The 144,179-nt window shown below is 43.4% G+C and overlaps 2 protein-coding genes across 4 annotated transcripts in view; both read left to right on the top strand.

The window, feature by feature from the left end:
- Window positions 1-22,464, top strand: part of LOC114667664 (vascular cell adhesion protein 1-like) — a 25,206-nt gene extending 2,742 nt beyond the window's left edge. The window contains exons 2-5 of one of the 2 annotated variants that reach the window (XM_028823049.2): window positions 11,735-11,884; window positions 14,198-14,476; window positions 15,982-16,221; window positions 20,163-22,464. In XM_028823049.2, coding sequence (XP_028678882.1) covers window positions 11,735-11,884; window positions 14,198-14,476; window positions 15,982-16,221; window positions 20,163-20,371 — 878 coding nt within the window. In that variant the 3' untranslated portion in view covers window positions 20,372-22,464. Of the gene's footprint in view, window positions 1-11,734; window positions 12,005-14,197; window positions 14,477-15,981; window positions 16,222-20,162 lie in introns of both variants that reach the window. The other variant, XM_028823048.2, reaches the window with a different exon arrangement.
- Window positions 22,465-60,198: 37,734 nt separating this feature from the next.
- Window positions 60,199-142,450, top strand: LOC114667663 (intercellular adhesion molecule 1-like). 2 transcript variants are annotated; one of them, XM_028823047.2, is made up of 14 exons: window positions 60,199-60,323; window positions 61,119-61,271; window positions 72,357-72,476; window positions 76,781-76,945; window positions 82,609-82,770; window positions 107,624-107,692; window positions 110,183-110,299; window positions 114,096-114,167; window positions 121,446-121,715; window positions 125,263-125,580; window positions 127,143-127,430; window positions 131,619-131,891; window positions 137,368-137,634; window positions 140,845-142,450. In XM_028823047.2, exons 1-14 carry the CDS (start codon window positions 60,230-60,232, stop codon window positions 141,048-141,050), a joined length of 2,574 nt encoding a protein of 857 aa, XP_028678880.2. In that variant the 5' UTR covers window positions 60,199-60,229; the 3' UTR covers window positions 141,051-142,450. The 2 variants fall into 2 exon arrangements, with proteins under 2 accessions (XP_028678880.2, XP_051776637.1); XM_051920677.1 differs by lacking the exons at window positions 121,446-121,715; window positions 125,263-125,580.
- The last annotated feature ends 1,729 nt before the right edge of the window (window positions 142,451-144,179 follow it).

Genomic DNA, 144,179 nt, shown 5'->3' with positions numbered 1-144,179 from the left:
ACCAAGAATCATCATCAGAGGAACATGACAGGAACATTGCAATGCAGTAAAAAAAAAAAAAAAAAAAAAAAAAGACCCATGGTCTCTGATTTACACTTATACAAGTTCAACCGGACACACATTTACTAAATGGGACTCAGAGCAAGTAAAATTCAAGGATAATACTAAAAGTGCCAGAGAGCTGGCTGAATCATGGCTATCTAATGAAAACATCATTAACAGACATTTGGACATGCACCCAACATATGTAGGCTTGGAAAGAAGAACATGCAAATAATAAATAAGACTTCATCACCAACACCCTCTGAGTCTCACCTCATCGACTCCCCCAAAAACATCCACCTACCCTCCCCTACTTATTTACTATTTGGATTTCTGTAAGTCTAATCATGTTCTTCTGATGATGATTCCTGGTAGGAATCAAAAGCTTAGGAATAAAAAACTGTTTTAAGACATGCAATTCATTTTCTCCCTTTGTGGGTTTCCAGCTATAAATATATATGTGTGTATATATGTATATATATATATGTGTGTGTGTGTGTGTGTGTGTGCGGCCTGTAAAGGTATTTGTTAAAACTGGGCATTGCTTAATATAATTCTTTGCATTCATATAGCGCTTTTCTCACTACTTAAAGCGCTCAGCAATTGCAGGTTAAGGGCCTTGCTCAAGGGCCCAACAGAGCAGAGTCCCTATTGTCATTTACGGGATTCGAACCGGCAACCTTCCGATTGCCAGTGCAGATCCCTAGCCTCAGAGCCACCACTCCGCTATTTTAGATACCAAAACGCTAAAAGGATTAATATCAACTCTCAGTTTCCCTGCTTACACTCAAGATACTATGTTATTATAAAAGAATTATTTCCTTATACCAGCAGTTATCAGACTTTGAATTGCATTGATATTATTAAATTGATTAATAGAAGTAAAAAAGCTCACTGGACTCTTTTGACATGCGCACGCCATCTATTGGTAGCTGTGAATATTACTGATAACTACGCAGCAATGCAAAGGTGGGGTCGGGAAGATTTACCTGGGGTGAACTGGACTTCACGGAGGTGGCCGATGCATGATTATAATACAAATAAAGCCCACATTATTTTAAATGTGCAGCAAGTGTGCCTGAGTGTGGCGTGTATAATTCAAAGCCGCAGGAATACATAGTTAACAAGCCAAAGATAGGCTGCGTGTAAGGTCAGTCAGTCAGTCATTTCCATCCATCCATCCATCCATCCATTTCCCAACCCGCTATATCCTAACACAGGGTCACGGGGGTCTGCTGGAGCCAATCCCAGCCAGCACAGGGTGCAAGGCAGGAACAAAGCCCCGGGCAAAGCACCAGCCCACCGCAGGGCATGCGTGTAAGGTGGCATCTGTAATCAGACAGATACACTATATAGGTAGAACAAATACTTTTCCTTGGTTGCATTTTGAGTTACCTTCTACAGATGAACTTTTTGATTTGTGTGGGACATACATGACAGGTCGCGTTAACACGACACGACACATATTGCGGCTTGAAATAATGTCCCGTCACACCTGTTCCCAAACAGGCTCCAGCCTGATGTTACTCGATTATGTTGACCTCTTTTGTGGGTCTCTTCGAATTAATGTAAGTGTAGACCTGCCCCATGTGTGTGTGTCTGTGTGTTCACACTGCGATGGGCTGCCACCCTGGCCAGGGATTCTTCCTGCCTTGCGCAGATACATGCAGGCCCCAACTGCTCCGTGACTCTGCTCCGGACGAAACAGATAAGAAAATGGATGGCTGTACGGATGGATGGAGCATATGCCTTTTTAAACAAAACTGCACGAACTCAGTGAGTTGTTTCACTCTGAAAATTGCCAAAATTGTTACTCCAAGAAGTTAGAACAAAAAGTCTCATCAGTCGAATTCACGTCTTGATTTATACCTTGTAGAGCACGTGACAGTTTCCAAATAACAGGGTTGTAGAGAATTATATTCCGTAACGTAATGTGTGCTTTGTATGACCACAGATCGATTAGATTAGATAACCTTTAAATGTATATAGCACGTGCTTTGGGTGGCACAGTGGTTAGAGCTACTGCCTCACAGCTGCTAGCTTGAATCAGGGTCCTGCCATTATTTGTGCACATTCTCCTCATGTCTCTGTGGATTTTTTTCTTCGGACACTCAGTTTTCCTTCCCACATCCAAATAACGTGCAGGTTACTCTGACTGGCGATTGTAAATTTGTCTCTTGCAAGGGTGTCCAACAGACTGGCTGCTTATTTAGAGCCATTTCCTGCCTTAAAATCAATGCCACCAAGATGGACACCATTGTGAATTTCCCTTTGGGATTAATAAAGTATCTATCTATCTATCTATCTATCTATCTACCAGTCCCACACGACCATGAACTGCATTTAGTGGAACTGACAATTTTATGGCTTACTATAATAATAACAACAAACACGCAAGCAAATGCTGGCATGACGTAACATTCAGGAGCGTTCACACACTTGATTAGTCTGAAAGTCGGAGCATTTTTATATAAAGTTTGTTTATAGCATTTTTGTAATGGTGAGTCATATTCAAAAATAAACAGTGAGAACAGAATTACTTTACGTGAACTAAAATGTTTTTAATACTATTTTACAATGTCCTTTGGCTACAGTTACTTTCTTTGACAGCCGACTCCATCTCAAGGGGTGAGAAGATTTCTGGGCTGTCGTCAGTTGTTGAACGTGGAGGCGCAAGGCCATTTAGAATTCAAATTTCTTAAACTTAAAAAATTCCAAAGGGGTACCCGATAGACATTTAAAATCTGTGCTAAAGTTTCAAGATTAAACTGTTGCTTACATCAAAACATGGACGGCGGTCCGTGTCCGAGGCGCTTTGCAGATAAAGTTCAGTGTCAAGACAAATACTGAATTATTAAAATCTTCAGTTAATACAGCCAGCTGTGAGGGACTCTGAATTAGTCACTGTAGAATAAAATATCATCTTTTATACATTTCTACATAAGTTAAATTGCATTTAATTTATATTTTTACTTTGACAGGCACGAACATCAAGTCACTTACCCGCTTAGACGTGAGCTGCGGTAGCTGAAGGGCAGCAAGATGCCGCGCAGTCGCAGAGGCGAGCGCGGGATGGGAGGGCGCCAGACTGTTAGCATGTCACTGACAGTAACGGAAGATAATGGATAAATCAACAATGTCACTACTACCGTATTGAATAACTAAAGACTATCGTTATTAGCCAATTTAAATATACCGTATATCACGGCAAACCTTTCATATGGTAATACCCGATCATCCAACCTCGCTTACATCTGGCCCCGCCCTATCACGTGTCCTACAGCGAGGCGTTCTTGCTTCAACGCGCATGTCTGTCGGTGTTAACACTGCTTTATTTTTAGGATGATCGGCGGTCGAACATGTAAAATATTAAAAAGTCGAAGGTTGGTTGTGAGTTGAAGGGAGAGGGAAATAAGTCCAGTTTACATTTTATGTAAGTAATGAATTTATTCACATATTATTTCATATACTGCCTTTTACAGCAGCCCTTGCAACTGTTTGGTTAAAAGCACGAATAAGCGTTTCGTTTATTTATGGGGCTTATCATAATTACTTGTATACTCCACAAACTAATATTTAAGGTGGAACATCAGTGGATTTTACGCTTGGTCACTTTCTCTCTGACATTTTTATGGCCTCGTTAACCGAAAATTCCCCCACAAACGTCGGGATCTATTAAACAAAATGTAACGGTGGAACGCGCGTATATTTAGGGCATCTCTGACCCATGCATATGGAACATTTCGGACAAACTGGGAAACGACGACATTGTTGATCAAGCAGGGAAATCGAGCCAAACCAGCTAAATAATGCCGCACCTGTATAATAATTAAAATTACTGAGTCATTATTATGATGTGCGTTGATGTGACAAACATATTACACCTCAAATACAAAAAATATGATGCAGTCTGTATTTTACCTTTTTCACAGGGCCAATGCTGCATATTTTCACTGAAGAACTTTTTTTAGTTGTTCGTCAGTTTATGTCAACTACTTGTCATTCCTTGGTGAATTGGCTGACAGGTCAGAAATATCTCACTCCACTGTGCCTGCTTTGCCGGAAGCCATTAATCAACCAGCGAGGCTATACATTAATTTTTTGTATGGCATGGGTGTATAAATATAAAACATAGCTGCAAATTGCTTTTTTATATTGAGAAAAACAAGTTATGTCCGGTTCTCCTAATGTAATCAGAGCACTGGATTACACTTATACAAGTAAGCCCGCGATTCACTAGCGAATCGGAAATCCAAGAATGACAATCAGTTTCTGTTCCATCCGATATTTGGATGGATGACATATCATGGAGGGTGCGTGCGTCTGGGGAAATGTCATTTAATTAAATAAGCATATCTGTACTAAAGCGGTTTCGTTTTGTGGATACGTGATTCGGTTGCCTTTGCTGACACCGACTGCTGGCAGAGTGGAGCACAGCAAGTTTAGTATACAGGTTGTGGTGTTCGTGTGCCAGCCACTGAGTCTGGGAAGCCGCTGGGTTAGAGTCTGTGACCGTTATGTGATCTATATTACTGGCACAGTGGATTAGAGCAAGTGTAGCTCACAGGTTGTGTTGTTTGGGCGCCACCTACTGACTCTGGGAAGCCGCCGCGTTTTGGAAAGCCGCTGCGTTTGACTCTGGACTCTGGGGTGGGTGCCAAGGCCGCAGTGCGCATGCGCCTCGGTGCATCCGCCGTACATAAATTAACTGTGGCTTAGTAATATAGATTGCTATAAGGGCACCTAGTGAGAATGAAGCTGCTTTTGTTTACCATAAGCAGTTACATTCTATTAATGCACAAGTCACCCAAGATGTCACTGGCAAACATCGTGTCTTGATGGTCTGGTTCTATTATTTTGAGTCAGTGTAGCTTTGGCAGACATGCCTGTGCTGTATGTGGTGGCTGGCTTATTGGTAAGGTAACTGACTGTAGCCTCTGTGTTTCATATGGCCTGTACTATTGTAAGAGCAATCATGTCACTATATGTACTGGGTGATATTGGCTACCCAGTGAGATGTTGGCAAGTAATGTCTTTTCCAGACCACCCAGAGGGTCTCTCCCGCATAATGCCGTATGTGATCTTGTACTCTCAGTTGTGGAGCACATCCAGATACTCTTAAATGCAGGTGACAGGATCTCGCCTTGTCAAGAGGGAGAGGCTGCTCTACACCAATGTGATTGCATATGTATGAGGTTGTTTAGCATGCACCATATATGGATGTTTTAGGGTGGTTTTGCAGGCACATTCGCGTACGCACATATACAAGGTGAGTGTGATTTAGAAAGGTTAAATTGCATAGAAATGTGCATACGCAAGGTTTTATAAATCTGATTTTTTTAGCATACACATTTTCTTTTTTTTTGGAGTATGCATATTTTCACACTCAAATCCACGCAAAGTTTTATAAATGAGGCCTCAGGACTACATGGGTTTTCCTCTCACATCCCAAAGACTTGCACATTAAGCTGACTGGTGATTCCAAACTGGGCCAAATCTGAGTTCATGTGTGGGTGAGTGCTATGACCCAGACCACCGACTTGGATTACATGAGTTGGAGAGTATCAGTAATAATAATATTTTATTTGTATGGCACTTTTCTTATGCTCATTACTATTAACATTTGATTCAAGCATCACATTAAAGTCAATAAAAGATGCTAAATACATCAAATGTGCAAACTGTTTTCAAATATGTGCAAAAACTTCAAAATTATATTCACTAATTCAGCCTGTTTTACATAGTGAATTTCACAGCGCTATGACAAGACATGTCCAATCTAAGTACCATTTAAAGTAATTTCTTTACATGTCGTGAAAACTATCCATCTGTCCATTTTCTGACTGTTTACTTTTTTATAGTGACTTTTTACAGTGCGCACCACTTCAAAGCACAGTGAAAAAGTCAAAACATGGAGAGGTTATAAAATATTTTTTGTATCATTGAGCTTGTATGTCTTAGTTTTGCCACAGCTGGCTTCAGGAACCCACAGCCCAACAGTCTCTTGGACAATGGATGAATAGATGAAGAAATCTGCTGTTGTCTTTATTGTACAATTAAGCAGGGCCTTCCAGCACATAAGCAGCAGGAAATTTATCGCAATAGAGCCTGCATGTGACACTGCAATGTGGAAAGGAATAAAAGATGGCAAGTCAATTGTTTTAGTGAGGAAGGATCTGGAAAAGGCAACAGTTTAGGAACAAACAAAGAGACTGGAAGAGAGACGTCACTGTCTGGCGTTATTCACATCGAGCGTCTCAGGGTACTTTGTGGTGGTAGCATTCATTTAATTCTAACAAAGTTTTTATATTGTATCTCATTTCAAGGGTGGTGCTTCCTCATTGCACATTCATTTCATTTCTCAGGTGCACTACAGTTTACTTTGAGTAAGTCTGTCATGTGCTGTAAATGAGATTCTCTGGTAACACCTCAGATAGTTGCAAATCTGGAGCACTGTATAGATTTACAAATGGAGGAGAATCGAACACAGACACAAAATAACATACCGCCAAAGACAAAAAACTTCATTCATCAATCCCTTTAGAATTTGTTTAATCCAGTTTATGATCGTAGGTAGGTAGTGTTTGTGCCAGCAGTGCTGGGCACAATACTGGGGTGAACCCTTAAGAGGGCGTAATAGAACAAAAAACTACAACAGTGCAATCCATATAAAGGAATTTACACAAACAGTTTTGAAAAATGACGTCCTTAACACACCTAAATATAAATCAATAAATGGTAACGTTTGACTATAATAATCTAAGACTAGCTGGCAACTGACCAAAGAATGCCACTGATGCGAATTGGCTTTGGTCAGCTGGCTCTCAAGTCTTTCCTGGGTATAACAAAAGAAACTATGGAGTGGATAGATGATGGCGATCTGGATGGAAAAGGTTCACCATTAGTCACCATTAGTAGTGACATATCCACTCCTAAGTCGCAAAGTGTGTATAGAAACACACAAAACACATTTATGCCATATTTTGGTCCCATATACAATATGCATATATGATTATATATCGTAAACAATGTAGACAGACAGATAGATATGTGTGTGTGTATATATGGTGTGTGTGTGTGTATGTGTATATATATATATATATATATATATATATATATATATATATATATATATAAGTAAGCCCGCGATTCACTAGCGAATCGGAAATCCAAGAATGGCAATCAGTTTCTGCGTTATTGAAATATCATGGAGGGTATATGCGGTGGTGTGGGCGGTCGCGTCCGGGCAGCTGTACAACCTGGCGTGCACGCTTCACCTCAGGTTTAGTTGACAGGTCGTAGGCATGGTAAAGTTTCCATTTAATTCAATAACCCTATTTGAACTAACGCGGTTTCTTTGTGTGGGCGCCTTCGTTCATTGTTTGTATCCATAAGGGCTCGTTTACAGGTCGTAGCCATACGGGCTCATGTTTGTATTACTAATCGATGAGCTCCCTCCATTTGGATATGTGCCTCCTGTGCTGTGTCAAAAGCGCGTTGTGGGCGCGCTCGTTCATTGTCCGGGCGGCTGTACAACCTGGCGTACACGCTTTACCTCAGGTTTAGTTCACAGGTCGTAGGCATGGTAAAGTTTCCATTTAATTGAATAACCCTATTTGAACTAAAGCGGTTTCTTTGTGTGGGCGCCTTCGTTCATTAAGTCTAGTTTACAGGTGGTGTTGTTTGGGCGCTTACAGGATGTGTTGTTTGGGCGCCACCCACTGACTCTGGGAATCCGTCGCGTTCTGGGAAGCCGCTGCGTTTGACCCTACAGGTTGTGTTGTTTGGGCGCTCACAGGTTGTGCTGTTTGGGCACCATCTACTGACTCTGGGAAGCCGTCGCGTTTTGGGAAGCCGCGGTGGCAGTACGCATGCGCCTCGGTGCGTCCGCCATGCATAAATTAACTGTGGTTTAGTAAGATAGATATATATGCACACACACATGCGTGTGTCTGGGAGACAAATTCAAGGTTTGTCATCTTGTAATTCTACTCCGAGGCACAGGTTGGTGCTGTGCTATAATACTTCACCGATTAGGAAATCCCTGTAATTTGTCACTGGATTAAATATCTTCCTATATCCTATTGTTGAGTAGCTATCTCGGTGGGGTGGGGGAACTCTATATAGTATATATATGTGTGTGTGTGTGTGTCTGTGTGTGTATATATGTATATACTGTATATATGTGCTGCCCCAACCTGAAACAAATAGATAACGTCAGCAGCTCAGTTTAACAAAAGCCTTTATTTTATGGAAAGGCACTCAGATCTAGAGTAGTCCCCAAGGACCGATACCAATGCTCCCAAGCAGAATAAATCTGCACCCCTTTTTTTTAGAGCCATGTAGTCTCGTCTTTTCCAGGTATGAGCCCCACCAGCCTTCTCCTCCGACTCTGGCTCCTTTTGGGAAGCGTCTGACTCCTTTTAAGCCACACCCGGGAGCTCTCCAGGTGGTTCATTAAGGAGGTCTAGAATTGTTCCCAGGTGTGGCTAAAGCCCAAAGTAGGGCTCTGCAGCTCCTGCAATTCCCACAGTTCCCCCTTGCAGCATCCACGGATCCCAACAGGGTTGTGCTGGCAAATTGTAATTCCCACACAGCCCTGCAGGAATCCAGTTCATGGAAGACAAAGACCTCTCCGACTGTCCTTCCACTTCGGAGGCATCTGGGCTGGGTAATGGTGCCAGCCGCCATCCGTCACAATATATATATGTAAATATATATTGTAAAAGAAACACACGATAACACAGTTAAAGGGTTGGGGGACCATCCCCATATACTGTAGATTCAGGAAATTGGTCTGGCACGTTTGTTACAGGCAATTGTAAAAACATAGAAACAAGACAGTCTTAAGGTGGAAAGATTGTGTATTTATGGAGGAGGGGATGGCAAAAAGGATGTCGGGAACAGCAGGGAATCCTAGGAAGGTTGTGATGTTATCGGGAAGGGACAAGACGTGAATAAGGAATGAGGAAGTGGCGTGTCCATCCGGGCGCGCAACTGCAATGCTGTTACGTTGTTGGACTCTTTTGTGGCTCGTCTTTCCTATGAGAGAACAGAGAGATGGGTTAGTACACTGGCTTTCTCCTCTGTCTTGCGGGTTCTGGTCCTTTGGTTGCCACCTAGAGGGCGGCATGGTGTGTGTGTGTGTGTGTGTGCCCTGTGTGTTATCCAACCTGCTATATCCTAACTACAGGGTCACGGTGGTCTGCTGGAGCCAATCCCAGCCAACACTGGGTGTTAGGCAGGATGCAAACCCTGGGCAGGGCGCCAGCCCACCGCAGGGCGCACACACACACCAAGCACACACTAGGGCCAATTTAGAATCACCAATCCACCTAACCTGCATGTCTCTGCATGTCTTTGGGAGGAAACTGGAGTACCCGGAGGAAACCCATGCAGACACGGGGAGAACATGCAAACTCCACGCAGGGAGGACCCGGGAAGCAAACCCGGGTCTCCTAACTGCGAGGCAGCAGCGCTACCCACTGCGCCACCGTGCCGCCCCGGATATATATATATAATTTATTTATATACACTGTGTATATATCTATATATATATATAATTCACTTAGCAACCGCCAGTGCAAGCAAGACACCCATGAAGCATGCAGGACGGAGCCACGCCCAACAACTCTAAGACCATTGGATACAACGACAACACGCAGAGCCACGCCCACCAACTCGGACGCAGCAACTCACAAAACAGGGCGTCATTCGCGTTCGTCTCTGCTACACTCCACATGCACCTTTGAGTCACGTTGACTTTTCATTATTCTTTTCGGTTATGACGCACGACCGCATCCACCATCACAAACTGTTTTACACGCCATGGTCTTAGAGTTGGTGGGCGGGTCTCCGTGAGTTGCTCTTGCAAGCGGGCACATGACCAGGCGGTGTGGATGCGTTGAGAACAAGGGTGGGCACGGCAGGACCATCTAAGAAGAGGCATGTTTGTCGCGGATGTGAATCGCTGTATGCAACTTGTAAAACAGTTTGTGAGGGGTATCCCATGGTCTTAGAGTTGGTGGGCGAGTCTCTGTCAGTTGCTCTTGTGAGCGGGCACATGACCAGGCAGTGTGTATGCTTCGAGAACGAGGGTGGATGCGGCAGGACCATCTAAGAAGAAGCATGTTTGTCGCAGATGTGAATCGCTGTATGCAACGTGTAAAACAGTTTGCGAGAGGTATCCCATGGTCTTACAGTTGGTGGGCGGGTCTCTGTGAGTTGCTCTTGCGAGCGGGCACATGACCAGGCAGTGTGTATGCTTCGAGAACGAGGGTGGATGCGGCAGGACCATCTAAGAAGAAGTATGTTTGTCGCAGATGTGAATCGCTGTATGCAACGTGTAAAACAGTTTGCGAGAGGTATCCCATGGTCTTACAGTTGGTGGGCGGGTCTCTGTGAGTTGCTCTTGCGAGCGGGCACATGACCAGGCAGTGTGTATGCTTCGAGTGCGAGGGTGGACGCGACAGGACCATCTAAGAAAAATCATGTTTGTCGCGGATGTGAATCGCTGAATGAGCGTGCGACGGCGGTCCTCCAATTGTCAGTCAGGGACAATTGTATGTTGCCCTCTCCAGAGTTCCATCTTTTCATTCACCTACAGTTGTATCCTCAAACCCACCCCATTTGGACAACTGTGTCTTTCAGGAAGTGTTCACTCATCAATACATAATTATGGGTTGGCTAGTACTATATAATACGCTGGCTAAAACTCCTCAGTGCTGGTGTGCCAAAGGTTTTATAGTGTTTATAGTGGCCATCCGTTTTGCCTTTATTCTCTCCTTCACTACCACCTCCAGCAGGTCTAGAGTGTGCCCAATAACTAAGCCTGCCTTGATAATCAGCTTGTTGATTTGGTGGTCCTCTCTGTAGGTGATGTGTGCACACCTTCAGAAACACAAACGGGCACCTCTTTGTGTACATACCGTGTACATTATTATCAAACTTCTACAACCCACAGTGTGCGCCCCTTTAACTTTCATAAATGGCTCCCATCAGATGACGGCACCTAATGGATAGACTGTCTCTAATAAGGACAATGAATAATATATTGGAGTTGATAAAAGGAACTGAATGGTCAAAGGCTGAAACCACCCTAATGTCCGACCTGGTGACATGATGCACATTAGTGAATAACAGTTTAAATAACCAGAAAAACCTGAAAACCTGAACAAAACTGGTCAGAATAATAAAAGTATTAAAATCCAAGGTATATTAAAGCTGCATGTAACTTACATAAATGCTTTCTACATTCCAATAAACGTGTCAAACCCGTTTTTGTAATCTGTGCGTTGACTCCTAAACACACAAACTGAGAAATATCAGCTCGCTGTGTGAAGACACTGCGGACCCCCAGGACTGTACAGCAGGGTATTGCTGCAGCTCAGAGAAATCATGGGTGGAGCTGGGGGGAGGGGTGAGATAAATGTCCATCAAATTTGACTGCAGCAAATCATATTGTTGCTAGTGCAGGACTTCAGCAAATCATGTTGCTGCTGCCAGTACACACCAATCAAACGTTCATTTGGGCTGCAGCAACATCTGCCTAGGGTGGTAGTAAAGAGAGAGATGAAGAGGGCAGTTGACTCTTCCCTATGGTGGACAATCTGTCTAACAGGATAGCTACAGTGCCCACCTACCTCTGTACTCTAGAACATTCTGACACTTTATGCTATATCTGTTCCCTTAGGAGTTGAAGCAGGATGCGACGTGGCCATCACTCCCGCCAGCATCATTGTGAAATCCGGAGACCCGGTGCGTGTCACCTGCAGCACAAACCGTAAAGACTTCAAGACTATTGGCTGGAATGCGCCGGTGTCACCTGTGATGAAAGACAAAGGTGGGAAAGCCATTTGGAGTGTGGATAATCTTACCATCAGGGATGCCGAGGTCAGGTGCTTCTTAAACTTGAGTGCACCACCCTATCACTGTGAAAAGAAGCTCCATCTCTTTGTATACAGTAAGTCTCCCTTTGACTTTCTAAACTGGCTCATTTCAGTAATGACAGCTCGCTTTGACGGACGCCGCCAGCATGCGTGCCACTTTCTAACTTTTGTAAATGAGAGTCAGCAATTTACACTTTCACAGTCCTGCAGCCTCAATCACAGCAACATGGAGCCATGGAGGCACCGCTGTGAAGGACCCTGCTCAGGTCTTGAGACCACTGAGCTACATCAGACCAGTGAAATGTGTGATCGGGTCCTCACTGTCTTGTTAAGGGGCTGACGTACTGTAAGGTCAGGATGTTTTGGCTGTTTTAGCGGAACATTTACACGTGCATCCCCTCTAACCATGCAGCTTCTGGTCACATCTCCCAGCTGAGATTGGTTGGTGCACATCCTCTAAAGCCCCCGAGACTATGGCTGTCAAGACAGGCAGAGCCATGTTGGGTTTTTGTCTTTAGTAATACCAGTCTAGTTACAGATGTTTGTCATTTCTGCTAATAGATGATGTACAGTATTCATAATTTCTGATAATACTTACAAGTAATGTTGTAGTCATGATCTCTAGTAGTTTATGAATACTTATACATAATATCATGTTTGTAATTTCTGTTAATTATAATTTCTTAGAGATAATCTTGTATTTGGGCGGCATGGTGGCACAGTGGTAGCACTGCTGCCTCGCAGTAAGGAGACCTGGGTTCGCTTCCCGGGGCCTCACTGTGTGGAGTTTGCATGTTCTCCCCGTGTCTGCGTGGGTTTTCTCCCACAGTCCACAGACATGCAGGTTAGGTACATTGGCAATCCTAAATTGTCCCTAGTGTGTGCTTGGTGTGTGTGTGCCCTGCAATGGACTGGCGCCCTGCCCGGGGTTTGTTTCCTGCCCTACGCCCTGTGTTGGCCTGGATTGGCTCCAGCTGACCCCCGTGACCCTGTGTTAGGATATAGCGGGTTGGACAATGACTGACTGACTGACTAACCTTGTATTCGTGAGTTGCAGTAATTTGGAATATTTAGAGTTAATATTGTATTTATGATTCCTGATAGGGGTGGCGCAGTGGTGGCACAGAGGTGGCACTGCTTCCTCACAGTAAGGAAGCTAGGATTCGTGTCCCAGGTGTTCCCTGTGTGGTATTTGCATGTTCTCCCCGTGTCTGGGTGGGCTTCCTCCCACAGTCCAAATACATGCAGGTTAAGTGGATTGGTAATGCAAACTTGGCCCATAGTGTGTGTGTGTTCATCCAGCCTTGCCCCATTTCGTAGCTGGGATAGGCTCCACCAGACCCCCGCAACTCTTTTCAGGACCGAGCAGCTTAGTAAATGACTGACTGATTCCTGATAATTTGGAACACTTACAGGTGACGTTGTATTTATGATTTCCAGTAATTATGAATACTTGCATATGATACTGAATTCAAGATATTTGTTATCTGTGAATATTTATGGATAATTTCATATTAATGATTTCTATCCATCCATCCATTATCCAACCCGCTATATCCTAACGACAGGGTCATGGGGGTCTGCTGGAGCCAATCCCAGCCAACACTGGGCGCAAGGCAGGAAACAAACCCCGGGCAAGGGCGCCAGCCCACCGCTGTAATGATTTCTAGTAATCATAAATAATTTTCCTATAGGTAATGTCTGGGTTTCTCATGATTGTAAATATTTAGAGATAATAGACATATTAACAATTACTAGTAATTATGGACACCATCCATCCACTTAATCCTATTCAGGGTTATATGGTGGCCTAGCATAGCCAGACAACATTTGGTGCAAGGCAGAAATCAACACCAGACAAGATAACACCTCTCCCAGATTGTCCCCATTATCTGACTTTTGCTAAATACAGAGTGAGTCTGAACTGTGGCCCGGTGCCGAGGTCGTCTATATTCTCCCTGAGTCCGTGTGGCTACTCCGGTTTTACTCTCCCAATCCGGAGACTGGCCTGTTGTGAATGAATATGGCTGTGTCTGTGAGAGTGCCCTGTGCTGAACTGATGCCACACCAAGGGTCGGTGCCTGCTTTGTACCCAAAAAACCTTGAAATTGGTTCAATAGGCATAATAAATGGATGGATAGTAATCTGTTCTAAACATGCAGTATGTGGAGTTTATCCTCAGTATAATACATTGGAGACATTTCTTGACAGGTCTGACACAATCGTGGACCTCTGTCTTTCATCTCTATCCGCATTTCCCATTGCAGATTTGCCAGAACCCACCCTTGAATTGGAAAGTGGAATACATGTGAATGACACCGTGAACGTGACCTGCAGTGTGAAGGGTCAGCACCCAACCAACACCACCCAACGGCTGCTCATCCCTGGCCTCAAACTAAATTTGAGTAGCGTGAATGGAAAGCCCGTGATCAGCAATTTCAAAGCACGGAAGGAGCACAACGGGCTGAAGGTCATCTGTGAGACTCACCTGCACTTACCCACCGCGACGTACCAGAGGAACAGCAGTGTCACCCTCAATGTGTCATGTGAGTAGATGGTGGGAGCGGAAAAAGACCGTCCTCATCCAGGGACTTTGGGGGTTTACTTTGAGGAGACAGCACCTAATTGAGGCAGGACCTCAGCGAGCATTAATATAATAAATGTTATTTAAATGAGGAACAAATTTATTAAACCCAGCTAACAGTGTTCTACAAGACATTAAACAAATATTGAAATGCATTGATTCCACTAAGAATATTGTAATACCAAGAAAATAATTTTCTAAGTTGTCAATACTCAATACACTGCCTTCTCCCGTAATAAGTGCCAAACAGACGTAATCTGTTTGTCCATTCCGTTGTGTATGAGCTAAGACAGGTGAGGTGACACACGCCGATTCACGTGGTGACCCATTCCTGGAGAACTGTCGGCCGTAAACCATGAGGGCCACACTGCCTGCCTGATTTGTTTTTACTTTCTCATATACAAAGTGTAGGGAAAACATTGTAATCGTCCAAAAAGTTTGATGAATCTTGACATTTTAGGCCTCCTGGAGTCCAAAAATACCATTTTTGGAATTATGTCTGTGTGTCTGTCTGTATGTGTTGTAACAATAGCACCTTCTTCCGCCCGACCTGGCACAGACTCACATGGAGGCACGTATAAAAATCAAATAAAGGTTTATTTTTCTTCAGCTGGAGGACACATCTTCCCTGTAATCCCTCCAGCCACAACACAGTCCCAAGCAAAGCACTAAACACAACCAAAACACGCCCTTCTGGCACCACCACTCCTCCCTTGAAGCTTGTCCTCTCCTCCCGACTCTGGCCCCTGAGTGGTGGTGGCTGGCCCCTTTTATAGCCCACCCGGAAGTGTTCCAGGTGCTTGACCACCTGGTTCCAATTGCACTTGTGGGTGGGGCTGAAGATTTGTCCAGCAGGGCTCCGGGACCCATGCAGCTCCCCCTGGTGGCCACCCCAGATCCCAACAGGGCTGTGGAGGACTCCATCTCCCATGAAGCCCTGCGGGAAACTAAGGCACCATCGTCAGCCAGGGAGGCTGCCACCAAGAGTCCCGGGGGAGGTATTGAGTAATCTATGGTTGCTCCCCCGGGACATACGTTGAAGGGGTGTCCCGGCCGGTCATGGGACCCGGCTGTCCACCACAGTGTGTAAACACGATAACTTGAGTACGCTTTCACTTAGGTCAACCAAATTTTGCATACAAGTATGAGGTACAAAACGTAGATTTCTATCAACTTTTGGGCTCTTTACGCTAACCGGATGTGGTACTTGACCTTTTATTCATGCAGTTGCAGAGTCCGATTTATTCAACTTTACTTTTCTAATAATTGTTCAATATATTATTGATTTGATTTGTTGTTGATGGTTCTTTAATGTACGCAATATAAAAATATAATCAATGTCTTGCGGTTTACTCCTCAAAAATCCATCCCCATGTCAGAGTATACGAGAAAGTCGACGGGAGACCACCCCCAATGTTTATTTTTTTTTATTTTTCATTGCCAGTATTATTATTTCTTCTCTTACAGTCCCCCCAGTTATAAGCCCTCGCCTCCCTGTAAACCCACTCATCACCGCAGGATGGAGTTTGGAAAGCCAGTTGACGTGTGCAGCTGATGGAAACCCCCGGCCAAATATCCGGTGGTTCAAAGATGATAAAGTAGTGGAACCTTCCAAAGTGATGGACTGGGGCGATGAAGGCTTATATGAATGTGTGGCCGAGAACACGCATGGGAGAACACGACGGAGTGTGGCGATCGTCATCACCCGTAAGTTGAGTGCACCTCTTATTTATTTCTCCTTTCTCGAGTAGTTTGTTTTGTCACGAAGGTGCCAACAGTTCAAAGGAGTGGGCAATTGTAATAATAGTGCAGCAGTAAGTAGGCAACAGCACGGACCTCCCAGAACAATAAAAACAACAACATAAACGCATTCAGATGTTGTTGGCATCGTCTGCCTACAATTGCTTTAGTATACGCTGGTACTTTTGTTGGGTCAGAAAGGGGCCCCAAAAATTGGACACCCTGAATTATATGGTGCTTCAGTCTGTTTCACTTTAAGGAGTCACAGTCGCAGTTTTTAGCAGATGAGGAGCAACAGAATGTCTTTGAAAGCTTACATCTGATCTCTGAGGATTACATCTGCAGGTGCTTCTGATGAGATAGAAAGGGGCCTAAAAATTGCACTTTATTAGGAGGCCCAAAATACTCAAGTTTAGTTACCTTCAATGTGGGTTTCCAGCAGTTAGGACAGACACTCCAAGTTCTTCAGGAGCGTTTACTGAGTCTCTAAAGACTATGGGTGGAGTGGTGGTTCTGAGGCTGGGGATCTGCACTGGTAATCGGAAGGTTGCCGGTTCAAATCTTGTAAACGCCATTCATTTGGCCCTTGAGCAAGGCCCTTAACCTGAAATTGTTCCATCCTGGGAATGAAGTTAATCTGCATCCGGAACTGCATGTAGGCCTTCCAACCTGCAGGGACAAACCTGGGGGTTGGTGGCAGAACTGGCACTCCGGCCACCATAAAAAAACCTCCCACTGTTCCACTCCATCTGAACTAGTGAGGTGCTAAGGTGTCACCTGTCGCATGGCTGCACTCAGGTCCTAATCTGGGATCCTGAGTTGGTTTGTCATGTGGTGGGTGCGGCAATGCGCCTGCTCCTAACCCCTCTCTCTAAAGACTGCACTTGCTGGTGTTCCTGTTTGGTTAGAAGGGTCCCCGATAATTAAAGCCCCTGTAGGCGTCCTATTCATTTGAACAGAAGAAACAGCAATCACAGTTTAGTGCATTAGGGGGGGAAACAAAAAAAAAAAACTGGGCCTCTCCAGGTTCAACAGGTGGTCTCTAAAGGTTGTAGTTGCCTCCATTTCTGTTATGTAATAGCGAGAGACCACACAAATTTCCAGTTAAAATGCTTAATTTCAAGGGGGTCAAATTAATGGAAAGGTGTGGCAGCGAGGGTCCCAGCCAGCTTCCTTTGTGGGTTATGGGCACCTGCAAAAGACCTGCTACCTTCTAACTGCACTAAAAAGTGAATTTTATTCTCTGGCGTGCATAGCAGAAGCTGTTGGGGGCCTAAAGGTTCAGACTGGAGAATCTTCAATTACTGTGTGGGGGTGGAGACTTGATTTCTTGTAATATAAAGCAGATAAATATAAAACTTCCTCTTCTTCTTCTTTTCCTGTTTCTTTGTGGTGTTGACATGTTTAATCAAACCTCGGTCTTGCACCTTCTCAACAGTCAAGCCTTTTTCCTTCAGATCTCCATTTTCTTTATCCATTGTGACAGATAGGGGCACTATCGCTCCCTTGAACCCTCAGATCAGACTGCAGACACCAGATAAAAGTCCAATAACTTATTTTATTAGGACAATAATGTGCACCAAGCACCCTTCACTCCACTGTACTCATAAATCAATACACTAATCAAATCAATACACAATAACAATCCTCCACTCCCAGACGCGTTGTCACTGTTCCTCCCGACTCAACTCATCCGTCTGGGATTTCCCAGAGTCCTTTATAGTTCTTGACCCGGAAGTGCTTCTGAACCCTCAGTCCATGTGACTTCCTAGCACTTCCGGGTCAGATCCCGGAAGTACATCATTTCTTCTGTCCATGTGAGTGGGACGTACTTCCGGGGTGTAGGGAAAATAGTCCTTAATCCTCCCTGCAGCGTCCTCTGGCGGCCCCCATGGTATCCAGCAGGGCTGTGAATAAACACTCCATTGTCCATAATTCCCTGCTGGCATTCGGGGCACTTCCAAGCTACAGGGAGGGCTCCATCTGGCAGCCTGGGGGTATTGGCCGGGATGAATGGCCGGCCATATCCCACACCATCCACCTCCCTCATGTTGTCTTCCCTTTGACTTCCATGACCATCACCCTTTTCCCCACATCCAAACATGTCCAAACCACTTCAACCCACTTTCCTGTACCTTCTTAGATATCTCTCCCATTTTGGTTGTGCCTCCAATTGTCTTTTTTTGGTAACTCCACACATCCATCTCAACATTCTCATTTTCTGCCACATCCAACTTCTTGTTTTGTGCTCATGTCTCAGCTCCATACATCCTTGCTGGTCTTACCACTTAAAAACCTGAGTTTCAGTCTTTGGCCTTATACTTCGATCGCACAATACTCGGATACCTTCTTCCAATTGTTCTTTCCACACTGCAACCTATGGTTTATCTCCACATTGTGACAGTTTATGGGTCCCCGTGACCCCTTGAACCCTCAGACCAGACATCAGACACCAGACAAAAGTCCAAAATGAATATTTATTATAAATAAGTGCACAAAGCACCCTCCTCTCCACAATACTTAATAAATCAATAACCACTACAATAAACAATACTCAATCCTCCACTCCCAGATGCTTAGCCACCCTGCCTCCCAACTCAGCTCAATCTCTGGGCTTTCCCAGAGTCCTTTTATACCCCCTGACCCGGAAGTGGTTCCTGTCCAACAATCCACAAGTCCTCATTACTTCCGGGTCAGAGTAAAAGTCCTTTTCTTCAACCCGGAAGCACGTCGTTCCTTCTGGTCATGTGTTCATGACGTACTTCCGGGTTATAGGGCACGTAAGAGTCTGACAGCCTCCCTACAGCAACTTCCGATGGTCCCCAAGGTATCCAGCAGGGCTGTGTATACAAACTACAAGGTCCATAAGGCCCTGCTGGAATTCGGGGAACCTCCATGCTGTTGGGAGGGCTCCACCTGGTAGTCTGGAGGTGTGGGCCGGAATATTTAGCTGGCCATCCATCACAACATCTAATTCTCCATCTTGGGCTACCACTGATCCTACATATTTAACTCTTTCAGGGTGGATGTCGACTTTAATTAAAAGGAGGAGTTGACGATGGTAATCGACTATAAACTGTGACCAAACCTGCGGTTACATTTTAGTAGGACTCTCGTTGCTAGAAGGAAAGTTAGCTTCATTGGTTTGACCGAGATTTCCTGCTCTCGTGTGAGTAGCAAGGCGCAAACAAGAGCAAAAATGGCACTGACATAATGCTGAGAGATCACAGCGAATGAGTACAGCAAAATACTCCGTGGACGACGTTTTGCCGGTTATCTCTGAACTAGACTATGACTTATCGAACTCTGATTTTGATACAAGTGATAGAAAACGAATGTGAGATTCCAGCTTCAGCTGACTGGTCCCCAGCTAATCGTGGTGCTGAACAGGTTCGTGTAGCGGGAATGTTCGCCAGGGAGGACTGCCACTTAACAACGATAAGAGGTAGAAACCAGATTGCAGTGTACTGCGACCGTGACCGCTGTTGCTCCCCCAGCCATGCGAAGACAGCCTGAAAGCAAGTCTGCCGCACATTCTTAGCAAATTGGCAGCCACAGCATGCAGCAACAGACGTTTAATGTTGATTTCTGTGTGAAATTGCTTTTCAGAAACTATGTTTTTTGGAAAAAATATTCAGCCCTCAAAGCGTTAAACTTCTCCACTTTTTTCAAGACCTCCCCCTGCAGGCTAACTTCTGAATCCTGATCATCATTAAACCTCAGATATTCTGTCTTCTTCTTCTTTCATCTCCAGTCTTTTATCTTCCAAAGACATAAAACTTCAGAACTGTGTAATTTAAAGGCCCACAAACGACACGGACCCCGTATGTTTACCACATTTTATCAATAAATGTAAACGAAAACACAACCCTTTGTAGTATCTGCTAACAGTTTCTTTTATTTAACAGATGATTACCTTCCACGGATTGCCGGGACTTCGGCTGTGATCCTTGTCTTTGTCCTCATCATGGTCATTATCTTTTATGTGATCTACTACACCAAAAACAAAACGGGCCAATACAGAATCGAAGACCGAAAAATCATGTTTACCAAACAAGGAGTGGGCCTCAACGGGGGCACGGACCACATTGTCTTCACGCCGCTAATCACTCTTTGAGAAAACTTCTAGGGAGGGCATTCCTGTCCCGAACAAAGAAACAATAGGAGGAGCCCCCCCACCCCGAGTGTGTGTTTTCCGGTGGGAGTAGAAGAGCATTGTGTGGCCACAACTGTTTAGGAAAACAGAAAAAAAAAAGGTAACCAATGAGACCACATCCTGCTGTGGTGGGAGGTGGGGGGCGCGTTTTGACCAGAACTTCAAGGAGCTTCAACTCCATTAGCTTTACTAACAAACGAGAGTCTTCAATCAAGCTTATCCATCAGCCGACTGTACTGATTGTCTTCAAATGTACTACTGCATTTTTTATTATCTTTCCTTGGTGGGCTTTTCTAGGACCCCAGTCTTTATTTTAAACAGCACCATTATATGCACTGTAACAGGTCCTAAGTGAATGACAGGTCCTCGTGATCAGGAGTCCGAATGGCCACCTGGGCAGTGAGAGCTCTCCTTAGGGTCACTTGGCTCAGACTGCTGTTTTTCCTCATTCGTTCAGTGGGTCTTAAGTCCCAGAGCTGTAGCTTCTTTCAGTGAAGATGCACATCTTCGAGAGTTTTCATGCAAAGAACCGTAAACGCGTAAAATAAATGACCAAGTAGTGTGGAAGAGAGTAGAACTTCAGGGACCTTCAGATCTCAAACTGATGCTATTTTGGAAAATCCAGGTGAACAGGATGGACTGAATGGCTTGTTCTTGTCACAAGTGTCCAAATGACCTAATGTCCTAATATGAGCAGAACAACCACTAGAGGAGACCACCTTCTAGACCAAATTGATTCCAGGACAATAATGATTAACAGGTAGGGCTTTAAAAGAGGGGACAACATGGCAGGAAGCACAGGTATTTGTCACCTACTAGGCCTGTGCTGAGTCATCAGTGGGGAACCGACCTTCCCTGATGTTTCACCCTTTATGATGTGAGAACATCTCAGGATGGTGGGTCCATAGTAGTGGATGTCTCCCTACCACTCCCTACAACCGGTCCTAAGATCCTTGCTCTCCCCATTTTCATCACTTCTTATAAGATGACTGCGGAAACTCCCTTGAAATTCTTTGAACGTTTTCTTTTGGCCCAGAACCAATAACTTCATTGAGTGGAGACTCCATTGTAGCCTCTGCAACCGAGTTCTACTGGGTAGCTTGCTGTCTTCCACCCTGCTTCCATGCACGCCTCTGCCAACTCCCTATTCCTCTCAAAGGCTGCCTCCATTCCTTCCTCCCAATGGGATGATGAGCTTGGCCATGAATCTGTCTCTGGAAAACATAGACCCCAGGGTGATGTCTGCTTGGAGGGGAGTTGTAGTTGATTTCAAGTGGAAACTTCAACTGCTGGTCCAGGTCAGCTCTCAGGTTCCACTCTCTTTCAGGTGTCGGTTGTGGCCACTGCCAGTGGGTGATGTTCTTTGCCCCTTCACCTTACCTGACTAAAGTGCATCAACCGTTGTGATGTGATGTGTTACAAAACAAAGACAATGAAGTCCAATCCTCTTGGGCCTTGTGGTACCCAATAAGGTAGCCCCCCCAACTAGCACCTGCAACCCACGTGTCTCACCTTCCAGATTTTTGTTTCACACTGGCCTCCTCTTCCTCTTTTTCCACTCTGCCAGGTCAACCCTTGTTACTACTGTACTTCCAACTCAGGACCCCTTGGAGAGAAGCTGCAGTGGCCTATTCAAAGCTACACACAGGAGAACTTCCAGGGCCACAGCCACCCTCTCTAATGACCCCATTTTCCCTTCTGGAAAGTCCTAACTGTTTGGCGCCCCTGCAGTAGTCGAAAACTTCAATGAGTTGCTCAGCTGCTGCTCTTCTGGATGGCTGACAACTGCTTTATGTAAGAATGGGCACACCGCCACCTAGAGGCAGAGGGTGGTGGTGTGTTAATGTAGTTGCCAGGCGCATATGCACTGACTGACTGTGAGCTGCTTTTGTTTTTACTTGCACCGTACGTAACGGGACTTCACTGGAAAAAAAAACATCTCCGTCCTTCCGTATTGAGGTGAGATCAGAAACCAAAGAGAAAAGTCGAATGTCAATCCATGAATGTGTCTGTGTGTGTTTTGTAATAAAACTTTCAAATGCAATCACTATGCATCATTATGGCCAAGTGTCATTTTTTATGTTACATGTATGTTTATTTATTACACATTGGGATTCAAAATGTTGTTCCTAGAAGATGTCGTCCAATTTCCACAAACTCCTGCCTCCGAGTGCGACCTGGCTGATGCTACAGCGGTAACCATTAATCGGGCGTACCTGTTATGCGCGTTATTACCACTAGAGGGCTACCAATCCAGAAAAGCAATTGACTGCGCAGACTGCTGTTGTTATGGCATAATGGGACGGCACTTAACCAGACTTGCTGCCCACGTATGCTGACTGACCACCCGGTCTGAGCAATGCCAGTCACTCGGATGGCATTAGACTCATTCAAATGTTTGTATGACTTTATTTATTTTTGCATATTTAGCAGACAGCATGTCAATTTACAAGACACAGCGCACGTGCTTTTGGAGCATACCGATGTTCACTTCTTAGCTGTTTTCTTAAATAATCCCCCCAGCCCCCCGAGTTGATTCCCATGTTGCGCCCGTTTCTGCTGTACAGGTAACTGAGCTCAAATAGCGGATCGACGTTTCTTCTGGAATTTTCAGTAAATACTTTAATCTCTGCATTTTGTAATCTGGGAGTCACTGGGGATTACGTGGCTGATGCTGTGCACAAAAAACACACAAAAATGATTTCATATCACGTTTTTAATAACAAATGACATGTTTTATGTTGATTAGCACATTCAAGTAAGAATGTCACTGTACTGATGACAATAAGAATCTTATAATAAACCTGTTAAACTATTTGCAATATTAAAGTGATTCCATATTATTTGTATAACAAGGGGGCTCCGCCCCCTGCTCGCTTCGCTCGCCTATCCCCGGCGTTGGGTATCCTGAAATACATTAGTCGAGCTCGTTCGTTTTGGAGCCGTGCCCACTTTGCCCACGGCATTTCAGATGCGCGTTGTAGGTGCCCGCGTTCATTGATTTTATCCAGGCGGGCTCGTGTTTGTATATCCGTCAGTCAAGCTCGTTCGTTTTGAACCCGTGCCTGCTTTGCTTCCGCAGTTTCAGACGTGCGTTGTAGGCGCCCGCGTTCATTTATCTTATCCAGGTGGGCTCGTGTTTGTATCGTTGAGCTGTATTATGTTTGAATGTGGTGTAAAGCGTTCAGCGGTTTGTACAATCCCAAGCAGCACATTATTCCTAACTGCACTCCGCAGTAGTGCCACTCACAATATGGCGGTGACGCCTGCGCTGTCCGTACTATGTCGGGTTTCACTATGCTGTGTAGGCGCCTTTACCTTTCGTACTTTCCCGCGCCTTCCATACAATCTTTATGGACCTGTGGGGCCTCCGTAGCCTCTTCCGTTTGAATCTGGGCTGCAGCACAGAATCCTCTTTTCTGTGTGGTTGTGTCATTAGTCGTTAGCTATGGGTGCGTTGTTGCTTCATTTCTCATTCACGTCAGTTGAGCTCTTTCGTGTTTGGGCTGTGACTCCTTCGTTTGCAGTGGATACGACTTCGCTTGCGGTTTATGAGACGCGCGCTGTACGCGCCTGCGCAGTATGTCTCATGGTCCCATCGCCGTGTACCTGCATCCATGCCATCCGGTTTTCGCCATGTGCCTGCGTCCATGCCATCCGGTTTACCATTCTCGGTTAGTAATATGGATGTGCCTGGCATTCAGGCCAGTGCCCCAAGGCTGACGAGTGACAGAATCAGACAAGTGGGGTTCTTTAGGAGAGCCAGTCGGTGACAGAATCATTCCAACGTTGTCACTTTCATTAACCGTGTCTGTATAATCTACACGATGTGGCCTAAAGTTTGAGTAGACCTATATGAGCTCATTGGACATTAATATGGAGTTCCCCACCTCAGAAAAGCCTCCATTCTACTTGGCACGTGATTTCAGAGCGTATCAGTCGAAACGTGTGCCCATTCAGCCAAAAGGGCATTTGTGAGGTTCAGGTACTGATGTTCGATGAGAAGACGCCCAGCTCACAATTGACCGTCCACTTCATCCCAAAGGTGTTGTGAAAACCCGGGGGCGCACAGCTCCCCAAACACAATGTCCTCTCTCACCACATCCATAAGCCTTCTCTTAGGCCTTCCTCTGTTCCTCTTACCTGACAGCTCTATCCTTAGCACCCCTCTCTCAGTATACCCCTCATCTCTCCCCTGCACAGGTCCAAACCAACGTAATCTCGCCTCTCTGACTTTGGTTCCCAACCTGAGCTGATCCTCTAATGTCCTCATCTCTAATCCTGTCCATCCTCGTCACACCAAATGCAAATCTTAGCATCTTAAATTCTGCCACCTCCAGCTCTGTCTCCTGCTTTCCGGTCAGTGCCACCGTCTCCAACCCATATAGCATGGTTGGTCTCACTACCGTCCCGTAGACCTTCCCTTTCACTCTTGCTGGCACCTGTCTGTCACTCTTCTCCACCCACTCTACTCTACCTGCACTGTCTTCTACAATCCCCATTACTCTGTATTGTATTAATCATAAATAAATAAATTTTATCAGATAACTATCAATCACGGACTGCACGGTTGCCTCACAGTAAGGAGCCCTGGGTTCACTTCCCGGGTCCTCCCTGCGTGGAGTTTGCATGTTCTCCCCGTGTCTGCATGGGTTTCCTCCCACAGTCCAAAGACATGCAGGTTAGGTGCATTGGCGATCCTAAATTGTCCCTAGTGTGTGTGTGCCCTGCGGTGGGCTGGTGCCCTGTCTGAGGATTTGTTCCTGCCTTGCTCCCTGTGCTGGCTGGGATTGGCTCCAGCAGACCCCCGTGATAGGATATAGCGGGTTGGATAATGATTGACTGACTGCAGGGCCGGATTTATATGAAAAGAGGCCCTAGGCTATTCCACTTATGAGGCCCTTTCACCTTCCATTTTTAAGTTTGTAAATTACATGAGAGATAATAAAATTTTGCTAACAATTTGAATGTAGGCCCCTCTTGATCTTGAGGCCCTAGGCTGAAGCCTAGTTAGCCTATAGGAAAATCCGGCCCTGACTGAATGACTATCAATCACATTTAAAGGACTTTGTATCACGAACTGGCCGAGTTCAAAAAGCACGGCTGCAAAAACACCTCCAATATTGCCCACTAGAGGGAGACAAACATCGTCAAAATACCCCGACTAGAATCCCAAAGGGCTGAGACAAATCTTGATCAAAATTAAAGGTTTATTTTCACAAAAGCCTGTGCTGGCACAAAGCTCCAAAGAGCACAAAGTGTTATCTGAAAGGTAAGAGAAAACACAGCAAACAGAGTCCCAATGCAGGATCCAAACAAATCGAAGTCAAGATGGAGCCGAGTCACACAGACCCAATACACAAATCCAAAGACGAAGTCGAGAAACACAGCACGGGTTCGATATCCAGGAAATCAAAAGGGCAAAGGAAAAAGACAGAGACACTCACAGGAACTCTCCACTCCAGCGCGCTCAATGAACCGCAAGGGATCATGGGGTTGGGCCTCCCTTAAATAGAATGGACGGCCGTTCCTAGTGGTGATGGACAGGTGGCTCCGCCCCTTGTGGGATCCCCCACAAAGCACAAGGACAAATAAACTCAAAGAAAAAGGAACATAATAACCCATAATACAAATAAATGGCGAAACACAACTTTGAACACCAGCCTGGGGGGATATGCTGGCTGAACCAGCTCTGGTCTCTGGTCTAATGTGACAAAAATGTAACTCTTTGGGAAGAACTCCAAGCACGATGTCTGGCAAAGACCGGGCGCTGCTCGTCTCCTGCCCAACACCATCATTACGGTGAAGCACAATGGTGGCTTCTCAGAAGCAGGTCTAGGGAGACTGGTCAGAACTCAGGGTGGTCCTTGAAGAAACTCTGCTCTAGAGAGCACACCGCGTCAGGCTGGGGCCACAATTCACCTTTCAGTACAACAATGACCCGAAGCACATAGCCAGGACGGTGCAGGAGTGACTTTGGGACAGGTCTCTGAGTGTCCTTGAGTGGCTTAAACATAAACCCCATAGAACAAGTGAGTAGAGACCCCAAGATGGCTGTTCACAATCCAATTTAGAGGATCTTCCAGGAAGAATGGGATAAACTGCCCAAATCCAGGTGTGCAACACTTGTAGAGACCAAGAAGATTCTCAGCTGGAATTGCTGCCAAAGAGGCTTCTAAAAAAAACACAATTTAAGTAAAATATAAAAGGCATTCGCTGTGTGATCTGCACAAAGATGGTAACTGTGGCCCAGGCTTTACCCAGGGCCGTCTTTCAGGTACTGGCAGAGGGCACACGAGGTTTCTGATGCCTCTGTATGATTCTGTTTTAGTATCAGCACACTACTTTGCCACGGGACCTGTGATGCTGTTAAGATGGAGTGGAAGCAAATTACTTTTGCATTTAAGTGGAATTTGCTATTATAACTTGTGAAAGTCATTCACGTGCAAGGCACTATAAACAATAAAGGACTGACAAATTTATATAATAAATTGTACACTTGTCAATACACTTTGTGAAGAAGAAACAGAAAAAGTAAATGAACTTTTTTTTTCCAAATTTAGACTTAAGATATTTACAAATGTATCTCCAAATTCACAGATTCCAAAATGGCACAGGGATATTACTACTACCGTACACCAACGAGACAGGGGTCAACGTCCTGGGTGCTCCCTGCAAGCGTAGCAGGTGACTAAAGTAGTCATTTTGGTTGTGTTCCTCCTGTAGATGAATAAACAACATATGCAAAACTTGTGCTCTCTTTGTATTTGCAAGATGCACTTCACATTGTTCAGCAGCATTCAGGCTCAGCAAAACAGCAAAGCGATCAAAGATCACGTCGACCCGAGACCTGGGGGGTATTTTTCGTACGTGGATTACTCGCTTAGCCGGATGTAATTGTTGACGATTTGGCCTGGTCCTGGATCTGTCGGTTTTTCGAAACTCTTGCTGGATGTGTTGTCATAGCAATGTACACAGTAGTGTACATTGTACTTACTGAATGCAGCGTTTCATTTCCTATGTGTCAGATTAATTATTATTTAATATGTCATAATTCCAGATCAAACGTGAGCACAAGGAGAACATGGGAACAGGTTAAAGTGAAGTACAAGAATATACTTCAAACTGGTAAATATTGGTATATAACTATTTAAAGAATTGTTGACATGAAGAATCATATATAATATAAAAAACATTAATTTTAAAGCTAATAAGGAGGCAGACAAGCAAAAAACAGGTGGAGGTCCACGCGGTCCAGACCTAACCCCTGCAGAAGAGTTGGCTCTCCAGAAAAATGCCCATTGCCCTGTTTCTGAGGGCATTCCAGGGGGAAGCTCCTCCTCAGAACCAGTGGCAGGATGCAGTGGTCACTTCATTTCAGGTAAAGGATGGTCATTGCATATATTTGTCCTCCATGTGTGCCATAGGTATGTTCCATATAGCCCTCTTTTTTGTTGGGTCAGTTGCATGGAATGTCATATCCCTTGAACCTGTGCCTGACCAACGAGATATTGACGAAGGTCAAATATTTGATGAAGACACTGTGTCTGATTATTCATCAGGAGGAGAGGTACATTTTCCAAATAATGTTTGATCAAACTCCACTCTGATCAGTCCCATGTGCCCCAATCACATTTGGAAATCCTGGTAATGAGAATGTTAGGCTGATTGTGAGATTTTTTATGGAACTGTGGGTATTTTTGCCTGCGTATTACCTACCTGCAATGGCATGAAACGCCTCTTTTATTGTCTGCACACGCAGGTGTCCAGAAAACACAATTAAAACCTGAAGGAAATGTTTCAGAGCCAAACAGACTTTACGAATTGCCTGGCAAACTGCACTTTTAGATAGATGTTCCGCATCGCCTACAGTATATAAAAAAGTGCCGCTTGCAAGAAACCTCAAAGCAATGCCTACTGTCTGTGTGGTTGTGACAGCCCGACTTCGCCGAGTTTGACTTCGAATACAGTATATGGAGCTAATAAATCTTTGAGGTACAATATTCCCCCTCGGCTAAAGCGGTATCTTTCGTACAGAATTTCCTCCGGGGGCAATAAAGGATCTTGCCGATCGCGCAAAACCCTCTCTATATGAAATTCTCTTCCTATAATTTGCGCACCGATATCAATTGGTCGCTCATTCATGAACGGCGAAGCCCTGACTGGATGACTTCCACGCACCGTCACTGATCACGTGTGTAAACTAATCCTTGTTTACATCAAACACACCTGCTCCGAGCAGGTTTGCGGATTTGGATGTGTTGCTATGACAACACTTCCAGCAAGAGTTTCAAAAAACCGACAGATCAGGATCAGGCCAAATCGTCAACAATAATACATCCAGCTAAGCGAGTAATCCACGTACGAAAAATACCCCCCTGCTCGGAGCAGGTTTGTTCTACGTAAACAAGGATTAGTTTACACACGTGATCAGTGACGGTGCGTGGAAGTCATCCAGTCAGGGCTTCGCCGTTCATGAATGAGCGACCAATTGATATCGGTGCGCAAATTATAGGAAGAGAATTTCATATAGAGAGGGTTTTGCGCGATCGGTAAGATCCTTTATTGCCCCCGGAGGAAATTCTGTACGAAAGACACCACTTTAGCCGAGGGGGAATATTGTACCTCAAAGATTTATTAGCTCCGTATATTCGAAGTCAAACTCGGCGAAGTCGGGCTCTCACAACCACACAGACAGTAGGCATTGCTTTGAGGTTTCTTGCAAGCAGCACTTTTTTATATACTGTAGGCGATGCGGAACATCTATCTAAAAGTGTAGTTTGCCAGGCAATTCGTAAAGTCTGTTTGGCTCTGAAACATTTCCTTCAGGTTTTCATTGTGTTTCCTGGACACCTGCGTGTGCAGACAATAAAAGAGGCGTTTCATGCCATTGCAGGTAGGTAACACACAGGCTAAAACACCCACAGTTCCATAAAGAATCTCACAATCAGCCTAACATTCTCATTACCAGGATTTCCAAATGTGATTGGGGCACATGGGACTGATCAGAGTGGAGTTTGATCAAACATTATTTGGAAAGTGTACCTCTCCTCCTGACGAATAATCAGACACACTGTCTTCATCAAATATTTGATCTTCGTTAATATCTCGTTGGTCAGACACAGGTTCAAGGGATATGACATTCCCTGCAACTGACCCAACAAAAAAGAGGGCTATATGGAACATACCTATAGCACACATGGAGGACAAATATGCAATGACCATCCTTTACCTGAAATGAAGTGACCACTACTTCCTGCCACTGGTTCTGAGGAGGAGCTTCCCCCTGGAATGCCCTCAGAAACAGGGCGATGGGCATTTTGCTGGAGAGCCAACTCTTCTGCAGGGGTTAGGTCTGGACCGCGTGGACCTCCACCTGTTTTTTGCTTGTCTGCCTCCTTATTAGCTTTAAAATTAATGTTTTTTATATTATATATGATTCTTCATGTCAACAATTCTTTAAATAGTTATATACCAATATTTACCAGTTTGAAGTATATTCTTGTACTTCACTTTAACCTGTTCCCATGTTCTCCTTGTGCTCACGTTTGATCTGGAATTATGACATATTAAATAATAATTAATCTGACACATAGAAAATGAAACGCTGCATTCAGTAAGTACAATGTACACTACTTAGCGTTTAATTTTTTCGGCCACTTTTTGCCAGCCGTCTTTTCTGGTCTGGGCTGCTTTTGCAGTGTTACCCCTTGTGTATATTAAATCTTGAAATTCTTCGTGTCCTTCAAATAAAAGGTCTTGCGCCGCGTGTGTGAAAAAAAAATGTGCCCGTTCTTTCGTCATTTTGTTGAAGCCTATCAAAGACTTGCTGATCATGTTTTCTAGACTCAATATATATGGGCTTTTCACTCAGCACGGGCACGCACATTCATCTCGAATGATTAGATCCAGCTAGACTAATCTAATGCACGGCTGCGTTTGAAAAACCGACTTATCTGGATGAGTTTCACTGGCATTAACTTATCCAAGATGAGGCACCTGATCTCGGATGGTTTAAGCGACGTACGAAAAATACCCCCCTGCTCCGAGCAGGTTTGCGGATTTGGATGTGTTGCTATGACAACACTTCCAGCAAGAGTTTCAAAAAACCAACAGATCCAGGATCAGGCCAAATCGTCAACAATTACATCCGGCTACGCGAGTAATCCACATACGAAAAATACCCCCCTGCTCGGAGCAGGTTTGTGCACCCGTTCTTTCGTCATTTTGTTACAGCCTATCAAAGACTCGCTGATCATGTTTTCTAGACTCAATATATATGGGCTTTTCACTCAGCGCGGGCGCGCACATTCATCTCGGATGATTAGATCCAGCTCGACTAATCTACTACACGGCTGCATTTGAAAAAACGACTTATCTGGATGAGTTTCACTGGCATTAACTCATCCAAGATGAGGCACCTGATCTCGGATGATTTAAGCGACGTACAGAAAATACCCCCCTGGTGATCACGTACATGTAGCTAACAAGCAGGAGTGAGGCAAAGGAAAGCTAGCGGACAAATGGGAAAGCACAGAGTTCACTGCTGTTGGTGGAAATCCTCAGATTCATGGTGACCAGATTAAGGACAGGCTGGGACATGAGAGTGTAGGACATGGGCAGAATGCGGGTACCCAAGGAGCTGCTTTGGAATGGTTCAGGTCAAACCTAACAGACAGATGCTTTTCAGTCAGTCTGGGTAATTTCTCCTCTTCCAAACTCATTTCTTCTCTTCTCCATACTTGTCTCTGTCCATCATAATGGTATATATTGATCGTAGTTTCCTTTGTCAAAGCCTGGACAAGCTTTAAAAAAAGTTCTCTGGCAAAATCTAATCTGTTCTTCCTATGTCTTGAGGAATGCCAGTGGTGTGCACCTTTGTGGTAAACCTTCTGTCTTTACTTTCATCAAGTCTTCTCTTGACTGTAGACTTTGACAATGACAGGTCACCACCCAGAGAGTGGTCTTGGTTTGGCTGAATGGCGTGCATGGATTTGTCTTCACCAAGGAAAGAATTCTGCGATCATCCGGCACAGTCGTCTTCCAAGGCTGTCCAGGCCTTTTGGAGTTGTTGAGCTCACCAGGGTGTTTCTCCTCTTCATTAACCCCTCTCATCATGTAGTGTGAAATTGTAACATGTTATGCACGTGCAATTCTAATCACTTTAAACTTCATAAAGACCCCCACTTTGTACATTTCCTTATAGAGAATTCTTGCTATATGTGTATTTGCACCTTGTTAGCATAATTAAGATTATGATCAATCTTGTGCATTTGTGCCTTTTTTTGTCTGCTGCTATAACCCTGCAACTTCCTTCTGGATTAATAAGGTTTTTATTTGCTTATCTATAGCATCTATAACAATAATATTGTAAACCTTCGTCCTATACTAATTATATTGTCAGCACGTATTAAACTGTACAAAGTCGAACTGGCCCGATTTCAGAACATAAGGCAACATAAGGCAATGCCGTATTATCCAACTCGCTATATCCTAACTACAGGGTCACGGGGTCTGCTGGAGCCAATCCCGGCCAGCACAGGGCGCAAGATAGCAAACAAACCCCAGGCAGGGCGCCAGTCCACCGCAGCAATGCAGCATTATACAGTACTAGCCAACCCGCGGCGTACCATACGCCGCATAATCAGGCCAGTTTTTTAATGATTTTTAAGCACAGGGAGAAAAATAACATTTGAAAAATCGGCAATGTAATAAATCAGCAAGAAAAGCAACATTGTAACAATGCACGGAACGAACCAACACACAATCGTCCGTGACTGAAAACTGGCGGACCGACATCGCGCCTTCTACTCCCAGACGGAGGGATGGGGTGGACGGCGCTCAGGCGCGGAGGAAGGAACGGGAGGAGAGGAGAAGGACGCCCATTCCGCTCTCTCCGTTATGCTAGTGTGCTGATTTTTTGTTCAGTATGCACTGCCTGCTCATGTGCCCACCTCCAACTTGTCACTTGAGTCGTTGTCGTCTTTGCACAGTCCAGATACACCTGTGACTCACGCAGACTTTTCATTGCTCTGTGCGGTTTTGGCTGCTTTTCTATACGTATATAATCCACCAAGACACCCGACCACGGTAGTAGCGAGGTGGGAGGGGGGTGTGTACAAAGGGTAGGGTCGTAATCAGTGGGAGCGTATGAGTCGCACCTAGTGGGAATTCCACGGTTTGCAGCCCGAATGGGGTTCAACGGCTTACCCACGCCTCTCTGCGCCGGGTAGACACACAGTCAATCTCATGCATAATTATTTATTGAATGCTAAACACTTCTGGAAAGACACGGTTGTCTAAAACGGGTTGGTGTGAGAATACAACAGTAAGTGAATGAAAAGATGGAACTCTGGAGAGAGGAAAATACAACACAATAGTGAACCCGCGGCATGACAAACGCCGCATAATTATTTATTGATGGTTGAACACTTCTGGAAAGAAACAGTTGTCTAAAAAGGGAGGGTTTGAGGATACAACAGAAAGTGAATGAAAAGATGGAACTCTGGAGAGAGCAACATATACAGTGGTGTGAAAAACTATTTGCCCCCTTCCTGATTTCTTATTCTTTTGCATGTTTGTCACACAAAATGTTTCTGATCATCAAACACATTTAACCATTAGTCAAATATAACACAAGTAAACACAAAATGCAGTTTGTAAATGGTGGTTTTTATTATTTAGGGAGAAAAAAAAATCCAAACCTACATGGCCCTGTGTGAAAAAGTAATTGCCCCCTGAACCTAATAACTGGTTGGGCCACCCTTAGCAGCAATAACTGCAATCAAGCGTTTGCGATAACTTGCAATGAGTCTTTTACAGCGCTCTGGAGGAATTTTGGCCCACTCATCTTTGCAAAATTGTTGTAATTCAGCTTTATTTGAGGGTTTTCTAGCATGAACCGCCTTTTTAAGGTCATGCCATAGCATCTCAATTGGATTCAGGTCAGGACTTTGACTAGGCCACTCCAAAGTCTTCATTTTGTTTTTCTTCAGCCATTCAGAGGTGGATTTGCTGGTGTGTTTTGGGTCATTGTCCTGTTGCAGCACCCAAGATCGCTTCAGCTTGAGTTGCCGAACAGATGGCAGGACATTCTCCTTCAGGATTTTTTGGTAGACAGTAGAATTCATGGTTCCATCTAGCACAGCAAGCCTTCCAGGTCCTGAAGCAGCAAAACAACCCCAGACCATCACACTACCACCACCATATTTTACTGTTGGTATGATGTTCTTTTTCTGAAATGCTGTGTTCCTTTTACGCCAGATGTAACGGGACATTTGCCTTCCAAAAAGTTCAACTTTTGTCTCATCAGTCCACAAGGTATTTTCCCAAAAGTCTTGGCAATCATTGAGATGTTTCTTAGCAAAATTGAGATGAGCCCTAATGTTCTTTTTGCTTAACAGTGGTTTGCGTCTTGGACATCTGCCATGCAGGCCGTTTTTGCCCAGTCTCTTTCTTATGGTGGAGTCGTGAACACTGACCTTAATTGAGGCAAGTGAGGCCTGCAGTTCTTTAGACGTTGTCCTGGGGTCTTTTGTGACCTCTCGGATGAGTCATCTCTGCCCTCTTGGGGTAATTTTGGTCGGCCGGCCACTCCTGGGAAGGTTCACCACTGTTCCATGTTTTTGCCATTTGTGGATAATGGCTCTCACTGTGGTTCGCTGGAGTCCCAAAGCTTTAGAAATGGCTTTATAACCTTTACCAGACTGATAGATCTCAATTACTTCTGTTCTCATTTGTTTCTGAATTTCTTTGGATCTTGGCATGATGTCTAGCTTTTGAGGTGCTTTTGGTCTACTTCTCTGTGTCAGGCAGCTCCTATTTAAGTGATTTCTTGATTGAAACAGGTGTGGCAGTAATCAGGCCTGGGGGTGGCTACGGAAATTGAACTCAGGTGTGATACACCACAGTTAGGTTATTTTTTAACAAGGGGGCAATTACTTTTTCACACAGGGCCATGTAGGTTTGGATTTTTTTTCTCCCTAAATAATAAAAACCATCATTTAAAAACTGCATTTTGTGTTTACTTGTGTTATATTTGACTAATGGTTAAATGTGTTTGATGATCAGAAACATTTTGTGTGACAAACATGCAAAAGAATAAGAAATCAGGAAGGGGGCAAATAGTTTTTCACACCACTGTAACTGTCCGTGAGTGAAGACTGGTTTTGGCTGATACAGGCATATCTTTTTGAAAGTTTGTCCTTGTGACTTATTAATTGTCATCGCAAATGCCAATCGAACAGGAAATTGTCTTCGGGTAAAAGTAAAAGGCAAATTTGAATCTGACGGGGTCAGGCATATCCGGGGAATAAGGACAGTTTGTGAGGTTGCAGATGTGATAGTTTTACACTCCAGTACATTACGGTGAATGGTGCTAACAGACAGTCTAGTGCCATTACAAGGACCTTTTGCAGGCAGGAGGTTTCTGAGAAGCATGATGACGGATCCATTTTTAATTTTGAGTTTATGTGGAGGCATGCCAGTAGGAGTAAGACTATTAAGACATTCCTCGGGGAATAAAAGTTGATCTGCAGGATCATCTGTGACGATGGAGTCCACGCTCGTGAAAGTCACCTCATTGTTAGGGATAAGTTTTAGCACTTCTTCATTAAGGTATAGCGAGTCTTCGTTGGTGACGCTTAATATAGCTCGCGTGCTGAGTTGTTCCAGAGTGACAGTTGAGAAGTCGATGTCGCCATCAGAAATTAAAGGAAAACAATGTGAAGGCAATGTCACAGGTGTTCCGTTTATCCCGTCCCCAACATCAAGGAGCCATTGTGCGAAATGTTGTTCTTCAGGAAGAGCTCTCATATTTGTTGTCAGTGTAAGAACATGCATGTGACGCCACAAAGGGTGCTTGTTAATGCAACTGGCGACAGTAAGCGCGCGGGAGCCACGCATAATGACGGGGAGAATTTGTCGGAAATCTCCACCCAATAGTATTGTTTTGCCTACAAAAGGCTGCGTGTCACCCGTGAGCAGTGGCGTAGCTACAATGGGGCAAGGGGTGCAATGCACCCGGGCCCCGGGCCTTGGGAGGGCCCATCAGGCCTCTTTTTTTTTTTTTTTTGCGGCGCTCTCATCAGATGATCAGGGCATCAGACCATCAGTCACAGTCAAATTAGTTAGACTGATCGTATTGCTTATTAATTTAAGTAACTTTGTAGTAAGGACTTTCACATGTCCGTATTTAGCGATTTTAGCCACCGTCAGTTAGCATTTTTACATTTTCCCACAATTACATTATTTTCATTAGCGCCGTCCGACTCGGCCGGGCGGGGCGGCACATTGTGTACAGACGGCGACGGCTAAAAACAAAGCGACATGTTCGCTTCATTCTCCGAAAGGCTATAGCTTAGTTATGAAGCAGGCAAGCAGCTTCCCACGATCGTCGACGAACGGCTTCCCGCTTCCGTCTATTTCTCAGTCAGTTCTGTTAGGTAAGTGAATCGATCAACATCAACATCAAATGGCCGTATGTCGAACAGCTATTGTTCTATAGTACCGGCTGAGACAACAGACGAGTACAGTGTATATACACTATTAGGCAATAACGCCAAGTCGCCAACACACGTCTGTTTTTACGCTTTACAAAACAAAACTATATTTTTCTCCGAACATCGTTTTTAATGGTTTCCTTCTCAATCTATCTTGTCTTCAAGCATTTCAGCAGCGAGAGCCCCCCCCCCTCCGGAGCGCGAGCGCACGAAGCGCGCAGGTTTGGGGGCCCATTCAATGATGATTGCACCCGGGCCCCTGTGAACCTTGCTACGCCGTTGCCCGTGAGGTCACGTAATAACCTGTCAACTGCCTGGAATGCGTATGCGTGTGTCACTGGCGCCTCGTCCCATATAATAACTTTGGATTGTAGAAGACGTTGAGCTTGTGGTGAGGAAGGTTTGATGTTGTATGTGGAAGTAGTAGTGAGCTTCAACGGTATTTTAAAATCAGAATGGGCAGTCCGTCCTCCCGGTAATAATGTTGCAGCTATTCCTGTAGATGCTACAGTTGTAGCAATGTCTCCCCTAGCTCTGATGGTATGAATCAGGGTTTTGTACACAAAGGTTTTCCCTGTTCCTGCAGGACCATCCAAGAAGAAGCATCGGGGATGGGAATTGTTATATGCATACATATATGTAAAACAGTATCAACAGCGTGTTTCTGTTCTGTGTTGAGTTTGTCGTAGTGTTCTATAGCGTGTGAGTTTTCAGCCTGAGCGTCGAAGGTGGGAGATGAATGACACAGTGGAGAAATGTCAGTGGGGGGTAGGTTCTATTCAATAAGGGCGCGCACAAAAAGGCGACCTTCAAAAGGACGACCTCAATTGAGCGCCGAATAAATGCGCGCGCAAATAAAGGAGCGCTTCAAAAGGATGACCTTCGGAGCGAATTAAATTAATTGTCCTTGATTATGCTAATAGACCGCATCTCGAATATCTACGTGGCATTGCACATAATCTACAGCTTCAAGTGTAACTTGCTTTCACCTTTTTATACATTCAGTCATTGCTTTAATCGAATTTTCTGTAATTTTGAAAACAACGAGATATAGAAAGCTTTAGAAATAGTTCGTTAGAAGTTCATGCATTAATTAATTGGATGTTTTAATATTCTTGCTTTCACCTTTTTATACGTTCAATCATTGCCTTTATCTAATAAATTTTCTGTAATTTTGTTGCGTTTGCCTTTATTCGCTGCGCCCAATTGACGTCACCCTTTTGAAGCGCTCCTTTATTTGCGCGCGCATTTATTCGGCGCCCAATTGACGTCACCCTTTTGAAGCGCTCCTTTATTTGCGCGCGCATTTATTCGGCGCTCAACTGAGGTCGTCCTTTTGAAGATCGCTTTTATTTATGTGCGCTTTTATTCTCCGCGCCCAATTGAGGTCGCCCTTTTGAAGGTCGTCTTTATGTGCGCGCCCTTATTGACGGATACCAGGTGTAATTTGTGCAGGTTGAAGCCATGTGGTTGCAGCATGTCATTAATGTCAGCGAGAGCATACATGCAAGCGGTGGCTGGGGAATATTTTGTGAGAAAGTCTTCGGAAAGGGAGAGTTTATGCGTGTCCCAAAGGTGTGGAACGTTGTGTGGTTCACCGAAGACACAGATGAAAACGAACATTTCTCGCAAGAATCTTGGCATTCGTATCTGGGATGCCTCTGAAAGAGTGTCATGCCATATCTTGTCGTCTTTAAGAAGACCTAATTCTTGGCAAGCTTCTTTGAAAGTGTCACATTCGATACCATTGACTGTTCGTAGATGGTGAAAACTTGTGATACCCACGCAACGGGTAAGGAGAGGTCTGAGGTAATAACGTTCAGTGTCGTTAATGGCAACAACAAGCATTCTACCGATCACTTTTGTCCCTCCTCTGATTCTCTTTTTCCATTTTCCTGAGGATTTCTGAAATGTGTAATGTTGCGGAACATCAGTGTAATGTAACTCCACAGCTTCAGGATCTGTTTTGTTGAGTTCAAACCATACTAACAGCATAGTGTTTTTGTGGGCGTGTCTTTGGAGCGCTTGTTCCTCGTGACCCTCATGAAAGAAGATGATTTGTTGTTCCGGCAAATTAACTGGTAGTCGGGTAATGACGTGAGATTTTTCTGAAAGGCTGTACTCGTTCAAACGCCACAAAGCCTCAGGAGCACTAACATACCTACCGTCAAGGAAAGTCTGTATTTCGTCATGTTGAAAAATATCATCGGCTGGCTCCCTGCGAAGTGCAATTGATGCAGCGTCGTGTCCTTTGTACACATACTTATAAAGATACTTGATACATTGAATGGAGGCGCAAACTTCAATGTTAATATGAGCATTGAATTTCTGAGAAAGCCACGGATTGTAAGGAACTATCCAACGGTTGTCGATATCGTATTTGCCAACAACGGCAGTTCTCCCTTGTCTTTTGCGGTATATGGGGTAGCCTTGTGTGTTTTCTTGAGTCTCCGCGTTGAAACATTTAGGGAAATTTTTGGTACATGCGCCATCTTTCATGCAAGGTGATTTGGCGTTGAGCGTGCCACACGGACCATGCACCATGCATTTAGTGACAATTTGGAAAAGTCGAGGGTGTATTTCAGGATTTGGAAGCTCAGCACAAACATATTTGTCTATATCAGGGGTAGGCAACGTCGGTCCTGGAGTGCCACAGTATGTGCAGGTTTTTGTTCCAACCCAGTTCCTTAACGAGAACTCAATTATTGCTGATGAAGCACATATTGCTTAAGTGACATTTTAATGCTTCATTTTAGTGGTCTCGCTTGTTAAGGTTCTCCAACCTTAATTGCTTATTTCAATCTTAAACTGCTGCATTCAGTGTTTTAATTGCTCCTTATTAGCAATAAGATGTAAAACAGGGGTAGGCAATGTCGGTCCTGGTGAGCCGCAGTGGCTACAGGTTTTCATTCAACCCAATTGCTTAATTAGAAACCAATCATTGCCAATCTCAGACCTTATTTAATTTTATGGCTTGTTAGTCTGTGCAATGTAAGGCTTTTATATCGTAGATTTTTTTCCTTTCCAAGGATATCATCCAAATGATTTGAAGCCTAAAACATCATTTTCAGTCTGTCACATTTTTCTATTAAGTGTTTTATTAAATCAAACCGTGCATGATGAACACACACAGATGTAATTGGAAAAAAACTAGCTGGAGAACTGCTGGCTGCTTTGTCTTTTACATCTTATTGCTAATAAGGAGCAATTAAAACACTGAATGCAGCAGTTTAAGATTGAAATAAGCAATTAAGGTTGGAGAACCTTAACAAGCGAGACCACTAAAATGAAGCATTAAAATGTCACTTAAGCAATATGTGCTTCATCAGCAATAATTGAGTTCTCGTTAAGGAACTGGGTTGGAACAAAAACCTGCACATACTGTGGCACTCCAGGACCGACGTTGCCTACCCCTGGTCTATATCATCCTTGGTCCTTATTGTGGATTGTGAGTCAAGTGTAAGTAACATATGGCAATGAGGCAATCCTCGTTTTTGGAATTCAATGACGAAGATGTAAGCGAGAACATTGCCGAAAATATTCCTTTCCAGAATATCTGTTAGAAAATGTCGCAGTTTGATATGAAAGACGCGAGGAACGATGTCAGGTCTGTGTTCTATTTGCTCATGATCAGGGCCGGATTTATATGAAAAGAGGCCCTAGGCTATTCCACTTATGAGGCCCTTTCACCTTCCATTTTTAAGTTTGTAAATTACATGAGAGATAATAAAATTTTGCTAACAATTTGAATGTAGGCCCCTCTTGATCTTGAGGCCCTAGGCTGAAGCCTAGTTAGTCTATAGGAAAATCCGGCCCTGCTCATGATGGGAAATGGCGTTGCAGATTTCCGGCCAAGCAGAATTGCAGGTGAAGGTTAAGAATAAGTCAGGCTTTCCACATTTGCGGACAATTGCCATCGCGTCTTGGTAGTTCTGTTGCATGTACCTTGGACTGCCTTGAAAGGTAGAGGGAAGAATGATCAATTGTCCAGGGCGGAGGTCATGGTGATGTGCTTTCGCAGTGACAGCATCCATAAGTCCTCTGTATTGCTCTACACGCAAATCTTGTGGATGTGAGCGAAGGTAATGTAGACGCGCGCCTTCTGTTCTGACATATGCGTCGACGATGTATTGCTGGAAGAGTTTGCCACTGGAATGCAAGACACTAAATGAAGATCTCATGGCAAGCCTGAAAGCATAAAATTGGAGCTGTGTGACTCGCGTTCTTTTCGCGGTTCGCTTTTCCTCAACATGGGTTAATTGTATGTGCCAGCCTGGATCTCCGTAAGGGAATAGCAGTGGATAAACCATGGGGTCACAGTTCATATTGAGAACAGAGATACGTTTGCAAGCATCTCCCCTTGGATATATGCAAATGTCGCGTTGTGCAGGAGGTTCCCCGTCTTCACCTACAAAGATAGCAGCAACATCAGTTTGACAGGACGGGGCATTATACCTTCTCATATCCAGACCTGGATTTTCCATGAACACCATTCGTACAGCAGTAACAGGGTTACCGTGAGTGATAATGTCATGCATTTGCATGTAAGACTTTGCGAAGGGATTAACCTGTTGTATCATGTTGTCTAGTTGAAGCAACAAAATGTCACTGCAAGCGCTATTACATTCCTTTTGCAAACGTTGACTGGTAGCCTCAGCAGAATTGAAGATATATAGCTGACCGTATTGTGGTGACGTGTCAGGATTGGTATATAAAGGAGAGATCTGGGGGGTATTTTTCGTACGTCGCTTAAACCATCCGAGATCAGGTGCCTCATCTTGGATGAGTTAATGTCAGTGAAACTCATCCAGATAAGTCGGTTTTTCAAACGCAGCCGTGCATTAGATTAGTTTAGCTGGATCTAATCATACGAGATGAATGCGCGCGCCCGTGCTGAGTGAAAAGCCCATATATATTGAGTCTAGAAAACATGATCAGCAAGTCTTTGATAGGTTGCAACAAAATGACGAAAGAACGGGCGCATTTTTTTTCACACACGCGGCGCAAGACCTTTTATTCGAAAGACATGAAGAATTTCAAGATTTAATATACACAAGGGGTAACACTGCAAAAGCAGCCCAGACCAGAAAAGACGGCTGGCAAAAAGTGGCTGAAAAAATTAAACGCTAAGTAGTGTACATTGTACTTACTGAATGCAGCGTTTCATTTCCTATGTGTCAGATTAATTATTATTTAATATGTCATAATTCCAGATCAAACGTGAGCACAAGGAGAACATGGGAACAGGTTAAAGTGAAGTACAAGAATATACTTCAAACTGGTAAATATTGGTATATAACTATTTAAAGAATTGTTGACATAAAGAATCATATATAATATAAAAAACATTAATTTTAAAGCTAATAAGGAGGCAGACAAGCAAAAAACAGGTGGAGGTCCACGCGGTCCAGACCTAACCCCTGCAGAAGAGTTGGCTCTCCAGAAAAATGCCCATCACCCTGTTTCTGAGGGCATTCCAGGGGGAAGCTCCTCCTCAGAACCAGTGGCAGGATGCAGTGGTCACTTCATTTCAGGTAAAGGATGGTCATTGCATATATTTGTCCTCCATGTGTGCCATAGGTATGTTCCATATAGCCCTCTTTTTTGTTGGGTCAGTTGCAGGGAATGTCATATCCCTTGAACCTGTGCCTGACCAACGAGATATTAACGAAGGTCAAATATTTGATGAAGACACTGTGTCTGATTATTCATCAGGAGGAGAGGTACACTTTCCAAATAATGTTTGATCAAACTCCACTCTGATCAGTCCCATGTGCCCCAATCACATTTGGAAATCCTGGTAATGAGAATGTTAGGCTGATTGTGGGATTCTTTATGGAACTGTGGGTGTTTTAGCCTGTGTATTACCTACCTGCAATGGCATGAAACGCCTCTTTTATTGTCTGCACACGCAGGTGTCCAGGAAACACAATGAAAACCTGAAGGAAATATTTCAGAGCCAAACAGACTTTACGAATTGCCTGGCAAACTGCACTTTTCGATAGATGTTCCGCATCGCCTACAGTATATAAAAAAGTGCCGCTTGCAAGAAACCTCAAAGCAATGCCTACTGTCTGTGTGGCTGTGAGAGCCCGACTTCGCCGAGTTTGACTTCGAATATACGGAGCTAATAAATCTTTGAGGTACAATATTCCCCCTCGGCTAAAGCGGTATCTTTCGTACAGAATTTCCTCCGGGAGCAATAAAGGATCTTGCCGATCGCGCAAAACCCTCTCTATATGAAATTCTCTTCGTATAATTTGCGCACCGATATCAAATGGTCGCTCATTCATGAACGGCGAAGCCCTGACTGGATGACTTCCACGCACCGTCACTGATCACGTGTGTAAACTAATCCTTGTTTACGTAGAACACACCCGCTCCGAGCAGGTTTGCGGATTTGGATGTGTTGCTATGACAACACTTCCAGCAAGAGTTTCAAAAAATCGACAGATCCAGGATCAGGCCAATTCGTCAACAATTACATCCAGCTAAACGAGTAATCCACGTACGAAAAATACCCCCCTGGTGATAAATTTGACTGTGGATTCTGAAAGCATACGGTCCTTGTCCAGATGGTTGAGCGATGTGTGCGCCCATTGACGCGAAAGCTAAAGCAGAGTTGTATTCCCTGATATGATCACAGTAATTTCGGGACAGCGGGTTCTTGCCAGTCAAGAGGTCTTCTAATAAAAGAGGGGGTTTGGATAGCGGTGGCAAAGACACCTTGCCGGCATGACAACACTTAATGTAATGTCCGGATTTGTTGACCTCTGCTGGCCAATGAAGAGCATTGCAAGAAGCACATAGTGCGGTAGGTAGGCCAATGTTATGTTCTTGGACGTGAATGGCGGTATCTTCTTGAAAAGCTGCAGAAAAGTGAATGCCATGTTTGTGCATGAGCGATTTAGTGCTGTGTTGACACTGAAGGGAATTGGAATGAGTTGTGTCGAAGCATTGCTGGGAATGTTCACATTGCATAATTCGTTCAGTGGAATGTGTTTTTAAATGCATGTCGAGATATCTCTGCCCTCGAAAGGTTTTTGAACAAATCGTGCATTCAAAGATCTGTTTGGAATGCGTTTGTTTAGTGGAGTGTGTGTTCAAATGTGCTTTGAGATATTTCTGGCGTGTGAAGGTTTTGGAGCAGTGTTGACACTGAAAAGAATTCATCAGGGAATGTGTTTTGAGATGGTTAGTAAGGTATCTGCGTGCGTGAAAGTGTTTGTCGCAAATTTTGCATACAAATCTTTCTGTTGAATGGATCTGCATATGGTTGTGGAGATCCATCTCACCTGTGAAGTCCTCGTTACAAAATGTGCAATTGAAGGTGAGAGTGGAATGAGTTCGTAAGTGTTTCTTGAGAGCGCGAGTTGTTTTGAAGCATTGTCGGCAATGTTCACATTGCATCATTCAGTTAGTGTTGTGTTTTTTTAAATGTGCGTTCAGATATCTTTGCATTCTGAAGCTTTTGGAACAAAAGGTGCATTGAAAGTCCTGTGTGGAATGCGTGTGTTAAGGGGAGTGTGTCTTTAAATGTTTTTCAGGAAGAGGAGAGTGGGCAGGTGACGTCACATTAGTGTGGCGAGCAAGTGGGTGTGCACCCTGTGTGCACATACCGACAGAGTCAAAAGATGTCACCAGAAGGTTATCACGTGGGTATTTGAGAGGCATGAGAACCTCGTAATGCCCATGATCCAAAGGACTGCTAAAGAGCAGGAATATGAAGAGACGCTGGGCCGGATTGTAAACTCGAGGAGAGGCATGAGGACATTCTTGGAAGTAAATGCTGATAGTAGCTGGAAGGATTTGGGACATTGCCACAATTTCTGCCTTGCCACCATAGACTCCGGACGTATTCATGTAGTCAGCGTATTGTTGAGCAGACTGTATAACAATGCCTCTGTGACTAACAACAACAGACACCACGTCACCAAAGTTATCCCAATGTTGGCAAACAAAGCTAACAGCCATGTTACGAAGTTTGAGAGCAACAGTTTCGTCAATGACATTTTTCCAAAAAAACCCGACTGACAGAAACAAACAGTTACCTGAAGCAGGAATTTCTATAACATTGAAAGAAGTGTTGTTTCCATGAAATACTTTTGAAGCGGTAGCCATGGAGGGCAAAAGAATAGTCAATGTGGCTCACAGCTGGATTTGGACCGCAGCACAGACCAAAGCGAGTGAGTATGTGTTTGGTTAGCTGTTTGAGTTGGCGGGCAGTGCTCTGAGGTGCGTTCCTGAGCACGTGGGAGGAGGGGCAGAGTTTCTGGGCGGGGCTTCGTTGTTCCTTTCGCATGGTTTTTCATGGTGGACGCGGTCAGGTGTCGAAACTGAAAAAAATAATTAAAAGTCAACGTGGCTCAGATGTGGATGTGGACTCCTAGCACAGACGAAAGGGACTAACTGGGTGGTCGGTGAGTTTTTGCGTCCGGGCACATGGGCAGGCAGTGTGAATGCCTAGAGAGCGAGGGTAGACGCGGGCCGGTGAAAAAGGAGGGTTGGTGGGCAGGGAAACGTCTTCCGTGTTCCTGCAGGACCATCTAAGAAGACGCATGTTTGTCGCGGATGCGAATTGCTGTATGTAGCGTGTAAAACAGTTTGCTATGGTGCACGCGGTCGTGCGTCGTAACCGAAAACTAGGTTTTTATAGACTGCTTACTTCATTGTGTTTTAACCTCAGTTGTAAAGGATTGTTTTAAGGATTCCATGGGATACCCCTCGCAAACCGTTTTACACGCTGCATATGGCGATTCACGTCCGCGAGAAACATGCCTCTATGAACAGTCAACGTGGCTCGGAGGTGCATGTGGCCTCTACGACAGACGAATATAAATGACGCCGTTTTTTCTGTGTTGTCGTGTCCGAGTTGGTGGGCGTGGCTCTGCGAGTTGTCGTCGTATCCAATGGTCTTAGAGTTGGTGGGCGTGGCTCCTTCCTGCGTGCGCCATGGGTGTCTTACTTGTCGGCGGCTTAGTGAATCCACGCCCCTTCCGGCGTGCTTTCCATGGTTGTCTTGCCTTAGTGAATTATCCATCCATCCATTTCCCAACCCGCTGAATCTGAATACAGGGTCACGGGGGTCTGCTGGAGCCAATCCCAGCCAACACAGGGCACAAGGCAGGAAACAATCCTGGGCAGGGTGCCAACCCACCGCAGTTAGTGAATTATATATATAGATATTGTTCATATACAAGCTGTTTAACTAAACGTTTCATCTTAACTTTCCCACTTGTTAAAATTTGTGAGCAAGACAAGCAAAATACAGAATGCACTAACGTCAAAAAAACATGAAATGATTACATTTTTGAGATTTATGTGCACAACAGGATATCACCTTAATACAAATGTACAGCACTTCTCTCATATAAAACGCGGTCTGTCGGCGGGAAAGCCGCTAACAGAGGACAAGTGGCGTTCTTTAAAAAATAAAGAACAGCCTTCTAACTCGGATACAAAAAGGCATTCTTGCTCTATAACTGGTTAATGCATTTACCATCTCAGGTGATTCCATGATGATTAGCATGCTGATTAAACTCGATATCTGAAACCAGAAAAATGAAGAGACGGCAAAAGCGCGCTGCTTTTCTGCGCAGCAGTCCGAGTCAGAAAGAGGAGTCGAGCGCCGTGGCAACCGAGAGCACTGCGCAGCCTCAACTGCACCAGCTTTGGTATATTGCTCCCTCTACTGGTTGCCACTGGAATGACTTATTCTATTGACATTTCAACATAAAAACAACCCGAGGAACTTCACAGTTGCCAGTAAACGAATACAAAAAGTAAAAATATTATCCCAAATATGTGATTCTGTCTTTGGATTGCCACACATGCATGGGTTTTTCTTAGAAACAATGTAATTCGGTTAAGTGCTGTGGGGCGTATCGGGCGTCGCAATATTCTTGTTTCCCAAACTCGGTTCTGGAGAGCACCGGTGGCTGCAGGTTTTTGTTCCAATGAATTTCCTTTTTTGATTGGACTGCTAGCCTTATTAAGCGAGTCTTTATTTCCCCGTATCTGTGTTTTGGGGTCAATATAGAAATTACAAAAGTAAGTTTGGTAGATTTTTATTAAAAGCATTTATATGGGGGATATGTAGTTTTTTTTAACTTGTTAACAGTATTTTCATCCTGATTTTCATTCTGCTTTTCCAAGTGTTCTGGTTACTTATTATTTACTAAATAGTTAGTCTGAGGTATTTGCCGCTTTCATCATTCTGAGTGACTGCTCTGCTTCTTCTTTTCATAATTAGTGTTAAATGAAGGGAGAAAACTACATGGGGGGGGGGGGGGGGGGTAATAGGAAAACAACTAAAGAGAGTTAAGCGTTTCAAGTTTTAGATAATTCTGAATTTCTTATAAATGTAAAAAAACATACTGCTGTGCTTTTCTGAATGCAGAATAAGAGAGGGTAAAAAAGACAAACTAGTTAAATGAAATCGGTAATTCTCAGTTAATTATTATCACTGATTGTGAATCTGCTCTGAACAAAAACTTGCAGCCAGCCAGAGGAGGGGTCCCGTTTGGGAACCACTGTTCTAAGAGGTTATGGAGCCTGGTCGACTTCACGTGCCGCTTAAACTTTTTCTGAGGTAACTTTAAAGCTGGAGGTGACGGCTAGGGATTCATTAACACTTGTGCCATATAAAAGAAGGGCATGTTGTTCTGTGCCAGGTTGGAAAAATGTTTGCATATTAGGATGTTGGTGAATTTCAGGAGAGGTGGGCATAACAGGTGCCTGAAATAGTCATCGAGAGCCTCACCAAATCCTTTCTACGTGTAAATGCTACAGGTTAAATCCCGTTATACCGAAGTAACAAATTTTTCAGAATACTTTTTGTGGGCCCTGACAAAACGTTCACAGAATTTCATGTTAAATGAGTGTCGTTTAAACAAAATGCAAAGTTCGAGAACGAACTTAAATAAATAAATAAATTCTTAATGCCGCTGCTAAAGTTTCCGCGCCGAGTCTCAGGTACCCTGCAACAGGTTTTCACAGAGAGAGAGAGAGAGAGAGACTGTGGCGGAATTTCCAGTCTCGGCCAGCGTGTAGGCGGCACATCATCCACTTAGCTGAATTCGGAGTCAGTGCGCCACCGAGAGTCCCCGTGGGTAGTGGTGTCGTGTGCGGATACCTTACTGCTCGAGTTTCACAGCGCTTCACAAAGTTTACGCTGAAAGAAAGATTAACAATCCTGGAAAAGCATACTGCGAAATAAAGAAAAATGACGTGGCGAAAGCATTTTGGAATCGCTCCTTCATCATCATCATCTATAACGACTCGTTTTCATTCTGCATTTTCATGCCAAATAAAATATGTTTTCAGTTTAAGATGCGCTGTTTTTTTATACAGGTATTATCAAGCTTGGGTCACAGAGTTGCACAAGAAGCTGGAAGACGAGTCCAGGTTTTCAAGGAAAATACAGGAACTTCAATACCGTATAGAGAAGGCAGGTCCTGTCTCAAGACTTCATTCCGATTAGGAACTGTTATAGGAGCCGCGACACGGACACACGTCCTGCTTTAGCTCTCATCTTCAGATCAGAAGAACACCAGCAGCTCGAAATCACCAGTCTGGCAGACGCGGTCTGGAGATGACAGATTAGAAGAGTGTGAGGAAGGTCACTGTACCAGTGAATGCTCCCCTACTTGACTTGCGGAAGGTCAGGCCAAAGTCCGGTGTTAAATATTAAAAATTGCGCGACAAGCAGGGTACGCGGTACGCCTGATCCTGCAGAGGACGACTGATTGCTTTGCTCTTGGTTTATTGTTTATCAGACGTAGCAGAGCAGCTACTGAGCTGTCCTTGCACCGCTGCTGTTAAACATGACGAATCGCCGGTATAATTCTATTCTTATTTTTCCCCACATTCGTTATAACGAAATATTTTGAAGTTCCCGTGAGTTCCGTTATAGCGGGATTGCACCTGTATTCTGGAGGGGGTGTTGTGGGAGCCGGTGAACGGAGTAAGCTATTTTCATCTTGCCATAGACCGGCGTCGGTTCTTTCTTGGCTCTCGAGTGACCTCGGTGGCGTTCCAGATGGGTAGAAAAGTACGCAGAGATGATCACCCCAGTTGGTGGACTATTTGTGAGGTCTTTTAATGAGAGAACAGTGAATTTACCGCACCAACCATTTCTCCACTTCACTCCTACACCTCCCCTCACCTGTTGCTCCTCCTACCTTTATTTAATCTTAATAATAAACTTTACTAATATTCTCTCTAACATGACGCACTGCTTCCATGCGTGTACTGTATGTTCTCAGAGGGTTTATTCCCATTGCATTTCCCTAATCTGTTCCTCGGGTTCAGTGACGTCATCGAGGTCAGCCCCTCCCACTTTCGTAGTCTTCAAAGAATGTTCAACTGTCAGCTGGTAAGTCCGCTGTTCTCTCTGTGTATATACTAGAAATAATTGAAATATTTTCAGTTGGTCGAGTTAAGATTTTTTTCTTATGTGAGAGCAATTGTAATGCGAGTTTTATGTTTTAAAATATTTAATTATTGTAAATTCATTTGGTTATGCGTTCATGTGAACGTTTATTGGCCATTCCACTTGCCTATGTGTTGACAGAAAATGTTTAAATTGAACCCAGCAGTTCACGTTCTTGTGTTATGTTTAGCATGTCAGGTAAGTTTATTTCCTTCTATTAGGACACTTTGCTTCTTTTCTGCTGCCATGTTATGTTTTTTCGGCACCTCGGTAGACGTGTGTTGAGAATGCAGCGTGTGTCCTTATTCATGGGGTGTAAACTGAGGTGGAGGGGATATTTAAAAACGGAACCTGGCAGTTCACGTCCTTGTATTTTGATTGTTAACACTTCAGCCGACGTTTGATAAACGTGAAGAGACAACGGAGCGGAGTGTCAGAGCCTCGGTTATTCAAGACGGGTTTGCACGACGAAACACAACGCAAAAACTTTGGGCGTTCGTCGGAGTCAAAGCCCGTACTGCGCGACACCGGTGACGTTGACAGGTCTTTCCAACAAGGTCGGCGCCTATGTACATTATGACCGTTAGGTGCGATGTACACCATCACTACTGAATAAATAATAATAATAATAATAATAATAATACTGTGGTGGGCTGGCGCCCTGCTTTGTTTCCTGCCTTGCGCCCTGTGTTGGCTGGGATTGGCTCCAGCAGACCACCGTGACCCTGTAGTTAGGATATAGCGGGTTGGATAATGGATGGATGGATAAAAATATTATTATCTTCGTTACAACTGAATGTATGTGCATTATTCTGTTTGCCTTGCGTACATATTTTACTTATTTCTAGGGTCGGCTTCAGTCCCTCACGACCCTGCTTGGGATTAAGCGAGTTTAGAAAATGGCGGGGTATGGGTATTGGAAATTAACGTTGTGCATTTTTATTGTATGTTTTGTATTATAGAGATCAGATGTTCCAGCTGCCGCCCTAAGCCAAACTGGGGCCCCTCATTAAATCGACTACATTAGTATTTCTTATGGCAGCTTTAATTTGAAAAATAAATATATGAATAAACAAAGAAGCACACATCACACAATTACATATAACTTAACATCAAATCTAAATACTTTTTTCTTACATAATCAAAAGTTGAAAGTGAATGTTTCGGGGTCCCTTCAGTCTCTTTGTTGCGTTTCACAACAGCACAAGTCTACATTTTCTGAAGGCCAAGTCATCTCTGAGGTCCTCACACGATGAGGCTGAGGACAGCCAAGCCACTCATGTGGTGTGTGTTGTGCTTGTCACGACCCACTTGAGGTCATCCATGGCACAAGTTTGGAAAAACTGGCAGCTCTGGAGGGTCTGGAGGGCAACCCATAGATGTGGACTTCAATGGTGTTTAATGGCAAAGATATGCCCATTGGTTTTGTTTCCTTTATAAATGTAGGCCTAATTAATCATAGTAGTAATAATAATAATAATGGTCCAGAGTATTACACTTAACTTTGTTTTACTATTTTTATTTCAACTCAATTGATATCTGTGAAGTTTCCTCCTCACATTTTATTCACATGCTGACAATTAGTGATGAGCAGTGGGTGCAAATGACCCTAAATGTTAAAGCAGAGCCGCTACTTCAGTGTTCCATTTATTTGTGTGCTAATTTACCTTAACAAAATGATGTGTCTGTGTGTTTGTGTGATATTTGTCTTGTTTTATTTCTTTCCCGTACCAAATGGCATATAATAGAGGCATATGCATTGCATTTATCATTCCAAAAGATGGGGCATTACAAACATTACTGCTTTTACGAATCCCATACCAAATGGCATATTACAAAGACACATGTATTGCATTTTGGCATTCCAACAGATGGTGCATCACAAACATTAATACAGTTTTTATGAATCCCATGCCAAATTGTATATAACAGAGACAAATGCATCACATTAGTCAATCTAACAGATGGGGCATTACAAACATTACTGCTTTTACGAATCCCATACCAAATGGTATATAAAAGAGACATATGCATTGCATTTTGTCATTCCAACAGATGGGGCATCACAAACATTAATACTGCTTTTATGAATCCCATGCCAAATGGTATATAACAGAGACATATGCATTGCATTTTGTCATTCCAACAGATGGGGCATTGCAAACATTAAAGCTGCTTTTACGCATCCCATACCAAATGGTATATAACAGAGACACATGCATTGCATTTTATCATTCCAACAGATGGGGCATCACAAACATTAATACTGCTTTTATGAATCCTATACCAAATGGTATATAACAGAGACATATACGTTGCATTTTGTCATTCCAACAGATGGGGCATCACAAACATTAATAGTGCTTTTATGAATCCCATACCAAATGGCATATAACAGAGATACATGCATTACATTTGTCATTCTAGCAGATGGTGTATCAATCATTTTCTAATGTGCTCAGTCCTGAACAGGGTTTCGTTTGGTGCTGGAGCAAACCCTGGACAGGGCACCAGTCCATTGCAGGGCAAATACATACACGCACACACCAACCACACACTAGGACCAATTTAGTATCACCAATCCATCTAACATGCATATCTTTGGACTGTGGGAGGGAACCCACACAGACACAGGGACGACAAACTACATGCAGGGAGGACACAAACATTTGTAGTAATGCATTTTATGACAGCACTACAAATGTCTGTGATGCACCATCTGTTGGAATGACAAATGCATGTTGTAATAAAATGCAATACATTATAAAATGCATTCCAATAGATGGTGCACTGCAAACATTAATGCTGAGGTCTACGTTGATTACTTAGATTTCAACCCTCTTAGACGCAGGTAGTACAGCTAGTCAGCAATAAAAGGCTTAACTAAGTGGTTCTCATGTTCAGTCCAGTAGACCACCTTAACTGCGCCTTGACCGATGTTCATTCCAATTACCATCTGCTTTTAACTGGACACCTGCCTTTATTAATCTAGCTGTTATTTCCAAGTTTCTTCCATTTTTTTTTTGGTGTCATTCCAGAAATTACAAAATTAGTTTGCTAAATTTGTAGTAGAATGTAGCGAGCATTTGTGTGTGTGACATTATTTATTGGTCTTTTTAAGATTATGATCATTTCTATGTATGTTCTGGTCATTATCACCCTTCACATTTATTTATTTGGCTTACACATTTATCCAACACAACTGCTAACATTTGAAATACAACGGCTTATTTGTCATTTAGTTTTTAAATTGGAGCAGAACCCGGTGAAGTGACCTGCTCAGGGTCACATAGTGTCAGCAGTGCGATTTGAACCCTGTAAACGGTAACAGATAAGGGTGCCACTGTGCCCCCAACCCCAGAAACAACTGACAACACAGACCGTCAAAGGTTCAAAAGAGAGATGTCTATCACAAGGTGCCTCACAACGGGTTTCTTCCAGGTTCCACAAGCACCGATACACACAATAGTCTTTGTCTTTTTCCTTCCATCTTGTCTCCGTCCATCCACCTCCCTCCAGCGAGTGTTGCCTTCCTTGCTTCCTCCCAGCTCTGACTCCCTAGAGGAGACCATGTGGCTTCATTATAGGCCAGACCCGAGAGTACCTTGGTGCCAAGGCATAACACAAAAGAAGCACATCTGGGTCTGGTGGAAGTCCTGAAATGTAGGGGTCTCAAATCCATGCAGCACTGACTCGCATGGGACCCAGCAGGGCTGATTATCAGCACTACAATTCCCATCATGCCCTGCTGGGTTCCACATAGCTATCGTGGTCCTGGGATGCTGCCATCTAGCGAATGGGGGATGAAAATATCCAATTTTAGGAGCCCCCCCCCCCCCAAACTGTTCCCATATCTTGTCTGGGTAAGGGTTGGGATGCCAGCTAATCCTGGTTGGCACTTACAAACCTTTCAATTTGAAGTCCAGAACCTTTACCACTATGCCATAATGCCTGCCCTTTTCTAATTCATTAGCTCATAAGCAAATTTTATTCTGAAATTGCTGCTCCCCTTCAGTTTTCAGTGTTATTTGCACCTGTGTCTGTACTGCTCATGGCTAATTGTTCGTATTTGGATACAATTGACAGAGTAAACTCCACAAGAATACGCTAAAATGAAATGAATGCTTAAAGATATAGCAAAAAAAAAAATGCAATTTAAATATTTTTCTTTACTAACTCATATTTGTTAAAGCAAACAAAGAGATAGGAGAAAAAGAAGAATTAGGCCATTTTGAAATAAGACTAAAATATGTATTTGTGAAACTGGTTGGAATGAAAATCTACAGGCACAGTGCTGCCCCAGGACTGAACTTGGGAACCCCAGATTAGAGAAAATGGCTGAAGGTGGGATAGGCACAGACTGAAATCTTTCTTTTAAAAAAAATTTAAAAATAAAAAAGCCAGTTGAGTTTATTGAGGGGTGGCATGGTGGCACAGTGGTGGTGCTGCTGCCTCACAGTAAAGAGAGCCGGGGTTTGCATCCTGTATAGAGTTTGCATGTTCTCCTGTTTCTATGGTGGGCTTCCTCCCACAGTCCGAAGACATGCAAGTTAAGTGGATTGACATCACTCAAATGGCACTAGTGACGCCCTCTCCAGGGTTTGTTCCTGGCTTGTGCCCTATGCTGGCTGGGATAAGCTCCAGCTCCCCCACTCCCGACCCTGTTCAGGATTAAGTGGGTTAGAAAATGACTAGCAAATATTTGTAATGTGCCATCTGTTGGAATGAAAAATGCAATGCATATATTTCTGTTATATGGAACCCCCTCCCTGTTCAGGACGAAGTGGGTTAGAAAATGACTAGTAAATGTTTGTAATGTGCCATCTGTTGGAATGAAAAATGCAATGCATATATTTCAGAACTAAGTGGGTTAGAAAATGATTAGTAAATGTTTTGTGATGTGCCATCTGTTGGAATGAAAAATGCAATGCATATATCTCTGTTATATGGAACCCCCTCCCTGTTCAGGACTAAGTGGGTAAGAAAGTGACTAGTAAATGTTTGTGATGTGCCATCTGTTGGAATGAAAAATGCAATGCATATATTTCTGTTATATGGAATCCCCTCCCTGTTCAGGACGAAGTGGGTTAGAAAATGACCATAAAATGTTTGTAATGTGCCATCTGTTGGAATGAAAAATGCAATGCATATATCTGTTATATGCAACACCCACAAATTAGGGTTAGGGTTCAGAACTAAGTGGGTTAGAAAATGACTAGTAAATGTTTGTGATGTGCCATCTGTTAGAATGACAAATGTAATGCATATATCTCTGTTATATGGAACCCCCTCTTGTTCAGGACTAAGTGGGTTAGAAAGTGACTAGTAAATGTTTGTAATGTGCCATCTGTTGGAATGAAAAATGCAATGCTTATATTTCAGAACTAAGTGGGTTAGAAAATGATTAGTAAATGTTTGTGATGTGCCATCTGTTGGAATGAAAAATGCAATGCATATATTTCTGTTATATGGAACACCCTCCCTGTTCAGAACGAAGTGGGTTAGAAAATGACCATAAAATGTTTGTAATGTGCCATCTGTTGGAATGAAAAATGCAATGCATATATCTGTTATATGCAACACCCCCAAATTAGGGTTAGGGTTCAGAACTAAGTGGGTTAGAAAATGACTAGTAAATGTTTGTGATGTGCCATCTGTTAGAATGATAAATGTAATGCATATATCTCTGTTATATGGAACCCCCTCTTGTTCAGGACTAAGTGGGTTAGAAAGTGACTAGTAAATATTTGTAATGTGCCATCTGTTGGAATGAAAAATGCAATTCATATATCTATTATATGCAACACCCCCAAAGTTCAGGACTAAGTGGGTTAGAAAATGACTAGTAAATGTTTGTGATGTGCCATCTGTTAGAATGACAAATGTAATGCATATATCTCTGTTATATGGAACCCCCTCTTGTTCAGGACTAAGTGGGTTAGAAAGTGACTAGTAAATATTTGTAATGTGCCATCTGTTGGAATGAAAAATGCAATTCATATATCTATTATATGCAACACCCCCAAAGTTCAGGACTAAGTGGGTTAGAAAATGACTAGTAAATGTTTGTGATGTGCCATCTGATAGAATGACAAATGCAATGCATAGCTCTGTTATATGCAACCCACAGTGACCCTTTTCAGGACAAAGCAGGCTAGAAAATGACTGAATTTTGCTTGAAACTTTAAATGAAATACCAGAGAAATGGCTTGGCTTGTTTAGTACGCCAGCTGTTCCTCTCACGCGTTACCACGAGGTCCCCGCATCACCTCTGGACTCACATTGCTCAGAAATAAACAAACTTGTCACAAAACCAGCAGAGCCAGTCCTGTCTGTACAGCTCAGCCGCAGGCCATCTTGCGCCATGTTGGCAGTCGCAACACAGAAGCGGAGTCGGTCTTCTGAGACACCCTTGTCAAACATTACATTTGTCACACAATCGGATGCAAACGAGCCTCCCTTGGGTCAGACGGGATGGTCTGGTAAGGACGTATGTGTGCTTATGGGAGAAAATGAAATGTCTCGCTAGCATGGAAGAATATTTCAAACAAAACTAAGTAAAAGTTAATAAAAAAAATCATTATGCCCACAAATCTATTTATTTATTTATTGCCATCTTTCACAATATATCGATTTTTTTTTTCTTGTGAAAATGGGACAACAAATACATTGAATATATGTGTTAATTTTTTTTTATAAACTCTATTTCTTCATTTATTGCTTTCACTGAAACGCGCAGAACATGAAATAAGCCTTGAAATGAAATGGTCAGTTTGACTTGTGGAAAATTTAAAGAGGGCGGACTCTAGCAAGTGCTATTTTCTGATTGGTGATTCGTCGGCCGAGTGGGCGTATACGCTTGTCCGTGACTCGGTAGCTATTGCACATGCTCACATTTGTGCTCGCCGCGACCTGCGTGTTCGAAGCGACGATTTTATTATCAAAGAAACATCGAATATGGACAACTGCTTCATCGGAAGAGATTTAATCTCGGATCATAGTACCTCTTGAGCTTATGTTAAATGGAAAATGTTATATCCCAAATTTAAACTGAAGTAATATGTGGATTGTCTCACATAATTATTTCTTGTCCCCATTAAAGTTAAGGAAAATCTCTGTATTTTTAAAAATTACTTTGACTTTTGGGAAAATATCATTCATAAAGCCAGAGCCATAAACTGAAAACCTGACTTTTGATTGTTTGCTCGTGATGTGGTATCAGTCTTTGTCTTTTATAAAAAGAATATTAAGGCCAGTAAAGCTGCGAAAACATTTCCTTATTGTTCATAATCTTATCTAGTTAAATTGTTAAAGTCTCCCCAGTCTATGTTGTCATTTTTAATTGGTTGTTAGGGGCGGGGTTTGAAGGTGCATCAAGGGCGGGGCTAAGCATCGTCTCCCTGGTTTGAGCTGCTGAGGTAAACCGGAGATATGGTTAGCGACAGCGCCCCCTCTAGGTCTGGAGCAGAATTGACGAGTTTACTTGAGCCTTCTGGGGTGGTCCCAATGCACTTTTGCACAAAAATATGCATACACAGTACTTTCACACACTTTCATTTGCACATCTCCTTTATAATTCCACTATTCTGCAACTGTTTATCCATCCATCCATTTTCCTTACCCGCTGAATCCGAACACAGGGTCACGGGGGTCTGCTGGAGCCAATCCCAGCCAACACAGTTGCACAAGGCAGGAACCAATCCTGGGCAGGGTGCCAACCCACCGCAGGCAACTGTTTATAATGTATGTTAAATTTCTGTTATTTACAGTATGTTTTCTGTTGGTGATGTTGTGTTCTGTTATTAGCTGCTCCAAAACTACCAAAGTTAAATTCCTGTGCATTAAGTACTGGAAAATAAAAAGTGATTTGGATTCTGACAGGGCTTCCTGGACACTGAGGCGGCAGCACTAACCACTGTGCCACCGTGTTACCACTGTGGGCTTTGAAATCCATTTTCCAGGTTAGTGGAGCACTAGATCAGTGAGACTGCAGCTGCTGCAGGGCTGGCACCCTGGCATTGCCATTTCAGTACAGTGTAATGGACAGCCGGGACTCTTACCCAGCCGGGATGCCTTCTTAAGGGAAGGACTGGAGGGAAGAGCGTTCACTGGGCTGTATCTTCCCCAAGATGACAGGGTGTCAGTCCCCCTGGCTTGTTACGGTGTAACAGTTTTGGAGCATGGAAGCCCAACCCTCCTGGGGGGCCGTGGCCATGGTGAACATCTGAGCCCTTCTCTGTAGGATTGCTGCCACACCTGGAAGTACAGCCGGAAGGAGATTATGGGACACCTGGGGCACTTCATGGTGCTCTGTAAAAGGAGCTGCCTCACTCCATTCAAAGAGCCAGAGTCCGGGAGGAAGAGGATGAAGCTTGAAGGAGGGGTGGAGGAGGAAGAGGGAGAAAAACAGGGCAAAGTACTTTATTGTGTTGGCCTGTGCTTCATCGTGCTTTGTTCTGTGCTTTGGTGGTGGAAAGCGTTTCCCACGCTTTAATAAAAGATTGGGAAAGCATTTCCCACACTTTAATATAAGACTTGAAAAGCGTTTCCCACGCTTTAATAAAAGATTTGGAAAGCATTTCCCACACTTTAATATAAGACTTGGAAAGTGTTTCCCACGCTTTAATAAAAGATTTGGAAAGCATTTCCCACACTTTAATATAAGACTTGGAAAGCGTTTCCCACGCTTTAATAAAAGACTCGTGTGCTGGAGTTGTACCTGTTTCTGTTGTGTCAGGTCTTGGGGAGCTGGCGCACTCCCTGGTGGTCACAACGTTAAGGGCTGCTTCAAGGTGGGATGTTGTGCAGCAGACTCTGGAAGCTAACCTGAAACGGCATGGGACGACTGATGGGTCTCCTTTGGTCGGAAATAACAGTGTGCAGACCCCTTCACGTTTTACACATGTTAGGTTGTTACCATGTCCTAAAGCCATTTACATTCATTTTTCCTCTCATGAAACAAAACTCGGTACCCCAGAATGACAAAGTGAAAACAGGATTTTAGACCTTTTTGCAAATTTATTAAAAAATGATAAACCGAGAAATCCCAGTGGCCCAAGTATTTGGACTGTTTGCTATGACACTTGAAGTCTGACTCGGGTTCATCACATTCTATTGATGAAACATCGTTGAGATGTTTCTACACCTTGTCTGGACTCCACCTGTGATTAATTAAGAACATAAGATCTTTGACGAATGAGAGGATATCATTCAGTTCCTCAAGTCCATTTGTTTGGCTAATAGACTGGACAGAATTAGGAAAAGCCCACCGCTGTCTCAAGAAGATCCCACAGGTGAGCAAAAACGCAAGCCATGAGGTCAAAGGAATGGCCCGCAGAACTTCAAGGCAGCATTGTGTCAAGGCTTAGATCTGGGGAAAGAAGGCTACCTGCAGCACTGAAGGTTCCCAGAAGCACAGTAGCTTCCATAATTCTTAAATGGAAGAAGCCTGGAACAACCACAACTCTTCCTAGAGCTGGCTACTCAGTCATACTGAGCAATCAGTGGAGAAGATGATAAGAGCAGCGACCACAAACCTGATGGTCACTCTTGACTGAGCTCCAGAGAATCCTGTGTGGAGATGAGAGAAACTTCTAGAAGGACAACCATTGCTGGAACACTCCACTAATCTGTATCCAGATTGAAGCCATTTTAGTTGTTGTTAAGCCATTTTAGGAGGTGCTGTTAACGACAACCTGCTCTCGACCACTGCCACTGGTGGGACGCCAGTTGATCTTGTTTATAATGGTAGTGGATCACGTAAAGGGCTGCACTTGAACCCTTCCCACTCTGATCACCCAAAGGCACCGGATGGGTAATCTGATGATTGTGCTCAATTCACTAAGGGCAACATCCCCCCCTCCAGTCCCCTATGGTTGGTCACGAAGTGAACATCAGAAGAGTTGAGAAACGCGGCAGTAGAACACACAGTGGACATCAGACTGGGCCAAAGCCTCACCTTCCTGCAGGCCAATGCCCTAAGCACAGAGCCAGGACAGCACAGGATTGGCTTAGGGACAACTCTGGAATGTCCTCAAGTGGCCATGGACTATGACCTGAAGCAGTGGTCACTGCCATGGACTGTGAACTGAAGCAAAGGTCACTGCCATGGACTGTGAACTGAAGCAGTGGTCACTGCCATGGACTATGAACTGAAGCAGTGGTCACTGCCATGGACTGTGAACTGAGGCAGTGGTCACTGCCATGGACTGTGAACTGAAGCAGTGGTCACTGCCATGGACTGTGAACTGAAGCAGTGGTCACTGCCATGGACTGTGAACTGAAGCAGTGGTCACTGCCATGGACTGTGACCTGAAGCAGTGGTCACTGCCATGGACTGTGAACTGAAGCAGTGGTCACTGCCATGGACTGTGAACTGAAGCAGTGGTCACTGCCATGGACTATGACCTGAAGCAGTGGTCACTGCCATGGACTATGACCTGAAGCAGTGGTCACTGCCATGGACTATGACCTGAAGCAGTGGTCACTGCCATGGACTGTGAACTGAAGCAGTGGTCACTGCCATGGACTGTGAACTGAAGCAAAGGTCACTGCCAATGACTATGACCTGAAGCAGTGGTCACTGCCATGGACTATGACCTGAAGCAGTGGTCACTGCCATGGACTATGAACTGAAGCAGTGGTCACTGCCATGGACTGTGAACTGAAGCAAAGGTCACTGCCATGGACTGTGAACTGAAGCAGTGGTCACTGCCATGGACTGTGAACTGAAGCAGTGGTCACTGCCATGGACTATGACCTGAAGCAGTGGTCACTGCCATGGACTGTGAACTGAAGCAAAGGTCACTGCCAATGACTATGAACTGAAGCAGTGGTCACTGCCATGGACTATGACCTGAAGCAGTGGTCACTGCCATGGACTATGACCTGAAGCAGTGGTCACTGCCATGGACTATGACCTGAAGCAGTGGTCACTGCCATGGACTGTGAACTGAAGCAGTGGTCACTGCCATGGACTGTGAACTGAAGCAGTGGTCACTGCCATAGACTATGACCTGAAGCAGTGGTCACTGCCATGGACTATGACCTGAAGCAGTGGTCACTGCCATGGACTATGACCTGAAGCAGTGGTCACTGCCATGGACTATGATCGGCAGGCTACGATCAGCAGCAATGGTCACGGCCGTGGAGTACACTCAGCAGCAATGGTCAGTGCCATTGGGTTTAAAGTGGAGCACAAGTTGAGTCCATAGGTGCTCTAAGGGAAAAAATGCCTTATAAATGCTGACCTCATTTATACCAGCACATTGAAATTAGAAGATGAGATCCTAGTTAACATTTTAGCTTTATATATTTGTGCTCTGATAACGGATTATTATATAACAAGTGTTTTTTGTTTTTTTTTTTTTACTATGAACTAGGTATATTTACTTAAGACTTTTAATATGTTTAACTAGTTTGGGACTTTACCTAATATTTAAAGACATAAAGGCTATTACTAGAATGTACCATTTATCGGTGTGCTGATTGGAGTAAATTAAGATATATTCAAATGTTATGTAAATTAACCTAAGTGACAAAGGGAATTGTTCCCTTAGGACTAAAAAGTTGTGCTGTGGAGAGCCTGCTACTCACACGGCGAGGCTACAAATGTTAGTGATGAGCCATCTATTGGAATGATAAATGTAGTGCATATGTCTCTGTTATATGTCATTTGGTATGGGATTCATAAGAGCAGTGTTAATGTTTGTGGTGCACCACCTGTTGGAACGACATAGCATAGACATAGCAACCAGATGCACACACAGACATTTATCCTTTTATTAAGGTGGGATACTTGTTAGTTTTTTTATTTTATTTTATTTTTTTAAAATCTTATATAATATTTGTGTTTCCAGGGTTGCACATGAACATCATGCTAACGTAATGAAGCTCGTTTTCAGACATGGGACGATGCCTTCACTCCCTCTGGTGTTTCTAGCTGTGATACTTCATTCTGCAAATGAGTCCAAAGGTCAAGGTAATTAACCAAAGGGAATGATGTCCTTGTAAAATAGTCTGCAATAACAACAAAAAAACATTTTTTTTTTATTTTTGTTCCTGTCAGAAATTTGCAGTGTTTTCTGTTTTATAGATTTGAGGGAGTTGAATCCAAATCTGACCACAGAATTGCTCTATCATGTCCAGTTTTTAAGACATTACGGTTTAAAATGGAAAAAAAATGAACTATTTTAGAAGTCAATTATTTAGTCTTGAAAATTTTTAAATTGTACATATGTATGTTTTAAATCAGGGGTGTCCACCTCCAGTCCTGGTGGGCCGCAGTGGCTGCAGGTTTTCATTCTAACCCTTTTCTTAATCAGTGATCAGTTTTCACTGCTAATTAACTTCTTTTCCCTTTACTTTCATAGCCCTGTTTTTAAGGATTCACTCCTCTGAATTGATTTGTTTCTTCATTAAATGGCAGCCAATCAGAAATGAGACGTGAAACGAGCCAACAGATGACCACCTAAACTGGGATTTCAAACTCCAACCAATTTCTTAATGAGAAGCTAATTCTTGCTGTTCATTAAAGCCATTATTGCATATCATGACTTGTTTCTGCTCTCATTCTGCCTCAGCCGACTGTTGATTTTCTGCTTTTTCTAAGAGCAAATGGCTCACTAGCCAACGTTACGAAGCCATGTCAGCTTAATTTCTATTTTCTGCAGTATTTATTGATAATTAATTCATGATAGAAGTAAAATACAATTATTCGGAAATCTCCCCATGCATGAAATACATCTAAAGTCTTTTTCTTTCTGTTTTCCTCTAGAGCTGTTCGTTTGCAGATCCCCAGCAATCGCAGACATCGTCATTCTTCTGGATGAATCCTCGAGTGTCGGCGTGATTAATTTTCGGGTTGTTCGTTCCTTCCTGGAATTGTTCATCACTGCCTTCTTGGTGGGCTCTGATAAAACTAGAGTGGGTGTGTACTGATGGTCGTCTTTTCTTTGGCAGTAAAGTGTGATGAAAATTATGAATTTCTTACTGTAGGTATGCTGATAGATGATATCGATTTATTTGAATTCATTTTAATTTAAATGTGAATATGAAAATTAGGACATGGAATCAAAGCTTTAATGATGGTTACATTAAATTCTGTATCTAGGAAAATATTTCTGCTAGACGTGAGTAAACCTTATTGGTTATTGGTCTCTGAGATTTCACAGCGAGTTGCCCGATTGTGTGGCCACCTAAGCCCTTCACCGAGTCACACTTGAGGATTTTGTCGTCTGCTTGTGTCCGCTGCACCCTGTTAGCCAGTGGATGGGCTTCACCACCTGTTGAAAATGGTGGATGTTGAGTGGAAGATCAGGAGCGATCCGGCCCTGGAGTGCCGTTCCCCTCACTCCCCACCATTCACCTCCTTTGATTTACGTTGGTTCTCCAGCCTGATTCGACATCCTTCTCATCTTACTTTCGAATTTTCTCCTTCCTTAACTTCTTCTTTCGTTTCCTTTCACTTCTCCCTGTTTTCACCATCTCAGACCTTTTTATACTCTTTTGTGCGTGCGGACGCATTAAACCAGGGGTCCTCAATCACGGTCCTGGAGGGCCGCAGTGGCTGCAAGTTTATATTCCAACTAGTTTCCTAATTAGAAAGCAGTCCATGCTGATAATGAAACTTGGCATTGAAGTATTTAACTTGTCGATGCTTGCATTCATCCAAGAGCAATTTGAATTGCACTGTAGAGTTTCCTTCTGTGAGAACATTATCCACGTGTTTTGTGGACAGAATAGATTTAAACTTAATGGGCCTTCCAATTACCCTCTCATTCATTTCTAAACATTTTTTATCACAGATTCTTCATGGTAAGCCTGTTAGCTGGAGAGCTGCTGGTTTATTGGTTATCTGCATCTCATTATTATCTCATGTCTGATTAAGAAAACACGCAACAATTCAAACTTAAATGCTATTTAAAATAGACAATTAAGGATTCTGAATGGTAACAGGCAAGAGAACAAAAATTAAGATCAAAAAATGTATTGCGTTAGTAATAAATAAAAGGGTTCTAATTATGAAATTGGTTAAAGTTAAAGATAGATAGATATGAAAGGCACTATATAATAGATAGATAGATATGAAAGGCACTATACAATAGATAGATAGATAGATAGATATGAAAGGCACTATATAATAGATAGATAGATATGAAAGGCACTATATAATAGATAGATAGATAGATAGATACTTTATTAATCCCAAGGGGAAATTCACATACTCCAGCAGCAGCATACTGATAAAAACAATATTAAATTAAAGAGTGATAACAATGCAGGTATAATAGACAGACAGACAATAACTTTGTATAATGTTAACGTTTACCCCCCGGGTGGAATTGAAGAGTCGCATACTGTGGTGGAGGAACGATCTCCTCAGTCTGTCAGTGGAGCAGGACGGTGACAGCAGTCTGTCGCTGAAGCTGTTCCTCTGTCTGGAGATGATCCTGTTCAGTGGATGCAGTGGATTCTCCATGATTGACAGGAGTCTGCTCAGCGCCCGTCGCTCTGCCACAGATGTTAAACTGTCCGGCTCCATGCCTACAATAGAGCCTGCCTTCCCCACCAGTTTGTCCAGGCGTGAGGCGTCCCTCTTCTTTATGCTGCCTCCCCAGCACACCACTGCGTAGAAGAGGGCACTCGCCACAACCATCTGATAGAACATCTGCAGCATCTTATTGCAGATGTTGAAGGACGCCAGCCTTCTAAGGAAGTATAGTCGGCTCTGTCCTTTCTTGCACAGAGCATCAGTATTGGCAGTCCAGTCTAATTTATCATCCAGCTGCACTCCCAGGTATTTATAGGTCTGCACCATCTGCACACAGTCACCTCTGATGATCACAGGGTCCATGAGGGGCCTGGGCCTCCTAAAATCCACCACCAGCTCCTTGGTTTTGCTGGTGTTCAGTTGTAGGTGGCTTGAGTCGCACCATTTAACAAAGTCCTTGATGAGGTTCCTATACTCCTCCTCCTGCCCACTCCTGATGCAGCCCACGATAGCAGTGTCATCAGCGAACTTTTGCACATGGCAGGACTCCGAGTTGTATTGGAAGTCCGATGTATATCGGCTGAACAGGACCGGAGAAAGCACAGTCCCCTGCGGCGCTCCTGTGCTGCTGACCACAATGTCAGACCTGCAGTTCCCGAGACGCACATACTGAGGTCTGTCTGTAAGATAGTCCACGATCCATGCCACCAGGTTTGAATCTACTCCCATCTCTGTCAGCTTGTCTCTAAGGAGCAGAGCTTGGATGGTGTTGAAGGCGCTAGAGAAGTTCAGAAACATAATTCTTACAGCACCACTGCCTCTGTCCAAGTAGGAGAGGGATTGGTGTAGCAGAAAAGTAAAGTGTAAAGTGGAGAAAGCAAATGACATGGTACCTCGAGAGGAGCTGTGGTATTGTATGAGGAAGTCGGGAGTGGCAGAGAAGTACGTAAGAGTTGTACAGGATATGTACGAGGGGAGTGTGACCGTGGTGAGGTCTACGGTAGGAGTGACGGAGGTGGGATTACATCAGGGATCGGCTCTGAGCCCTTTCTTATTTGCAATGGTGATGGACAGGCTGACAGATGAGATTAGACAGGAGACCCCGTGGACTGTGATGTTTGCTGATGACATTGTGATCTGTAGCGATAGTAGGGAGCAGGTTGAGGAGACCCTGGAGAGGTGGAGATCTGCTCTAGAGAGGAGAGGAATTAAGGTCATTAGGACCACCAAGACAGAATACATGTGTGTGAATGAGAGGGAGGTCAGCGCAATGGTGAGGATGCAAGGAGTAGAGTTGGCGAAGGTGGATGAGTTTAAATACTTGGGATCAACAGTACAGAGTAATGGGAAGTGTGGAAGAGAAGTGAAGAAGAAAGTGCAGGCATGGTGGAGTGGGTGGAGAAGAGTGTCAGGAGTGATTTGTGACAGACGGGTATCAGCAAGAGTGAAAGGGAAGGTCTACAGGATGGTAGTGAGACCAGCTATGTTATATGGGTTGGAGATGGTGGCACTGACCAGAAAGCAGGAGACGGAGCTGGAGGTGGCAGAGTTAAAGATGCTAAGATTTGCGTTGGGTGTGACGAGGATGGACAGGATTAGAAATGAAGACATTGGAGGGTCAGCTCAGGTTGGATGGTTTGGAGTCAGAGAGGCGAGATTGCGTTGGTTTGGACATGTGCAGAGGAGAGATGCTGAGTATATTGGGAAAAGGGTGCTAAGGATAGAGCTGCCAGGGAAGAGGAAAAGAGGAAGGCCTAAGAGAAGGTTTATGGATGTGGTGAGAGAGGACATGCAGGTGATGGGTGTAACAGAACAAGATGCAGAGGACAGAAAGATATGGAAGAAGATGATCCGCTGTGACAACCCCTAACGGGAGCAGCCGAAAGAAGAAGAAGTTAAAGTAAAAACCTGCAGCCATAGCAGACCTCCCGGACTGTAAATGAGGACCTCTGATCTACAAAATAACTAAAATTGGTCTTTGATGAATAACTGCACTAACAAGGCATAGAGTTAAACACCAACTTTCATTAGTAGCAAGGACTCAGTTCTAATTAGGACATTGGCTGGAATGAAAACCTGTAGCCACTGTGGCCCTCCAGGAACATGACTGAGGACCCCTGCACTAAATGATCCACAGATGCTCATTGTGGGATGGCTGCACGTGAATGCCTAATTAGTCCGTTCCCGTATCGAGTTCTCCACGACCGCCCATCGCCCCTGCATATTCTCACACTCATGACGTCTAGTTTTAAAACTCCCTGCACCTTCTTCGGTCCGCCACATACAGAAAACGAAACTTCTCTACGCACCTCTGTGACTAAAGGATCTGGGCTGGGAACTTGAAGGCTGCCGGTTGGATTCCGGCAAAGACAGAAGGAATGCTGCTCCATTGGGCTCTTGAGCAAGACACCTTAACCTACAATTGCTCCAGGGACGCCCGCGGGACAAACAACTGATGTTGTACTCTGACCCCGATAAACACCAAAAGTGCGCATGGGGTATGCGAAAACTGACAAATTCCTAATACAAGAAATTGTAAATGGTGATTAAAGGATTCAAATTACAAATCATCTGCTTCCAGTCTGCCACGGACCCGCAACTTGCTTCATCACAGTTATGACTACTGATGACACGGCTTTACTTTTTCATCATGTCACCTACCTGTTGTTGCTTCCTAGGGAACTGGCTGACATGTCAGGAATATCTCTGGCAAGTTTCACTCCAGTGTGCATGAAATGATCAAGTTTTCAGATAGTGTGGGTGGACAGCTGTTGTTGGGGTGAGGCAAATTCTATAAAGTTTGGTCTGTATTTTCGTTATATTTTGCTCAAGACAAAACAACAAATGAACTTAAATACGGGTCACTTGCATGGACGGTTAATATCAAAAGCAATCTGTGTTCCTGAATCACAGTACCATTTGTTTGATCTGAGCAGGAATTCAGGAGACGCCTCAAGCTGTATCGATAATTTTATCACCTGTGAAGGGAAGGGCACCAGAACTAAATTGGTTTACAACTTGGGAAAAGAAGACAAGCTAGGGTTCAAGCTGTATCTGATTACTTTACAATCTGTGATGCCATGGGACTGGAAATTACAGCTTGAGACAGGAGATGACTAAAACATTACAAACTGTATTGCCTTGAAAAAATGGACGTAACTCAAATGATTAAAGGGTTGGAGCAAATTCATTCATCATATTGACAGCCAGCCAATCAGCTGCAGGTAGCAATCACATCTTGTGAAACTCCCAGGTAGAATGTCATAATAATTGTGCCTCGTCTGAAGAGCAACGTCAGAAGATAACAAAGCGACGTCAGAAGGAGGTGCCAGCGACGTGCGGCCGTTTCCATTTGATCGTCAGCAAAGCATCTCATGAACGACTACAAGTGCTAAGATCACAAGCCACCTGTGACATTCATCCTTGACATCTTTATTTTTTCGTAAGCTTTTTCTAAAGACTATATATATATATATCCAGGGCGGCACGGTGGCGCAGTGGTAGCAATTCTGCCTCGCAGTTAGGAGACCTGGGTTTGCTTCCCGGGTCCTCCCTGCGTGAAGTTTGCATGTTCTCCCCGTGTCTGCTTGGGTTTCCTCCCATAGTCCAAAGACATGCAGGTTAGGTGGATTGGTGATTCTAAATTGGTCCTAGTGTGTGCTTGGTGTGTGTGTGCCCTGTGGTGGGCTGGCACCCTGCCCAGGATTGGTTCCTGCCTTGTGCCCTGTGTTGGCTGGGATTGGCTCCAGCAGACCCCTGTGACCCTGTGTTCGGATTTAGCGGGTTGGAAAATGGATAGATGGATGGATATATATATCCAGAGTTTGCTATCAATCATATTTTCTATTATTCTTTGTTCTATTTGGTATTATTATTCATGTAATAAGTACCACTCTGCTTTTTAACTTTCTGTGCTTTGTCTTCATGCCTAGACTGATTGAAGTAATAAGGTAGATTTCTATGAGCACCTGGTGCAGCCAGAAGTTTGCCATATGATCTGTGCTGCGAGGTTTATTAAGGCTGAGGCTGTGAGCTCCACCCAATAATAGGGAAGAGTAGGTAAAGTAAGGCATTCTTGGTTGATAAATGGCCTATAGCCAAGGATGTTGAGCCTTTGTATGTTTAAATATATTCCTAGAGACCAAAGTAATATTTAGGTCTGAGATATATTTTAAACATTGTATGTTGTAATAAGTAAGTCTCTTGAAGTGCTGAGAGAGTGACAAGTTGTGTTATTCATAGGGCGCTTGTGTGGTTAAAAGTGCTAGAGATTAACCAGCTGTGTGTGTGTGTCATTCATAGGGCACTGTTGAGGTTTAATCTTAAGTGTGATAGTAGACCAACCCGGTAACGAGCTTGATGAATACACCTATTACCCTTCAAGAAAATAGGTAATGGGTAAGTAGAGAGAATTGCCATAATAATACAACAGCCATAAAATGTAATAAAATATCTCTGCACTTGCTTCGGTCCGCCATGAACCCACAACGTGCTTCACCACAGTTACTTCAGTGACTACTGATTCTCATGATTTTGACTGAATATTGATGTTTTCATGGCCTGAGGCCATATAGTGTACTGATGCCAGGGTCACTTCCAGTGTCTCCGGGGTCGTGGCCTTGACTTACAGTGCATCCGGAAAGTATTCACAGCGCATCACTTTTTCCACATTTTGTTAAGTTACAGCCTTATTCCAAAATGGATTCAATTCATTTTTTTCCTCAGAATTCTACACACAACACCCCATAATGACAACGTGGAAAAAGTTTACTTGAGATTTTTGCAAATTTATTAAAAATAAAAAAATTGAGAAAGCACATGTACATAAGTATTCACAGCCTTTGCCATGAAACTCAAAATTGAGCTCAGGTGCCTCCTGTTTCCCCTGATCATCCTTGAGATGTTTCTGCAGCTTCATTGGAGTCCACCTGTGGTAAATTCAGTTGATTGGACATGATTTGGAAAGGCACACACCTGTCTATATAAGGTCCCACAGCTGACAGTTCATGTCAGAGGACAAACCAAGCATGAAGTCAAAGGAATTGTCTGTAGACCTCCGAGACAGGATTGTCTCGAGGCACAAATCTGGGGAAGGTAACAGAAAACTTTCTGCTGCTTTGAAGGTCCCAATGAGCACAGTGGCCTCCATCATCTGTAAGTAGAAGAAGTTCGAAACCACCAGGACTCTTCCTAGAGTTGGCCGGCCATCTAAACTGAGCGATCGGGGGAGAAGAGCCTTAGTCAGGGAGGTGACCAAGAACCCGATGGTCACTCTGTCAGAGCTCCAGAGCTCCTCTGTGGAGAGAGGAGAACCTTCCAGAAGGACAACCATCTCTGCAGCAATCCACCAGTCAGGCCTGTATGGTAGAGTGGCCAGACGGAAGCCATTCCTTAGTAAAAGGCACATGGCAGCCCGCCTGGAGTTTGCCAAAAGGCACCTGAAGGACTCTCAGACCATGAGAAAGAAAATTCTCTGGTCTGATGAGACAAAGATTGAACTCTTTGGGGTGAATGCCAGGCATCACGTTTGGAGGACACCCGCACATCACCAGGCCAATACCATCCCTACAGTGAAGCATGGTGGTGGCAGCATCATGCTGTGGGGATGTTTTTCTGCGGCAGGGACTGGGAGACTAGTCAGGATAAAGGGAAAGATGACTGCAGCAATGTACAGAGACATCCTGGACGAAAACCTGCTCCAGAGCGCTCTTGACCTCAGACTGAGGCGACGGTTCATCTTTCAGCAGGACAACGACCCTAAGCACACAGCCAAGATATCAAAGGAGTGGCTTCAGGACAACTCTGTGAATGTCCTTGAGTGGCCCAGCCAGAGCCCAGACTTGAATCCTATTGAACATCTCTGGAGAGATCTTAAAATGGCTGTGCACCGACGCTTCCCATCCAACCTGATGGAGCTTGAGAGGTGCTGCAAAGAGGAATGGGCGAAACTGGCCAAGGATAGGTGTGCCAAGCTTGTGGCATCATATTCAACAAGACTTGAGGCTGTAATTGCTGCCAAAGCTGCATCAACAAAGTATTGAGCAGAGGCTGTGAATACTTATGGACATGGGATTTCTCCGTTTTTTTATTTTTAATAAATTTGCAAAAACCTCAAGTAAATTTTTTTCACGTTGTCATTATGGGGTGTTGTGTGTAGAATTCTGAGGGAAAAAATGAATTGAATCCATTTTGGAATAAGGCTGTAACATAACAAAATGTGGAAAAAGTGATGAAGCGCTGTGAATACTTTCCGGATGCACTGTACGTCAGCCTTTTGCTCTGAGTCTTAATCCGATCTGCAGATAAAATCCTTAACTTTCATTTTGACTTCTCGTGTGATTACGTTTCATCTCTTGCCTGGTTTTCGACTTCTTGCATGTTATTTGACTTTGAATTTTGCCTCTCGTCTGGGTTTTGGTCGCTTTGGCTTATTTTTCTTTTGTTTGCCTTTTGCTCGCATCTTCTTGTTTTCTCAAGAAATGAGATTTTAAAGATTTAAGAGTAGGGTGGGAAAAGGATCTGTCACTTACTATCTCAAGAAAGGAAGTGGAAGACAGCCATGTACAGAATCCACTTGAGCTCCATAGGCACAAAGCACTCAATCATCCATCCATCCATTTTCCAACCCGCTGAATCCGAACACAGGGTCACAGGGGTCTGCTGGAGCCAATCCCAGCCAACACAGGGCACAAGGCAGGAACCAATCCCGGGCAGGGTGCCAACCCACCGCAGGACACACACAATCACACCCACACACCAAGCACACACTAGGGCCAATTTAGAATCGTCAATCCACCTAACCTGCATGTCTTTGGGAAGAAACCGGAGCGCCCGGAGGAAACCCACGCAGACACGGGGAGAACATGCAAACTCCACACAGGGAGGACCCGGGAATCGAACCCAGGCCCTCAGATGCGAGGCAGCAGCGCTACCCACTGCACCACCGTGCCGCCCAGCACTCAATCATTCAACTTAAAATCTTTCATCAACCACATCGATCTCGATTAAAATTGTCCAAAGTGTATCCGAGGAGAGATCAAACCTGCCAGCATTGCAACTGAGCTCCAGCCTCACTAGGGCGTATGTTTTGAGAATGTACCCAATGAACGTTATTTTGGACAAAAATCTTTGGCTGTTCATCAGACAGCCTTGGTTTCCCGATCACTCCTGACCCCATTAACAGCCATGTTTGGTGGGCTCCCAGATGGGCTTAAAGTGGAGAAGGACAAATAGATTTTAATTTCTGATACAATACGACTGGAATAATCCCAACTGGCTAATTAGATTAGATACTGTAAATGTTATTAATCCCATGGGGCAATTCAAATGTCTACACCAGCACAAGCATAAAAAAACAAGGACACAGACTCACAGGACAGATAATACAGCCAATCAATCGATCAATCAATCAATAAACTTACAGAGTACATTGGGTGAAAGCCTTGTATTGCCTGATAGCAGTAGGCTGAAAAGACCCCACTTCTTACACACCGTGGAGGAATAAGCCAGTAACTAAAAGTGCTCCAAGAGGGCGCCACCTAGAGGGGATTTTTCACAATGGTGTCCAATTTTGCCGCCATCCTGTTTCCAGCGTGTCCAGGGTCCATCATGTGATGACACAGGCTCTCCTGATAAGTTTCTTCAGGCCTTGCGTTTCTTTTGTGTTCAGGTTGCTTCCCCAGGAGACTGCGGAGTGGAACTCCACACTGGCTACTATGGACTGGTAGAGCATTTCCAGCAGCTTGGAAGCCCCGAGTCTCCTTAGCAAGTCCAGTCTGCTGTGGCCCATCTTGTCTTGTGAGACCAGTCCAGTCTGCTGGTCCTTGTAGCTCTGTGCCACTTCCATGTCCTCTCTTTGAACGGTTGACTGCTCTCAGAGGCTACTTGTCACATCAGAAGGCCACCAGCTGTTCTTTTCTCTTGGCTGATGTCGAGTTGCAGGTTGTTGTTGTCTCTGCACCACAAGGCGAGGTCCTCCATGACTTTCCTGCACGCCGACTCGTCTCCGTTATTAGTGCAACCTGTGATGGAAGAGTCGTCTGAAAAAAATCAAATTCTCGCTTAGCAGATCTGTTCAAAACTTTGTTCAAATATGGAAATATCTCTCTATTATAAAAAAAAAATCTTGGAAGGAGATGAGACGTGATTGCCTCGGAGACACTTTCACTTCCAGTGAGACGAGTCTTCATGCCAAGCGATGTAACCACGCCCGGGGCCAGGACCCCCACGAGACACAAGCTTATGAAAGTCCTGCATGGTTATGTCAGACACATTTCTTGTTAAGAGAAAGAAACGATATTCACTCACGGGCAGTTATACGTTGCGTTGTCACGATGGAATTCCAAACATGGAATCAAAATTTAATGTGATACTGTATTGACGAAAAGGTAAAAGCGAAAAGAGATTGAATATATGGACATAGGTGATATGACAGAAGTGCGCCACACGAGATGAAGATCACACGGCACAGCAGCAGCAGCAGGTGATCGAGCAAAGAGGAGGTAAAAAAAAAACTATTTGTTTCCCATTGGGGCGGCATGGTGGTGCGGTGGGTAGCACTGCTGCCTCGCAGTTGGGAGACCTGGGGACCCGGGTTCGCTTCCCGGGTCCTCCCTGCGTGGAGTTTGCATGTTCTCCCCGTGTCTGCGTGGGTTTCCTCCCACAGTCCAAAGACATGCAGGTTAGGTGGATTGGCGATTCTAAATTGGCCCTAGTGTGTGCTTGGTGTGTGTGTGTGTGTGTGTGTGTGTGTGTCCTGTGGTGGGTTGGCACCCTGCCTGGGATTGGTTCCTGCCTTGTGCCCTGTGTTGGCTGGGATTGGCTGCAGCAGACCCCCGTGACCCTGTGTTCGGATTCAGCGGGTTGGAAAATTGATGGATGGATGTTTCTCATTGTATCACCGTTTAAGAGGGGGTCCCGGAGGAGCAACCACATCTCTATGGGGGTGCGTTCAGCCCCCCTCTTCACAACGTAGCTGGCATGTAGCGCAGGTGGGGAGGGTGGGCGAGTGAAACAAGCAGGAGGTGAAGCCCTCTAGTCTAATTAATGAAAATTTACAGTAAGGATTTATATCATTGGGGGGGGGGGGGGGCATCTCCCTTCTTTGTTTTTTGCTGACTCTTCTCTCTTTCTCTCAGGTGGGAAACTGAAGTCTGTCTTGTTAGGTTTTGTCACTTTTTGGTCCTGGTTTCTTTATTTTTTCTAGTTTCATCATGAAGTCATTTGTTGTTTAGGTTGGAATTGATTGTATGGAATGTGTATGGAATGTATTTTTTCCCAAATAAAATTAAAAAAGAAAAACCTATTCTAGGAGAAACGTGTTTTTTGTGCACCAGAAAATATGACATGAAATTCATGTGCTGTTGTTTTCTTTGAATGGCAGAGGGGTACAAGATCTTCCTTTCATTTTCTTTTTATTATAACATAATGTAAATGGCTCAAAAGAATTGTGTGTTTTCGGAGTAATTTGAAAAATGCCCGTCTTTTTTTTTTTTTTTTTTTTTTTTGCATTTCTATTCAAAGGTCTCGTTCAGTATGGCACTAAACCCAGAATCGCATGGCATCTCAACGCACTGAGCACCAAAGAGGCTGTCATAAGTGCAATTCGGGAATTAAAGTATAAAGGAGGAAACACACGTACAGGTAACGTGGTTATATTGTTACGTTCTCGTATACGAAGTACTGTACAGGGAAAGTATTGTAATCGTCCAAAAATATCGACTTTGAGATTTTGATGAATCTCGATGTTTTAGACCTCCCTGAGTCCAAAAATACCATTTTTGGAAATGTGTGTGTGTGTGTGTGTGTGTCCGTCTCCATCTCCAGATGTGTGCTTTTCACGGAGTTGCTTGTAGTCTTGTTTTGCCTTCATCGTGCAAGTTACGCCACCATACTGACTCTACCACACGTTGCCCCTTCCACATTCAGGTGCATTTATACTACATTGGTGGCAAAGGTGTCAGTGATCTTTGTATGAGGCGGAGTGGTAGCTCTGAGGCTGGAGATCTGCACTGGCAATTGGAAGGTTGCCGGTTCGAATCCCGCAAATGCCAAACGGGACGCTGCTCTGTTGGGCCCTTAACTTGCAATTGCTGAGCGCTTTGAGTAGTGAGAAAAGCGCTATGCAAAGAATTATTATTATTAAAGAATTATTGGAGGGCGGCACGGTGGCGCAGTGGGTAGCGCTGCTGCCTCGCAGTTGGGAGATCTGGGGACCTGGGTTCGCTTCCCGGGTCCTCCCTGCGTGGAGTTTGCATGTTCTCCCCGTGTCTGCGTGTGTTTCCTCCGGGTGCTCCGGTTTCCTCCCACAGTCCAAAGACATGCAGGTTAGGTGGATTGGCGATTCTAAATTGGCCCTAGTGTGTGCTTGGTGTGTGGGTGTGTTTGTGTGTGTCCTGCGGTGGGTTGGCACCCTGCCCAGGATTGGTTCCCTGCCTTGTGCCCTGTGTTGGCTGGGTTTGGCTCCAGCAGACCCCCGTGACCCTGTGTTCGGATTCAGCGGGTTGGAAAATGGATGGATGGATGGATGGAATTATTGGAATCTTCCAAAAATTCGATTTTGATGAATCTCGCCATTTTACACCTCCCTGAGTCCGAAAATACCATTTTTGGAAATGTGTGTGTGTGTGCGTGTGTGTGTGTGTGTGCTTAAACACGATAACTTGATGACGCTTTCTCTTATGTCAACCAAATTTTGGGTACAAAACGCAAATTTCTATCAACTTTTGAGCAATTTCTGCTAACTGGAAGTGGTACTTTTTTCATTCAGCTGCAGAGTCTGATTTCTTCAACGTTACTTGTTCAATATATTATTAATTTGATTTGAATTGCTGTTGATGGGTCTTTAATGTACATAATATAAAAATATATTCATTGTCTTGCGGTTTACTCCTCAAATATCCAGCCCCATCATATCTGAGTACAGTATACGAGAAAGTCGAGAGGAGACCACTCCCGATTTTTTTACTTTTGTCATTGTTTGCAATAAAATACTCAGTACAGTCATTTTGATTCACTATTACAGTATGTTCTTTATTTCCTCCTTATTCTCCTTAGCCTAATTGTAGACTTTTGGTTTGAGGTGAGAGTGACTGTATACTCTACAAGTGAGTAAGCAGCAGTGATCTCTGATCCGGTAAACTTTTCATTGATGCCATGGATCACCGCTTCCCCCACCATTTTCCTGTGGTGGCACACTTCTTGTAATCAGGGCACACCGCTCTTCTAACCACAAACACATTTTCGTAACGCGCTTGGCTCTCTGAAGGGGCGGGGCTACCCGAGAAGCCAATCCAAAAGCAGCTCCGAGCTCAGCGTTCACAGACACTGCGCACATTCCCAGACGCTTCGCCCCTCACTGCCCCAGAGGCAACTCATCCGCCCGCTTTCCAGACTTGCTGGCAATCACACACTCAGGCGTCCGAAGTGCTCAAAGTGCTGTATCTGCAACACGGCGATCGCAGAGCAGCTTTTTTGCCGGCTTCTCCATGCAGTTCTGTCCTCCTCTGACAGGACTCGACCACCCGAGAAGCTTGTCCATCTTGGGTTCAGACCCGGGTGTGCTACACCAGTGGTTCCCAAACTCGGTCCTGGGGACCCACTGTGGCTGCAGGTTTTTGTTCCAACCAGATTCACAATTGGTGATAATATTCAATAACAACTGATCTCATTTAATTAGCTGGTCTTTTTTACTCTGCTCTTATTCTGCATTCAGAAAAAACATTTATAGGACATTTAGAAATATTTCTATTTTTTTCTAAAGATTATTTAGTTAACTCTATTTTATTGTTTTCCTCTTATTTTCCCCTTTTTCTGCATAGTTTGCTCCCTTCATTTAACTCTAATAGTGACAATTAACAACAAGCATATCATACACCCAAGATGATGAAAGCTGCAACGACTTCAGTGTCACACCCAATAATTAGTAAATAATTACTTAAATAACCAGAACACCGGGAAAAGCAGAATGAATATTAGGTTGAAAATACTGTTAATGATTAAAAAAAAACTACATATTCCCTGTATAACTGCTTATAACATTTTAATAAAAATCTACCAAACTTAGTTTGTAATTTCTACATTGACTCCAAAAGACAGAAACTGGGAAATAATGACTCACTTAGGCTATGAGTCCAATGAAAAATGGAAGTTGGTTGGAAGAAAAACCTGCAGCAACAGGGAGCCCCCAGGACCGAGTTTGGGAACCACTGTGCTACACTATTATTTCCACGGCACACTGGTGATCTCTCACTGGCACACCACCGATTGAAAAACAATGAGATGCTTCTAGTTACAGTTAAATTGTGACCAGTGCCAGTGGTAGGTTATTTTGCACCCTAGGCTAAGCTTGTTATTGTGCCAACAGACTGTTCGGTAGCTAACCCGTGCAGCTGCTGGGTCTAACCTATTCCCATTCCTGTTACCAGGTCGGTCTACTGTCGCACCTTAAGATTAACACACACATGCATAGATATCCACAAACACACACACTGTAACTGTATGACGTATACACTGTATGACGTATGCACGCTTTTTCCCTAGCACTTGTGATGGATAGCCTCGGCCATTACCCGGCTGGGATACCAGCTGGATGGAAGTTCTGGAGGGGGTGTGGGGAGAGCATCTGTGAGGCATTATTGTCCTCACAGGTGGCGCAGTGGTAGTGCTGCTGCTTTGAAGTAAGAAGATTGTGGGTTCGCTTCCTGGTTCCTCCCTGTGTGGATAGCGCTTTGAGTACTGAGAAAAGCGCTATATAAATGTAATGAATTATTATTATCTCCCCTGGGACGCTAAAGGGCAGCCTTCCCGGGTGGATTCCCACAGGGCATACATGAGACCATGTTAATTCATCCACAGTTTTTAGTTACGTTTGTGGACCACCAGGGTGCGTGCCAGCCACCCTACCTGACACAGACAGGCAAAGACACAAGTGCAGGTGCTGCACGCCGTTTATTTCTCCACGTGGGAGCAGCTTCCCCCTGCCTCCCACCTTTACAGCACAGTTCTCCGGTACATGAAGCACACGTACCCTTCTCTCTTTGCCCTTTTCTCGCTGCCACTTTTCCTCCAACAAGATTTGTCCTCTCCCACCCGACTTGGGCTCCCGGTGTAGTGGCTGCGGACTCCTTTTACAAGGCTCATTGACTGCTTGGCAGCAGGACCTCCTGGTGTGGTCAGGCTCAGACAACGTCCAAGCGCCCTCTGGTGTTAGCTGTGAGGGTTCTATTCAATAAGGGCGCGCACAAAAAGGCGACCTTCAAAAGGGCGACCTCAATTGGGCGCCGAATAAAGGCGCGCGTAAATAAAGGCGAGCTTCAAAAGGATGACCTTCGGAGCGAATTAAATTAATTGTCCTTGATTATGCTAATAGACCGCATCTCGAATATCTACGTGGCATTGCACATAATCTATACAGCTTCAAGTGTAACTTGCTTTCACCTTTTTTATACATTCAGTCATTGCCTTAATCTAATTTTCTGTAATTCTGAAAACAACGAAATATAGAGAGCTTTAGAAATAGTTCGTTAAAAGTAGTTCGTTAGAAGTTCATGCATTAATTAATTGGATGTTTTAATATTCTTGCTTTCACCTTTTTATGCGTTCAATCATTGCCTTTATCTAATAAATTTTCTGTAATTTTGTTGCGTTTGCCTTTATTCGCTGCGCCCAATTGACGTCACCCTTTTGAAGCGCTCCTTTATTTGCGCGCGCATTTATTCGCCGCGCCCAATTGAGGTCGCCCTTTTGAAGGTCGCTTTTATGTGCGCGCCCTTATTGACGGATACCGGCTGTGAGCCCCCAAGCTCCAAACCCATGGCCAGGGGGGCTGCCCTCTAGTGTTCTGTGGAAGATAATGCTTTGAACATAGTCTCTCCCCAGGACCTTCTGTTAAAGGGGGCGTTCCGGCCGTCCATCACAGGTTCCAATTAAAATCTCTTCCCTTGTAGGTCTGGCATTAACTTACATTTTGGAAAAATGCTTCACGGTAGAATCCGGCGCTCGGCCGGCCGTACCCAAGGTTGGCATCTTCATTACGGATGGCGTGTCTGAAGATGATGTCCTTCTACCAGCAAGACGTCTTCGAGACGCAGGAGTTGAAATGTTTGCTATTGGTAAGTTTGAATTTATCCGTGTAGCAAGTACCGGCATGCTTGTGATCAGGGCTGGATTAACCGTTAAGTAAAATGGGCACATGCTGAGGGCATCAAAGGGAATGGGGGGGCACCACAGACATATGGTGCTAAAGTGCAGAAAGGTGCAGCTGAAGCAGGAGTCACAAAAAGGGGCTCCCACATTAAATAAAAAAATGACATACATTTATACACAATAACAAAAAATAATAATACAATAATAATAATAATAGGGGCAGGCTGGACGTCTTAAGGTCTCTGCTAAGTATAGAAGCAGATGTGTTACCTGAGATTAGTTTTGGGCATCTGGTCAAAGACTTTGCAGTTAGAAAAAGTAAAGAGAAATCTTTTCAAGTATAAATGAAGTGAAAGTATACAAAAATTCCTGCGGTGGGTTGGCACCCTGCCCGGGATTGGTTCCTGCCTTGTGTCCTGTGTTGGCTGGGATTGGCTCCAGCAACAGTTCTGTGGGTGCGATTGCACGACCGCGGCAGGCCCGGTCTTAGGTATTATGGGGCCATAGGCGAAAGGGGGGTCCAGGGGCCCCTGAGAGGGGCAGAGCCCCTCTGGAAGCTCTGCGAAATGCGTGAAAATTAGACCAAGGAGACGTTTTCTTGTAACGTTACGAGGTCATCACCCTGCGTCCCTTTTTCGCCCGGAGTAGTTAGCTGCTACAATTTAGCCAGTTTGAACTGTTTCCACTGGGCACCACGTGGCGGTATGTAGCTAAGCCCAGCTTAGTTTTTTTGTATTTTTTCTTTTTTTAGTTTTTTTGACTTTTTTTATTTTTTGGGATACAGTATTTGAAACTTTTGGAATGCATTGCGAGGGGAGGGGCGTGCCGGAGGCCTGGCCACCGTCGATCCGGGGCCCTAGGCGGTCACCTACTTCGCCTATGCCTAAGGCCGTGCCTGACCATGGGGAGTTAATGAGGTGGTTGGAGCGAGTCGCACCTGCGCGTGTGGGTGCGTTTGTTCTCAATTGCTTCACTGGCTTCCTGCGGCGTGTGATTAAGGCGCTGCGGCCACAGAGGCACAGGGAGACTGGGCTATATATACGGGTCGACATCAGGAAAGGGGGTGATATAGATGGATAGAGGAGAGGAGAGGAGGAAGAGCGAGAAACGAGGTTAAAGGACGGGAAAGAGCAGTCTAAGCAGGATGATCTGGCCACCTAGAAGCAGGAGACAGCACGAGCCGGGGCGCCGCGTAGGAGCGTTTGGTTGTGCCGTTCTAGGGGCTAGTCTACCCCACTGAACGTTCGAGTGAGTAGGTTGAGCAAGGCAGGTGTCCTCCCGAGGGATCCGAGTAGCAACTACGGGAGCGCGAAGGAGAGCCGACCTCAGATGGTCTGGCACCGGTGCATGCAGGCACCTAAGACGGAGGTCGGCCGAAAGGAGCTCGTGGCTTTTAGGTCTCCGCCGGCTGCGAGAGCAATGGGTGAGCCGGGGAGAATGAGAGAGAGAGAGACTGCATTTTAACTTCTGCATTTTTTAACCTCGGATTTTAAAGGATTTATTTATGGGGTTTTTTTATCCCCACTGAACACTTGGTTTTTATGATTTATTTATTGAACCTGATGCACTTTTTTTTTTGGACACTGTGATTATTGTTTTTAATAAAAGCACTTTGTAACTTTTTGGAAATATCCCCTGGCTTCATTAGAGAATTGTCCTCGTATATCGGCTCATCTCGGTGACATTACCGATGGCGTTGGGTTCAGGGCTCCCCGTAAGGACGTTGGGAGCGTGGAGTGGACCTGCATCGTCACATACAGTATATAGCATTGTACTAAACCAAATAAATAAATATAGTAAATTCAGAGAAAAAGCCTAACAGACAACATAATTGATGGTCTCACACACACACACACATACAGGTTACATGAGTGTCTTGACATGGAGGTAAACTGAGAGAAGGGTAATAAAGTCAAGTAGAGCTAAAAGCCTTCATGAACAGATGAGTTTTGAGTTGTTTTTTTAAAAGAATTCATGGAGTCAGCTGACCTGATTAATTTTGGTAGGTCATTCCAGAGTCTGGGCGCTATACAGCTGAAGGCCCTGTCACCCATGGAGTGTAGAGTAGTGTGGGGCACAACAAGATTACCAGAATCAGAGGACCTTAGTGGGCAGGCCGGCACATAGTGATGGAGGAGGTCACTGATGTAGTTTGGTGCGAGGTTATTTAAGGCTTTGTAAGTTATTAGTAGGATTTTATATTCAATTCTGTAAGACACAGGGAGCCAGTGAAGACGGAGCAGGATGGCTGTGATGTGCTCGCTGCTGCTGGTCCGTGTCAGGACTCTTACAGCTGAGTTTTGAATAAGCTGGATCTGTGATATAAGATTAGAAGGAGCACCTGCCAGGAGGGAGTTACAATAATCGTCGCGGAATGTGATAAAAGCAGGGACATGCATCTCAGCGTTAGAAAAGGAGAGGAAGGAGCGAACACGGGATATGTGACGGAGATGAAAGTAAGAAAGTTTCTTAATGTGATTTATGTGGGCGGAATAAGAGAGGGAGGAATCAAAAATGACACCAAGTTTCTTTGCAGTAGAGGCAGGTCTGATGGGATCACCGCCAAGATGGACTGGGAAGGAGCTCATTTTATCAAGTTGCACTTTAGTCCCAATTTGCAGGAGTTCAGTTTTGTTGCCATTTAATTTTAAAGAGTTCTGCTCCATCCAGGTTTTAATTTCACTGAAGCAGGTTGTGAGCTGAGAAAGCTCTGATGAAGTTCCACTTTTAACATTGAAGTAGAGTTGAGTATCATCTGTATAAAAATGATAACCCAGTCCATAGCTACGGATAATATGGCCAAGTGGAAGCATATAAATAGAGAAGAGGGTCGAGGACAGAGCCTTGAGGAGCTCCTTGTGTGGCTGGCGCGGAGCTGGACCTGCTGCTGCCAACACTAACAAACTCTTGCCTATCAGTTAGATAGGACTTGAACCACTGGAGGGCAGTGCCAGAGATGCCCAGCATGTCCTCCATTCTGGACAGTAGGATGTCATGTCTGACCTGAGTGTCAAATGCTGCACTGAGGTCTAACAGAATTAATATACTGGTTTGTCCAGAGTCTGCTGCCATAAGCAAATCATTGGTTACCCGTAGCAGAGCAGTTTCACCAGTGTGCTGTGCCCTGAAACCCGACTGAAAGGGTTCCATCAAATTATTAGATGTTAAGTAGTGATGGGAAGTTCGGATCATTTTACCGACTCGGACCTTTGAGTCTCGTTCAGCAAAATGAACGAATCCTTTTTCGAGTCATTTCGTTCATTTTAGCAAAATATAATTAAAATGTTACCTGTTACCTCCCTAACACATCTACTGCTTACACAAATGTTGATCACACTACAAACAAGACAAAACTATAATGCTATAAGAAACAGAAAATATTAATTCATTGTTTACCTGGGTCTTTAGTCTATGATTCGCTACTACTGAGCCGGTAAGTGGTCATGTGACAAAAGAACGAACGACTCGAAAGACTCGAGGAATGAACTAATCAATTCTCTTTCCGGCTCAGACTGCATAGGTTAAGCTTATGGGGCTGTCACGTGATGAACGAACGACTCAAACCCAAAGACTCGAGAGATGAACTAATCAATTCTCTTTCCGGCTCAGACTGAGTTGGTTAAGCTTATGGGGCTGTCACGTGATGAACGAACGACTCGAAAAACCCAAAGACTCGAAAAAACTATAGAAAGTTGCGCAAATGCGCATGCACGACTGAACGAATCACTCCAACGAGACGACTCGTTCTTCTCGAGTCACATTAAAGATTCGTTCAAAATGAACGAATCGTTCAAGAACGACCCATCACTAATGTTAAGTAGTTGGTGAGTTGGGAAGCTACAACACACTGTGGTACGCGGCTGGGGGTCAGACTCAGCCGGGACGCCTGGAAGGACTGGATCGTGGCATATTTATCCTCTGGGCCACAAGGGGGCAACCACCCTGGAGTAGAAGAGGCCCACGGAAGAGGAGCAGGGAGGCTCAAGAGCGTTGGGGCCTCTGGTCACCGCCAGGGGGCGCCCAGAGCCGAATGGAGCCCGGGACTTATTCACTTCTGCCACACCCATGGAGGATGATCCTTCCAGGGTCACCCGGAGTGCTTCCGGGTGCTCTCCTGATGCCTCCGCCACACCAGGATGTGACGTCAGGTAGAGCACCTGGAGCTCATCCGGGTGAGGATAAAGGGGGCCGCCTCCCTCCTGTCATTGAGCTGGAGTCGAGAGCAGGAGCAGGACGAAGCTCCTGGAGAGAGAGAGGACAGGTGGCCCAGGGACGAGGAGAGAGAAGGCCCAGGAAAAAGGTGACTGGAGCTGAAGGTACAGCGTTGTTGTGCGGGACCGAGTTTGTGTTGTGTGGAGAAGAAAAATAAAACATTATTTGGATAAAGATGTGGTCTCCGACTGATGGTGTCCAGGCAAATATCACAACACTCAAGAACTTTTGACAGAAAAGGTAAGTGGGAGATAGGCCGGAAATTGTTAAGATTGCCAGCATCAAGACCAAACTTTTTTAGCATGGGGGTTACAGAAGCGATTTTAAAAGTGAGCGGCACAGAGCCGGTGTCGAGGGATGAGTTTATTATTGTTGTAACAGTCGGGATTATGGCATGAAGGCAGGATTTAAATAGTGTGGAGGGGATGGGGTCCGGGCGGCACGGTGACGCAGTGGGTAGCGCTGCTTCCTTGCAGTTGGGAGACCTGGGGACCGGGGTTCGCTTCCCGGGTCCTCCCTGCGTGGAGTTTGCATTTTCTCCCCGTGTCTGCGTGGGTTTCCTCCGGGCGCTCTGGTTTCCTCCCACAGTCCAAAGACATGCAGGTTAGGTGGATTGGCGATTCTCAATTGGCCCTAGTGTGTGCTTGGTGTGTGGGTGTGTTTGTGTGTGTCCTGCGGTGGGTTGGCACCCTGCCCGGGATTGGTTCCTGCCTTGTGCCCTGTGTTGGCTGGGATTGGCTCCAGCAGACCCCCGTGACCCTGTGTTCGGATTCAGCGGGTTGGAAAATGGATGGATGGATGGATGGGGTCCAGTACACAAGTAGTCAGCCTCATCTTACAAAGCAGGTCAGTAACAAACACAGATGTGACTGGTGAGAACTTAGAGAAGGAGCTGGATGGAGTGGGAGAACAGAGAGAGATATTAACAGATGATGGATTTATGTTAGTTGAATTATTTAGATCATTAATTTTGTTACGGAAAAAGTGGAGGAATTCCTCACAGACTTCAGTAGAAGAGGTAGTTGGGCCAGATGTGGGTTCGAGTAGTTTATTAACTACAGAGAACAGAACCCTTGGGTTATCGTGGCCACTTTCTATTATTCTGCCGTAATGGGTGTTCTTGGCAGAAGTTAGTGCTTCTCTGTAAACTCTTTGGTGGTCAGAGAAGGCCTGGATGTGCACGGTGAGGCCAGTCTTACGTGACATTCTCTCAAGGCGTCGGCCAGCTGCTTTCATAGATCGTAATTCTGAATTATACCAAGGAGCTGAACGCTTAAAGGAAACCTCCTCATGTTTTAAAGGAGCTTAATGCTGAATGAAGTTATAGTGGTCAACAAGACTATCTACTGTTGATGGAAAAGGTGTGTAATTAATCTATTTATCATAAATCATTTTGATATGTTTGTTTCACCTAAAGGTGTGAAAAATGCAGATGAAAATGAACTAAATGTGATCGCCTCTGACCCTCCCCAGTCCCACGTGTACAACATACCTGATTTTAAAATGCTGAGCACCATTGTGGAAAGCCTGACAAGAACTGTGTGTGACCGAGTTGAGCAACAGGACCGGACCATTCAAGGTACTTCTCCACTGTCGGCTTTCTTCCAGAAATGTAATGTTTTGCTTTTATTATATGTTAAAATGGTACTTTGTGTCCGTAGTGTGTGCTTGGTGTGTGTGTGTGTGTGTGTGTCCTGCGGTGGGCTGGCGCCCTGCCCGGGGATATGTTGTGCTGGCTGGGATTGGCTCCAGCAGACCCCTGTGACCTTGTGTTAGGATATAGCATGTTGGATAATGGATGGATGGATGGGTGTTCTCTCCCACCCTTGTTAGCACTGAAGTCCAGTGCAGACCGTTTTCCGCTGTAGAAGCTGACAAGCAGAAATAGTGAATGAGCTGAAGGTGTTTACACACACACACACCAATCAAAGGCACGAAGCTGTCTATGCTGCTCATCAGACAGGAAGAGGTGTCACCATAATGCAACATTTCCCATGTGCTGATGAATTAAGTCACAGCGTTGGTGAAGTTTGGTCTCAGTTGCTTTTCCGTTCAGTTTAAACTTGCGCTCTTCACGGCCCCTCTGCTGCTGCCACCTCGTTCTCCATCCCCCCTGGTGATTTCACCCAAAAGCCATGGACCTGACGATTTGGATGTTTGCCGTTTCTCCGCTTCTGATCGCTCGGATATCAAGTAAGATGTCATTTTCCATCTCTCACTTGTCTTTCTGTGGTAAAATGAGAACAAAGGTTACAGTTGAAGGAAGCTTAAGGTGGCTGGACGAACGGAGCAGTGGCTGTGACTCCCTGCTTAGAGAGTGATGCTGATCGGGTCCATTTAGGTAATAAACAGCTGGGATTATTTTTGGATTAAATTGTGATAGCCATTTTTTTAAAATGTTGAATTTAAATTTGTTCGTATATTTATTTAGACCGGTCTAAAGGGAACAGCCCAGCTCCTCTTTAACATGTGCTGCTAAGTCGCAGTTCAGCGTTTTGTCCCATTTCCTCACTGTGACAACGTTACTTTCTTTATCTTAGAGAGACCTGAATGGAAACAAATAAAAAAAAAAATAAAAAATAACAAAAAAAAAAACACAAAATACAGCATGTGATTCAGCAACAGGAAATATTCTCATAGGTGCGGCCAACGGCTGTTTTTCTTCTCTGGCGTAAGCTTCTTAAATTTAGAATTGGAGCCGCAGAAGGTCGGTGTTTCCTGACGGTTACGCAGATAACATTTTTTTTTTTAGTTGTGATAGTTGAAAAGAATCCAACAAACATGGGCGTAGAAGATGGGCTTTGATCCATTAGCAGTGAATTTAAGAAAAAATATCAGGATGCCATGTGGCTCGGTGGAATGAGACGGGCGAGTGTCCGCCATGGACTGATGGACTGGCTGAACGCAGCGTTAAATGGTGGTGCTGACCTTATAAAGTACCGTGAGATCGTGTCCGGTGCTGCAAAATCAAATAGATAGATAGTGTGAAGGACAGCCGGGTCCCATGCCCGGCCGGGTACGCCCCTGCTGCATCTGTTCCAGGGGAGCCACCATGAGCAGCTCAATACCTCCCCCGGGACGCTTGGTGGCAGTCTCCCTGGCGGACGATGATCCCCCAGCCCAGCGCATGGCTCCATGGGAAATGGAGTCCTCCACAGTCTGATTGGGGGCTCGGATGGCTGCTAGGGGGAGCTGCATGGAGTCTGCAGCCCGGCTGGCCGAATCTTCAGCCCCACCTGGAAATGCAAGTAGGACCAGGTGGTCAAGCACCTGGAATGCTTTCGGGTGGGGTATAAAAAGGGCCAGCCACCACAGGCCCGGTCTTAGGTATTATGGGGCCCTAGGCGAAAGGGGGGTTCAGGAGCCCCCCTGGAAGCTCTGCGAAATGAGGGGAGGGGCGGGCCGGGGGCCCCCTGGACGCCGGGGCCCTAGGCGGTCGCCTACTTCGCCTATGCCTAAGGCCGGGCCTGGCCACCACCACTTGAGAATCCAGGGTCAGGAGGAGGAGGACTACGCTTGCGGAGGAGTGAGTGGTGGGAGAGTAGAGAAGGAATTGTTGGTGTGGAAAAGAGTGCTTGTGGGACTGTGTATTGCCTGTGAGTCACGGGGAAGATGTGAAAGAAAAATAAAAAGTTCTTGTGTTTTATACGTGCCTCTGTGCCGGGTCAGGCGTCTATATAGCGCCCTTTCTACAATAGATAGATAGTGTGGGAGATGACCGGCTGTTCATCCCGGCCAATACCCCCAGGCCGCTAGATGGAGCCCTCCCTGTAGCATGGGAGTGCCCCGAAGACCAGCAGGGAATCATGGACAATGGAGTTTTTATTCCCAACCCGTGGGACCCACCAGAGGATGCTGCAGGGAGGCTCAAGGACTTATACGTGACCCTATAACCCGGAAGTGATAGCCAGAAGGAAAGATGTGCTTCCGGGATGAAGAAAAGGACTTTTAATCTGACCCGGAAGGGATAGCGAATCATGGACTGCAGGGTTGGAATCACTTCCGGGTCAGGGGATATAAAAGGACTGTGGGAAAGCCCAGACACTGAGCTGAGCTGGGAGGAAGGGTGGCTAAGCGTCTGGGAGAGGAGGATTGAGAATTGTATTGGTGATTATTGATTTCTTGTATGTGTAGTGTGGAGTGGAGGGTGGTTAGTGCACAATATTATAATAAATACAAGTATTATACTTTTACCTGGTGTTTGGCGAGGTACCTGAGGGTTCAAGGGATCACTAGCGCCCCCTACTGTTACAATAGATATTTTATTAATCCCAAGGGGAAATTCAATAAGCTTTTCATATCCTGACGTGACTGTGAGTTAATCTGTTAACGTGATTGAGGGTGATGGGAGAGCTTGGTGGAGTTCCAACTTTTAAATAAATAACCGGCGTCTCTGGGTGCACATGTGCACTCCGAGGTCGATTGGGGTGCCTGCTGGATCTCATATTCACGTACAAATGCGAGCGGGTCATTTGAGTGCTTCATTCACTCCTCGCACATTCCACCTGCATCTCATCGGGGCCATGCAAGTCATGGGAGTCTGCAGGGGAGAAGAAGAAGAAAAAGAGAGAAAGGAGGCGGAGGCGGCAGGATCGGGAGACGCCAACGTGTGGTAGAAAGGAGACGGGCAGCCGGGTAGAAAGTCCTGAGGAGGAGAGTATGGCCGGTCTCTGGGTGACCTCGGCTGAGCATCTCGAAGAACACGGAGTGATCTGTTGCTTAGGGGGTCTCTCAGGGAGTGGCAGCGGGAGTCGGAGGAGTGAGGTGTGGTGTGGTGTGGCGCCCTGCCCTGCACTGCCGTTAAAAGGTTGGCGGTGCCCATCAGAAGGCTGTCTCCTCTGGCTGCAGTATCCCGTCTTAGATAGATAGATAGATAAATAATCCCAGGGGGAAATTCACAAAAATCTTGGGGGGTAAGCAGAGGAAATGTTGACTTTTTTAAGAAGGAGGCACCCAGGATGGAGTGTTTTTTTTGAACGGTTTCCTTTATTTTATTTATTTGCGCATTTTAGCGTCCATTTTGTAACCACCTGATTTTTATTGGATTGTTTATTGCCTCTTGGAATGCACTACACTTTGGGACACTTTATTTATTTTTTGCATATAAAACACTTTCAACCCTTTGCTGATTGTCTGTGTGTGTGTCCTCATTTGCCTGGCTCATCCTCGGGTACGTTATCGGTGGTTTCTGATTTTAAGGGGCTCCCGGATGTAACTGTGGAGTGTAGAGCCAACCTGGACAATCACACTAAGTTATAACTATAAAGCATATGGGCACAGCTGCCACTGTTGAAAGGCGCTATATGAAATATACTTGAATTACTTGTTGATTACTGCGGTGGGCTGCCCAAGGATTTGTTCCTTCCTTGCGCCCTGTGCTGGCAGCAGACCCCCGTGACCCTGTAGTTAAGATTCAGTGGGTTGGAGAATAGATGGATGGATGGACTTTTCTATTTAGGAAAGCATATTAACAGAATTGCCTCTAATTATTGTTTAAACTTTGTTTTTTATCTTGTTGTGTCTTTGTTTAAATTATTTTTATGTAGCACTTTGAGGTTTAGGAGCCCTGCCTGGGGATTTGTTCCTGCCTTGCACCCTGTGTTGGCTGTGATTGGCTCCAGCAGACCCCCGTGACCCTGTGTTAGGATATAGCGGGTTGGATAATGACTGACTGACTGACTGACTGACTGACTTGTTCATTATCTGACCCTCATTTAGTCACTTCACCCACCAGTGGACATCCATCCTTCCATCCATTTACTCTTCTAAACCCTCACATCCAGGGCAGGGTTTACGGGGGGGCATAGCTGGAGCCTGTCCCAGCATGCATCGGGACAGGGTGAGCACACGAAAAACCTCAGGGGGCCAACTGAGCATCACCAGTCCACCTAACCTGCATGTTTTAGAAATTGTTGTGCTGTTTCTATCAATGCAATTCTCCGCCTATTTTTGGCAGAGTTTAAGCACAAGGAAGGAATCGACCCCCGGGCAGGGTGCCAGTCCTTGTGCAGGGATAAAACCTGCATGTTGATCTGTCCTGACCCTGAGTTAGAAATTTCACCCACAAATGACCACATTGTAGAAATAAGAAAAAAAAAATCAAAATTCTTTTCTTTTGTTGTTTTGGCCTGAATATCCACCATGGAAAGATGTTACCAAAAATTAATTGTTTGTCCTTTCGTTAACACTTTATTAATCTGAAACTGATTAAAAAAAAATAAAAAAGGGCAATTGAGGCAGTATTGCCTATTGAAAGGTGCTATATGAGCTTATTTGTCTTTGGGGAGGCCAGATATTTAAATTTACATCTAATGCCTTTAATCCGAGGCATCTTACAGCTTTTTAGATGCATCTGGGAAGAGAGCAGGCCATTCAGCCCCACAAAGCTCGCCGGTCCTGTCCACTTAATTCTTCCAAAATAACATCGAACTTTGAAGGTCCCCAAGTCTTTCATCCTACTTGGTCACTTGTTCCATGGGTCTGTGGTTCTCTGTGTGAAGAACAACTTCCTAAAACAATCGATTTCCATTTCTTTTGTTTTTCCAATTGGAGCTCAGGCAGGTGAAGTGACTTGTTCAGGGTCACACATTGTCACACTTCACACCTGGAGGTTTGAAATCCAGATTTTTAACCCCTACACCCCATTGCCTGCAAATGTGTCGCTACTGCTGCCAGTACTCAGACTGTAGAAATACAAAATCAAGGGAAAAATCACCATCACTCTCTCTCTCTCTCTCTCTCTCTCTCTTTCTCTCTCTCTCTCTCTATATATATATATATATATATATATATTGTGAACTTGTGAATTTCCCCTTGAGATTAATAAAGTATCTATCTATCTATCTATCTATCTATCTATCTATCTATCTATCTTATATAGTGCCTTTCATATCTATCTATCTATCTATCTATCTATCTATCTATCTATCTATCTATCTATCTATCTATCTATCTATCTTATATAGTGCCTTTCATATCTATCTATCTATCTATCTATCTATCTATCTATCTATCTATCTATCTATCTATCTATCTATCTATCTATCTATCTTATATAGTGCCTTTCATATCTATCTATCTATCTATCTATCTATCTATCTATCTATCTATCTATCTATCTATCTATCTATCTATCTATCTATCTATCTATCTATCTATCTATCTATCTATCTATCTATCTATCACACAACCCCAGTACTTCCCCAAAGTCCAGGCCTTCCTTCACTCTGCCTTCCTCAGGTCCGCCTCCACTCCTGTCCTCCAAGACTCCGTCTTTCTCCACTCCTGACTCCAGTCCTCGAATGGAGGGAGGCAGCCCCTTTTATATCCACCCAGATGTGCTCCAGGTGCCTCCCAGGTGTGGCACTCCCCGGTGTGGTGGAAGTGCTGGCTGTGCACCCGGAAGCACTCCGGGTGTCCCTGGTCTTCTTCACCCCAGCACTTCCGGGTGTGGCGGAAGTGCTAAGGGCCAGGGCTCCCTAGGTATCTGGTTGCCCCCTGGTGGTGACCACAGGCCCCTACAGGGTTGAGCTTCCAAGCTCTGTTTCCATGGTCCCCATACCATCCAGGGTGGCTGCCCTCTTGTGGTCCGGAGGAGGCGTAGTCTCTCTTCCACTCCTTCCGGGCATCACCCCCAGCCGCTTGCCACAGTATATATATATATATATATATATATATATATATTGTGGCAGGCGGCTGGGGGCTATGCCCAGCCGGGATGCTGAGAAGGGCCTGGGAGAGGGTCTATACCTAATTTGATATCAAATTTCAAAAGAGCAATGTCAAATTTGAAAAACTGAATATTAAATTTTAATTTCAAAAGCTCACTATCATATTTTAAAAGTGTGATATCAAATTTTTTAAGCCTGATATCAAATTTCATAAACATGATATCAAAATGACAAAATATGAAGTGAGAGTGCATATACAGTATATTAGCATTTAAGCTATCATTTCAAATTTAAAAAATGTGATATCAAATTTTATAAGCCTGATATCCATCCATTTTCCAACCCGCTGAATCCGAACACAGGGTCACGGGGGTCTGCTGGAGCCAATCCCAGCCAACACAGGGCACAAGGCAGGAACCAATCCTGGGCAGGGTGCCAACCCACCGCAGGACACACACAAACACACCCACACACCAAGCACACACTAGGGCCAATTTAGAATCGCCAATCCACCTAACCTGCATGTCTTTGGACTGTGGGAGGAAACCCACACAGACACGGGGAGAACATGCAAACTCCACGCAGGGAGGACCCAGGAATCGAACCCGGGTCCCCAGGTCACCCAACTGCGAGGCAGCAGCGCTACCCACTGCGCCACCGTGCCGCCCTAAGCCTGATATCAAATTTCTAAATGTTGTTACTAGGGTGTTGTACCGTGTTAGCCATTATGGATGCAGTGAGAAATCAAGCAAAATGCCCCCTTTTATTGGCTAACTAAAAAGATTACAATATGCAGGCTTTTGAGGCAACTCAGGCTCCTTTTTCAGGCGAGATGTCATACAGAGACTGGAGCTCCCTGTGTTTATATACACACTAGGACAGGTAACAAGATGTGTAAACCAGTAAAAAGGTGTCACTTTTCTTGAGTTCTCACTACATTCATAATGGCTAACACAGTACAACACCCTAGTACTACAGACGTACAAGACACCAAAATGTACTGCTACTGCATTGAACTGAAAACCAGTTAGACGAAACTGGCACACATGGACAGCGACATTTTTTTCTTAACGAAATGCAAAAAGGAAAATCTTATCCCAAAAGGATTCATGATAAGGAATACATTTAAGATGTCACACTTATGGGTTTTCCAATGTTGTTACATTGTCCTAATGTCTGTATATAAACACAGGGAACTCCAGTTTCTGCATTAAATCTTCTGCATTACGCGCATGGTTTGAGACATCCATTTTATCCTAATACTTAAAAATACTGTACTTGTCATTACACACTGCATTTTGTACGCATTTGTTGTTATTGGTGTCAAGATGTTGAAGTTCATTGTGTAACACAATGAAATTACTTTTTGTGACAGCGCCAAGGTGCATTTAAAGAAATGTCAAATAATTTCAAATATGTCGTATACAGTGTTAAGTGATAAAGTAACCAGAGCAAATTATTATTATTGCTCAAAGTACAGCAGCATAAATTGTTATTGCACCTGTTAATGAATAGTACATTACATATTCTATATTGCTGTGGTGGGCTGGCGCCCTGCCCGGGGTTTGTTCCTGCCTTGTGCCCTGTGTTGGCTGGGATTGGCTCCAGCAGACCCCCGTGACCCTGTGTTCGGATTCAACGGGTTGGAAAATGGGTGGATGGATGGATGGATATTACCAATATAGCTTATTGCAAATGTTCAATTAAAAATGATCTCAGACTGAGGAGATTCAGAGTTAAAAAAGCTATTTTTTAGTCTGTTTGTGCGTACACAGATTGACCTAAAGCGTCTGCCTGACAGGAGGAGATCCAACAAAGAATTTCCAGAATGAGTTTTGTCTGTGAGAATGTTTCTGGCCCTTCTCACACAGCGAGTCTTATACAAGAGTTCGAGTGATGGCAGTTCAGTCCCAATAATGGCCTCTGCCGCTTTTACAACCCGCTGCATTAGGTGTGCGTGATGTTTGCCATGGCATACTTTTAGATGTAATATAGGAAGATTGTTAACTTCCATTTTTGTGAAAGAAAGAAAGAGAAAGTTTGTTGGGTGAGTTTGTAACGCTGCCGGTCGGTAATGTAGAAGTTTCCAGAATGCGCATGAAGTTACTGCAGTTGGTATGTGAGACGTGCCTGTTATTAAAGCAGTGGGTTGGTTTTAAAGATTTTCTGTTGTAATATTGTAACGTTTAACAGCAGAACTGAACAAATTGTCAACTAAAGTAAAAGTGACAGTCTGCATTTAAGAATATTATAACATAATGCCCTTAGTATTCCTTTATGCTCATGTTTGTGTTTATGTATTTCTGCATCTTAATGGGAGTGTGTTTCTGTGTATGATTTCTATATACAGCATTTCTTAACATGCTTATTATGGCTTTGTTATGTATATTAATACAAAATACCGTCAAATAGGAAAGAAGCCTGAAAGAGTTAAATAAGAGGACATGTGGAATGATTATAATATGACGCAAGTAGTTGTAAGTAGTTCTAACAAATTTCTAGAAATTTTGAGATGAAGGATAAAATAAAAGCACTAATGTTTATAAACTGGTGAAAGTTATGCATATAAAGACTGTAAATAGCTTTAGAGAGAGAAAATAGGCAGTTTACTGCGGTGGGCTGGCGCCCTGCCCGGGGTTTGTTTCCTGCCTTGAGCACTGTGTTGGCTGGGATTGGCTCCAGCAGACCCCTGTAGTTAAGATATAGCAGGTTAGATAATGGATGGATGGATGAAATAGGCAGTAGAGTGTGTTGTTTTATTGTAAATAAACACGTGATACAGACACTGCTGAGGAAACTGTGTATCGAGTCTTATTTATTATTCACCTTTTTGGCAGGGGTGTCACACTTGGCTCAGTCTGATTATTTGCATTGGTGTGTATCGTCTCTCCTGGAGCGCCAAGAGGCAGAGAGGTTGGATGCTGATGCATTACGTGCTAAAATTATTGGCTGTGGGGAGAGGAATAGTTTGGATTATAAACAAAACCTAGGAGGTCAAGGATATGATGGAGCAGCAGTTATGAGTGGGGGGTACATTCAGGTGCCCATGCCAGGATAAAAGATGTTGCCAATTTTGCATTTTATGTCCATTGCAGTGCACATTGCTTAAACTTGGTGACAGTTGACACAGTCAGAAGTGAACCTGATGATGGAAATTTTTTTGCTTTGTTGTTAAAAATTATACACATTTATGTCTGGACCCTATCTATCTATCTATCTATCTATCTATCTATCTATCTATCTATCTATCTATCTATCTATCTATCTATCTATCTCTTATATAGTGCCTTTCACATCTATCTATCTATCTATCTATCTATCTATCTATCTATCTATCTATCTATCTATCTATCTATCTATCTCTTATATAGTGCCATTCACATCTATCTATCTATCTATCTATCTATCTATCTATCTATCTATCTATCTATCTTGTATAGTGCCTTTCACATCTATCTATCTCTTATATAGTGCCTTTCACATCTATCTATCTATCTATCTATCTATCTCTATCTATCTATCTCTTATATAGTGCCTTTCACATCTATCTATCTATCTATCTATCTATCTATCTATCTATCTATCTATCTATCTATCTATCTATCTATCTATCTCTTATATAGTGCCTTTCACATCTATCTATCTATCTATCTATCTATCTATCTATCTATCTATCTATCTATCTATCTATCTTGTATAGTGCCTTTCACATCTATCTATCTCTTATATAGTGCCTTTCACATCTATCTATCTATCTATCTATCTATCTATCTATCTATCTATCTATCTATCTATCTCACTTGTATAGTGCCTTTCACATCTATCTATCTCTTATATAGTGCCTTTCACATCTATCTATCTATCTATCTATCTATCTATCTATCTATCTATCTATCTATCTATCTATCTATCTATCTATCTCTTATATAGTGCCTTTCACATCTATCTATCTATCTATCTATCTATCTATCTATCTATCTATCTATCTATCTATCTCACTTGTATAGTGCCTTTCACATCTATCTATCTCTTATATAGTGCCTTTCACATCTATCTATCTCTTATATAGTGCCTTTCACATCTATCTATCTATCTATCTATCTATCTATCTATCTATCTATCTATCTATCTATCTATCTATCTATCTATCTTGTATAGTGCCTTTCACATCTATCTATCTCTTATATAGTGCCTTTCACATCTATCTATCTATCTATCTATCTATATCACTTGTATAGTGCCTTTCACATCTATCTATCTCTTATATAGTGCCTTTCACATCTATCTATCTATCTATCTATCTATCTATCTATCTATCTATCTATCTATCTATCTATCTATCTATCTATCTATCTATCTCTTATATAGTGCCTTTCACATCTATCTATCTATCTATCTATCTATCTATCTATCTATCTATCTATCTATCTATCTATCTATCTATCTCACTTGTATAGTGCCTTTCACATCTATCTATCTCTTATATAGTGCCTTTCACATCTATCTATCTATCTATCTATCTATCTATCTATCTATCTATCTATCTATCTATCTATCTATCTATCTATCTATCTCACTTGTATAGTGCCTTTCACATCTATCTATCTCTTATATAGTGCCTTTCACATCTATCTATCTATCTATCTATCTATCTATCTATCTATCTATCTATCTATCTATCTCTTATATAGTGCCTTTCACATCTATCTATCTATCTATCTATCTATCTATCTATCTATCTATCTATCTATCTATCTATCTATCTATCTATCTATCTCACTTGTATAGTGCCTTTCACATCTATCTATCTCTTATATAGTGCCTTTCACATCTATCTATCTCTTATATAGTGCCTTTCACATCTATCTATCTATCTATCTATCTATCTATCTATCTATCTATCTATCTATCTATCTATCTATCTTGTATAGTGCCTTTCACATCTATCTATCTCTTATATAGTGCCTTTCACATCTATCTATCTATCTATCTATCTATCTATCTATCTATCTATCTATCTATCTATCTATCTCTTATATAGTGCCTTTCACATCTATCTATCTATCTATCTATCTATCTATCTATCTATCTATCTATCTATCTCTTATATAGTGCCTTTCACATCTATCTATCTATCTATCTATCTATCTATCTATCTATCTATCTATCTATCTATCTATCTATCTATCTATCTCACTTGTATAGTGCCTTTCACATCTATCTATCTCTTATATAGTGCCTTTCACATCTATCTATCTCTTATATAGTGCCTTTCACATCTATCTATCTATCTATCTATCTCTTATATAGTGCCTTTCACATCTATCTATCTATCTATCTATCTATCTATCTATCTATCTATCTATCTATCTATCTATCTATCTATCTATCTCACTTGTATAGTGCCTTTCACATCTATCTATCTGTCACATAGTGTGACCTCATGACCCCCTATGCTCTCCTAGTCCGCTTACTGACTTCATAGGAAGAGTCACCATAGACATGAATGTCAATGCTGAGGTAAGTAGACCTCTCGATGAGGTCAACACTCTCTCCACAGGCAGTCACACTGCTGATGGCCGTGCCCAAGAGGTCATTAAAGGCCTGATCTTTGGTTTTTATCAGGACCCTCACAAGCTCAGACACTCAGACCCCTCACTCATTCTCTCGAAAGTCCCGATCAGAGCCTCCATTGATTCTATGAAGATCACAGCATCGTCAGCAAAGTCAAGATCAGTGAATCACTCTTCCCCAACAGATGCTCCACAGCCGCTGGACCCCATAACCCTGCCCAACACCCAGTCCATACAAGCATTGAACAGCATAGGAGTAAAAACAAGACCCCCTGATGAACCCCAGAATCAACTGGGAAGAATGCAGAGGTCCTGCCTCCACTCTGCACAGCACTCACAGTACCAGTGTACAGGCCAAGCATGATATCCAGCAACTTTGAGGGGATCCCATGAAGTCTCAGGATGGTCGCACAGGACAGCAGTCCATTCTTAGAGACCAAAGGTGATATTTAGTTTTGAGATATATCCGAGACATGGTACATTATTTACACTGAAGATAAGCAAGTGTCATTAAGTGCTGCAGAGTGGTGCATCATTTATACAGCACTTGTGTGTGTGGAATGCTAGGGAGTGGTGTTTGTGTCGTTCATACAGTACTACACTTTTGTGGTCAGTAAGTAAGTAAGTGAACTTTATTGTCATTCACACGATACAACAGTACAACAACGGATGCACAGCTGAACGAAATTGCGTTTCTCCAGGCTCAATGTGCAGACATAAAGACAAGTGCACATAAGACAACATATAGACATTACAAACATTTCACTTCTTACACAGAAAGTAGGTAAGACAGCGTAAGACAGCACAAGGCAGCACAGTACAAACAATAAATACAAAAGATATACTGTATATTAATGTAAGCCAGTCAGTGGGTGACATGTAATATGAAAGAAAATATTGCACATCATTTCACAGTGATTGTGTTATTGCACTATATGGATACAATATTTATACATAATATATACAATATATACAATGTAATATTGTACAATATTACAATACAATACAGGGACTGTGTATATCTATAGTGTGTGTGTGTGTGTGTTCAGATTGAGGTGTGAGAGTAGACCAACCTGGTAAGTTGAAGTATCTGTGGAGACAGTCAGCAAGTTGAAGAAGAGGGGATTACCACGATAATACAATTTGGCAACATGTAGGCCGAACTACAGCCACTCTCACGGTCTCATATAATGGAGTCAGGCAGAAAACAGCATGCAAGTCAGTGTTTGAATGGCGCTGGGCTAGATTGTGTGTGGCACAGATTGCTCTGCTGTCACTTGTTGGATGGCGGGGGCTCAGATGGTTGGTGACAGTGTGTGTGTGGTCCGACATGATGGATGGAGCTTCCTTCTGGAGTGAGTGTGCCCTGCTTGGTCCCTGATGATATGGGGCTCCCAAAAGAGGATTAAGTGGATTCTGTACAAGGAGGGACGAGAGCTGAAAATTAGGAAAGAGAAAATTTAGCAAGTTATACTGTATATGAAGATCTAGTGCGTGCGCCAGCCACATACAATGGCATACAGAAAAAAAGGGAAATAAACCTTCTAATTGAGCAATAAAATGAAATATTTTTTGGGCAACTCATGAACACGCATAGCACACTCGCCAAGGAGGAGGAAGGTAAAAGTGACTGTATAAACCACAATTTAATAAACACACCCAGTGGCCTCTCCAGGACTGGTGTGAAAAGGAGGTGCCCGTGTGATTTCCCAGAAGAAGAGCCCTTCTTTCTTTCACACTTCCTATTTTCTGACTGCCTGTGACCAGCGCTGTCGTTGCTGTCATCACTGAGATCTTAGAAGATGATCTTGAAGGTCACATGCTGGAGACTAGCAGTCCCACCAAAGATGTCAAAGGAGACTACATGCTTTGGCTTTCTGGCAGCCAGATCCACCCTGGGTGAGCAAATCACGTAAACTCATAGTGGGACCTTGTAATTGTGCTGACCAGGACATTTTTATATTGACTTACCAGAGTAGTCCCCCTCCAACAATACAACAATACGCACCCACACTCTTCTGTGGGGGCTCTTGCTGAGCTTGCAGTCCATCATTAAGGGAATTTTTGTGATGATCCGTGATACCACACCTTCCCATTTTGCTCTGGTCAGGGTTTTCTTGTCACTGCTTGAACAGAAAGTCAACATTGACCTCCTGTTACTTCTAATCTAAACAAAAAAATCGATTAAAAATTAACATTAATTTGTGTAGTAAAAATAAAAACTGGGGGTGTTGAATTGCTTCAAATACAACATGGCAGGCAAATGGATGAGCCGACTGTTACTGTGTTGGTAAGAATCACTTCAGTGTTTGTTGTCTGGCACTTCCTAACTCACCGGTATGAGGAAATGCCACACATATGATATACTCGTCTAATTAGGCAAGATGTTGAGTTTTTTGGGGATCCCCCCGCCAATGTTTGGTCTTCTAGGCCTGAAAAAAATCTTCATTTTTAGGCCATTTTGTGACCATATTTTGCATAGGAAATTACACCATAATGATAAAAGAGTAAACCAATAGGTGACAGCAGTGACAATAATCAGGACTTGAAGTTGTGCAGGCCAAATCAACCGACCCAAAAGGTTCACCACCCAGTGTAGGGGGCGCCAAGTCCGGTCCTGGAGGACCACCGTGGCTGCAGGTTTTCATTCTAACCCTTTATTTTAATGAGTGCCCTGTTTGTGCTGCTAATTAACTTCTTGTGAATTCATTTTAATTGAATTGCTTTTTTAAGATTTGTTCCCCTGAATTTCTTCATCGTTCCTCTAAATTGCCTCCTTTTCTTTTCTTAAATGGCACCCAAACAGAAATCAAATGTGAAGTGAGTGAGCCAACAGGAGACCAACTAAGTCAGGGCCTCAAACTCCAACCAATTTCACTCCAACCAGCTGCTTAATTAGGCGCTGATTCTTGTCATTAATTAAACCCGTTCTTTAATTCCATGGCTTGTTGCTGCTCTCATTGTGCAATAGCAGACATTTCTGAAATTGTGGATTTTCTCTTTTCTAAGAGCAGCCCTGTTCAAATGTTTTGGGGGTCCTGAGCAGATCAGCATTCCTAAGACCTTCACCTTTCTTTATTTTCAGATAGTGTATGATGGTCACAGTTTGCTGGTCCTGTTTTGGCTCATTTTGTATCTCATTATTGTTTGGCTGCTAATTAAGGAAAAAGAAACAAGGGGTCTGAGTCTTCAAGAACAAGTCAATTAAAATTAGTTCAAAAGAAGTTCATTACCAGCAAAAACAGGTCACTGATTAAGAAAAGGGTTAGAATGAAAACCTGCAGCCATGGTGGTTCTCCAGGGCCGGAGTTGGCGACCCCTGACCTAGTGGGATATAAGGGGTCAAAGTTGTTCCGTTTCACACAGTTTTGAAATCTCTATGGTTAGTCACCTTCCTGAATCTACTCTCCATAAAGAGACACGTTGGATAATTTCAGCGCGTGACTGTAGTAAGACTGTGGTGGGTTGGCACCCTGCCCGGGATTGGTTCCTGCCCTGTGTTGGCTGGGATTGGCTCCAGCAGACCCCTGTGACCCTGTGTTTGGATTCAGTGGGTTGGAAAATGGATGGATGGATGGACTGTAGTAAGAGTCAAGAGCCAGAGTTGGTGAATCCACACACAGGAGCAGCTTTACAGTGCTAGTCAGATTTCAAACACATCATCCTGCTTTCAGGGTCAGGGTTTTGAGGCCCCGGAATCCAGTCTGGTAACAGCAGACATGTGGCAGGAGTACCTGCTCATCACAGTGGACGCTCACATTTAAGACACCATACACATACACCTTTAGAACTTCCAGTTTATCTAACACACACTGATAGATAGATATGAAATGAACTGTATAACTGATAGATATGAAATGAACTGTATAACAGATACAGGCTAGGCATTATATGATAGATATGAAAGGCATTATAGAATCGAGATAGATATGAAAGGCACTATAAAACTGATAGATATGAAAGGAACTGTATCACTGAGATATAGACAAGGCACTATCTGATAGATATGAAAGGCACTATAGAGCTAAGATATAGATATGAAAGACACTATAGAATCGAGATGAATATGAAAGATACAATATAACAGATATAGGAAAGTCACTATATGATAGATATAAAAGGCACTATAAAACTGATATATAGATATGAAATGCACTGTGTAACTGACTATATAACAGATAGATAGGAAATACACTATATGATAGATAGATAGATAGATAGATAGATAGATAGATAGATAGCAGTTTATTTTTCCCAACAGGGAAATTTGCCTATTTACAGAGGCACAAAGAATAATATTATAAATATATAAATAATTTAATATTTTCTTTATTAGTATGCTGCTGCTGGAGTATGTGAATTTCCCCTTGGGATTAATAAAGTATCTATCTATCTATCTATCTATCTATCTATCTATCTATCTATCTATCTATCTATCTATCTATCTATCTATCTAAATATATGTTCAGGTTTTAAGATCCACCTTAAATGTTCCTGGGGTCCTCAAGTCTTTGAACATCATACATCCTTGTCCAGGTGACCAAGGTGGGGTTGATCACCTCCCAGCTTGCATCCCACGGATCAACTCGCTTGATTCATAGCCACTTGGTGGCTTTCTCCATGGCTTCTGTCACAACTCTTATGGCCTTCCTCTTTGCAGCCCCCATTATCTTCAGGCAAAATGTAGAGCGACCATTCCCTGTAAAGCCTTGACACTTCAGTCAGCTCACAGAAAGTCATTCACCCTGTGATCTAGAACTTCTCCAAGAGCTTTCGGTTGGTTCTTTCTTTCTTTCTTTCTTTCTTTCTTTCTTTCTTTCTTTCTTTCTTTCTTTCTTTCTTTCTTTCTTTCTTTCTTTCTTTCTTTCTTTCTTTCTTTCTTTCTTCTCTTCCATGAGTTCTTCCCAGAGTACTTTGAGTTCACAGTGTGATCAACTGTTTGTTGGCCTCTGACAACATGACCATGAGCTGTTTGTGTGATCTGGTCTACAGATTTTCACTGCTTGCACAGGTCTGCTGTGATCTGCTAGTCAGATGCCATGGAGAGGAATGCAGTCCCTCGATTTTGGTTGAGAGTGGTGTTTTCCCCTGGCCTTTGAATATTACAACATTAGAAAAATGGTGACGAGTACGGGCCATTCAGCCCAACAAGCTCATCCACCCTGTTGAACTAGATTATCCAACTTTACATCAAGTCGAGATGTAGAAGTCCTACTCTCCACACCACTACCTGGTCATTTATTCCATGTGTCTATGGCTTTTTTTTTGGCATGGAGAAAAACTTTCTAACATGTATACGATAACAAATTTCCAACTGTGTCCCCGTGTAATTGTTGAAGAATTTATGTTAACGATCCACTGTACCAGTTCCCTTCATAATTTTAAACACTTTAGTCATTCCCAGTCTTAATCTCCATTTGCTTGAACTGAAAAGTTTCAACTCCTTCAGTCTCCTCCTCACAGCTCGTCTCTGGGTCAGTCTAGTTGCTCTTGTCTGTGGTTTTTCTATAACAATTTAGCTGATTCTCCATTATCTGCCTTTCCACCTCTTTTGGTATCATCTGCAAACTTAATTAGCTTTATTGATGATACTCCTGTCAGATCATTTATGGATATTAAAAAGAGCTGTGGCCGCAGCATTGCTCCCTGATGGAGGAGATCATCTTCATCAATGGATGGAGGTATCTGCCCTGGTCACACTGTCGGTAACCACCTTCAGTACTTGGTCATGGCGCCAACAGTACCAGCCTTCTCCAAGTGCCTTTGGACATCTACTAAGGAGATGTTCTAATGACCCATTCCCAATGCATAGAAGATAAGCAGACGTCTCATCTCACTCATCCCTCAGATTTGGAGGTTCACGGGACTCGGGAGGGCACTGTGGACCTCTTTGACAATTTTAAAATAAATATAAGAATTACTACAAAGAAAGAAATCTGACTTGGCTAAGGATAAAAAAAAGAGCAACCACAGTCACCGTGAGGCACTATAAAGACATATTGTTGTTGGAGATTTGGAGATAAGGGAGGAAAATCCAATTACTTGGAGATGTGCAAACTCCACACAGACAATGACTGAGCCAGGACTTAAATCTGGGACCCTAAAGCTGTGGGCAAACCACTCTGAGTCATGTCTGTTTTCATTTGATAAAAATGAGGTTTTCAGTTTTGATGATTTGATCTCAGACACGAAGCACTTGTCGTTGCCCAACCACCTGGCGTTACAGCAAAAGGCAACACAGGAAACCAAACTGGTATATTTGGTGCTCACGTTGCCTAGCAACAGTGCAAACCTAAGAAATCTACGTTTGAACATCTAGTGGTATGTAGACGGTTATTAAATGGAAAAGGACTGTGCTGCTTAGAAGGATGGCCGCAATAATATGCGTCTGAAGAGCACGACCACTTATAGTGAAAGATCTTGTGTTATACTGTGCCCTCCATAATGTATGGGATTAAGGCACATTACAGTATTTCCTTCATTTGCCCCTGTGTTCCACAGTTTATGAAAATTCAGACATTATGATTAAAGTGCATATTGCAGAATTTCATTTAAGGGGATTTATGTACGTTTCGGTTTTTGGTCACACCATACACCAATTACAACACGTCTACTACTACATGGTCCTCTCATTTCAGGGCACCATAATGTTTGCCGTCACGGTGTTTGTGATTTCTCAGGAGAGTTTCATTGTTTCAGAAGATACCTCGGGTTGCTTCTACCCCATGGTGTCTGTAGTTGCCATTGTTCAACATGAGGACAAGAGCTGTGCCAATGAAACTCAAAGAAGCCATTTTGAGGCTGAAAAACAAGAATCAAACCATTCGAGACACCTTAGGATGACCTCAGTCAACTGTCTCGAATATCATGAAGAAGAAAGAAAGGCACCGGTGGGTTCAGTAAACGCAAAGGGATTGGTAGGCCAAGGAGGACCTCCACTGCTGAAGACAGAAGAATCCTCACTATGGTCAAAATGCCTGTCTGACAGATCAATAACAGTCATCGGGGGCAGATGTGGAAGTGTCAGAGATGACTATCTGCAGAAGACTTCATGAACAAGACACAGTGCAACATGAACACCACAAAAACAGGAGGGCGGATTACAGTTTGTGAAAAAGGACTTGTAAGAGCCTGTAGAATTCTGGGAAAAGGTCTTGAGGACAGAAGAGACAAAGATGAACCTCATCAGAGTGATGACAGAGTAAAGTGTGCAGACAAGAAGGAGCTGCCCGAGAGGTAAAGCCTCATCTGTTGAACTTTGTGCTGGAGGTGTTATGGCTTGGGCATGTATGGCTGCCTCAGGTCCTGGCACTCTTCTCTTCAATGATGATGGAACTGCTGATGGCAACGGCACAATGAATTCTGAGGTGCCTCCAAACTCATTGGATGGCGCTTCATCTTCCAACAAGATAATGATCCAGAAAATACTGCTGAGGCAACACATGAGTTTATCAAAGCTAACAAATGGAAAATTTTGTAATGGCCAAGCCACTCATGCTATTAAGCGGCCCTTCCATATGCTGAAGAGAAACTTAAAGGGACAAGTCCCCAAAACAAGCAGAAGCTGAAGATGGCTGCATGAGAGACTTGACAGAGCAGCACCAGAGAAGATCCTCGGCACCTGATAATGTCAATGAATTGCAGACATCAAGCAGTCATTGCATGCTGGGGATATGCGACAAAGTCCTAAACATGGCGACTTTAATAGACCTGCCATTGCTGCGTCTCAAACATTATGGTGCCCTAAAATGGGAGGGGGGACCAGGTAAAAAAAAAAAAAATACTCTCTGTGCTGCATGTGTAGAAAATGGTGAGTTTGGGAGGGAGAAGTTTAACTCTCCTCACATGCTGCAGGAAGTGCAGTTGCTTCTGTCCTCTCCTGCCAAGTGAGGAGGTTGCGTTTGGTCCTGGAGAGATCATTTGTTTTTCCCACTCTTGTGACAGACTCCAGATTGGAGTCATTGATAGAGAGAGGAAGGTCATGTGGTTCTTCCTGAAGTCGGCAGGAATCTCCTTTGCTTTGTTGACATTCAGGGTCAGATTATCGTTGTTATTGCACTCCACTGTGGAAGCCGCCTCATCTGACAGCAACACATCTAGCACCACATGTGCTAATGCAGTCAATTAAAACCAAAACAGACCTTATTACATACAGTGAGGAACATAAGTATTTGAACACCCTGCGATTTTGCAAGTTCTCCCACTTAGAAATTATGGAGGGGTCTGAAATTCACATTGTAGGTGCATTCCCACTGTGAGAGACAGAATGTAAAAAAGAAAAATTCAGGAAATCCCATTGTATGATTTGTACAGAATTTATTTGTATTGCACTGCTGCACATAAGTATTTGAACACCTGAGAAAATCACTGTTAATATTTGGTACAGAAGCCTTTGTTTGCAGTTACAGAGGTCAAACGTTTCCCATAGTTCTTGACCAGGTTTGCACACACTGCAACAGGGATTTTGGCCCACTCCTCCACACACAGATCTCCTCTAGATCTGTCAGGTTCCGGGGCTGGCGCTGAGCAACACGGAGTTTCAGCTCCCTCCAAAGATTTTCGATTGGATTTAGGTCTGGAGACTGGCTAGGCCATTCCAGAACCTTGATATGCTTCTTACGGAGCCACTCCTTGGTTATCCTGGCTGTGTGCTTCGGGTCATTGTCATGTTGGAAGACCCAGCCACGACCCATCTTCAGTGCTCTGACTGAGGGAAGGAGGTTGTTGCTCAAAATCTCACAATACATGGCCCCATTCATCCTCTCCTTAATACAGTGTAGTCATCCTGTCCCCTTCGCAGAAAAGCACCCCCAAAGCAAGATGTTTCCACCCCCATGCTTCACAGTAGGGATGGTGTTCTTGGGATGCAACTCCTCCTTCTTTTTCCTCCAAACACGGCGAGTGAAGTTTAGACCAAAAAGTTCTATTTTGGTCTCATCAGACCACATGACTTTCTCCTATGCCGCCTCCTCTGGATCATCCAGATGCTCATTGGCAAACTTCAGACGGACCTGGATATGTGATGACTTGAGCAGGGGAACCTTCCGTGCAATGCATGATTTGAAACCATGACGGCATAGTGTTCTACTGACAGTGACCTTTGAAACTTTTGTCCCAGCTCTCTTCATGTCATTCACCAGCTCCTCCCGTGTAGTTCTGGACTGATTCCTCACCTTTCTTATCATCTGTGATACCCCACGAGGTGAGATCTTGCATGGACTGACAGTCGTCTTTAGCCTCTTCCATTTTCCGACAATTGCTCCAACAGTTGATCTGTTTTCACCAAGCTGCTTGGCAATTGCCCCGTAGCCCTTTCCAGCCTTGTGGAGGTCCACAATTTTGTCTCTGGTGTCTTTTGACAGCTCTGTGGTCTTGCCCATGGTAGTAGTTGGAGTCTTACTGACTGTGGGGCGGACAGGTGTCTTTAAAGAGCTCAGACAGGTGCTACTAATTAAAATTACTAAGTGGAGTAGAGGTGGACTTCTTAAAGGCAGAGTAACAGGTCTTGGAGAGCCAGAATTCTTGCTGATTGCCAGGTGTTCAAATACTTATGTGCAGCAGTACAATACAAATAAATTCTGTACAAATCATACAATGGGATTTCCTGAATTGTTTTTTTACATTCTGTCTCTCACAGTGGGAATGTACCTACAATGTGAATTTCAGAACCCTCCATGATTTCTAAGTGGGAGAACTTGCAAAATCGCAGGGTGTTCAAATACTTATGTTCCTCACTGTAAAACAGAAGGGCAAATTTTCTTGCAGTTTATAGCTGATTACTGTCCTCTACTCCTGAATTATGACAAAAGTTAACATCAGCCCTGAAAGTGTTAATAACATGATGCAATAACTGACTAATTTTATGATGTAGGCCTAAAATATACTTCCCCTGTGTGATAGACCACCAGCCGCCACTGACCGAGACAGACAGACAAGCACACACACATAGACCACAGCAGCTACTCTGTAGGTAAAGGCACATGAGCTCACTACAGCATCGTCTGGAGCAGCCAGCATAACACAAACGTTGGGTGACATCAACAAACCTCAATCAAAAGAATGTCAAGAATAAAAAGTAGATAAAAAGAATCAGACGTCTAATCTTGCTATGAAGATGCAAAGAGGAGAGCAGAAACAATAACGGGGGAAAAAAATAAGACTGGCCCCTGAAGAACTTAATTAATGACATTTATGAAACAAATGCTGCAGACAACTGCTTGGTATTTTGAGCCTGTGATGCAAAGTCCGCCTGAAAAGATGCTCTTGTTTTCAGTGTTGGATGCTGCCTTGTGTGAGTGAGTACCAGGAATTAAAAGTAATCGTTGTTACCGTTAAGCCTGAACATTTCTAGCTTGGGGGCAACACTCCTGTAAGATGACTCGAGAGGATTGTGCTATTAAGAGCTGACGAGAGAAACAGGAAGTGTCACAAAGCAACCGTTATCTGCACATTTTGAAAAAGTAGGCCACACACCGATAATGAAGTGACTTGTGATTAAATGAACACTCTCAGTGCTGGGGCTTCATTCCTTTTATTTGGAAATTCCAAATATCCCTCTGCTGTCAGACAATCAGTGTTGCCAAAGATGAATGTCTTGAGACTTTGTATGGGAAGAGAAGATGGATGGGTAGATGAATGGATGGTTGGTTGGATGGGTGAACTTTAGAACATTACAACAATTATGACATGAACAGGCCATTCAGCCCAGCAAGCTTGACCTTCCTATTCACCTCAAACTCCATCCATCCATCCATTGTCCAACCCACTGAATCCGAACACAGAGCCAATCCCAGCCAACACAGGGCACAAGGCAGGAACCAATCCCGGGCAGGGTGCCAACCCACCGCAGGGCACACACACACCAAGCACACACTAGGGCCAATTTAGAATCGCCAATCCACCTAATCTGCATGTCTTTGCACTGTGGGAGGAAACCCACGCAGACACGGGGAGAACATGCAAACTCCACGCAGGGAGGACCCGGGAATCAAACCCGGGTCTCCTAACTGCAAGGCAGCAGTGCTACCACTGCGCCACCGTGCATGGATGGAAAAATGTCAGAGACAGAGAAAGAGAGCATGTCTATAGAGACCTATATAACAGACTAACAGACTATCAGGTTATATAGCGCCCTGACGTGTGCAGTACAAGTCACAGGAGGTTCTGCTCAAGCTTTGTAACACACTGGTGAGGCCTCATCTGGAGTCCTGGGTGCAGTTTTGGTCTCCAGGCTACAAAAAGGACATAGCAGCACTAGAGAAGGTCCAGAGAAGAGCGACGAGGCTGATTCAGGGCTAAAGGGGATGAGTTATGGAGGAAAGATTAAAAGAGCTGAGCCTTTACAGTAAAAACAAAAGATGATTAAGAGGACACCTGAATGAAGTGTTTTAAATTCTTATTAATAATAATAATAATTAATAAGGACTGCAGTGGGCTGGCGCCCTGCCTGGGGTTTGTTTCCTGCCTTGCGCCCTGTGTTGGCTGGGATTGGCTCCAGCAGACCCCCATGACCCTGTAGTTGGGATATAGCGGGTTGGATAATAAGGAAATTAGAATTAAGTTGGAAACATAAGGGTAAATTTCACACAAACATTATGAAGTGTTTCTTTACATAGAGAACCACAGACACTTGGAATAAGAGACCAAGTAGTGTGATAGACAGGAGGACTTTAGGGACCTGCAGAACTCAAGATGATGTTATTTTGGTGGAACTCAGAGAATAGGATTGATGAAGTTTGTTAGGCTGAACCACAGACGTATGGAATAAGTGACCAAGTAGTATGGTAGATGGTAGAACCTTAGGGACCTTCAAAACTCCATTTGATGTCCATCCTTTATACAACCCGCTATATCCTAACTACAGGGTCACGAGGGTCTGCTGGAGCCAATCCCAGCCAAGGCAGGAAACAAACCCCGGGCAGGGCGCCAGCCTACCACAGGGCACACACACAAACACACCAAGCACACACTAGGGACAACCTGCATGTCTTTGGACTGTGGGAGGAAACCCACGAAGACACGGGGAGGACATGCAAACTCCATGCAGGGAGGACCCGGGACGTGAACTCAGGTCTCCTAACTGCGAGGCAGCAGCAGCGCTACCACTGCGCCACCGTGCCACCCTACCCACTTGATGTTATTTTGGAAAACTAAAATGGATTGGACTGGCGAGCTTTGTTGGGCTGAATGGCCTGTTCCTGTCTGGATTGTTCTAATGTTCTAATTTCTCCAGTTCTAATGGTCCTTTGCATGCCTACCGCATCAGTGGGAGTCTGTAGTTCCCAATGTCATAGCAGATTCAACACCCCCATTTCATCCAATACTTCTCCTCCTGGACTTAGAAGGGATGCCATAAATTCCTATCCTTTCCTTTCCTGGCTATGCTGTCCTGTGAATGGCCTTCTATTTCAGCCCACCTGTATTCCCCCAGGCTAACTGACCAGTCAGCTTCTGTGATTTGTATCTATGCCACTACTAACCTGTATTAAGTACAACAGTTGGTTTCTGAAAGTGTTACTTTTTAAGCTCATATTTTTATCATAATATTACACCTTCCTCAAAACAGAGGACAATGGTGAAGACACTGGAAATCTTCTCAGCTGATCCATTAGGTGCAGAAAATTCCTTCATAAAAATCAGAAAGGATAGTTGTTTAAAACCACCCCAGAAGTGAATTTCCCCTTGGGATTAATAAAGTATCTATCTATTATATATAGTGCCTTTCACATCTATCTATCTATCTATCTATCTATCTATCTATCTATCTATCTATCTATCTATCTATCTATCTATCTATCTATCAGAAATTCCCTTTTTTTGTAGTGCTAAATGTTTTTTATTAAGGGATATCAAAGATAATAAAAATGGCAGAAGTGTAGAGTGAAACTGTTTTAGCTCAGAATTTACTGTCAGAATTGTTCAAAGCCAAGAACAAAGTTCTGTTTTTTCAGATGATGGCATTGCTTCATAATATTTCTGTATCTTTCAATCTGTTTGTCTCTACGTGTTTTTATGTCTGTCTGTTATTTGATGTAGCTGAGAAGACAGATTTCATACTTTCTTAAGTAAACGTGACTAAATCTAAAACAAAACTTAAACCCTTGGACATGTAGGCTCCTCTACAGGACCTACAAATATACAGAGTACTTCCTGCTTGGCTTTACATCTCAAACTGTGTTCCTCCTTGCAGGTTCTTCAGTGACGAGTCCCAGCACCGCACAGAGTATATCTACAAATGACACCACCACGATGATGACAGGTAAGCTGTCTGACCCTGGAGGAGCCCAGTGGCATTTCCACCACATCCAAATGCATTTATCCTAACAAAATCCAAGCAGCATCTGTTACTCTGAGAATATTCTTCACTTTACATCTTAAACATCTTAAAGCCTTTTGTTCAGTCAAAGGCTCTGCTATAACTGTCTGTACTTTCAGGTGTGACGTGCTTGAGCTCCTTCTCTCCTCTCGTTTCTGATCTGAATCTCATTTGTTTTAAGAAATAAAAATAATACAATTTATAGGATTATAGAAATATAACTGCGTATACAGTCATATGAAAAAGTTTGGGAGCCCCTCTCAGCCTGCATAATAATTGACTCTCCTTTCAACAAAAAAGATAACAGTGGTATGTCTTTCATTTCCTAGGAACATCTGAGCACTGGGGTGTTTTCTGAACAAAGATTTTTAGTGAAGCAGTATTTAGTTGTATGAAATGAAATCAGTTGACTTTCTCAATTTTTTTATTTTTAAATTTGCAAAAACCTCAAGTAAACGTTTTTCACATTGTCATTATGGGGTGTTGTGTGTAGAATTCTGAGGAAAAAAATGGATTTAATCCATTTTGAAATAAGGCTGTAACATAACAAAATGTGGAAAAAGTGATGCGCTGTGAATACTTTCCGGATGCACTGTATATATATATATATATATTGTGGTGCCCGGCAGGCGTCCATGCCTGGCCGGGACGCCCAGGAGGAGTGGAGGAGGGCTTGTGCCTCCTCCAGGACACGAGGGGGCATCCTCCCTGATGGCTTTGGGGACCACGGGTACGGAGCTTGGAAGCCCAACCCTGGAGGGGCCCGTGGTCTCCGCCAGGGGGCGCCCCCATGCCTGAAGGGCCCGGAACCCCAACACTTCCGCCACACCAGGAAGTGCTGGGGGAAAGAAGACAGGGAACACCCGGAGGGCTTCCGGGAGTATAGCTGGCACTTCCGCCACACAGGGGAGTGTCTTAGGAGTGTCGGGGATCACCTGGAGCCCATCCGGGTAATTATAAAAGGGGCCACCTCCCTGCAGAGAGGGACTGGAGTCGGGTGAGGAGCGGACAAGGTCGAGTGCAGGAGAGTGGAGGCGGCTTGAAGGAACAGGCACTGTGTTGGAAGAGGCCTGGACTTTGGGGGAGTTTAGTGCGAGAAGCACTGCGTTGTGCACTTTATTGGACTTTAAATTATGTTTAATAAACGTGTAGTGGACTATACAATGGTGTCTGTCTGTCTGTGTCCGGGCAGCTTATCACAATATATATATATATATATATATATATATATATATATATATATATATATATATATATATATATATATATAAAATAATAATAATATATATAAGTCCCGTACATTGGAGGAACTGAAGGAAGCCATTTGCGTGGAAGTTGCCCAAATCTACAGAGCGATGTTGAAAAGAGTGGAGGCCAACTTCCATGAATGCCTTCAGAAATGCATCAGTGATAAAGGACACCACATGGGAGATGTTGTTTTCCACACTTGATTTTGTCAAATGCTATTTCAATATTAACTCAAATCTTTCGAAAAATTTCTTTGTAAGAAAAAATTAACAATTTTGTGATTTTGTAAAAAACGTCCATCCTTTCTGCCTCACCCTGTACTTTTAACAAGTAGCACCAGAAGCTCCATAGAACTTAAAAGGAAGTGCAAGAGAAAGCAAGGTCCCAATACAGAATCCAAAAACAAAGTCTTAAACAGAGCACAAGTTCAAATGTATAGTAATCACAAAAGGTCTGCAGCACAGCAAAACACAAGTGAACACTAGCGCCTTTGAAATGAGCCGCCAGCAACTATGGGAGAACCCGCCAGATTTATAGGAAGGAGGGCCGCTCCATTCCTTGTGGTGAATGGCAAGTTGCCCCGCCTCTTGGGGGGAACCACCCACACAACACATGGGACATAACCAAGGCATTGATACACAGACAAAATGAGAACCAGAGACTATAAATAAGAAACACCAGCAATATTAATCCATCCATCCATCCATCCTCTTCTGCTTATCCGAGGTCGGGTCGCGGGGGCAGCAGCTTGAGGAGAGATGCCCAGACTTCCCTCTCCCCGGCCACTTCTTCTAGCTCTTCCGGGAGAATCCTGAGGCGTTCCCAGGCCAGCCGGGAGACATAGTCCCTCCAGCGTGTCCTGGGTCTTCCCCGGGGCCTCCTCCTGGTTAGACATGCCCAGAACACCTCACCAGGGAGGCGTCCAGGAGGCATCCTGATCAGATGCCCGAGCCACCTCATCTGACTCCTCTTGATGCTCCTGCAGCAATATTAATGTAAATCAAAAATGAATTTAAAGGCCATAAAACAAAGATCTGTACCACAGCCAGAGATGGATCCCTCCTGATGCCACTGGTCCAGGAAAACCTCCAAACTCTTCAATATGGTATCTTTTTTTTCTTCTACACTAACCTAGAAAGTGCCTCCTGTTTGGCTTTATATCTTAAACTTTGTTCCTCTTTTCAGAGTCCACAGCAGTGACTACCGGCACCGAAAAGCACTCATCTGAATCTGAAGCCAGCACCATGCTGAGTACGCAGTCGAGTGTGATGGTTACAACTGGTTTTTCCACCACCACCCAAGGTATTTGTCCTAAAAAATCCAAGCAGAACTTGATACACTGAGACCACTGTGACTTCAGAATTCATTTCGATTCAATTCAGTTTAGTTTTGTATAGCACTTCCGGAAGGTCTACAGTCAGTTATAACAGACAAAGTGGAGAATGTCCGAGAAAGGAAGTGGGGATTTGGCCTTTGCAAGATAACGCAGTGTGACGGCAAGCCGCATTGCACCTCCAACGGGATCTGGAGATCCTGACTTACTGGTTAAATAAATTCCCATGACCATTATAAGGTAGAGTCTTTGCTGGGCCATCTTTAGTATGTCTGTAAGGATCCTGACATTAATTTCCTCACCTCAATGTCTCCTATATTTAGGGATTTAAGCACCAAACCTCAGTTGACTTCAGAATACAAGAACCTTTTAAGCTATCAGACCCTACCTCCTTGATCACTCCACCTCTTTTAGTTATTAGTTATTAGTTATTAGTGCCCCAACTACTGTAGGACCACTTGTGCCTTCACATCACAGTATGTCTTAGAAGTTTTCAGAACCCTACCTCCTTACTTAAACCATTGTACCACCACCTACTATGGAGTCTCTGATGACTACCAAGCAGAAGATCTTTGTAAGTTTTCAGATTCTTCCTTCCAGACTTGTAATGCAGCACCTGTTACAGTTAAGCTGTAGAGCACCACCTCCAGGACATCCAGTGACTTCAGCCATCAAGAGTTCTCCTTTCTATTGCATATTCTTTTTCTCCACACTGTGGTGATCTTGTTAGGTTCGTAGTTTAATCATTTCGCAGGATTGAAAGAGATAATAACTTTTTAATAGACAGTACTTAGAGGTGTGACGGGCGGTCGGGTCCCATGCCTGGCCGGGACACCCCTTCAACACTGGATCTGGGGGAGCAGCCATGGGATCCACTCTACAGTCAGGTCCATAAATATTTGGAATGAAGGGATTGTGTTCAAAAAATGCTTTAGTTGCCTCACATTTTTATGCAATCGTTTTGTTCACCCCACTGAATTAAAGCTGAAAGTCTGCACTTCGACTGCATCTGAGTTGTTTCATTTCAAATTCATTGTGGTCATGTACAGAACCAAAATTAGAAAAAAGTTGTCTCTGTCCAAATATTTATGGACCTAACTGTACATCCCCCAGAACACGTGGTGGCAGCCCCCCTGGGTTACATCGGGGCCACAGGTGTGGGACTTCAGGACTCAGACCCGTTGGGCTCCGTGGCCACCACCCGGAGGAGCTGCACGGCTTAACACGCCTCTGTGGGCTGGAATGCAGCCTAATTAGGCCAATTACCACCTGGAGCACTTCTGGGAGGGCTACAAAAAGAGCCTGCAGCCACTACTCAAGTGGCCAGAGTCGGGTGGAGGAGGACAAGGTTGCTTGGGAGGAGTGGTGGTGCCAAGGAGAGAAATGGGCTTGTTGTACTGGTGTGATTAGTGCTGGGACTGTGTATTACCTGTGGGTCACGGGGAAGACGTGTGCCCACAGGGGAAGAAAATGAATAGTTTATTTTATTGTATATGTGCCTCCGTGTCAATCTGTGTCGGGTCAGGCGCTATATAGCGTCAAGCTTACAGAGGCATTACTTTTACTACAGGTTCTTTAGTCCACATCCAATCTATATAATGCATCTGCTTGCACCTATCCGTAGGCATTACTAATCATATTGTAAGTATTCCTTAATAGACCTTACTAATCAAGTATCATTACACACACTAATATAGAAAGTAAGTGTTTTGTCTTAATAGAGTAATATATTACTGTACTTTCCCCTTTTGTATTCTTTAATGTATAGCCTTTGTCAGAATTCCTCCAGCCTCACAGACTTACCACTGTTTCTAAAGTATTGTACCATATAATGTCTCCCCACCTTCTTTTCTACATTTATAACCTCAGGCAGTTAGGTTTAGTAAAAGACAAGCAGGAGCTAAGTTACACTTTAAATAATGGATTATGGGTAATACAGTAATCCCTCGCTACTTCGCGGTTCACTTTTCGCGGATTCACGACTTCGCGGATTTTATATGTAAACATATCTAAATATATAACGCGAATTTTTCTCTGCTTCCCGGGTTTCGGCAGACAATGCGTCTTTTTACTTCTGGTATTTGCTTCCTCAGTTGGTTTGCCCAGTTGATTTCATACAAGAGATGCTATTGGCGGATGGCTGAGAAGCTACCCAATCAGAGCACGCAGTTAAGTTCCTGTGTGCTGCTGATTGGCTCAGCGACGGAGTGCTGCATTAACCAGGAAGTCTCATCTCACTCATTCAACATTAACGTGATTCTTGCTACTGCATTCAGGGGATTATCACCTTCAATCGTCATCATTTTTACTGCGCAGCATATTCATCACGTCATATATAGCTACGTATACTTCGCTATACAGTAAGTGTAAACTTATCTACCGATTTCATATTGCTTAGCAGTTGTCCCTGTTATTAATAGAGTAAAGGGTGGGTTGTAAACAATACAGGGAGGGTTTAAAAACATCCAAATACATGTTAAATAATTAAATAAATATGGTGTCCCTACTTCGCGGAAATTCAGTTATCGCGGTCGGCCTTGGAACCTATCTCCCACGATAAGTGAGGGATTACTGTATTCATAAATAATGACAATAAGCAAAGTATAAGCGAACGCCAGCAACCATACAACCTGATAAATGCTGATGTGTAGTTTGAGGCGGCTCACAGACTTGTTTGTTTCTAGTTAAGGCTTCATTTTGTGGTCAGCTTTCTTCAGAACAGGCCGCATGCCTGTCTCAATATGGCTGCTGAGCTGTGCTCTTCATCATGTTGTCCTTTTCAGCTCATGGTGTGTGAGATGGTCTTTCATCAGTTTGGTAAGAGAGAGAGGGTGAAGTAAAGCAAGTACATGTATAGATTTTCTGTCCAGCCCCTACAGCCAATAGGGCGTCATGGTACTTAAAGGCTTCTGATACAAGCCATCCAAACAGCAATACTTCAGACCAATGGGGAGACAGAACATCTTCACACCTGCCCTCCAAACCAGGTGTTAAGGTAAAGCTTGGCAGTTAGGCAGCCTGGCATTCCTGAGGGGGTTGACTGAGGCACTTCACCCAACCCTGTCGTAAAATTACAAAGAGACTCAGTCCTTGGGGGGGTGGGGGGGGGGATCTTAAACCATCAAACCATTGCTGTTATTATCAATAATGTAACACTAATATTACATTGCTTTGTCTAAGTTACAAATAAAGACATCTTATATATAATTTGCCAGCCTACTCACTCACGTCTGTCCAAAGCCGAATGCGCAGTCGCCTTCTGCACAGCTGCCCGAAAAACCTTACGAGACCGACATCGCAGCAGGCGGCAGATTTACGGCCGCGAAAATTCAAAGAGAAAGGCGACTTCGATTAAAGCTCTAGAGGCCTGAAAGGCGATTTCGACTACAGCTCGAGGCCTAATTGCGCATTCATTCAATACACCTATATCAGGTTTGTGGTGCTTATACTTATTACTATTCCATATTGTACTGGAACATTCATCATTCAATATTATACTATAGGCCTGGAAACTTCATCAACTAACAGTACAAGCCTGTACAGTAATGAGTAAAGCAGACTACAATCATTACAGAACATCTTCTTCGTTACTTATTATTTGTTCTTCATACACTACTGACACAAACTCATGCCTGTTTCATCTTACGTTTTCGAAACGGGCTCTTTGTCTAGTTTAAAATATTTATGAACTTGCATGCAGAATTTCACACCATAACAGTGAGTTACATTTGACTTTATAATCATAATCTGTCTTCATCTCTGAAGGTTCTACAATTGCATTTGAAGCCGACAGAGTGACGATGGCTGAGCTCCTGAAGGATTCCAACACATCCAAAGGTATTTCTTATTAAAAAAAGAATCTGGTACTGTAAGCAGAGATACCAATTCTCCAGGCAAAAAATGGTGTAATTTTGTTTAGGCAAGGGTTCTGCCATCACATTCGACTTTTCTGAGTGTTTTGTCTCTTCTCTCTAAGACCTTCTTTTCATCTCTTATTTCTCATCCCTCAACTCAGCGCGGAGGCCACTCTGTGTGTGTGTGTGTGTGTGTGTGTGTGGTGCTCACAGTCCCCCGATCTGTAAAATCTGTGCGATTAAAGATGAGGAGCAAGCAAGTCAGCTTGACGTGTTTCTGCAGTGGATAACCTCTTTCTAAAGTAAGACAGTTATCTTGAACAAAATAGTTCTTGAGTCTTCATCAGACCCCACCAGGTACTTTAAAGTCTTGCCAAAGTAATGTGTGTGCTGCACAATGTGGAGACACTGCTTATGAATGGATTGAGAAGCTCAAAAATGATCACGCAAGTGTTTAAGCATGAAAAAGGAGAAGCACGTCCATCCATGTCTGCTACCAGCGACAACATTAAGCAAGTCCATACCTTGATGATGACAAATCGAAGATTTCAGCCTCCTGGTGCATCTCCAGCCCGCAAAAAGCAGGCCACTGCTCACTGCGTTCCTTTGGTGCAACTAGAGAGTGCAGTTTCCACGTTTACTGACTGATGAAGACTGAAACCTTAGCACTGACACGCCGTGTCTCCACAAGTGCACAGGGAAAGCTGCACTGACAACCCACACTAAATGATCACAAAAGTGCAGATTGACGTACCCGCCCTTAGGAAGTCACTGTGCACTGGAGAAATTCCAAAGGACTGGAAAATGGCAAATATTATCTCATTATATAAAAAGGTTGACCAGGCATATCCAAGCAACTATAGGCCAGTAAGCCTAATGTGCATCACAAAAACATTAATGGAAGGAAATACTAAGGATCAGATTGAGCAGCACACAGCAAGAGCAGGAGTTTTACTGAACAGTTGGCAAGTGTGCAGAAGAGGGAAGGTCATAGATAGATAGATAGATAGATAGATAGATAGATAGATAGATAGATAGATAGATAGATAGATAGATAGATAGATAGATAGATAGATAGATAGATAGATAGATAGATGTGAAAGGCACTATATAATAGATAGATAGATAGATAGATAGATAGATAGATAGATAGATAGATAGATAGATAGATAGATGTGAAAGGCACTATATAATAGATAGATAGATAGATAGATAGATAGATAGATAGATAGATAGATAGATAGGCACTATATAATAGATAGATAGATAGATAGATAGATAGATAGATAGATAGATAGATAGATAGATAGATAGATAGATAGATAGATAGATAGATAGATACTTTATTAATCCCAAGGGGAAATTCACATACTCCAGCAGCAGCATACTGATACAAAAAAAACAATATTAAATTAAAGAGTGATAATAATGCAGGTAAAAACAGACAATAACTTTGTATAATGTTAACGTTTACGCCCCCGTGTGGAACTGAAGAGTCGCATAGTGTGGGGGATGAACGATCTCCTCAGTCTGTCAGTGGAGCAGGACATTGAATTGATACTAATCCATTTTACTAACCGAAGGTTGTAAACCGGATATGGACGCTGGGCGCTAGGCGCAGGGCACATCGAGGCGCACGCGCACTGCCGCACTGCACAGAAAACACAGAAACGACAAGGTTGTAAACCGGATGTCACGCGCACTGCCGCACTGACACGAGCCCGCCACCTGTAAACTAGACTTGCTCTAATCCACTGTGCCAGTAATGTAGATCACATAACAGTCATTCAGTTTGGCGCCCGCCCCAGAGTCCAGAGTCAAACGCAGCGGCGTCCCAAAACACTGTGGCGCCCGCCCCAGAGTCAAACGCAGCGACTTCCCAAACCGCGGCGGCTTCCCGGAGTCAGTAGGTGGCGCCCACATAACACAACGTAATGCACCGTGGCGCCCGCCCCAGAGTCAAACGCAGTGGCTTCCCAAAACGCAGCGGCTTCCCAGAGTAAGTAGGTGGCGCCCAAACAACACAACCTGTGAGCCACACTTACTCTAATCCACTGTGCCAGTAATATAGATCACATAACAGTCACAGACTCTAACCCAGCGGCTTCCCAGACTCAGTGGCTGGCACACGAACACCACAACCTGTAAACTGAACTTGCTGTGCAAAACTCTGCCAGCAGTCGGTGTCAGCACAGGCAACGGAATCACGTCTCCACAAAACGAGACAACTTTACTACAGATATGCTTATGTAGTTAGATGACATGTCCCCAGACGCGCCCACCCTCCATGATATGTCATCCATCCAGATATCGGACGGAACGGAAACTGATTGCCATTCTTGGATTTCCGATTCGCTAGCGAATCGCGGGCTTACTAGTGCTAATACTAATTGAAGATGTGAGTTCCAAAATCTGCTAACTACACCTTTTAGTAAAATTTAGTGAACATGTGATTGTGATTTTTCATGCAGTTGGTCATGCACCGAAAATATGTTTGAGCTTCAAAACCTGCTAATTGCTACAGTGTAGCGCTATAGTTTTAGGGATTCAGTTTCAAAATCTGCTTATGGACTCAGATTTTCCTATTTATCTCCAAAATTTATCTTTTGTACTTAGCTGATTTTGGAACTGAGCTCTTCAATTTTATGAGGAAGTAACAAAAGGATACAGTCAAAGTGGAGCATATGATATTATTTATCAGGACTTTCAGAAAGTATTTGATAAGATGCCACATGAGAGGATGGGCATCAAACTAAAATGTGGGAGTTCATGGTGTTGTTTGTAGATGGGTGCAAATTTGAGTGAAACACAGGAAACAGAGGATGATTGTGTGAGGAACCTTATTAGAATTGGATGATGTTAAGAGTAGTGTCCAGCAAGGGACAGTGCTAAAACCGCTGCTATTTTTAATATATATAAATGGTTTGGCTGCGGTGGGCTGGCGCCCTGCCCGGGGTTTGTTTCCTGCCTTGCGCCCTGTGTTGGCTGGGATTGGCTCCAGCAGACCCCCGTGACCCTGTAGTTAGGATATAGCAGGTTGGATAATGGATGGATAAATGATTTGGATAGGTATATATATAACAAGCTGGTTAAGTTTGCAGATGATACCAAGCTAGGTGGATTGGCAGATAATCTGGAATTTGACATCTGGTGTCATTAAAGAGGGACTTAGACAGCATACATGGCTGGGCAGATTTGTGGCAGATGAAATTTAATTTAAGTAAATGTAAAGTATTAACATGTAGGAAGCCAAACTATGAGGTTTGAATACATAATGGGGGGGGGGGGGGGGGGGGGGGGGGGGGGGGCTGGACTGAAAATTGAAAGTCCACCTTATGAGAAGGACTTAGGGGTTGTTGTGGACTCAACACTATCAACTGCCAGACAGTGTTTAGAAGCCATTAAGAAGGCTAACATTCTGTCAGGTTATATAGCGCCTTGATGTGTGGAGTACAAGTCACAGGAGGTTCTGCTCAGTCTTTATAACACACTTGTGAGGCCTCATCTGGAGTCCTGTGCACAGTTCTGGTCTACAAAAAGGACATAACAGCCAGTGAAGAGCGACGAGGCTGATTCAGGGCTACAGGGGATGAAATTGAATGTCAGTAAATGTAAAGTACGACACGTAGGAAGTCAAAATGTGAGGTCAGAATACACAATGGGAGGTCTGATGAGTTGTGAGGAAAGATTAGAAGAGCTGAACCTTCTCAGTTTAAGCAAAAGGAGATGAAGAGGAGACCTGATGTGTGCAGTACAAGTCCAATGTATGCTTTATAACACACTGGTGAGGCCTCATCTGGAGTCCTGTGTGCAGTTTTGGTCTCCAGGCTACAAAAAGGACACAACAGCACAAGAGGAGGGCGAGAGAAGAGCGACGAGGCTGATTCAAGGGCTACAGGGGATGAAATTGAATGTCAGTAAATGTAAAGTATGACACGTGGGAAGTCAAAATGTGAAAATTGAAAGTTCACCTTATGAGAAGGATTTAGCAGTCATAGTGGACTAAACACCATCAACTGCTAGCCAGTGTTCAGAAGCCATTAAGAAGACTAACAGAATATCAGGTTATATAGCGCCTCGATGTGTGGAGTACAAGTCACAGGAGGTTCTGCTCAAGCTTTATAACACACTGGTGAGGCCTCATCTGGAGTCCTGTGTGCAGTTTGGGTCTTCATTGAGAATGACCTGGGAGTCAAAGTCAAAGACTGGTCATTGTCTAAGCAGAGGACAGAAGTGATCAAAAATGCTTATAGCATGTTAGGCTATATAGCGCCATGAAGTGTGGAGTACACATCAGGGGAGTTTTTTTTAAGTAAATGTAAAGTATTACATGTAGGAGCTAAAAATGTTAATTTTGAATACTCAATGGGAGGTCTGAAAATTTGAAAGTACACCTCATGAGAAGGACTTAGGAGTTGTAGTGGACTCAACACTATCAACTGCCAGACAGTGTTCAGAAGCCATTAAGAAGACTAACAGAATGGCAGGTTATATAGCGCCTTGATGTGTGGAGTACAAGTCACAGGAGGTTCTGCTCAGTCTTTCTAACACACTGGTGAGGCCTCATCTGGAGTCCTGTGTGCAGTTTGGGTCTCCAGGCTTTAAAAAGGACATAAGAGAGTTAGAACAAAGTCCAGAGGAGAGCAACGAGGCTGCTTCAGGGCTACAGGGGATGAAATTGAATGTCAGTAAATGTAAAGTATGACACGTGGGAAGTCAAAATGTGAAAATTGAAAGTTCACCTTATGAGAAGGATTTAGCAGTCATAGTGGACTAAACACCATCAACTGCTAGCCAGTGTTCAGAAGCCATTAAGAAGACTAACAGAATATCAGGTTATATAGCGCCTCGATATGTGGAGTACAAGTCACAGGAGGTTCTGCTCAAGCTTTATAACACACTGGTGAGGCCTCATCTGGAGTCCTGTGTGCAGTTTGGGTCTTCATTGAGAATGACCTGGGAGTCAAAGTCAAAGACTGGTCATTGTCTAAGCAGAGGACAGAAGTGATCAAAAATGCTTATAGCATGTTAGGCTATATAGCGCCATGAAGTGTGGAGTACACATCAGGGGAGTTTTTTTTAAGTAAATGTAAAGTATTACATGTAGGAGCTAAAAATGTTAATTTTGAATACTCAATGGGAGGTCTGAAAATTTGAAAGTACACCTCATGAGAAGGACTTAGGAGTTGTAGTGGACTCAACACTATCAACTGCCAGACAGTGTTCAGAAGCCATTAAGAAGACTAACAGAATGGCAGGTTATATAGCGCCTTGATGTGTGGAGTACAAGTCACAGGAGGTTCTGCTCAGTCTTTCTAACACACTGGTGAGGCCTCATCTGGAGTCCTGGGTGCAGTTTGGGTCTCCAGGCTTTAAAAAGGACATAAGAGAGTTAGAACAAAGTCCAGAGGAGAGCAACGAGGCTGCTTCAGGGCTACAGGGTAAGAGTTATGAGGGAAGATTTAAAAAGCTGAGCCTTTACATGTTAAGCAAAAGGAAATTAAGAGGAGACAAGGCTGAAGTGTTTAAAGTTATGAAGGGAATTAGTTCCAGTGGATGAAGATGGTGACTTTAAAATGAGTTCATCAAGAACACGATGGGGGAGAAAGTTTGAAACTTATTAAGAGTAAATTTTGCACAAAGGTAGTTTTTCTTTACACAGAGAACCACAGACACATGGAGTAAGATACCAAGTAATGTGGCAGACAGTAGGACTTTAGGGACAATCAAAACTCACGTTGGTGATATTTTAGAATTGTTAAGGGACATAAAACCAGGAGCACTTTGTTGGGCTGAATGGCCTGTTCTTGTCTGGATTGTTCTAATTTGTCCAGTTCTAGTGGTCCTGTGCATGCCTCTTCAATGATTTGGGACTGTGTAGTTCCTAATGTGTTCAGCTTAGGCAGATTCCGAACCCCCATTTCATTCCATGCTTTCCTCCTGGATTTGGAAGAGGTGCCATAAATTCTTATCCCTTCCATTCCAGGCTGTGCTGGCCTGTGAATGGCCTTCTGTTTCAGCTCACCTGTATTCCCCGAGGCTTGCTGACCAGTTTTTCTTCTTCCAGAGAACCACGGACACATGGAATAAGTGACCAAGTAGTTTGATAGACAGTAGAACTTCAAGGACTTTCAAAACTCAACATGTTGTTATTTTAGAATTAAGGGGATAGGACAGGCGAGCTTTGTTGGGCCGAATGGCCTGCAAAGTGTGTGAAGATAATCCAGGATATGTGTGAGGGAGTGAGAGGTCTGGTTAAAAGTAGTTTGGGGGTAACGGACAAGATCTCCATTCGAGGAGATCTGCACCAGGGATCTTCTTTAAGTCCTTTACTCTTTGGTCTGGTCATGGATGTGTTGTGTCATGGATGAAGACCAATCCCCCCCCCCAGGCGGTGGCTTTTTGCTGATGACATTGTGTTGTGTAGCACCAGAAAAGATAAAGTGGAGAGGAAATTGGAGGAATGGAGAAGGGCTTTGGAAGACAGAGGGCTGAAGATAAATAATAAGAAGATGAAGACAGAATATCTGAGTTTTAATGATGGTCAGAAACAGAAAGCAAGGGAGGTCAAAGCAGAGGTGGATCAATAAAGTACAATTAGACCTGAAGGAAAAGAGTCTGACTGGCGAGGAGCTGTATGGGGAAGTTTGTATGATCAGAGAATTATGGTGAAGATTAAAGGTCATATTTGTAAGACGGTGGTAGGACCAGCAGTGATGTATGGAGCTGAGACATGGGCAGTAAAGGGAGCGCAGGAGAAGAAGTTGGATGTGTCAGAAATGAGAACGTTGAGATGAATGTGTGGAGTTACAAAAAAAGACAAAATAAGAAATGAGGCCATCGCAGGTACAACAAAAGTGGGAGAGATATCTAAGGAAGTACAGGAAAGGAGGTTGAAGTGGTATGGACTTGTGATGAAGAGATACAATGAATATCTGGGTGAAAGAGTGATGGACATGGAAGTCCAGGGGTAAGAGACAGTGAGGGAGGCCAAAGTGGAAAAAGGCCCTGACTGGGGAGGAGCTGCATGGAGAAGGTTGATCAAGCACATCAACCCCACTCAGAAGTGGGAAAAGATAAGGAGGAGGAGGAAGAAAAATTATTGAATATGATTTATTATTAATATTAATAACAATAATAATAGTGTGAATCGCCACACTGGGTTTCTCATGGAATTTCATATTAGACTCATGAGTTACTTCACTTACTGTAAGTCTAAAATAAAGATTGGTGGGATTGACTGATCATTTGATTATTTTAGGACAACAGGACACCTGTGATGTAGAATTCTCTCCTGCACGTGTCATTGTGAGATATGGGGACCCGGTGACTGTGACCTGCCTCACTAACCGCACGGATTTCAGAGCCACGGGCTGGGAGGCCTCAGTCGGATCTGTGAAACAGGAGAACAGCAGCTCGGCCGTGTGGAACGTGAGCAGCCTGACGGTGTGGGACGCGGAGCCCAAGTGCTTTATAAACTTAAGGGCACCTCCTCGCCAGTGCAATAAACAACTAAACCTCATAATTTACAGTAAGTCTCTTAAAATAATAACAAATACAGAGTGTCATGTCTTTGTGTAGGTTCTGTTATCAAGTGCAGTGTTTCTCAACCACTGGGTTGTCGTGGGTGCCGCCAGTGGGTTGCGACTTGCTGTTGTTTATAACGGTAGTGGGTAGTGGTGGGGTGCAAAGTGAATCACAATTCATACTCAATTCACTAAGGGGATCTAATCTCTCTAATGACAGTCACGCTCAATTAATCAAGGTGGAGACATACAAAGGAACATGGGGAGAATGTGGGGTCACAACACCAGAAAGGTTGAGAAACTCTAGAACAGATCTAGAACATCTGTGATCATTCCAGTTTTAAATTTGATTGATTTACTATGCTTTTGTTAAGTTTTTCTCAAAGTTGAGCCGACAGCTCATGAAAATGGTCTTTTTAAGCCCACCACTCCCATCCCTTAGCCTTGTTTGGGATGGCATTCATGGACCTCTGTAGCAGGGAGTCCCCACAGAGATTGCTGCAGGTCAGCACGCATAGCGGGATTTGTTAGCGTTATTAAGGTGGTTCATTCAAAGTTGATTTCAAATTGCTAAAAATCACGATGCCTCACTGGCATCAAACTCTAACATTAGATCTGCCTCATTGTAAAATGGATCTGAATGAATGTCTGCCAAAAAGAAGAAGCAGTAATAGTCAGCAATTACTTTTACTCACTTAAACGCGGCATCCTCAGCCATTCTCTTTCTCCCATCCTCTGAACAAAAAGTGACACAGCAACTGCCTAAGAGAGACGGCTGTCAAAAAACTGAAAATGACCAGAAAATGTGAAAACCAAAATACGGGCCAAACAAGGAATCAGAAAGAAGCTTTTATGAGAACCCAAAGTGCAATCAAACTACAGAGTCAAAAAACGAGCAGAGATCTGAGACCAGGACTTCAAAAGAGGAGTTTTTAGTTAGTTGCTAGATAGATATAAAAGGCACTATAGATAGATAGATAGATAGATAGATAGATAGATAGATAGATAGATAGATAGATAGATAGATAGATAGATAGATGTGAAAGGCACTATATAATAGATAGATAGATAGATAGATAGATAGATAGATAGATAGATAGATAGATAGATAGATAGATAGATAGATAGATAGATATGAAAGGCACTATATAACTGATAGATATATGAAAGGCACTATATTATAGATAGATAAATATATGAAAGGCACTATATTATAGACAGATAGATAGATAGATAGATATATGAAAGGCACTATATTATAGATAGATAGATAGATAGATAGATTGATAGATATGAAAGGCACTATATGATAGATAGATAGATTGATAGAATGAATTATGTGAACTTTATATTATGTTATAGTAATTAATAAAAATATTATTATATTATTATTATTATTAATAATAATAATAATAATCATCATCATCATCATCATGGGCGGCACGGTGGCGCAGTGGGTAGCGCTGGTGCCTCACAGTTGGGAGACCAGGGGACCTGGGTTCGCTTCCTGGGTCCTCCCTGCGTGGAGTTTGCATGTTCTCCCCGTGTTTGCGTGAGTTTCCTCCCACAGTCCAAGGACATGCAGGTTAGGTGGATTGGCGATTCTAAATTGGCCCTGGTGTGTGCTTGGTGTGTGGGTGTGTTTGTGTGTGTCCTGCGGTGGATTGGCACCCTGCCCAGGATTGGTTCCTGCCTTGCGCCCTGTGTTGGCTGGGATTGGCTCCAACAGACCCCCTGTGACCCTGTGTTCGGATTCAGCGGGTTGGAAAATGGATGGATGGATGGATAGATAGATGGATAGATAGATAGATAGATAGATAGATAGATAGATAGATAGATAGATAGATGTGAAAGGCACTATATAATAGATATATAGATAGGATAGATAGATATGAAAGGCACTATATAATAGATAGATAGATAAAAGGCACTTGATGTTGATATATAGTGCTAGATGTGATAGGTACTATGTAATATAGATAGGAAAGGCACTGTATAACAGACAGATGTGGGGATTTTCTCATACTGACAAGTCAGGAGGTGCCAGACATAAAAAAACAGAAGTGATTTCAGAGTGTTCAAAAGTAATTCTTATGATCACAATAAGTGAGGGTGATGACATTTTTGGAAATGCATTATGGCCGAAGACAACCCACGATGAGACTAAGCTGTATTCCAGTCAGGATTACAAAGTAGTTTAACTGTTTTTTGCATGGTAGGCTGCAGTGCTGGTCGTAGCCCATATTGAGCCCTATGTGAGGGGTGGGGGGGGGTGTACCCCTCTTTTACTAAAAAGACATCCCTAGGTGTCCATAGTGTGGAAAAAGATCTTGAGTGTGTGCCGCTTGAGTTACATTAATGGTGCCCCCCAGTGTCCATAGTGTGCTTTCAGTTTTATTAGACCAGCGTTTCTCAACCTTTAAGTATTTGCTACCCGAGTTTTCATAACAGTTTTAATCGTGCCCCCCTAACATTTTTTTGAAACCCTAATAAAATGTATTCCTATATTTTTTGCTGCCGATACACCGCTACAAGTTTAAAATTTTCCTAAGAATAGCAAAATTACACCACATATGGCAACATTTGCGCCCCCTTTTTTGTTAGGGGGCCGCGCCCCACAGTTTGAGAACCGCTGTTTTAGACTATAAGGATTGGAGGGGTCCCCCCTATTTGTGCATAGCACATGCCCCTCATGTGTTGGTGCCATAGACAGTCGCCTATGCGGCCTAATGGATTGACCAGCTCTGGTGCACCAGTCCAATGGAGTGATCACTCCTGCTGCCTGATGGGAAGTGTAGTCCCCTCGTCAGTACAGCTTCAAGGTTACAGATGAGATGCAAATAGGCAGAGGGGGAAAGACGTTTTTCTGCATATTAAACACCATTCTTCCAGTCTCAATAGCAGAGCCACATTCTAAGTGTCATAGCACAGGGTCTCAGTATTTGTATCAATGAGATATTTCGTTTTTTTTATTTGATAAATAAAATTCTGTGGTATTGACAAGGGGAAAAAAAAATAATGGAAATGATTTTAGCACAAGGCAGCATCATAACAACATGTGAAAAAATGAAAGGGCCTGAAGGATTTCTGAACCCACATGTGGCCCACCCTCTGCAGTGCCCATCTGCTCTTGGGGTCCCAGCCCAGATGTCCCCAAGTGATGCCTATTAGCTTGGACTTAACTTTCTAAATTAACCTTTTATCTGATTAGCTTTTTAAATAACCCTTATTGGGTAACCAGACACTATAAAGTATAACTTTCCAAAGAGTGTGCACCATTTCTTTTGTCACTATGGGCCTATTAATTCTGTGACAGCTCTCTAATGCGTTGATCCACACATTTTAAAGCTGCTGTTGATATTTTGCATTTGTTTTCTTTGTTCTAATTTCTCATCCTCCATCTTTGTCTCAATATCCATCATTCACCTTTGAAAACGTAAAGTAGTGTGTGAATGGTGTTAATGTCTTCACTTTGTCTTACTGTGGATAAGCTGGCAAGGAGCAGCCTGAGTGCAGTGCACAGTTAAGAAACCTTTTGATGTGACCTTTCAGAGCTTCCAGAAAACATCTCCATCGATGGTCCTGAGGTGATAGAGAAAGGAAAGAAATTTAACATCACATGTGAGGTCAAAGATGTGGCTCCCATTAATAACGTCTGGGTGAAGCTCTGTCGAGATGGTGTCACGATTAAACAGAAACGCCTGGGTCAAAGCAACGAGAAAACGCCTGAAAGTGGAAATGTGACCTTCACCGTGTCTGCAGACAGGAAGGACCAAGGGTGGAATTACACGTGTGTGGTGAAAATTGATTTTTCTTCTGACAGAATTGAACGCTTCAACTCTTCAAGCCTGCTAAAAGTCACTCCATATGGTACGTAGTGAAATAAGTTTGTGTCCTGCTTGTTTATCAGGGCCTTTAAAGGAGATTTGTATGATTTGTAGTGCCTTTTATATCCTATCTATCTATCTATCTATCTATCTATCTATCTATCTATCTATCTATCTATCTATCTATCTATCTATCTATCTATCTATCTATCTATCTATGATGGTAGAAATGGTGGTTTCTCCCTTGGTGTTTCATGTGCATTTTAAAACTACTGTATAGTACAATGGAAGACTGGTGGGCGGGGCCCTTGGAGTTTTATGTGCATTATTTCCATGTATAGCCAATTAAAAGGGGGACATTTTGATAAATTATGGGATGCAATGCATAACAACGGGACATCTGGTCACCCTGGTAAGACGTCCCCTAAGTGTGCGTGTCTAACAATAGACGTGCTTGTCCATAGCACATTTAAATGAATAGACATGGAGACACAACAAGAAAGGCACTATATAACAGACAAATCCTGTAGCCATCTGTAGCAGTATAGCTAGTTAGATGTGAAAGGCACTATATAATTTATAATAACTGTCCTGCTCCACTGACAGACTGAGGAGATCGTTCCTCCCCCAAACTATGCGACTCCTCAGTTCCATCCGGGGGGGGGGGGGGGGGGGGGGGGGGGGTAAACATTAACATTATATAAAGTTATTGTCTATTTTTACCTGCATTATTATCAATCTTTAATTTAATATTTTTTTGTATCAGTAAGGTGTTGCTGTTGTATGTGAATTTCCCCTTGGGATTAATAAAGTATCTATCTATCTATCTATCTATCTATCTATCTATCTATCTATCTATCTATCTATCTATCTATCTATCTATCTATCTATCCATATATAGTGCCTTTCCTATCTATCTATCTATCTATCTATCTATCTATCTATCTATCTATCTATCTATCTATCTATCTATAGTGCCTTTCCTATCTATCTATCTATCTATCTATCTATCTATCTATCTATCTATCTATCTATCTATCTATCTATCTATCTATCTATCTATCCATATATAGTGCCTTTCCTATCTATCTATCTATCTATCTATCTATCTATCTATCTATCTATCTATCTATCTATCTATCTATCTATCTATCCATATATAGTGCCTTTCCTATCTATCTATCTATCTATCTATCTATCTATCTATCTATCTATCTATCTATCTATCTATCTATCTATCTATCTAATAAATTCTGTGGATGGATATGAAAGGGACTGTGCTGTATAATTGATTGGCCCAGTTGCTATCTGCAACAGTTTAGCTAGATACATAGGTTTGAAAGGCACTATATAAGAAATACTGTGGGGAAAGGCACTATAAATTTAAATATAATATAAATTTGTGAATTTCCCCTTGGGATTAATAAAGTATCTATCTATCTATCTATAACTTATAATATACAGACAGGTCCTGTAAAATTCTCTAAAAGGCTCAAGAGAGATAATCAAGCATGGTGCCAATGTTTACTGAGCAGTCGCGCAGATGTGCAAAAGGCGCACTATCATAGAAAATGTTTTTAATATCCGTATCTCTTTATTTTTCAGCTTTTGACGGAGAACTTGAGATTCATCTTGTAAACAACACGGAGTATATTGAAGTCGGTGAAAGCTTTATTGTGACCTGTGTTCTTCGTAATTCCTTCCCAATTGCGGACATTCACATTCGGATGTACTTCAACGGCCGTGAGTACGATGTAAAGTTACAGAGAACACTTGAGGAGGTCTCAGCCACAGCCACGCTGGTTCAGCCCCCAAGCCTCAATGAGTTGATTGCCTGCACAGCCAACATGAAGTCTTTGAGCAAATACACTCAGAGAAGTGTTGTGGGATACAGTAAGTAAAGTCATTTTTCTAAAATGAAATGGAGCTCCACATGTCAGGCTGGGGTTTCTTAAGTATGTTGAGACTGCAGATCCGTACACTTTAAAACAGTAAATTCCTGGCTATTAATTGTATTACGTTTAGAACATTTTACTGCATCCTATGACTTGAATCGTACAATAAAAATACAACACAATGCACAGAACACTGGGCCACAAAGTGAATGCGATGTAGCAGTATGCTGCTGCTGCTGCTCAATTACAGCCATTGTCTGAGTTTTCACATGTAAGGCCAGGCGACTCTCCTGCTACGCACGCGCAGTACTGTTTATACTTGCGCGCATACTTTACGTAAATCTGGAAGAATCCAGCAGGTGGCAGTGCGAGATATCAGAACGGTGAGAGCAGGTTCGGCTTCGCAGTGTTGTGAATTGCCTGAAACGTCCATTACATTCCGATGACACCTTACCGCAATATCTCTGAAAAGGATGTTTAATGATGAACTCCATCAATCCAGGGATGTGCCCAATCCAGATAGCATTGGGCACGAGGAAGAAACAAAATCCTTGGAGGGGCATCAGCTCATCGCAAAGCAGACACACACACTGGCGTCATTTTAGTGTCACCAAACCTGCAAATGTTTGGAAGGAAACCGATGCACAGTGTGGAAACCCAGCAGGAAAACCTGTAAAGTCCAGGCAGGGAATACCAGCGACGTGACTCCCTGCGATACCGCAGCGCTCCCGCTCAGCCACCATGTCACCCCAATGTGTGTAATTATTAACAGTATTCATTGTTTAAACGAAATGAACGATCTATCTGTAAAATGTAACGTGCAAACTTTAATGCATTTCATTATGAAAGTGATATCAAGTATAAATCTAAAGATTCTAAATGTGTAGAGAGTTGGAATATCAGACATTTAATGTGTTCTGTGTGGAGATCTATTGCTGCTTGTCGCTGCTGTCAGGTCAGGTGGAAGCCCCCAAAAGCTCCTAGTGATTAACAACTGGGTCAGTTTTAAGATGACATTTAAGACGGTCTGCTCTAATGATAAGATTGTGGGTTCGCTTCCCGGTTCCTCTCTGTGTGGATAGCGCTTTGAGTACTGAGAAAAGCGCTATATAAATGTAATGAATTATTATTATTATAAAGTAAACTATGAGGTTAAGGTGGACATTTTGAGATTAAAGTCGAAATTTCCACTTAAATCACAAAATACACCTTTTTACTGTGTCCTTAATTTTTTTTCTCTGTGGCTCAAGTACAGCGCTGTACATTCTGTTGCTCTTGTGAAGTTGCAAAAAAAAAAAAAAAAGACAGCACAGAAGACGGTATGTGAGACTTTTAAAATGTCTCGCGTCATTACGATCGGGAATATGCGACGCTTGAATATAAAAGCACCACGAATGCATCTGTATATCGGCATTTTGCTTCACCACATCAGACCATTCATCAAACATCGAAGCGCGCACATCGATCCCGGAGGATCCTCAAAGCGGCTTTCTGTCACATGTAGATAGTAAACAGAGACACTGACGTCACATTCCGACTTTGATCACATTGCGCCCCCCGACTTTTTGCTGGCACTGCAACTCACGCACACGTCACGTTAATTTCTGAGGACCTGCTCAGAGGACGCGTCAAATGAATGCTGGGAACGCGTGGCAGCCATGATGTGTGTCGTGTGACGTATAAACGAGCCCTTAACTGTATTAGTACTGCAGTTTAGTAGCCAGTAGTTTATTGTAAATTTAATAAAATGATTTTGTAAGAAAAATGTCTGTAACCTAACAGAAAATGACTAGCAATTCACCGATCACTTTACCGTCGGACAGAAATACAGATCATAATTTTAATCAATTGATAAAATTTCAGTATTAGATTAGATCGGATATTCTTTATTAATCCCATGGAGGAATCCAGATGCATACAGCAGCAAATACATAAAAAAACAATACAGAATCGCAGGACAATTAGTACAGCCAATCAATAAAGAAAATAAAAATAAATGTATGTCTCTCTATTATAATAAAAAAAATCTTGAGACGAGACAGACTTTTTGAAGAGACTTTTTGTAAGGAAGTCCCACGACATGGAGACTTTTTTACCATGAGATTCTTTTAAGTCAAGCCCTACTTACAACTATTTTCAAACAAGACCACCGTCATCAGGTGCATTCCAGCAGACACCAATCCATTAAAGCGCTTACTTATGAACACACACACACACACACTTACGAAGATCCAGTTTAGAATCACCCATTCATCTAAATATGGCAGCGAGATACGATGAAGTCAAACGAATTTACGCCAAAAATGTCGATCGGTTACACAGCAAATTGGTTAAATGCGTGTCACTTGACTATGCTGAAGCAGTTGGTGGTGATGGTGCAGAAGATGAAAACATCAACTTACAATATCACGAAGAATATCTACAACCGTTAACACCATCAGGTCTTCCACCAGCCGAATTACTGTAGAAAGAAGGATGTATCTTAATGTAATTGTGTAATTGATGTCTGAGTGATGGGCTATGCAATAGGACGAGATTAGCTGTACTCAAAATTGGTCAAACAATTCTGACATGTAAAATTTTAACATACGAAAAGAAAGGTAATGTAGTACATCTGACATGAGACACCAAAGGAGAGCTTGATATGCCATTCGTATTAAAACGTTTACAGTTTCCCGTTAGAATAGCTTTTGCAAAGACAATTATCAAATCACAGAGACAAACATTCGAAAAAATCGGTTTATTTATTAGAGAGAAAGAAACAAAATTCACTCACGGGCAGTTATACGTTGCATTGTCACGATGAAAGTCCAAACACGTAATCAAAATTCAATGTGATCTTGAAGAAACATTAGTTCCAAAGATAGATAGGTAGATAATAGTATAGTAGGCAGGATTAGATAGATAGATAGATAGATAGATAGATAGATAGATAGATAGATAGATAGATAGATAGATAGATAGATAGATAGATAGATAGATAGATAGATAGATAGATAGATAGATAGATAGATAGATAGATACTTCATTAATCCCAAGGGGAAATTCACATACTCCAGCAACAGCATACTAATAAAGAAAATATTAAATTAAAGAGTGATAACAATGCAGGTATACAGACAGACAATAACTTTATATAATGTTAACATTTAACCCCCCGGGTGGAATTGAAGAGTCACATAGTGTGGGGGAGGAACGATCTCCTCAGTCTGTCAGTGGAGCAGGACGGTGACAGCAGTCTGTCTCTGAAGCTGCTCCTCTGTCTGGAGATGATCGTGTTCAGTGGATGCAGTGGATTCTCCATGATTGACAGGAGTCTGCTCAGCGCCCGTCGCTCTGCCACGGATGTCAAACTGTCCAGCTCCGTGCCTACAATAGAGCCTGCCTTCCTCACCAGTTTGTCCAGGCTTGAGGTGTCCTTCTTCTTTATGCTGCCTCCCCAGCACACCACCACGTAGAAGAGGGCACTCACCACAACCGTCTGATAGAACATCTGCAGCATCTTATTGCAGATGTTGAAGGATGCCAGCCTTCTAAGGAAGTATAGTTGGCTTGTTTTAACTGAAGTTTTAAAGTAAAAGTGAAAATAATGTATATGTAACAATTCCCATTAAAATAACAATCTCTTTAAATTGTGTATCCGGTTAACCAAACCCGGGGGTTGGCGAGTGAAGCGAGCAGGGGGCAGAGCCGTCTAGTTGTACAACATCCTCAGATTGTAAATTCAATGTTTTCTATTCAGTCCCTCCATATTTTACTCTCCTCAGTCATAGCTCCTCTCTCGTGTCACCAGGTTTCTATGCACAGGTCTGTCAGTGAGCAAACGGGATGGCAGGGAGTCAAATTTCCAGCTTCACCTAGGGCAGCAAAAATGCCAGAGTAGGCCCTAGTTGGATGTGTATATTTAATAGCACAGCTTGAGACCACCAGATTACAACAATAGCCATAGCGGAGTGTTAATCAGTCCTCAAGTGCTAACTGACAAAAAACATTGAAGTCCGTTATCACTCATGTAAGGATGAGGAACACCATCAAGATGTGGGGACTGCTGCCTAACCTTAGATGATAGCAAATACTGACTCACCTCTGGTAAAATCTGAATAGAATATGATACAAATCTTAGGTGGGATTCTAATAATAAAAAAAGTACAATCAAATGCTGTTTCAATTTTCTTCCTTGTTGCAGAATTGCCAAAGCCAGTCATCAAAATGCCAAACTATGCACATGTGGGTGAACCTGTGATGGTCAAATGTGAAGTGAATGATTCTGACACAGCTGATGTTGTCCTACGTATGCTTATCCCAAAACTCAACATTAATGAGACAAAAGCAGCTGGCGTCCCCTTTGAGAAGACATTCAATGCAACAAAATCACACAACAACATGGAGATCACCTGCGTAACGGAACTGGGAACTACTGCTGTCAAGAAAGACAAGAGGATGAGCCTCACTGTTTTCTGTGAGTACCTTCAGAGCTATGCTATGATACTGAAGATGCATTATATATAAAAAATCAAACTATTAGTAACTTAAATGTGAAAAAGTAAGTACACCCTATGAAATGATTTTTTTTTTTTTGCAACATATGCGGACATGCCAGGATTTGATCTTCATTTAAACAGTATATATATATATAAGTATATACAGTGGGGCAAAAAAGTATTTAGTCAGCCACCAATTGTGCAAGTTCTCCCACTTAAAAAGATGAGAGAGGCCTGTAATTTTCATCATAGGTAGACCTCAACTATGAGAGACAAAATGAGAAAAAAAAAATCCAGAAAATCACATTGTCTGATTTTTAAAGAATTTATTTGCAAATTATGGTGGAAAAAATGTATTTGGTCACCTACAAACAAGCAAGATGTCTGGCTCTCACAGACCTGTAACTTCTTCTGTAAGAGGCTCCTCTGTCCTCCACTCGTTACCTGTATTAATGGCACCTGTTTGAACTCGTTATCAATATAAAAGACACCTGTCCACAACCTCAAACAGTCACACTCCAAACTCCACTATGGCCAAGACCAAAGAGCTGTCAAAGGACACCAGAAACAAAATTGTAGATCTGCACCAGGCTGGGAAGCCTGAATCTGCAATAGGTAAGCAGCTTGGTGTGAAGAAATCAACTGTGGGAGCAATTATTAGAAAATGGAAGACATACAAGACCACTGATAATCTCCCTCGATCTGGGGCTCCACGCAAGATCTCACCCCGTGGGGTCAAAATGATCACAAGAACGGTGAGCAAAAATCCCAGAACCACACGGGGGGACCTAGTGAATGACCTGCAGAGAGCTGGGACCAAAGTAACAAAGGCTACCATCAGTAACACACTACCCCGCCAGGGACTCAAATCCTGCAGTGCCAGACGTGTCCCCCTGCTTAAGCCAGTACATGTGCAGGCCCATCTGAAGTTTGCTAGAGAGCATTTGGATGATCCAGAAGAGGACTGGGAGAAGGTCATATGGTCGGATGAAACCAAAATAGAACGTCGTGTTTGGAGGAGAAAGAATGCTGAGTTGTATCCAAAGAACACCAGACCTACTGTAAATACAGCATGGGGGTGGAAACATCAGGCTTTGGGGCTGTTTTTCTGCAAAGGTACCAGGATGACTGATCCGTGTAAAGGAAAGAATGAATGGGGCCATGTATCGTCAGATTTAGTGGAGTGTGTGACTGTTTGAGGTTGTGGACAGGTGTCTTTTATATTGATAACGAGTTCAAACAGGTGCCATTAATACAGGTGACGAGTGGAGGACAGAGGAGTCTCTTACAGAAGAAGTTACAGGTCTGTGAGAGACAGACATCTTGCTTGTTTGTAGGTGACCAAATACTTATTTTCCACCATAATTTGCAAATAAATTCTTTAAAATCAGACAATGTGATTTTCTGGATTTTTTTTCCTCATTTTGTCTCTCATAGTTGAGGTATACCTAAATTACAGGCCTCTCTCATCTTTTTAAGTGGGAGAACTTGCACAATTGGTGGCTGACTAAATACTTTTTTGCCCCACTGTATATATGGAAGTGAAGGTGTGTGATACGGTTTGCAGGCCAGTACTAAAAGTGCCAGAGAGCTCCCTGAATCTTGGCTATCAAACGAAAACACCATCAACAGACTTTTGGACATAAACCCAGCATATACAAAGTTAAGAAGAATATGTTCATAATAAATAAGAAAAAAATTTATGACCGATACTCCTCCCAACCCCCAACTCATTACCCCCCCCTATGCACACACTGACCTAAGACCACCCCCCCAACACTTAATTTTGCTATATATTGCCTTTGATTCTTGTAACTCTAAGCATTACCCTCTGATGACGGCACCTGGCAGTGGCTGAAAGCTCAGGAATAAAAAGTGCTTTATGATACGGGATTCATCTTCTCCCTTTGTGGATCTCCAGCTGCTAATATAATATAATATAATATAATATAATATAATATAATATAATATAATATAATATAATATAATATAATATAATATAATATATCCATCCATTATCCAACCCACTATATCCTAACTACAGGGTCATGGGGGTCTGCTGGAGCCAATCACAGGGCGCAAGGCTGGAAACAAACCCCAGGCAGGGCGCCAACCCACCACAGGGCACACACACATACACACCTAACCTGCATGTCTTTGGACTGTGGGAGGAAACCCATGCAGACACAGGGAGAACATGCAAACTCCACACAGGGAGGACCCGGGAAGCGAACCTCAGGTCTCCTTACTGCAAGGCAGCAGCGCTACCCACTGTGCCGCCCCTCAGTTTTGTGTCTTCTTTCTTTATTTCTGATTCTGTTTATTGTTCCTTGTATTTTTCTCTGTATGCCAACCTCAGTTACATTCCTTGTGGCCCATCACCACAAGGGACTGCCCTCAGCGATTTGAAGGTGGGGACAACTCACAGTCCTTTGTGATTCATTGAATGTGCTTGGGAGTGGTGAGGGTGGTCCAGATCTAATTATGCAACTGTTCAACTGACAATCGTCTCCCTGCCATTTTGGAATGCAGGGCAGGTGCTGCCATCTGTCGGTAACAAAAAGAATTTTAAGTGAAATCTCTAAGTGCAGGGCAGGTGCTGTGAATTCTCTATGTAATAAACTTAATAAGTTATAGCGTAATGAAAATTGCATTATTAGATCTGGACCACCCTAATATATACAGGTGCAAGTCATAAAATTAGAATATCATGACAAAGTTGATTTATTTCAGTAATTCCATTCAAAAAGTGACACTTGTATATTAGATTCATTCATTACACACAGACTGATGTATTTCAAATGTTTATTTCTGTTAATGTTGATGATTATAACTGACAACTAATGAAAGTCCCAAATTCAGTATCTCGGAAAATTAGAATCTTGTGAAAAGGTTGAATATTGAAGACACCTGGTGCCACACTCTAATCAGCTAATTAACTCAAAAGCCTTTAAATGGTCTCTCAGTCCAGTTCTGTAGGCTACACAATCATGGGGAAGACTGCTGACTTGACAGTTGTCCAAAAGACGACCATTGACACCTCGCACAAGGAGGGCAAGACACAAAAGGTCATTGCTAAAGAGGCTGGCTGTTCACAGAGCTCTGTGTCCAAGCACATTAATAGAGAGGCGAAGAGAAGGACAAGATGTGGTAGAAAAAAGTGGACAAGCAATAGGGATAACCGCACCCTGGAGAGGATTGGGAAACAAAACCCATTCAAAAATGTGGGGGAGATTCACAAAGAGTGGACTGCAGCTGGAGTCAGTGCTTCAAGAACCACCAGGCACAGACGTATGCAAGACATGGGCTTCAGCTGTCGCATTCCTTGTGTCAAGCCACTCTTGAAGAAGAGACGGCGTCAGAAGCGTCTCGTCTTTGGACTGCTGCTGAATGGTCCAAAGTTATGTTCTCTGATGAAAGTAAATCCTTTGGAAATCAAGGTCCCAGAGTCTGGAGGAAGAGAGGAGATTCACAGAATCCACGTTGCGTGAGGTCCAGTGTAAAGTTTCCACAGTCAGTGATGGTTTGGGGTGCCATGTCATCTGCTGGTGTTGGTCCATTGTGTTTTCTGAGGTCCAAGGTCAACGCAGCCGTCTACCAGGAAGTTTTAGAGCACTTCATGCTTCCTGCTGCTGATGAATTTTATGGAGATGCAGATTTCATTTTCCAACAGGACCTGGCACCTGCACACAGTGCCAAAGCTACCAGTACCTGGTTTAAGGACCATGGTATCCCTGTTCTTGATTGGCCAGCAAACTCGCCTGACCTTAACCCCATAGAAAATCTATGGGGTATTGTGAAGAGGAAGATGCAGTACGCCAGACCCAACAATTCAGAAGAGCTGAAGGCCACTATCAGAGCAACATGGGCTCTCATAACACCTGAGCAGTGCCACAGACTGATCGACTCCATGCCACGCCGCATTGCTGCAGTAATCCAGGCCAAAGGAGCCCCAACTAAATATTGAGTGCTGTACATGCTCATACTTTTCATGTTCATACCTTTCAGTTGGCCAACATTTCTAAAAATCCTTTTTTTGCATTGGTCTTAATTGATATTCTAATTTTCTGAGATACTGAATTTGGGACTTTCATTAGTTGTCAGTTATAATCATCAAAATTAAAAGAAATAAACATTTGAAATACATCAGTCTGTGTGTAATGAATGAATCTAATATACAAGTTTCACTTTTTGAATGGAATTACTGAAATAAATCAACTTTCTCATGATATTCTAATTTTATGACCAGCCCTGTATATATACAGTATATTGATAGACCAGCCCGGCCACAGACACACAGACACCAAATGTCTCAAATTTGCACACAAAATTTACTTTAAGTAACACAAACCCGCAGTGCACAATTAGCCACAATAATGCTCTCTCTTTCCAACTCCTCTTTGGCCACCTTCTTCTCCTCCTCCTCCTCCTCCTCACTCGGGCTCCTGTGTTCTCCCTCCCGACTCTGGTTTCAAGTGGAGTGCGGCGGTCTCCTTTATACAGCCCCCAGAAGTGCTCCAGGTGTTTCTTGATTAACATCCGGCAGCACTTCCTGTTGTGGCTGTAGTGCTGTCGACCACCGTTCTGGAGCTTTCCAGGCGCCCCCTGGTGGTGGCCACGTCCTTCCACAGGGTTGACTTTCCATTCCTGAACCCTCGCATTTCTTTCTTTTCTGCCATTCCTTGTTGGATTTGCTGGTAAGTTGATCGTCATGTTGCAAGGTCCACTTTCTGTTAAGCTTCAATCTAGTGACTGATGGTCACACATTGTCCTCAAACACATCCACAGCCCCCAACCCACCACTGGTACAATGAGGAATTCCTAATAGATTCCTTGATAATGACCAGCCCAGGATCTGATGCAGCAAAGCAACCCCAAACTTGAACATTTCTACCACCATACTTTACAGTTGCCGTCAGGTTCGTCTGGTCAAGTGCTGTCTTTGGCTTTCACCAAACATGTCTTCTGCTGCTGTGGCCAGACAATTCCATTTTTGCCACATCTGTCCAGAGCACATTGTGTTAGAGAAGTTCTGGTCTTTGCCTAAGTTTTCATGTGTAAACTTTAGTCTTGCCCTAATGTTCTTTTCTGGACGAATCTCATTTGTGCAACCTCTTTCTGATGTTAGAGACATGAACTTTGAAACCAACAGTGGCAAGGGCTACCTTGAGGTCCAGCAGAACCGCAGAGATCTGCAGTTGGACCCATCTTGACTATTTATTCCTAACACTCCTAGCATGGTCTCGTCTGCAGTTGGACCCATCTTGACTATTTATTCCTAACACTCCTAGTATGGTCTCTGGCTCTCCACATCTCTGTAATGGAGTAAACACGTGTGGGAAATTAGGGATTTATGAAAGCTGCTGCTGCTCTAGTGGTGTTGGGATGATGGAGAGGTGGGAGCTATGAGGTACCACCACATTATGTTGGCTAACGTTTTCTTCATTCCTACAGATGAGCCGAGTGTTTCTCTCAACAATTCTGCAAGCATAATGCAGATTTCCCATGGTGGTGACATTAGCATCCACTGCATTGCTGATGGAAGTCCAGCTCCAGAGGTGACTTGGAACTATAAAAAAGAACCCAACGTGCAGATAGTCAGCGCCACCATCCTAAATATTAAAACAGCAACGTCAATGAATAATGGAGTATATGAATGCCAGGCTAATAACAAACATGGAAATGCAACAAAAAGATTCACCCTTGAAGTCACAAGTACAAGTAAGTTGCTTTACGGCTGGTGGGTATGAACTTGCTCTTTGCTTTGTTGTAACTTTCTTTAAAGATAAGGAGAAGAAGGGAGATACAGCCAGTAATGTGCTGACTTCGTGATGAATCACTCCTAAGGTCTTGTGATTCCCAGCTAGGAAGCAAAAACATTCAATGATTGTGACCACAAGAGGGCGCCAGGGAGCCCTAAACCACAGTCCCAACAATATAAACACACGTGTAGTAGAATAAAATAAAAGACTTTCATTTCTTTGTTCAGGCACCTTCTCACAATCCTCTTGTCTAATAATAATAATAATAACAAGCCACCAACTATCCAATAAATGATCTTTTGGGTCTTCTTATCCTTCCTCCTTCTTCACCTCTGCCTCCCGACTTGCCCATCTATAGCATTATGTTGGACCGGGAATACGTCCGGTATCATTCCGTCTCCTCTAGGAAGCACCTCCGGTTTATAGACTAAGTAGAGTGGACCTCCCCCCGACAGCACCCTCTACTGATCCCAAGGGACCCCTACATGTCTGCACTTCCGGACTCCCATTTCCCTAGCACCCCTGCAGGTGTCCCAGCTGGGCTCTGGCACAAGGACCAGTACCACCTAGCATATGGGGGATGGACCCACTCCCAATTTCTGCCTTCCTCTGTCCCCTCCATAATTTTATACCGGCTGGGCACAATGTCATCTTTCCGCCCAGCTGACCAATGATGTTTCTCTCGGGCCTCCCGTCCAGGTAAATAATTCATGTCTTCTCCTGACCGGGATGCCTATTCATATACCACAGATAATAATAAAAAATAAAAAACTCTAAACTCCCGCTGAGTTCGAATTACCCAGCATGCACTGCAGTTCTGTTTGTTGACAAGACTTGAAACTAAGAAGTCAACCGGCCTTTTACCTGGCCAGTTTAAATGACCTCTTCTACACTGAAGTACGTGCCATTCCTGTGTACTTCTGAAGCAAATTACCAACGGCCGAGTTTTTGAGGCTCTGCATTGTGCTGCATGGACATTTGTCACAATGTGTGTTGTTCTTAGCTGCTTCTACCAAATAATTCAGTTGTTTAAGCTTGTTAAACTGCCACAAATTCAGTTCACTTTACTAGTACTTCATTATTTAAACTTGACAGATGTTATAATATGGCTTTGTCCCAGTTCACTTGTCAAATGTCACGTGCTCCAGAGCTTCTATGCACATAAGTTCTGAACAGTTCCAAAAATAACCACTAGAGGGGGAATTCCCATTAAAAACCCAGGACAGTTACACAGATGGTGAGTTAGAATTATTATAAATAAAAAGATTTATTATTCAAAAGCTCTTTAGTCCTAAAAAGAAGCTCCAAGGATCAGAAAGACCTTCACAAAAAAGCAACACCAAAAGCAAACAAAGTCCATCCATCCATTTTCCAACCCACTGAATCCAAACTCAGGATCACGGGGGTCTGCTGGAGCCAATCCCAGCCAACACAGGGCACAAGGCAGGAAACAAACCCCAGGCAGGCTGCCAGCCCACACCACACACACAATTTAGAATCACCAATGCACCTAACCTGCATGTCTTTGGACTGTGGGAGGAAACTGAAGCGCCCAGAGGAAGCCCACGCAGACACGGGGAGAACATGCAAACTCCACGCAGGGAGGACCTGGGAAGCGAACCCAGGTCTCCTAACTGTGAGGCAGCAGCGCCACCCACTGCGCCACCGTGCCGCCCGCAAACAAACTCCTAATCACAAATCCAAAGAGTAGTCCAAATAAAGAGCAAAGCGGTCAAAAATCCAGAAATTTACAAAGCCAAAACCTCACCACTCCCAAGCGCATTCAATGAACCGCAAAGGACTGTGAGTTGTTGCTGAGGGCAGTCCCTTGTGGCGATGGGTGTCAGAAGAATGAGTCAGAGACATCATAAAGGATTGGGGCAGCCACCCGTATAATATGCTCAGCTGCAAAATTGCTTGTTTTGGTACAAGAGGTGAATGGTTCAGAGTCAGGGCCGGATTTTCCTGTAGGCTAATTAGGCTTCAGCCTAGGGCCTCAAGATCAAGAGGGGCCTACATTCAAATTGTTAGCAAAATTAAAATTACACTATTCTAAAAACAGTGAACACTAAAACACTGAACCGAAAATAAGGAGAAATTCTACGCATATGACTAATAAACAAACATAAAAATGTATTGGTTAATCACAGTAATGATGTATTTTATTATCTCTCATGTAATTTACAAACTTAAAAATGGAAGGTGAAAGGGCCTCATAAGTGGAATAGCCTAGGGCCTCTTTTCATATTAATCCGGCCCTGTTCAGAGTCCAGAACAGAACTGCCTGTACTGAGGCAAGGTGGCAGTTTTAAAGGCCTGGAAAGGAAATGACGTCATCGTAGCAGGAACTGGGAGTGGCGTCCTCGTGGTCGGAAGTGACGTCATCCTTGGGGCCGGCAAGAGGCGGGATTTCCCGGGAAAGGTCTGCAAGGGACTGAGAGAGAGATAGTCAGTACACTCCGCCGCACCCTGGCCTGGCGTAGAACTACAAGTGATTAGGCCCTTCAGCTGTTCCCCTTACGCACGTGTGTGTGACATGGGCCACAAGGAATGTAACTGAGGTTGGCATACAGAGAAAATAAAATACAAGGAACAATAAACAGAATCAGGAATAAAGAAAGAAGACAGAAAATGAGGGGCGGCGCGGTGGTAGCGCTGCTGCCTCGCAGTTAGGACACCTGGGTTCGGGTCCTCCCTGCGTGGAGTTTGCATGCGTGGGTTTCCTCCTACACTCCAAAGACGTGCAGGTTGGGCGCATTGGAGATCCTAAATTGTCCGTGGTGTGTGCTTGGCGTGTGTGTGTGTCCTGCGGTGGGCTGGCACCCTGCCCGGGGTTTGTTCCTGCCTTGAGCCCTGGGATTGGCTCCAGCAGACCCCCAGACCCTGTGTTAGGATATAGCGGGATGGATGATGACTGACTGATGACCCTCACTAAGCAAAAACAGAGTTTATATTTCTGTCAAGTAATTTTAAACATCATTTACAGTGACTCTTACCATTTCACAGTCTCACAGTTCCATAAAAATAACATGCATTATTATTATTATCACACATACCCATAAAGACTACATTGTCCCCAGTTAATTCATAGATGAAATTATGTAAAGAAACGTATCTAAAGTTTATGAGTTTCTAATAAGATGTTCTGCTCCCTTTTTTTTTTTGACAGGCTATTGGCTCATCTTGGTCATCGTATGTGCCATTCTTCCAATAATCTTAATTGTTCTTGCAATCTACTGCATATATAAAAGGAAACAGAAGAGGGGCAGCTACAATGTGCGCCCAGACGGGACTGTGATCCCAAACGGTAGGCTGGAAGAAATCCCCTTAGCACTGGAACAGAAGCAATCCCTGCAAAATGGTGAGCTGTCATAAAGAGACTTGCAGTGACCGACAAGACAGACGTCAACTCGGACACCAGAAGTCGAAATTCCTCTTCAGCCCCAGCAACTCTTCTATACTCAGTAGTCAGACTTAATTGTGCTAAATTCTCAAACTGTGCAAAGGACCGTGTTGCAGTCTCCCCAAACCCGTCTGTCACAGTAATCCCACTCCAGTTCTTCTCCAAAAAAATGGGAAGAACAACCAAAAAAAAGAGGGACAGGGAGCCCACTGCTGTACTCTTGGACAAAATAAAGAGCTGGGCTTGTAGCTGCCTGGCACCTTACTGTTCATTTTAAGAGATCTTCAGTCACTGTTGGCTGCTGGCCGTTATCAGCATTTCAGCTTGTGTGGGGGGCACTCATGAATCTAAATTTAAAGACGTGCACTGCTGTGCCCCACAGTCGAGCCAGGAGGAGGTGGGCACAGTCTGATCTAGTAGTGTGCCCCCTGTGTGCAGATCTCCTCCACCTTGAGCAGTGTGTGAGCCTTCTGCTCACTGTTTGGACGTAGAAGAGACTTCCTTCCATTTTTGTCATTCCAGGCTCAAGGATCTGATACAAGGTACCGGAATGGGGGTCCAGGTGACCTAAGTGTCCTGTGTTTCTTTTTTGTTGGCCTAATGATTTTGATGCATTGTTCACCCTCTTCCATTTTTTTATTGTAAGGAGAACTGTTTTATGCCATAAATGGTAATTGTTACATTTTAATTAAAATAAAAAATACTGCTGCTTTATTCTTGAATCCCAGAATACCCTCAAAAATGAGGTTTTTGAATAATGATGGCAAAGTGTCAACTGTAAATTACTATTTCTTTATCCAAACAAGTCAGTCAGTCATCACCCAACCCGCTATATCCTAACACAGGGGTCTGCTGGAGCCAATCCCAGCCAGCACAAGGCACAAGGCAGGAATAAACCCCGGGCAGGGCGCCAACACACACACACCAGGGACAATTTAGGATCGCCAGTGCACCTGACCTGCATGTCTTTGGACTGTGGGAGGAAACCCACGCAGGGAGGACCCGGGAAGCGAACCCAAGTCTCCTTACTGTGAGACAGCAGCGCTACCCACTGCGCCACCGTGCCCGCCCTCCAAACAAGTACAGATAGCAATTGTTAATACACAAGTGAGAAGGAAAAAACTGAAAATGCATAGCTGGGCAGCGGAGACTCTGAAGGTGGAGCAGATGGCGGTTACGCTGGCATCAAAAAAAAAAACAGTTAAATGTTGGGTTACTTTGAAGACAGAACAATAGAGAATGGCGTTTGGTTTTATGATAAACTGTCATGATGTCTCTTTTTAAAACTGAGGTTCAGGATGAATCAGGTGACTCTCATGCTGATGTTAAAAACCTTTTTAAAAGCTTTAATTAGTAACTTGCAGAAGAACAAAAGGGAGGAATTGTTAGGGAAAAACAGTCAGAGTGACTTTATGGACTGCTTCTGTCTTCTCTGCCCGTCTCTGATATTAAGACATTCTGCACCATTCAGCACATTACTCTGCACAGATAAAATCATATTATATGTAGTATTGTATATAAAAGAAATGCAGTTCATGATCGTTTATTCTGTTTAACTATTTTGAGACCTTTAGATATGCAAAGAGATAAGAGTGTTAAAGATGATACCATTTATCTGTATGCCGATTGGTGCAAACTGAAGTGTTTCTTAACTGTTCTGCAAATGAGCCTAACTTATTTTAAATCATTGCTTTGTTATTTTCTTCTGTCTTGTCATGGTGAACTGACAGGTTCAAATGATGAGCCCCTTCAAGCTTGTTATAATAAAGGACGTCTTTATAACAGTGATCTCGACTCTTCTTTATTTAAGATGGCAACTTCCCTGACAGTGCCAGCTTACCACAACCCTCCAACAGATGACATTTTACATTTCCTCGTTTAGCAGGCACTTTTGTCCAAAGCAGCTTACAAAAGAGATGAACATAAACTGAGTAAACATCAGCCTGGGGAGAATATTGAAATAAGTGCTACGGGACAAGAAATTAAAACATCACAAGTGGTGGTGCAAATGACAATCTACTGTGGGCGGCCCCGTCAGAAGCCGCATTATCATCCCCACGTGTAGACATTTAGCTAAAGCTTCTGTTTGTTCTAAGAATTTCCTGTGACGTGAGTCTATTATTGTCTTTACATGACTAAGCTTTAAGGAACTGAAAGAAAGAACTTGGATTCAAGTGACACATCCTGAAGTCTTTGAGCCCCCCTTGGCCAAAGCCTGAGATGAGTGCCCTGACTGGAGCTTCCTAATGTCTACATGGGTAGTGAGTGAGCCCTCGACGTGTATTTGACATCTCAGTGACTTCCACTAAAGTCCCATTAGCAGCATTTAATACTGAGGTGGTCTCCCACTACTAAATTAGGAATCCTATTGCTGACACCAATGCTCAGCTAAACACACCGCTTCTTCTGTATTGCACTCACATAATGGCTGTGATTAACTGGGACGACCTGGTTGGTGCCCCAACATTTATCAGAATCCAGTGTCATACCTTACACGACCGCTATATATATATATATATATATATATACAGGTCAAATACCAAAAAATACTTAATGCTGCACCTACACTTTTTGCCAAGTCTATCTATTATATAGTGCCTTTCTATATTTTTTTTTTGTTGTTTATAATCACCTAATACAATTTCTTGTATTTCTTAGTTTTCACATACCCCTTGGAGGGCAGAGCACAGGGTCAGCCATTGTACAGCAAGCACCCCTAGAGCAAGTGCATGTTAACGGGCCTCATTCACTGGCCCAGCAGAGTAGGATCCCTTTTAGCAGTAATGAGAATTTGAACTGGCAACCTTCTGGATACCAGCACAGATCCTTAGCCTCAGAGTCACCACTTAATCTATCTGGCTCTCTATCTGTTATATAGTGCCTTTCATATCTTTCTATCTATCTGTTATATAGTGTCTTTCATATCTGTAGCTAGCTAGCTATCTGTTATATAGTGCCTTTCACATCTATCTATATCTATTATATAGTGCATTTCATATCTATCTATCTATACTATCTGTTATATAGTGCCTTTCATATCTATCTATATCTATTATATAGTGCATTTCATATCTATCTATCTATCTATCTATACTATATCT

Source organism: Erpetoichthys calabaricus, chromosome 17, assembly GCF_900747795.2.
Source record: "Erpetoichthys calabaricus chromosome 17, fErpCal1.3, whole genome shotgun sequence".
Classification (NCBI taxonomy): Eukaryota; Metazoa; Chordata; class Cladistia; order Polypteriformes; family Polypteridae; genus Erpetoichthys; species Erpetoichthys calabaricus.
The sequence above is the reverse complement of the archived record's forward strand: the minus strand, read 5'-3'. Positions and strand labels throughout refer to the sequence as shown.

Coding starts and splice junctions, on each gene's coding strand:
- LOC114667663 (XM_028823047.2), top strand. CDS start 60,230: ATGAAGCTCGTTTTCAGACATGGGACGATGCCTTCACTCCCTCTGGTG. Junction 76,946..82,608: donor AGTTGAAATGTTTGCTATTG/GTAAGTTTGAAT, acceptor TTTCACCTAAAG/GTGTGAAAAATGCAGATGAA. Junction 121,716..125,262: donor ACTAAACCTCATAATTTACA/GTAAGTCTCTTA, acceptor GTGACCTTTCAG/AGCTTCCAGAAAACATCTCC.